This window comes from Urocitellus parryii, chromosome 2, assembly GCF_045843805.1.
Source record: "Urocitellus parryii isolate mUroPar1 chromosome 2, mUroPar1.hap1, whole genome shotgun sequence".
NCBI classification, from domain to species: Eukaryota; Metazoa; Chordata; class Mammalia; order Rodentia; family Sciuridae; genus Urocitellus; species Urocitellus parryii.
Genome location: NC_135532.1, coordinates 125626292 through 125770470, shown reverse-complemented (window position 1 = coordinate 125770470; position 144179 = coordinate 125626292). Strand labels below are relative to the sequence as shown.

General features: G+C 31.2%; 1 protein-coding gene across 2 annotated transcripts; it reads left to right on the top strand.

The window, feature by feature from the left end:
• Positions 1-63586: 63586 nt before the first annotated feature.
• On the top strand, positions 63587-140756 carry Si (sucrase-isomaltase). Of its 2 annotated transcripts, none has more exons than XM_026414098.2 (47): positions 63587-63704; positions 65122-65231; positions 70155-70272; positions 70590-70699; positions 71526-71677; positions 73420-73591; positions 74920-75019; positions 75892-76004; positions 78970-79095; positions 79706-79837; positions 79919-80038; positions 82459-82572; positions 84618-84702; positions 85126-85243; positions 86781-86952; positions 90650-90766; positions 92755-92909; positions 93754-93838; positions 94594-94650; positions 96387-96511; positions 98238-98326; positions 99356-99405; positions 100126-100296; positions 101069-101224; positions 104551-104751; positions 107477-107631; positions 109964-110132; positions 111661-111757; positions 111851-111963; positions 112049-112174; positions 113604-113732; positions 114552-114662; positions 116287-116349; positions 116657-116773; positions 118392-118479; positions 119550-119688; positions 123384-123517; positions 124436-124470; positions 124565-124681; positions 125063-125211; positions 126421-126505; positions 126596-126649; positions 127250-127374; positions 133632-133720; positions 136717-136766; positions 136944-137108; positions 140688-140756. In XM_026414098.2, the coding sequence occupies exons 1-47, from the start codon at positions 63587-63589 to the stop codon at positions 140754-140756; spliced, it is 5445 nt and encodes a 1814-aa protein (XP_026269883.2). The 2 variants fall into 2 exon arrangements, with proteins under 2 accessions (XP_026269883.2, XP_026269884.2); XM_026414099.2 differs by having other exon boundaries at positions 93754-93842; positions 94598-94650.
• The last annotated feature ends 3423 nt before the right edge of the window (positions 140757-144179 follow it).

The following is a 144179-nucleotide window of genomic DNA, read 5'->3' as shown; positions in this document are numbered from 1 at the left end:
AATGTTATCAGAAAAGAAGAAAGTCTCAAATCAATAATCTAAGCTCTCATCTTAAGAACAAAGAAAAAGAATATGGATACAAACCCAAAGCAAGCAGAAGGACTTAGCAAAGAGCAAAATCAGGTTAAATTGAAAACAGAGAAATAGAGAGAAATCACTGAAAGAATAAACTGATTCTTTGAAATGATCAATAAAATTGACAAAATTTTTACAGAAGCAACCTAAAATTTAGAAAAGACATAAATTGCTAATATTTCTCTAGACCCTGCAGGCATGAAAACTATTAATAATAAGGGACCAACTTTATCTATATATAAGAGATAGACATTAAAACACAAACTGTCACAACATAGATAATTTTAATAGCTCAACAAGTTTTCTCTGATATGTGGATGCTAATTCACAATTACATGGGCCACTAGAGATGCATAGTGTTATCTTAGATTAGGTAGAAGAGTGAATGGAGGGGAAAGGAGGTGATATGAAGATAGGAAGGATAGTAGAATGAAACAGACATTATTACCTTATGTACATATATGACTGCATGACCAATGTAATTCTACAACATGTAATATCAGAAAAATGAGAAATTATACCCATCTATGTATGATATATTAAAGTGCATAAATGCATTTTAGTGTCATGTATAACTGATTACAATAAGTTAAAAAATTAACAAAAACAAAGAAAGAAACAGTGTGCATAATTTGAAAATTAAAAAAAAAATATTCAGGCCCAAATGTTTCACCAGAGAACTTCATCAAATGTTTGCAGAATTAACACCAGTTCACTACAATCTCTTCTAGAAAGTGAAGAGGAAAGAACACTCCCAATTAATTTTGTTAAGGTAACATTTCCTAGATACAAAATCAGAAAAATGTGGCACACAAATTAAAACAATAGCATTCCGTGTGAATAAAGGCACACAAATGTTTAAAATACATTAGAATGTACAATTCAGAAATGCATAAAAACTATATAGCATCATCAAATGAAATTTGTTCCAATGATTCAAAGCTGGTTTAATATTTGAAGATCAATCAGTGTAATCCCCTATAAAAATAGGCAAAAGAAAAAACACAAAACTCATATCAATGAGTGCAGAAAAATCTTTTGAGAAAATTCAATGCCCATACATAACAAAAATCAGAATAGACTTTAGGAAGAGCATCTACATAAGACCTGCAGTTGACATTATAGGCAGCCATCCTCAATGTCTATGAATTACACATCACAGTCTTACTTGTGAGTTTTTAAAAATTGCCTCTGTTAGATGTGGGAATAAAAGGTACACTCATACATTACTAGTGGGACTGCAAATTGGTGCACCATTATGGAAAGGAATATGGAGCTTCCTCAGAAAACTTGTAATTTAACTACCATTTGACCCAGCTATCCCAGTCCTGGTTTACACCCAAAGGACTTAAAATCAGCATACTACAGCCACATCAATGTTTATAGCAGCAAAATTTATAATAGCTAAACTATGGAACAAACCTAGATGCCCTTCAACAGACGAATGGATAAAGAAAATGTGGCATATATACACAAGAGAATATTACTCAGCCTTACAGAAGAATGAAATTATGGCATTTGCTAGTAAATGGATGGAGGTTGAGAATATCATGCTAAAGTAATATAAGCCAATCCCCCCAAAACCGAAGGCTGAATGTTTTATCTGATGTGTGGATGCTAATTCACAATAAGGACTGGGGTAGGGAAGAAGAGAGGTACTTTGGATTAGGCAAAGGGGAGTGAAGGGAGGGGAGGGGAATATGGGGTTAGGAAAGATAGTATAATGAATTGGACATTATTACCCTGTATGCATATATGATTACATGATTAGTACATGTACAATCAGAAAAATGAGAAGTTATACTCCATTTATTTTTATTTATTTATTTATTTATTTATTTATTTTATTGTTGGTCGTTCAAAACATTACATAGTTCTTAATACATCATATTTCACAGTTTGATTCAAGTGGGTTATGAACTCCCAATTTTACCCCATATACAGATTGCTGTATCACATCAGTTACCCTTCCATTGATTGACATATTGCCTTTCTAGTGTCTGATGTATTCTGCTGTCTGTCTTATTCTCTACTATCCCCCCTCCCCTCCCCTCCCCTCCCCTTTTCTCTCTCTACCCCTTCTACTGTAAATCATTTCTTCCATTTGTATTATCTTGTCTTACCCCTCCTTTCCTCTTATGTGTCATTTTGTATAACCCTGAGGATCCCCTTCCATTTCCATGTGATTTCCCTTCTCACTCCCTTTCCCTCCCACCTCTCATCCCTGTTTAATGTAAATCTTCTTCTCAAGCTCTTCGTCCCTACCCTGTCCTTGTTTACTCCCCTTATATCAAAGGAGTCATTTGGTATTTGTTTTTTAAAGATTGACTAGCTTCACTTAGCATAATCTGCTCTAATGCCATCCATTTCCCTTCAAATTCTGTATATCAGCGACAAATCCTCTGAAACGGAAATGAGGACAACTACTCCATTCACAATATCCCCCCAAAAAATAAAATACTTGGGAATCAACCTAACAGAAGAGGTGAAAGATTTATACAATGAAAATTACAGAACCTTAAAGAAAGATATAGAAGAAGACCTTAGAAGATGTAAAAATATACCCTGCTCATGGATAGGCAGAACTAACATCATCAAAATGGCGATATTACCAAAAGTTCTCTATAAGTTCAATGCAATGCCAATCAAAATCCCAACAGCATTTCTTGTAGAAATAGATAAAAGAATCATGAAATTCATATGGCATAATAAAAGACCCAGAATAGCAAAAACAATGCTAAGCAGGAAGTGTGAATCAGGCTGTATAGCGATACCAGACTTCAAACTATACTACAGAGCAATAGTAACAAAAACAGCATGGTACTGGTACCAAAACAGGCAGGTGGACCAATGGTACAGAATAGAGGACACAGTAACCAATCCACAAAACTACAACTATCTTATATTTGATAAAGAGGCTAAAAGCATGCAATGGAGGAAGGATAGCATCTTCAACAAATGGTGCTGGGAAAACTGGAAATCCATTTGCATCAAAATGAATCTGAATCCCTATCTCTCGCCATGCACAAAAGTTAACTCAAAATGGATCAAGGAGCTTGATATTAAATCAGAGACACGGCATCTGATAGAAGAAAAAGTTGGTTATGATCTACATACTGTGGGATCGGGCTCCAAATTCCTCAATAGGACACCCATAGCAGAAGAGTTAACAACTAGAATCAACAAATGGGACTTACTCAAACTAAAAAGTTTTTTCTCAGCAAAAGAAACAATAAGAGAGATAAACAGGGAGCCTACATCCTGGGAACAAATCTTTACTCCACACACTTCAGATAGAGCCCTAATAACCAGAATATACAAAGAACTCAAAAAATTAGACAATAAGATAACAAATAACCCAATCAATAAATGGGCCAAGGACCTGAACAGACACTTCTCAGAGGAGGACATACAATCAATCAATAAGTACATGAAAAAATGCTCACCATCACTAGCAGTCAGAGAAATGCAAATCAAAACTACCCTAAGATACCATCTCACTCCAGTAAGATTGGCAGCCATTAGGAAGTCAAACAACAATAAGTGCTGGAGAGGATGCGGGGAAAAGGGCACTCTTGTTCATTGCTGTTGGGACTGCAAATTGGTGCAGCCAATTTGGAAAGCAGTATGGAGATTTCTTGGAAAGCTGGGAATGGAATCACCATTTGACCCAGCTATTCCCCTTCTCGGTCTATTCCCTAAAGACCTAATAAGAGCATGCTACAGGGACACTGCTACATCCATGTTCATAGCAGCACAATTCATGATAGCAAGATTGTGGAATCAGCCTAGATGCCCTTCAATAGATGAATGGATAAAAAAAAATGTGGCATTTATACTCCATTTATGTATGGCGTGTCAAAATGCATTCTACTGTCATGTGTAACTAATTAGAACAAATTTAAAAAAATTACTTCAGTTCCTAACATGTACATATGTTTTTTCTTGTTATCATTTCTTAGATAATACATTTCAGTATAACAACAATATTTATAGCATATCTAGTTATTATAGTAATATAGATGATTTAAAGTATATGGGATGATATGTGTAATATATACAAATACTATGCCATTTCATTTGAGACTTAAACATCTGTGAATTTTGGTATCCACAAGGAATTCTATGATGCATTCCCCTTTGGATAATAAAGGAAAATTATTCATTTAATGGCAAAAATACTGAATTTTTTTATCTACAGATCGAACATGATATCACCAAAATTCACCCATGTCTCACTTATGTTAACTGCCATTTTCAAGAGTTAATTTTATTTTTAAATACCACATATAAGTGGTATTTTGCAATATTTGTCTTTCTATGTTGGCCTTATTTTACTTGGTATAACAATCTCCAGGATCATCCACAGTGTTGCAAATAGCAATTTCCTTCATTGTAAAAACTGAATAATATCCCACTTTGTAGTATGAATATCAAATTTTATCTATCCATTTATCCATCAAAGGTAAAGTTTTTGTTTGTTTGTTTGTTTGTTTGTTATAACAGCACTGTTGTTAATAACGCTTCAGTGAACATGGGAGTATAGGTGTTTCTTTTGCACATTGATTTCCTCTCTTTTAAATCTATACACAGAAGTATAATTACTGGATTATATGGTAGATCTTTTTGAATTTTGGGGGAAATCTCTACACTATTTTCCATAATAGCTATGTACAATTTGAATTCCCCGAAACAACTCACAAATATTCCCTTTTGTCCATATCCTTACTGTATTTTTAGTCTTTGATAATAGCCATCCTAATAAGTGTGAGTGATAGCTAACTTCATTGCATTTCCCTGATCATTAATGATATTAAATACCTTCTCATATATCTTTCGGTCATTTTTGTGTCTTTTAAAAAATTTCTACTGGGCATTTTGCTCAATTTTAAATAGGTTTTTGTCTTTTCTGTATGAATTATATGGATTCTTTATCTATTTTTTTGTATTAACTGTTATTGGAAATATGGTTATCAATTTTTTTTTCTTAAAAATGTTGTGAGTTTTCCCTTTTTGTTTCACTATTATGGGCAGAAAATTTTATTAGATGTAACCCCCATTTGTTTACTTTTGGTTTTGTTGTTTGCATTTTTATATCATATTCAAAAACTCATTGCCAAGACCAATGTGAAGGAACTTGTACCCTATGTTTTCCTCTAGTAATTTTACAATTTCATTTATTATGTTTTCATGTATCTTGCCTTGATTTTGTTTATGGTGTAAGACATCTATACAATTTCTTTTTTTCTTTCTTTCTTCTTTTTTTAAATATATGAATATCCAGTTTTATCAATTTGCTATTTATTAAAGGAACTATTACTTTTTATACTTTGTATTCTTGACACCTGTATCAATGATTAGTTGAATGTTTGTTTCTATAATGTTCCTTTGGGTTTTATATCTGTTTTTCTGCCAGCATGATACTGTTTTGATTACTCTAGCTTTGTGATGTAAATTGGAATCATTAAGTGTGATGCCTCAGCTTTGTTCTTCTTGCTTAAAATTGCTTGAGCTTAACTTGATGTATCTGGGGTCTGAATGGTGCTATATAAACATTAGAATATTTTCTATTGATAAGATAAATGCTATTGAAATTGTGACAGAGATTACACTGATTTGATAGGTTACTTTGGGCAGCATGGACATTTTGATGATATCAACTCTTTTGCTAAATGAAAATAGGATGTATTTGTATTTATTTGTGACTTCAATTTATCTCATTAATGACTTACAGTTTTCATGGTATAGATTTTTTCATCTCCTTGGTTAAATTTATTGAAGTAGTTTACTCTTTTGATGACATTATTTTATTAGGGTTTTTTTTGATAATTTATTTTTTAATGTATAGAAACCATTTGTTTTTGATTATTGATTTTATATACTATAACTTCAATGGATTTGTTTATCAATTATAGCACTTTTTTGTAGTACTATATAATTTTGTCTCTTCCTCTGCACCTGGATGGCTGTTATTTCTTTTTCTTGCCTAATTGCTTTGGCTAAGATTTCCTCAGTAGTGTGTTGAAAAAAAAAAAAAGTAGTGCAAGTAGGTATCTTTGTCTTATCCCCACTCTTAGATGAAAAGATGTCAGCTTTTCACCACTGAGTATGATGTTAGCTGTGGATTTGTCATGTATGATCTTTCTTATGTTCAGGAACATTGCTCATATACCTAATCTTTTGGTAATCTTTAAATCATGAAATGATGTTTCACCAACTTTATTTTTAACAGGTCCAAACTGAAAACAGCTCCAAAGTATTTCCCTTCAGGTGGTGAATGATTAATCAACTTCTGGTACAACCATACCAAACAAAACTATACAACAATAAAAAGGAAGAAACTATTGAAAAACACAATTTGGATAATCTCTGGAGAATTACACTAAATAAAAAAAAGTCAATCAACAAAGGTAACTTACTGTATGATTCATTCCATTTATGTAAACTTCTTGAAATGGCAAATTTTTAGAAATGAAGAACACATGATTATTTTCTGGGAGTTAAGAAGAGGGTGGAGACTGAGAGTAAAGTGAGTGTGGCTATTAAAAAAACAGCATGGAGAATCCTCATGGTCCTGTAAATGTTCTTGCGGCTGTGAATATTGATTGTACCGATTTTGATATTCTAGTCATTTTTTTTTACGATATTACAATTTATGCAGGTGTTACTGTTGAGGGAAAGTAGGTAAAGGGAATCTAGGTAAAATAATCTCTGTATTATTTTTTACAACTACATGTGAGTGCACAATTAATTAATAGTTTAATTAAAGAAACAAGTCCCTAGATCACTCCTTCCCTTCCCTGAAACTACCACTGTGGAACAATGAAAATAGTATCATTGTTTTATTTAAAAAAACAGAGTATCCATCATAAATGAATTATTCTTTACAAGGAATAGAATGAAAAGAATTGGATAACACCAAATAATATATCATCTTATAATACAATATTCCTCAGTCTTTTATAAATCACGGGCATTTTTGATAATCATGAAAATCATGTATTTGACCTTTACTATTATTAGAAAATTTGAGAGGAATAAAAATAACAAACTTTGGCTATGCTCTAGACTAGCACCATAATCAGTAACACTGATGCAGAGAGAACACGTCATTAAAATAAGCCAGACATTTTTTTTTTTAAATATTCTACCCTATGTGATCCAAGTCTCTGCTTGGTTTCTTGAGGACTTGAAATGCTGACTGTAAATTGCTGATGTTGTAACTGAGAAGGTCAAAATAAAGTGAAAATATTTCACTGTCTTCAAAGTTGGGAACTGACTGTTCTTGGTAGAGCATCTTCATCAATAAGAACAGCAGAAGGACTGGGGAAACAAATGCGGATATAGAATACTAACCTGACTTCAGAAATGGTGTCATGCAGAAAAGATTGAGAAAGGGGAGAGAATGAAGGAAATAATATGTTTTATTCCCCGGTTGCTGCTTGGACGATATTTTTAAAATGATGTAAAATCCACTTCTTACACGTTTACCAATACCATCCTGTTGTGAACACCATTGCATCTCTACATTCTTGCAATAAATTTCTCCAGCTCTATAAGCCTTCCTCTTACCATTTTACTCTTCACACAGCTGTCAGAAATCCTTACAAAACAGACATACAATCAGGTGACTTATGTGCTTAAAACATTACAATGGGTCTCTCTGGACTCAAAGTAAAGCCTAAATCTTACAAATGACTCAAAAGGTGTTGTGTGATCAGCCCCCAGCTTGACCCTCCATGTCCAGTCCAATTTCCTCTGAACGTATCTCACTTGGTTTGCTTGGCTATACCAGGTTCTTCAAGAGGCAGTTCCCTGTCTTGAGAAGACTGAGCCTGTACCACTTCATAACACCTGGCTTCATCTGTACCTCAGGAAACCACTCAGGCTATGGGATAATTCCAGACCTTTGGAGACCATTTGGCCCACAAACCACCAGCCCCTTCCTTCTATACCTATACCTCACCTCACAATCATTCATCATCAGCCCTTGGACTACAAGAGACCCTGCAAGTTGAGGAGGTGGCACAGGCTGTGAGGTGTAAACTTGAAGCTTCAGTATTCTAACTGAGATTAAGGGCAGGATTCTGGCTCTTGTGGGACAGTAGGCCAGCAGCAGAGGACTTTATGTCCTTTTGGCCCCTTTCTTTATGCTCACTTTCAACATCTAAATTGAGGCAAAAAAGATCCTTCACTTGACTTACCACAATAACTTGAAGTCCTGACACTAACCCAACATATTTTGCTCCTCCAACTGAAACCATTTAATGTCATTCCATTGCTCATAGGATTCCATAGAGATTGAATGAGAAAGCACATTTAGGATATATAATTAATACACATCAATGAAATATTTTAAAAATTAAGTTTGAGAATCACAATAATAAAAAAGAAACAGAAGATGGAGGGGCAGCCCTAAAAACACAGTTAATCCTGGTCTCAGTAAAGGCTGCTTGGATAAATTACCATAGTCTAAGTGACTTACAACAAACTTATTTCTCACATTTCTGAAGGTTGGAAAATAGAAAGTAGAGAGTTGATCACTTCCAATGCCTGGTGAGAGCCCTCTTCCTGGTTTGCAGATGGCAAAGGGCCAACAGAGTGGACAAACTCTCTTGTTTGTTCATTTCACCAAAAGACTTCACCTTCCATTGTCACCACTTGGGTGTTAAGATTTTAACATAAAAAATTGGAGAGGGCAAAGATATCCAATCTATCAGAGATCATGAGATTATTCTCATTCTAAAGAGAGCTTTACATATGGCCACTTGAGAAGAGAGAGTCATACCTAGACATATTCTGGAATTTGAACAATGTGCCTAACTGTGCCAGTGCTGAATCAGTTTGGGAAGTTAAATTTCTCTAGCAGTCTGCTGTGTGTGTGTATGTGTGTGTGTGTGTGTGTGTGTGTCTGTTTTCTAAGATTTAAGAGAAACATTTAAAATACAGGAATTAAAAGTCATTATCCAAGGTTAAAAAATAATTAAAATAATTAATAAGCATTATAATAAAAGGACTATGCAATTAAAAAATTGATGTCTAAACAATGACGAATTCAAATGTGAATTTCTCTAGGATTATACCTTAGATATGTGGCAAAATCATTTGTATTGGAACATGAACTCAATTTTTAATTACCAACCTTTTTATTATTTTAATTGCATCTCTTCAAGGATTTTTTTTCTGTTATCTCTGAAGGATTCAGCTTGTTAAATTTATTATTTACTTATTTTTGAAATGATTATTTTTAAAAAAGTATTTTGTTTTTAAATGTTGTGAAAGAAATAGGGTCATGGTAATAAATTATTTAGCCCAACTTAAAAAGACATCACATAAATATTCTGCTAGACCTTTTCAGTGTTTCCCAGAAACCCAAGATGCATTGATGCTTTCAGGCCATCAAGGGGCTTTTTAGTAAATGGTTTCATCACAAGGCATCAGTTTCTCTGCAAACCAGTGCTGATTGCTTTTCTTTGTTACTTTTTTCAAAAAGACTAGAAAAAATTGAATAAATAAACTATCTTCCCCTCAGTAAATTTAATATAATAAGGTAATGCATTTCAGCTGTGCTGAGTCTTTTGTTTTAGTGCATGTGCCTTGTAAAAGCACTTTTTTCACCATGTGGGGAAAAACTGATCCATAATTGAATGTGCTATCTGGTAACTTTTATGACATGTACTATCATAGCATTTGTGAACTGGACAAAGATTAATTTAAAACAAGCTCAGGTAAATGTTGTAATAACGTGGATTATTATTAAGTAGAACAAGTTTGATGTCACATCTTACCCTCTGAAACATTGAAAGTACATACTGTAAAAAGTAGATAAGCTGTTCACCTGAAAGTAAAGTGATCACATTGCACACAGATTAGAAAACCCCAAAATGAGGAAAATGTATGAGGTAAGATGACAATTTATGAGTCAGGAAAAGGAAGAGAATACAGAAACTAAAAGAATGGCAGGCAGAAAGCAAAATATATTTAAACAGATGAAGGATAAAAAGACTTCAATAAAACAACACATGGTTACTTATTAGTTATCTCTATCTCTTTGACTAGTTCCCTTGATATTTGTGACAATCGCATTTGAATTTTTTAAATCACTGTTCTCTAATATGTAGTGCGAAATAGAGGAGATCCCTCCTAATATCAAGTCACTTTTCAAGCAGCAAATACACTTGAGAGCTGCTTCTGTGGATGGGTGGAGAGATATATATGTGTATAAACAGTGGCACTTGAGGAAAAATTATATTTCCACTTTTAGTTGTTGGCTCTAGTAAGTCCAATAAAGGAGTAGCGAAAAAATCAATGTCAAATAGTTCTGAGGAGGGCTGTCTTAAAGATTCTGTTATTTAATTTTCCTCTGAGAGAAATGGTTTTATAGATAGCAAGTATATAACACTGTCACACAGATCCATCCGTGGGACTTGTCTATGGCAAAGCCATGGTGACCTAAGTAATAGTGGCAGAATCCCATCTCAATCAGTTTCAGAGTTCTTAAAATACAAAGAGGTACCCCAAGCGGTTTCATCATATGAATTGCATCAGAACCCTGTTAAAATACAGATTCATGGGCCATTGCCTTTAAGGTTTAGATTATATCTGGGGATGGTACTGAAGTCTGCTTTTGATGAGCTGTCCAGATTATTATGATGTGGCTCCTACCATTTGTGTGAGTAAAACCAAGATATTCTGGCTTCTAACATACTGCCAGGCTGTTCTAGGCAATGCCTTGTTGATTATAAAATTCTAGGCATTTGTCAGCATTGTTACTCAATTCAATTCTGTAACCACAGTGCTTCAATAATTTATAATTTGTGGAGATGACAAACATGATTAGTTAATGATTGTTGAAGCCACATTATTCACGAAAGCCACAGTCATTCTACATTTAACTTCAATAATTGTTTATAACCCCAAACAAGCGAGTTTATAATTATAAACAATTATGAGTATTAGTTTGAACTAAGAGCTAATTGCTTGGCATCATGAAATTCTTTTTTCAAGTTTGTAAATTTACTTTTCCTAGTGACTAGTGAATAATGGAGCATTCTTTGTCTCCTGGTGTTTGTTCTTGATTTGCCTCACAGATATTAAATCATCTTCAAAATGCTTGAAGCATTTTCTTGATTTTTTAGGAAAGTATATTATAAGTTGGAAGGTAAGAATATTAGTATTATTAATAGTTAGGTTTAGAAAGGTGATGTTGGTAGTGTCAATATCACATTTTCCTTTTCTTTCATTCCATTACCTGATGTAGTGAATCAAAGTAAAAAAAAAATCTTTAGTCATTCCTTGTATTTATACTTTTTTTTTTAAAAAAAATTCTCATTAGGAGAATTTTTCCTAGAAATTTCTCCTAGAAAACAGAGGTTCATAAAACTTTGGACAATTCAGAGGGTAATAGAAACTTGAGCAGGAAGAACTTACAAAAACTGTCAAAAATAATTATTTAGAGGGGACAGGGAAAACAGAAGCACTGTCTCTCAAATTTACTGGTGCTAGGAATTAACTGATATGGTTGTTGGACATGTGGATTCATTTGGTCTTACATGGGTACTGGGATCTCTAGATTAGAAAACTGCATAGACCTTCCCATATTACCTTACCATAGGTAACCTTGGTAAACACTAGAACAATATGAGAGGTAGATCGGCTTGCTGAAAACATGTTTGTGAAAACCTCATAGCTGAATCAGGGAGTAACTTATGAACCTATATAGCAATATGGCTGAGTCTTAGGTACAATTCCCAGAACAGGATTGACTTCTTTAATTTGCCCTTATGAAAATATAATTTATCCAAAATAAAATGTACCCATTTAAGGTATGACATCTCTTTGAATAAGTTTTGTCTCTATAAATTTCCAGTGTATAGAACAATGGTACACATTAATATATTGAAAAATATTACTGCTTTTAAAAATTGGAAATAATTATCTGATATAAAAGCATCTTTGTAGCAGAGAGTCTCAGAAAATGTCTTAAGACATTTTTCTCTATTGGCAACTTTAATTAGCACAATTATTTTGATAGTATTAATGTCTTCAAATGTAATTGCTTAGCTATACTTTTGTCAATGCTACTGAAGATTAAAAGGTGTTATTGTTTTCTGTATATGAAAATTATACAGCAGTCATTTAGAATTCAAGGCACTGCTGAATGTGTGCTGAAAATGGAATGGTTAGTACAGGGTAGACAGTAGTATCAAGCAAAGAAATTCAGATCTTCGCTCACTAACACACTGCCAATAACCCTGTAATTTGTGACTTTATTTCATCTATATTTGCTTAACAAATAAAATTAAACATAAAATTGCTTTCATTCATTAGGCTTCCTCCACCTATTTATTATTGCCAGCTATTACATAGGTTCAGTAGTTAAGAACATGTTCCAACTTAATAACAAAGAGTGCTCAGTAGATTTTTGACTTCTTCAAAAGTTTCAAATTTCTGAAAAAAACTTGGAAGTAAGGAACATATTTGAGTAATTTATTTGTTACTTGAATATATGTCTTTTGATTACTCTGCAGCATTGCTTGTTTCATTTCCTAGTCTTTTTGTTAAATCAGCATTTACATGAATAGAAAGAATTCCATTCATTACGTATATTCTTTTAAGGCCCTTTTCCCCCCAACTCTAATCTACCTTCTTTTAAATTCATTGGTGTATAAAACTTTTTATCGGTGTTCAATAATTACACAGAATAGTGGGTCAATTTTAATATTTACCAATGGTATTGAACAATTTTTTTTGTATTTTAATAAACCTTTCAAAATTAAAAAAATTAATTTATGTATAAGGCTCTGCCATCTATTTCTTCAACTTTCGTGTTCATTTAGACAACTCTGCATAGACTTACTGTGGTATCTAACTAGTGCTTATGAATACATAAGTGTGATTGAGCTTTTGGCTAGTAAAAAGTAGGCAAAAGGTGATGTTGATAACTTGAGTACAATGATAAGAGGGGAAAATTTCATAATTAGTGAGAAAAATCTTAAAGAACAAAATTATTTTGTATATTTGAATTTGGAGTTATACCAGATGTATTATACATTGGTACTCTAAATAGAAGTTCTTCAAGAAAACCATGTACAGGAACCAGAGTACACTTTCTTAGCCAAAGTGACTAAATTGCCAGTTTTCTTCAACTCTAGACATTTTGAAAAATTATGTATATTATACAGCATTAGTAGTAAGTTTAATTTGAAGAAAGTAAGCACTAATTATTTAAAACATTTCAAAGCAAGTTGAAATTAAAGAATGCATAGAAAAGGAAATATGCTCTTGCAAAAATTTATATATATGTTCATTATTAATTTCAAATACATCTTTTGCCATTCATTTTTGTTACTTTAAAATTTATCTCCAATTTCTCTCCACACAAGACTGGAAAATAAAACTAAATTCTACTTATTTTTATCTTCAAATTATTTCACTAAATACTTCTTTTTAATAGGAGACATAGGAGAAATATATGTAAAAGTGAATGATAAAAAGCTTTTCCTGCTTTAAGATAATCAAAAGTTAATAAGCAACTCAAAAGTCAACACTCTGAAAATCCCCCATAGTATTAGAACTGGTTTAGGATATTAATGACTACAAAGTTCATTTTAAGAACAATATAAAAATTATATATACACTTATCTCTTTATACTGTCATCAAGAAAATTCTTCTTGACAATGTATTCTATGATATTGTGAATACATTATTCAAATTAATCAGAGAACAGATCTAGTCTTTATTGTCTGTAACAATCTTCATACTTCTGACCAAATCATTACATATTTGAGGTTCAGTGTTTTCATTCTTACTGATAAGAGATGGGGACTACTGTTATCCTAAGACTATAAATTATAAAAATAAAGCACACATGCACTATTTTTAGTTATTATTAGTTACTTTCAGAAAAGCAATGCCAAGAAATAATTGTATAAGAACTTAATCTTAAAGCCTATAATCTGATTTGTCACAACAAACAGCAAATTGAGATAAAGTGAGTAACTAGCCAATATTGTCAATATGATCAGTGAATGTTAAAGATGATTATTACTTACAAAACTAATTGGATTAGTTTTTCTTGTCCACTCAGCAACCCACCAGAGTGAAAATGTTGTGAAGTTCTGCTGTAGTAAGGAGAAGACCCAGGAAATAATACAATGACAGTGACTGTGTGTGTTCATGTGTGTGTGTGTGTGTGTGTGTGTGTGTGTGTGTGTGTGTATGTGTGGGTACTCTGAGTGCATTATGCACAGTATATATATTGCAATGTTGGGTTGTCATGGAGGACTAATTTCAGAACACCCTTCCTCATGATACAAAAATCTTCGGATACTCAAGTCCCTTATATAAAATGGTGTGATATAAGCTATGTTGCACATAAGCTTTGTTTATTACCCCCTAAACTGATTAAATCATCAAAACTGAGATGATTGAATCATCTCAACATTACTTATAATTTTTAACAAAAGATAAACATTTGTTATGTTATATTGTTTAGGGAATAATAACAAGGAAAACATCAGTACATGTTTAGTATACATGCAATTTTATTTTTCCAAACACTTTTAATCCATAGTTGGTTGATTCCAATGATATGGAAGTCTGTCTCTGTGTGTGTGTAAAATATGTTTTCAAGGTTGGTAAAATATGTACAAAATGCATAAGTCAGACATTATAGTTCTTTAGTGGTTTTATATCAGGAAACTATTCTTTCCAGAGATATTTACATATTTAAAACTATATAATATATAGTGTATGTACTATGCACATTATTTGTTCCTAGATTTTTTTACCTTCTTTTAAATGGGCTACACAATATTATCTTTATTCATGCATCATAACCCAACCAGTTACTGGTTAATGAAGTTCATATACTTTCCAAATTTTGCTATATAAATAACTTCAATGAATATATATGATTTTAATCTATGCAGGTAAATATGTTGAAAGACTTATGTGTCAAATTTCTGGGTAAATAAACATGTACATTATAATTTTAATAGATACTCCCACAATTGCCATTCACAAATCTGAATGATGTTTCCTATTGAGCTTCACCTTTGAAAAATACTTGTCCATACATTCCAACATAATGTTTTCCAATTATTTTATTGTTTGTGATCCGGCAATTTTATTTTTATATCTTATATAATGAGTTTGTTTATTTTCTAAGAGTCATTTGGTTTGTTTTCTCTCTCAGTTTAGTTCAGTTCATATCTTCTGCCATTGATCAGATCATTGGTCTATCTTTTTATTGATTTTTAAGAGCTTATATTAATTCCTTAAATTCAAAATTGTTGTTTGATATATTTTAACTTTTCTGTTTTGCATTTAATCTTTTCTTTGTTTAGGTGTTTTGAGCCAAGAAAGCTATTATATGTTTGTGCAGTAGATTTATCAATCATTTATCTATACGTCATTTAAATCCTGAAACATTTAAAAATATTCCAAATCTAGTGCTTGTTTTATTAAGAGTATTACTAACACAGTTTCATGGTATTTTCTTCTAATACTTTCATAGTTTTGTTTTTCTTTTTTTCATCCCAGTGATTAAACCAAGGCAGTACTTAATCCCTGAGCCATATCTTCAGCTATTTTTTATATTCTGTTTTGAGACAAGGTCTCACTAAGTTGTTTAAGGCCTCATTAATTTGCTGAGGCTGGCTTTGAACTTGTAATCCTCCTGCCTCAGCCTACTGAGCTATTAGGATTACAGGTGGTGCTGTCACTTCTGGCGTGGTTTCATTTTCATTTTATTTTTTATTTTTTTTAGTTTCTATTGAATTTATTTTGATTCAGTAAAAATCCAATATTATTTTGTTTCTCCAAAACTATTCTATTTTTCTTACACTAGTAAATAATTTTTCATTTTTCCCATTGATATGTTAATTAGAAGACCTTGAAAGAAAACTTCTTAAAATTATTTGATAAACTATTCAAAAAATGATTGGCACCATCATCCACATTGATCACCTGTAAGGGACACTTTGCAGGACCTTGTAAGCCTTGGAAACAGTAATGGGTTGACTCAGTCATATTTGTGGGTATGTGTTAATTTTAGTACAATCTCCATAAGAAACATTGAGATTAATGATTAAGTGTAAGTAAAAATGTAAATAATTCCTGTCATCATAAGAGAAAAGCAATGAAAAATCTTAAAATATACCATTGTATTACACTCACAATCATCTCCTTTGAAAGAATCAATAATTAGAATAAACATTAGTTTATTTAATAGTCTGTTTTTGGAAACATCACAGACTTAACTACATATAGCTTATATTAAAATGTCTGAAAGTGGGTGAGAGTTATATAAACACCCACAGATATGCAACAAAATTTATGACTTATATGCATTTTAGAATTATTTTCATTCAAATTGCCTTTCCCTTTTCACATCTCTAGTCCCTATGGCAAAAGAGAAATGAAATATTGCACACTTGATGAAGGACCTCATTGGAAATCATTAGTATAACATGTGCTTTCTACATGTGCACTATCCCAGTCAAGATAATGTATCCTTGTAAATGAAACTGACCTGGTGAACTTGGGACTTTACTCAGGTAATTTCGATAAGGTTAAGAAGCTTATAAATGATCATATTGTACATAATCTTATTATTTATTATTTAAAATACATGATAGGCTAAATGTCAAAATTGCTTATGATTGAGGCAAAGTGAATGACCTTTGGAGATAGAAATCTATACCTCTTCCACTGATGGTGGACATTGGACTGTGTCTTTCTCATCAGTGACTATAGCACAACTGCTCAGTTTATGGGGATTTTACTTTGCAGTCTCTCTCCCCCCCTTCCTCCCTCTTCTCTCTCTCTCTCTCTCTCTCTCTCTCTCTCTCTCTCTCTTCAGATGAAATGAGAACAACACAGAGCACATTGTTTTATAGAAATACTTAGAAATATGAACTCCCTTTCCTTTACTTCACTGAAAACCAATTCATTACATAATACTATACGTTTTACTTCAAAAATCTGCTATAATGACTCTAAACATAGTACTATAATTTTAAGATATTTTTATTTCTTGAAATTTTATTTTTGTAGAATCTAGTTTTCTTATGTAGACTTCTGAAAAGAGGAAGTTAACTTTATAAAATGACCTGAAATGCCAAAATATTTCAAATAGTTGACCTTATTTTAGTCAAAATGAAATTTTTTTTTTATTATTTTTTTATTGGTTGTTCACAACATTACAAAGCTCATGACATATCATATTTCATACATTAGATTGAAGTGGGTTATGAACTCCCAATTTTACCCCAAATGTAGATTGCAGAATCACGTCGGTTACACATCCACAATTTTACATAATGCCCAATCAAAATGAAATTTTAAAAATAAAAATAACAGTCACATAACATTGTACAATTTCAGAAGTTACTTTTAAGATTTCTTACCATTTGTCTGCCAAATGTTTTCTTTGATATAATGAGGCTGATTCATAGTAGGATTGGGATAGGGAGCATGGGAGGAATAGACGAACTTTAAATAGGGCAGAGGGGTTTGAAGGGAAGGGAGGGGGCATGGGGTTATAAATGATGGTAGAATGTGATGATCATAATTATCCAAAGTACATGTATGAAGACACAGTTTGGTGTGAATATACTTTGTATACAACCAGAGATATGAAAAATTGTGCCACATATGTGTAATAAGAATTGTAATGCATTCCTCTGTCTTTTATAAATAAAAAATATTTCTTAACATTTGTCTTTGAATGGTCATATTTTTGCAATGCATCTTAACATATGCAAATATTTAATATGGCATTTTATTATTTTCCTTCTTATATATCCCTTGTTTTGACTAACTTTCTTTTTTCTAATTTTATTTTTCCATTATTGGCCTTTAAAGAAAATGTAGGCTAATTTCATCTCTAAAGCCTCTCACTTGGACATACAGACAATAAGGTGAGTGTTGATATTTTAATAATTATGAGCAGATTTTCTCCAAATAAATAGCACATACTTTACCCCTTCTTTTTTTGTAGCTCAGAGTGATCAGAGAGAGACTGGTAAAATTAGATTTCATAGAATGACAGCTATATGTAAAGTGGAATTTATTATATAGATAAAAAGGTGAATATGAAATGGTTTGATAAGTCTCAAATATAAATATTTAGTAGTGTGTGTGTATATGTATATACTATATATATATATTGTGTGTATATGTATATACTATATATATATATATATATATATATATAGTATATATATACTATATAGCAAGATCTCCTGCCTCCCAGATCTAAATTCATTTGCTGAATAGGACATTCAATTGTTATAGGTATGAGGTTGGATAATGTCAACTATTTCAGGTTTATGTTGGTTGTAGGAATAAACACATGGAAAAACCAACACACCAATAAACTTCACTATTTATGAGATGATATAACATGAAAAATACATTAAACTCTGATATAATATGTATTCTCACTTTACTGATATTTATTGAGCACATTCTCTATTGAAACATTTATAGAAATCTTCTTTTGGATTCAATATCAAAGTCCACATATTTTCTCTTCTCTTTATTGAATTTTCTTTATTTTGGGCCAAAATCAAAGATGTTTTCTCTGGAATAAATATTTCTACTTAATTCATGAAAAGATGAGCAATATTAAGAGATTAAGGATGGTCTATTCTTTGTTGGTCATTTTACTTTATCCTAATTGATTGGTTAATCTTTTGGAATTTCAAGGAGTTGATTTTTATTCATTTTCACTTGACCTATCAGATATTATTTTGTAGACACTAGTAGTCAATAATTATTTAAATCACTGATCTTCAATAGCTATGTCATCTTAGGAAAATAACAATCCATTCCATAAGGAACTGTTTATTTGTGTACACCACAAAGGTAGTATGATCTTCTTTAATGTAGTTTTGTGATAACTAAGTACGAGAATAAATGAATATGCATAATATACATAAATTCCAACATTAATGTGCTTTCTCTATTTTCAATGATAATATATATTTGTATGTAGTATTTTATAGAATGATTACTATCATCTTTTAACTTTTATTTATATTATATCTTTTCTACATTGATTTGGCACATTATAATATAAGCAGAACAGGAAAATAGTATTACATATTCAGCTGTTCATATTTTGGCAAGTTCATTTCCAAAGGAAATCTGGAAACTACTTAATATATTTTTGGCTAAAGAATTTATTGGAATCCAGAGAGTTTTTCATTCCTATGTTCATCCAATACATGTGGATATGTGATTTCCCATGCAACAATAAATTAAACAGCATGATTAATGAAGAGACTTGGGTGAAAAAATAAGCATAATATTCAGTCCAGGAAGAAAAAAATTTTAGCAATGAGAGATGGAAAACAGTTTTGTAGCCTCATTAAGATCACTGTGCTGGAGGCTCACAGTACAAGATTGGGCAGCTGCCTATGCTCAATGCCTTGTACTAGGTGAAAACATGGCAGAAAAGTTAGAACATTGAATGTGTGCAAAAGAGAAGACACAAGAGGCAGCTCATTTTATGGAACCTACATTTATAGTGACTGATCCAGTTCCAGGACAGTGACAACTCACTCATACCTGCAAAAACTATTCCAATGTTGTGAGAGTTGAAACTATTCCCAATCACCTTTTAAATCCTCCCCTTCCTCTTAACACTATTGCATTGGAGACCAAATTTCAACATGAGTTTTGAAAGAAATAAACCCTCTTCAAACTGGGGATTAATTTATGCAAATTAATTATAATTTTGAAATCAAACTTCAATTACTTAAAATTTTTTAAGCCAGGTGCCCTATTTTCTAATAACTCCTGTTAAATAATGAAATAGGTTATGTATTAAAGTTTTTATTAGTGAAAGAAAATAGATGGGGATACAATTCAAAATTTCTTTCACTATTTCTTAAGTCAAGTATTAACCAATGCCATTCCATAAGATGTGCTCTTATACAATTCACCTATGGTTTTGTTAACATTGATTGCTGCCATCGACATTTAAAAATCAATTAGTTCTTCCTTTGTATAATTTCTTCATATACCTTTTATTCCATCTCTGAGATGTTATTTTCCCCTAAGACCCTGATAACTTTTTCTTAATATTCTTTTATTTTTTCTTTTCTACTTGTCCTGTTAATGATTGAAGGTTCCCAGTTATCAGTCTATCTTTTTTCCTCAATGTATACATATTTCTTAAGTAATATTACTCAGTCCTATGGTTTAAATTGTCCTTTGATGGTATCTGCACTTAAATGTCTATTTCAGACTTTTCTCCTAAGCTATAGATTTATGTACATAACTACCTCCTCAATATTTCTACTGGGATTCATAATAATCATGATAAACTTAATATTACCAAAAGTGAACTCCAAATCTTTCATTATTGCCCCTGCTCAAGAATGCTGTGTCGATGACAATCCCTTTTAGATGTTTAGACTATGATTTCTCCCCTCACCCATCCAGTGTTATCTCTACCCTCAGGATTTATTCAAAATCTTACTGATTTATTCAAAATATTACAGATTTTTATTGTCACCAATTTTCTCCTTTTCTGGACAGAGAGAGAGAGAGATCCAGGGAAAGCCTCGCATTTCTGTTTTACACAGGTGGAAAAGAGCCAATGCAGACTGACAGAGACTGAAAGAAATTCCCAGTTTTCTTTTGGTTTTTGATTGTTTCATTTTCCCCCTTCTCTTTTCTCATCCTCAAATCTATACTGTCCTCTAAATTAAAGGTATTAGCAGCAACAATGGAAGTAAAAGTGTCCTCAGGTACCTAAAACTCTAAGATAAAGGAAACTTTTTTTCCAAAATCAGAGCTGATGTTCCAACAAAGTGGGACAAATGACAATACTTGTAAAATGTTTTCTATACTTCAACTGCTTGGGTTTAGGTGTGGGTGAAGTCACTGGAAGTGTATAACAGAATGACATGATAACACTCAGTTTATTCAAAGAGAAATTCAAAGAAAAACTAAGGATAAAAAGGGAACATAGAGAAGGAATATATCAAAGTTGGAATAGTGCTTATGAAGCAATAGAGTAGTCTTAAAATCACACATGTGTGAATCTGAACCAAACAGACTACCAAAAACTTTGAGAGTGCAATATGGGACACATGACTGTCAAGGATTCAGACTCACTATCAGTATAACATGAATACCAGTTCAGAATTTCATTGCAAAACATTTAGTAATGGAAGTACATTTAAAACAACCATCAAATATATTCAGCTGACTGGAATTTGTACAAGGGCTGTTTTCCAAGTATGATCAGTAGATGTAATTTATATTTAGTTTATATCTTTAAGAGAGCTGTTTTCCCATTTCCATGTCTGGAGTTTATTTGTTCATATGGGCAGTAAACAGAAGGATGGATAACTCAGCTTAGGACACAAAAAATGTTAATTTTTCCCTCAAAACAATTAGGGAGAACAAGAAAAAAAATTCCATATTAGTTTTACAATAACCTACAAGTGATCACACAGCAAAGTTTATATTTAAAGCATGTAGTGGACTCTCTTCAAACAAATAGGATACTCATTTCATCGTGAGCTTAATAAGAAATCAATTCTCCATAAATTATCAAGGATAGAATAGTCAGCTATAGTAACAAAACATGCCAAGAAATAAAATTTGTACTTAGAAGTAGAGATGTTCCTAGACAAATACCTGAAAATATGGAAATGACTTGGAAATGGGTAATAGGTAGAAGCTGGGAGAGTTTTGGAGTGAATTCGGGAAAAAGATTCTATCATTGTGTATGGAGCTTAGAGTACTGATTCTAGTGAGAATGCAAGAGAAAAGACTAAGCAAAATGTAAGACTTCTGAGAGATTATACAAGTGATAATGACAAAAATGTTGGTAGAAAGGTGGACAGTGGAAACCATTCTAATATATCCTATATGGAAATGGGGAAATATTAAAAATTAAAGACCATCCATATTACAAAGTTTGAAAGAACTCAGCTGCATTGTGTGTATGCTGTAGAACTTGATGAATGAAGAAATTAAGAGTGATGAAATAGGATATATGGTAAAAGAAATGTCTAAGTAGCTAATATTCAAATTTCTTCATGGCTGCTTTTAACTGCATGTAGTGAAATGAGACAGCAGTGAAGAATCAAATACATAATATGTTGTTAAAAGAGAAGCAGAACAGAAAGATTTTGGAAATTCTTAGTCTGAACATTTGGTAGAGAATAAAGTACTTTAAGGAGAGAAAACCAAGGAGTATGGTTGCATGACTATTTGCTGAAAAGATTATTACACATAGAAGGAAACATTAAGACAATGAGAAAAGACCTGGGAGGGAGATATTTAACACTGCTTCTGTTTCACTTGTCCAGAATTCTAGGAGAGCAGAATAGTTTAAGGGGTTGGCATTATCATCATCCATGGAGTACTACTCAGGACCATATTTAGTCTCTGCTCCCTGCATTCTTGTGAAGCACTTTGTAGCTGCTTTAGCTATGGCTCAAGTGATCTCAGATATAGTACATTCTGACTGGAATTTGTAGAAGGGCTGTTTTCCAAGTATGATCAGTAGAAGTAATTTATGTTCAGTTTGTATTCTTAAGAGAGCTATTTTCCCATTTCCATGTCTGGTTTAAGGCACAAGTCATCCTTTGCAATTAGAGAAATGCAAATCAAAACTATTCTAAGATATCATCTCACTCCAGTAAGAATGGCAGCTATTATGAAGACAACAACAAGTGTTGGCGATGATGTGGGGGAAAAAGTACACTCATACATTGCTGGTGGGACTGCAAATTGATGCAGCCAATATGGAAAGAAGTATGGAGATTTCCTTGGAAAATTGGGAATGCAACCAATATTTGACTCAGCTATCCCTCTTCTCAGTCTATACCCAAAGGACTTAAAAACAGCATACTACACGGACACAGCCACATCAATGTTTATAGCAGCACAATTAACAATAGTTAAACTGTGGAACCAACCTAGATGCCCCTCAGGAAATGAATGGATTAAAAAATGTGGCATTATACACAATTGAATATTACTCAGCAATAAAAGGGAATAAAATCATGGCATTTGCAGGTAAATGGATGGTGTTGGAGAAAATAATGCTAAGTGATGTCAGCCAATTTCAAAATAAACAAGTGTCAAATGTTTTCTCTGATATAAGTTGACTGACCCATAATGGGGTAGGGAGGAGGAGATTGGGAGGAATAGACAAACTCTAGATAGGGCAGAAAGATGGAAGGGTAAGGGAGGGGGCAGGGGGTTAGCAATGATTGTGGAATGTGATAGACATCAATAACCAAAGTAACTGTATGATGACATGAATTGGTGTGAACATACTTTATATACAGATATATGAAAAATTGTGCTCTATGTATGTAATAATAATTGTAATGCATTCCACTTTCATGTATTTAAAAAATAAAATCAATAGAAAACAAAACAAAACAAATAAAAAAACTTGGTGGCACATAGCTGAGGTTAACCAGTCAGGCCTAAAGAACGGAAGATACAGGAGGACATGACTTCTTCCACCTAGACTTCAGATGGTGTTTTGGACAGCCCAGAATTCCAGGTAAAGATTTGTCATATGAGTAGAGTCACTATAGATAGCCTCCAGTAGGCAATGCCTAGATAGGGGATCATAAATTCCAGAGCTAAAGAGCAAGTAAGTTGTAACAATAATATGGAAGTGTGGCAAACACAAGATTCCAACTTAACAGAGCTGAAGTACTGGATAAGCCCAGTAAAGCCATAAGGTTGGGCTGCCCAAGGCTTTGAGGCACAATATCCACATTGATGTGAACAGGACATGGAATATAGAGTCAAAGGAGATTATTTTCTAGCATTAAGTCTTTGTGCTATTTTCTCTGGTGGACTTACATGGGGTATTTTATTCATTTCTCCATGCATATTTACCTGCGTTAGAGTGAGAATTTCCGTTATGCCTGTCCCATTTTGGAAGTAGATAGTATGTTCTAATCTTACAAGCTTATGGCTAGAATGAATTTGCCCCAGGTGAATTACAGCTTGAGTCTCACTTATATATGAATAAAACAAGACTCCGGATTTTGGACTTTTCAGTTGGTAGAGAACCAAATTAAGGTTTTGGATATACATAAATGGGATAAAAGTATTTTCCATGTGAGAAGAAGATGAGTTTGAGGGCCAAGAGTAGAATAATATGGTGTGAATGTGTCCCCTCCAGAAATCTTATTAGTTATCTTATTAGTTAATTCTTATATAATAGATGGTGAGGCTTCTGGGAAATATTTGGGAGTAGATTAGGTCACAAGAATAGGGCCCAGATGGTGACATTAAAAGCTTTATGAGAAAAGGGAGGGAGCAGGCAAAATGGCTTATTGGAATATCAGCATTCACCTGCTCCCCAACAATGAAAAACCAAAGCAATAGGTAAAATATATTTCCATATTGAGCTACGTGAACACAGAAGAACACTGAAATTCATTAGAGAAATGAAACACTAACAATATTTAGATACCTGGGATGGTGTCAGAGCAAGAGAAACAAAATGTCCCATTGCATCCCACTTCAACTGCATAGCCAGGGCAAGGAGAGTCTCCCCTCCAAGTGTAAAAGAGATAATCCCAGCAAACTCTATTAGTGTAGATACTGTCATACCTACTTATCAGAGATGTTTCACAGCTCTTGCAGATTTATAATCGAGAGAGATCAGAAAATTTTCTAGCTTTGGAAAAGGAATTCATTTCATCCCCCAGGAAATCCCCATAATGCTGTAACCAGGAGGTACCTGAAGTTGTGGAATTTGAACAGCTATTTGTGCATGTCCTTATTTCTGGTTCCCCCACAGACATTCTGCTGCTGTGACTCAGCTGGAGCCTTGTCTCTGAGGCACAGAGCCTAAGAAGGTGCACAGATCCTAAGAAGGTGCACAGAGAATCTTTTCTTAGTGAAAGTCATATTCTATTTTGCTCCCTTGTGTGACATCTCAGAAGAGAAATTTTATTTGGGTCTAATTATGATCTACTTCAAGCTAGTCACTGGCAGGCACTACAAGTTGAAGAATGCAAGACACTTGTCCCTTTCCATATACATAGGCATTCATAGCTAGGGTGATGTGAGGTCTCATTCCAGGGCAGACAAACACACCATAAGAACTGAGAAGACTAGCACTACTTTCATGCATCTGTGCGGATGCAGGTCATCAGTCACAACCATATTTTTTTTTTTTTTTTGTGATCACTTACTGCTGATAAGAGCAGATTCTGTGATACCCCACCTCTCCCACCTCTCCTTATTAAGAATCTGGACTCTTATCAATGACTAACAAGAAGACAAATAACTTTGGTCTGTTCACCACTACCAGAGAAGACAATGCCAGAGACTCATTAATGTAACAGCACCAGTATCAACAATGTCTGAGGAAACCCACATTACCTGACCAGGGCCACCATTTCCACTGTAGGTGGAAACAGATAGCACCCCACCTACTCTGCTACCTACTTGCCTGAACTATCAGAGTATCCTTACTTTTGACAACCAACCCAGAGAGTGGGTCCCTCCAACTACTTCACAGGACATACTTTGCCAAAACTTACTAATCACAGCCTAAATAAGCTGCAGGAAGATTATATACTATTACCCATCTGAGAAAAAATTCAAAATAAATTTAATATTGCATAATTTACCAGTCCTTAAGACACATCTTTAGGAGAAATTCACTTACTAAGGAGGCCATCATATAAAAGAGGTAGAGTTATCCATTTCACCAGATGCACAAACCCTAAGATAGGGAACACAAGAAATAAGAAAAAACAAGGTGCTATAATACCTTCTAAAGTCTATCATTCTCTATTAACCGACCCAAAGATATCAAATGATGAAGTGTCTGATAAAGAATTCAAAAGAATTATTTTTTTAAAAGTTCAGTTAGATACAAGAGAATACATGCAGGTAAATAAATACAATTAGGAAAATAACATAGGATATAAATGAGGAATTCAGCAAAAAAACATTTAAATATCAGATATATCTCTAAGCCATATAAAAATTTAATTGAAAGTCTGAACAATAGACGAGGTAATGGACATACCTCAAGAAGAAATACAAAGATATTCAATCAAATAATAGCAGAAAATTCCCCTAATCTCCCAGCAAAGAAAGCTCAAGACCAAAGAGATCACTGCTGAATTTTAAGAAAGTTTTAAAGTTTTACCTTCCATAAAATTGAAAGGTTAGAAAGTCTTTAAAACTGATATGGTGAGGCCAGTATTATCATACTTCAAAAATCTGATGAGGAAACAACAATAAAAAAAGTCATTTTGACAAACCTATAGGCAACATCATACCAAATGAAAAAAATGCTGAAAGCATTTCCTCTAATTATAGTAACAACTTAAAGTGTTCTCTTATTCATTATAGCAATAGAAATTTTACCTAATAGAAATTAATTAAGAGGAAGAAAATAAAAGGTATACCAATAGGAAAGAAGAAAATCAAATTATTTCTTATCCAGACAATTCAATTTTATACATAGAAAAATCTAAGACTCCACTAAAGACAATTAGCACTAATAATAATAATAATAATAACAACAACAACAAATTAAGTAAACTAGGAGAATACAAACTAAACATACAAAATCAGGAGCTTTTTTTTTATGCACCAATAATGAACTTGGGGGAAAGAAACAATGAAAGTAGGTCCACTCATCACACGCACACATACACTCACACATACATACATATACACACCCCTAGGAAAAAAACTTAACAATGTGAAAGGCATAAGTGATAAAAATAATAAAACATTGAAGAATGAAACTGAAGATAGCACTTAAAATGGAAAGACCTCCTGCATTCATGCACTGGAAGAATTAATATCATTAGAATGTAGGTGCTCTCAGCAGCTCTGGATGCTGAGGTGGGCGGATCATGAGTTCAAAGCCAGCCCAGCAAAAGCAAGGCACTAAGCAACTCAGTGAGACCTTGTCTCTAAATAAAATACAAAATAGGGCCGGGGATTTGGCTCAGTGGCTATTTGCCCCTGAGTTCAATCCCTGGTACCAGAAAAAAAAAAAAAAAGAGTCCATGCTACCCCAAAAGATCTACAAGTTTCATGTAATCAATATCAAGATAATAATGATATGACATATATCATTCCTAAAGTTCAGAAGCACAAAATACCCTGAATAGCAGAGCAATCTTGAACAAAGAAGAGCATAAAGAAAAGGTTGAAGAATCATAATCCCTCATTTCAAGATATACTACAGAACTGTAATAAAAAAAGACAGCATGGTATTGGCATAAAAGCAGATACATAGACCAATGGAATAGTATAAAGAACCCAGAAATAAGTCAGTTTATTTACAGCCATCTGATTCCTTACAAAGGAGCCAAGAATGTACATTGGAGAGAGAAAACAAATATGACAAAAAGCCAAAACAAATATAACAAAAAAACAAAACTTATGGTGCTGGGAAAATTGTATATTTACATTCAGTAGATTGAAGTTTGTCTCCCTATGGAAAAATCAATTCAAAGTGGATTATAGACCTTAAGGAGAGACCAGAAAATCTGAAATTAGTAGAACACAAAGAAGATATGGGGGAGATTTTTCAAGATATTTGTACAGGCAAATATTTTCTGGATAGGATTTCAGAAGCACAGGAAATAAATGCAAAAACTGAAAAGTGGGAAAACAAGAAAATTAAAAAGCTTGTGCAAGCAAAGTAAATAATGTAATAGAGTGAAGGGGTAACATAAAGAATTGGAGGAATATTTTGTAATATCTGAGAGAGGATTAATATTCACAGTGCACACAGAGCTCAAAAAAACTCAAGAACTAAAACAAAAACAAAAAAACAAACAATCCAATTAAAATAATAGACAAATAATCTGAATAGTCACTTCTCAGAAGAAGAAATACAAATGGCCACTGTATATATTGAAAAATGATCAATATATTAGCCATTGGGGAAATGTAGTTAAAAACTACAATGATATGCAGCTCACCACAGTTAGGATGGCTATTATTTAAAAGAAAATGTTGTAAAGATGCAGAGAATGGGGAAAACTTATACACTGTTGGGGGAGGATGTAATTCATTATAGTAACAATGGGAAAGAGTAAGAAGATTTCTCAAAATCTTAACATTGACGTATCATTTTCTTTTTCTCTGAATAAGAACATTTCTGACAATGTAGGCCTACTGCAACAAATTCCCATAACAGTTTGTTGTTGTTGTTGTTGTTCTTGTTTGTTTGGTTTGGCAGAAAAATTATTCCACTTTTACCTTTTATTTTTCTTCAGTGTTGAGGATTGAACCCAGTGTCTTTTGCATGATAGATTTGTGCACTGTCACTTCAGTTGCCCACATTGGCCTCCAACTTGTGATCCTCCTGTCCCAGACTCCAAAGTAGCTATGATTTCACATGTGCTTTACCATATATAACTCTCCTTCACTTTTGAAGACAGCTCTCCGTTGGTGAGCTATTTTTTCCTTCTCAACACTTTAAATATCCGCTCAAACAGATAAACATAATACCCTTAGCATATTAGCCACAATTGTTTAAAATTCCCAATCTTATGATTCCAAGATCACTGCCATGTCTAAGTCTGGTTCTGGTGTTTCTTTTGTCTCTTCCAAATATTTTTGCCCTTTTTTCATGACTTGTAATTTTTTTTTTCCTGATTGAAAAATATGATATTCTGGGTAAAAGAAAATTCTTACAGATTTTCTTACAGATTGTCAGACTAGAAAACAGAACTTTAGTACTTGTGCTTGATAATTAGAAAACCCACTTAGAAAACCTGCACTAAGAAATATACTCAAAAAAAGAGTAGATAAATTTTAATAAGAAGGCAGAAAAATAAGTAAATAAAAAACTGAAGGAATAAACAAAAAGGTAATAAAACATGTGCCTACAGGAAACCCTATCTACAATTACATTAAATGTGTAAATAATAAAGAATAAATAAATAAATAAAATAAAGGCAAGAAGTCAAAGCTCATTCCGTGAGGCTAATATCAAGATAAATTTTCAAATCGAAGAGAGAGAAACAGAGAACACAAACTAATAATATCAGGAATAAGAAGATGATGTCACTATGAACCACACAGAGATTGAAAATTAAGAAATAATATTTCCCATATTTTAAGAGGTCAGCATGATTTTAATAACAAAATATGAAAAATTCTAAAAATAGGTATTGAAAGTAAGTTTTAGTCAAGAACAGAGATCAGCTGGGCACAATGGCTTACACCTGTAACCCCAGCCACTCAGAAGGCTGAGGCAGGGGATCTCAAGTTCAAAACCCACCTCAGTAACTTAGCAAGGCTCTAAGCAACTCAGTGAGACCCTGTCTCTAAATAAAATATTTTAAAAAGGGCTGGGGATGTGGTTCGGTGGTTAGGTGGCTCAAATCCCTGGTTAAAAAAAAAAAAAAGCAGAAAATCTTCAACAAATGTCAAGTTGAATCTAGTAATACATACACAAAACACAAACAAAAGAACTCCAAAACTATACATCCAAATTGAATTTGCCTCAGAAATTCATGCATAATTCAATGTTTAAACAACAGTAACTTCTGACATGGCTATGTTGATAATTCATTTGATAAAATTCAACATCTATTAATGATTTAAACTCCCCAAACACTTGGAATTAAATGAATCTTCTTCAGTTTAATTAGGTACAAGGCACATAATATAAACCTCAAATGCATGCTACCAGTGATATACTTCCTCCAGTTATGCCTTACATGTTTAAAGTTACCACCCAGTCCTGTTAAAATATCAATTTATTAAAGGTACTAATCCACCAATTAGTTTATAGGTCTCATAATCTAATCATTTCACGTCCTACAGTAACACAGGGAATTTTGGGTATGAGGAATTCACCTTATATTCAAACCATAAATTCCACTCAACCCCCTAAAGTTCATGTCCATTTCCTAATGCAAACTCTATTCACAATGCATCCACAATGCATTAGTCCATCTCCAAGAGTCCCAATGGTCTTAACATTTCCAGCATTGCACAAAAGTTCAAATCAAAAAATATCCTCTGAAACTTGAGGCAAACTCTTGGCTATGAGCACTTACAAAAATTGAAAGTAAATTACCTACATTTAACGTATAATGGCATAGAGCTAGTATGACTATTACAGAAGGGAGAAATAGTGGCCTAGAACGAAAGGATGGAACAAAAAACAAGATATAAACCCAGCCAGTCAGACATTTCCTGTAATTCCATTTCTGGAATCTGGGAATGTCATGGTTATATGTTCTCTCTAGAGGGCTGCAAAAGCTCCAATAGCAAGCTTCTTTATTTAACATTAAACTTTAAGTCATCATTTTGCAGATCAAACTCTGGTCTACCAAGTATTTTAATTACTCAGCAATAATTTATTCTTTCCAAATTTCCAGAGGTGTTTGCTAATATTATTTTAAATATTTTTTAGTTATACATGGGCACAATATCTTTATTTTGTTTATTTATTTTTATGTGATGCTGAGGATCGAACCCAGGATCTCTCACGTGTGAGGCGAGTGCTCTACCACTGAGCCAGCCCCTGCTAATATTTTTAAAAAGAGTTAGTTCTCGTTTAATCTCTGATACCTACCATAGAGCTTAGTATATAGCAAGTCTTGCCAGATGAAAGAAGCTATGTAATATATGCATTCATAATTCTCTTCTTTTTTTTTCTAAACATGTTCTGTAAGCACAGTAGGTTACAGTTTAACTATATTATACTAATACTAGTATTAATGAAGTGTTATGAAAATAATTAATACTTCTAGTAAATGATTGCATTTGTCATGAATTATTAATATTTTGCATAGTTATTTTTTAAGATTATGTTTATAAATTTTAAGGTATTTTTTAGTATTTCTTCATAAACCTGAACTGAGTTAAAAAATTACCTGTGAAAGCTAGATATATGTAAAGGTATCTTAGGTATTTCTACTGTTCTAGCATAATGATTTTGCAATCTTGGTCTGGGGATAACTGAGACCCCAAAAAACTGTCATGGATCCCACAAGTTCAAAACTGCTTTCATGATAATACAAAGATATTACATGTCTTTTTCATCTAATTTTCTCAAGTATACTAAAAGATAAATGTCACAATAGATTGATAGCTGGAACATATATGAAATCCTAGCTAGAGCCTGTTAGACTAAACATCAAAGAGATTTGAAGAAGTGTGGAACAATGCCATTGTTTCATTGTTTTAGAAAATATATTTTTTCCAGGAAATAATTGTTTTAACAGGTGATCTGTTACTATCAATATTTTTAAATGATAATATTTTAAAATTCTCATATGTAATATCAAATATGATAAATGCTGATAGATAGAATTCAATAAAAAGTGTTTGGGGAATTTCTGCACCTTTTTAGAAGGAAAGTCATCTAGAAAGTAACATTAGAGAACCACCTATCCCACTAACACAGGAAGAGAGCATAGGGGATTATTGGAGTACACACATAATAAATTATAAACTTAAATTAGGGTGAAGGTGTTCCTGCACCAGCTGTCTGAAAGGGTCACAGCGTAGGGGATGCTACAGCAGGGCCACACCATCTGGAAACCGGAACCATGGTCAATGTTAGTATTTTGTTTATGGTACTCATGATATGGATAACAGGGCATACGTCAATCAATAATAAAAGTACGTATTGCCTGAGAGTGCAGGAAGATTCCCAGAATAAGATTAAGGATGCAATTAAGACATGCCCCAAGATGTGTTTCAGTATCTCTCAGGATACAAACCATAGTGTTATTCCTCAAGCCTAAGCAACAAGAAATGTTTATCCCATGGTTAACAATTTACACTAAGTCCCCCTCCCCATCCTAAAGTCACAACCTGTACAACAGCCTAGCTACAGAAAAACAATTGCTGTGCCAACAGTACAAAGACCACTGTGTGCAGCTTACTTAATTAAAGGAAGATTATGGTATCTCCCTTGAGGACAAGAGGCTAATAAAAGTACATTCACACACCCCCCTCAACATACCATCCTTTGTCTTACACAGAAATTTATGATGAAAATGGGAAACACATAGTTAATATTAATGGCAAATGGGTTGAGGTGCAGAGCCTGCCCTTTAGTTAAAGATTACAAAGACGTAAGACTTGGTGTACTTTGACCAAGGATAAACGAAACTCTGTAAGAAAGCAGTTAAATAGGTCATATGAAAAAAGAAAATTACCTTGGAAATCAAAAATAAAATAATTTAAAATTAACATAGATATGTTTTAGAGGCACTTCAGAGTAGTAAGCTTTTTAAGCAGTAGACTTTCACTATTTTAAGTGTTTTACTAAGATTTTAGTTTAGAAGTAAGAAAGCTTACCAATAATCATAAGTATGCTTTAAAGTTAAGGTTAATAAAATAATTATAGGTATGCTTTAAAATTAAAAGTGAATAATAGGTCAGGAGACATATAGTCTAGTTGTGCAGACTAGCACCTAGTGATTGAGGTAAAAACGGAAAAGCTTAATCATGATTGGCAAAGGTTATAGTAAAATATTTTAAACAATGTACTCAATATCTTAGGTAATCAGTATATGTCAGAAAAGGCTGTGACTCTTGAAAATCTTGTAAATTAAAGAAGTTTCTGGCTTTGAGGCTATTCATTAACTACCTGAAAAAACACCTGTAAAAAAGGGGGCAGCAGATTTTTTCTGCAGGCTGCTTGTAACTTGCAACCTGTCCTTGGGTCTCTTCTTCTTTCGCCAACGCCACTCCTCCTTTAGAACCCCTGGATCCCTACCAGGGCTGGACCTGAAGTTCTTCCTGAGAAGAACTTCACTGAGCTACTGTCCATTGAGTTGCATTATTATTCTCATAGAACTTCAGGAAATTGGACACATCTTGGGTGAAGATATGAGTATTCTGCAAATTAAAGTGGTAGATAATTGATTTTGATTTGAACATTTATATGCTTTTTATATAGTTATTTTATTTCACACATAATCACTTGAAGATTTCTGATTGTTATTGGAGGTTAATTGTACTAAATTGTCAAAGAGATGGTAGCTAAATACTTCCTTAAGTATTTGAATTCATTGACATTGGAAGATATCTATCAAATACAGTTGTTTTCATTGCAGTATAATGTTAAGTCAAACTTTCTGACACAATTTTCCTTGAGAATTGATTTTAGATGAAATTATGCTATCAGTCAAAAGGAATACTATAACACATGAGTATGTACCTGGTTTATATTATGTCTGTATTATGTCATTTTTGCCATGGTGAACACATATGGGAACTTAAACGGCAATGTAGAACACATATCTGATATTTTCTATTCGGAATTACAATGTTTCTATATTAATGTGATCTATGAAACTAAGTTCTTCTTTACTCTGATTTTACAACTATCAGATGCCTCGAAGAAACATCAATAGTTCAAGATTTGTACCTACATAATAAGGCTTGGCTTATGGAAAACCAGAAAATCTCAGTGCTGAGTCTTTAAATTTCACCTTCTATTATAAATCACCTAACTTATGATAAGTTTTCTTTTATAATAATTTTGAGAACACATTTAAAAATTCATATATATTTTTCAAGGCAGCCTATGGAACAATTTGTCTGTATATTAAACCAAAAGTTTCTTTACTGTATCTTATACCAACTAATTATATTTTATAACTTGGGGACAAAAATGACATCTAAATATTTTTGTATGATGACATAAAACATTTAACTTTCTCTTCTAAAATCATCTCCTCCTCCAGCTCGGTGTCACCTATTCTTCTAAATGCTTTTATTAAAATAATAACAAAAATATATAATTAAGCCAAAAGTATAAGTTTAGGTTTATCTGTATGATTCAGAGACTCATATACAATAGTTACAAGAATTAGATTTTAAAACTACATACAACGCCTGGCAAATAGAATTTGCACAAAAAATACTAGTTGTCAAAACTGCTAAAGAGTTTTGAATCTATTTGATCTATTTTTCATCCAAATTAGTCCTGTTTGAATATGTTCCAATGATCTTTATGTAGTGAATTGTACAAAATAAGGCAAAATAATATAATAAGCCACGTGGGAAAAGGACCTTTTGTACATACACGTAAAGTAAAAATAAAATTATATTTTCAAATTCTTAATCCTTGGTCCCACTCTCTAGAGGCAATATTTTACCTATGTTCTCCTGCTACACTCTCAATTTTATGTGACGTGTCCAGTGAACTTTTTGGTAGGTACCTATAAACTTGTAAAATATGGTTATTACACTTGCCCTATTATTACTTTTGTATGATGTAGATTTTTTTTTCATCTTTTAGAACCTTTTGCATTGAATGCCAAATTTTAAAGTGTTAACATTATTACCACAACTTCTCTTATGTAATAATTTGTCAAATATATATTATTTTATTTTTTTGTTGTCAAACTATCATTTTAAGAGTACGTTTTAAATGCGGTATGTTATTGATTTTATTTTTAGTCGATCAGTCTGCTTTTAACTGATGTTTATATGTTGTAATTTCTATTATGTTATATTTATTTCTGATATATTTATTTCAGACTTTCATTTTATGTATTGTTTCTTTTTTCTCCTTTCTCAACTACCATTCTATTGAAATGTTATCTTTTTTTCTTATTGGTTTAAATTTAATTCATTTTATTTTAGTGGTTACTTTGATAAAAATCCATATTCTTGTATATTTATCCTTATTTTTATTCTTTTTTAAAATAAATATAACACTTGCATTTATTTTTTAAATTTATTATTATTATTATTTTATTTATATATGACAGTAGAATGCATTACAATTCTTTTTATACACATAGAGCACAATTTTTTATATCTCTGGTTGTATACAAAGTATATTCACACCAACTTGTGTCTTCATACATGTACTTTGAAATAATAATGATCATCACATTTCACCATCATTATAACTTCTTGCTCCTTCCTTTCCCCCCCAACCCCTTTGCACTATCAAGAGTTTGTCTATTCCTCTCATGCTCCCTCTCCCTACCCCATTATGAATCAGCTTCCTTATATCAAAGAAAACATTTGGCATTTGGTTATTTGGGATTGGATAAATTCACTTAGCATTATCTTCTCTAACTCCACCCATTTGCCTGAAAATGCCATGATTTTATTCTCTTTTACTGCTAAGAATACTCCCGTGTGTATATTTGCCACTTTTTTTTTTGTATCCATTCATCTATTGAAGGGCATGGATTGGTTCCACATTTTAGCTATTGTGAATTGTGCTGCTATAAACATTGATGTGGCTGTGTCCCTGTAGTATGCTGTTTTAAGTCCTTTGTATATAGACTGAGGACAGGGATAGCTGGGTAAAATGGTGATTCCATTCCCAATTTTCCAAGAAATCTTTATACTGCTTTGCATATTGGCTTCACCAATTTGCAGTCCCACAAGAAATGTATGAGTGTACCTTTTTCCCCACATCCTCACCAACACTTATTCTTGTTTGTCTTCATAATAGCTGCCATTCTGACTGGAGTGAGACGAAATCTTAGAGTGGTTTTGATTTACATTACTCTAATTGCTAGAGATGATGAACATTTTTTTCATATATGTGTTGATTGACTGTATATCATCTTCTGAGAAGTGTCTGTTCAGGTCCTTGGAGCATCTATTGATTGAGTTATTTGATTTTTTGGTGCTTAGCTTTTTGAGTTCTTTATATACCCTAGAGATTATTGCTGTATCTGATGTGTGAGGGGGTAAAGATTTGCTCCCAAGATGTAGGCTTTCTTTTCACCTCACACATTGTTTCTGTTGCTGAGAAGAAAATTTTTAGTTTAAGTTCATCTCATTTATTGATTATTTATTTTAATTCTTGTGCCATAGGAGTCTTATTAAAGAAGTTGGGGCCTAATCCTACATTATGGAGATTAGGGCTTACTTTTTCTTCTATTAGATGCAGGGTCTTTGGTTGTATTCCTAAGTCCTTGATCCATTTTGAGTTAAGTTTTGTGCACAGTGAGAGGGGTTTAATTTTGTTGCATTTGAATTTCTAGTTTTCATAGTACCATTTGTTGAAGAGACTATCTTTTCTCCAATGCATATTTTTGGCACCTCTGTCTGATATAAGATAATCGTAACTTTGTAGATTAGTCTATGTGTCCTCTATTTTGTACCATTGGTCTACAAGTCTCTTTTGGTGCCAATGCCATGTTGTTTTTTGTTACTATTGCTCTGTAGTATAGTTTAAGGTCTGGCATAGTGATGTCACCTGCTTCACTCTTCTTGCTCAGGATTGCTTTAGCTATTCTGGGTCTCTTATTTATCCAGATGAATTTTATGATTGATTTTTCGATTTCTATAAGGAATTTAATTGGGATTTTAATCAGAATTGCATTAAATCTGTATATTGATTTTGGATAATATTAATTTTGCTTATCCAAGAGCAAGGTAGATCTTTCCATCTTCTAAGGACTTCTTTGATTCCTGTCTTTGGGGTTCTGTAATTTTCATTATATAGATCTCTCACCTCTTTTGTTGATTCTCAGTTTTTTTTTTTTGATGCTATTGAAAATGGGGTAGTTTTCCTTTCTGAGGATTTGTCACTGATATACAGAAATGCCTTTGATTTATGGGTGTTGATCTTATATCCTGCTACTTTGCTGAATTCATTTGCTAGTTCTAGAAGTTTTCTGGTGGAGCTTTTTGGGTCTTTTAGGTATAGAATCATATCATCAGTAAATAGTGCTCATTTAAGTTTTTCTTTTCCTATCTGTATCCCTTTAATTTCTTTTTTTTCTGTCTAATTGCTCTGGCCAGTGTTTCAATAACTATGTTAAATAGAAGTGGTGAAAGAGAACATCCCTGTATTCTTCCAGTTTTTAGAGGGAATGCCTTAAATTTTTCTCCATTTAGAATGATGTTGGCCTGGTGTTTAGCATAGATAGCCTTTATGATGTTGAGGTATGTTCCTGTTATCCCTAGTTTTTCTAGTTATCCCTTTTTTGAACATAAAGGGGTGCTGTATTTTGTCAAATGCTTTTTCTGCGTCTATTGAGATGATAATATGATTCTTAAAATCTTTAATTCTATTGATGTGATGAATTGCATTTATTAATTTTCATATGTTGAGCCAAACTTGCATCTCTGGGATGAATCCTACTTGATTGTGGTGCAAGATCTTTTTGATATGATTTTGTATTTGACTTGCCAGAATTTTATTGAGAATTTTTTGCATCTATGTTCATTAGAAATATTGGTCTGCAGAGTTTTCATTTTTTGATGTGTCTTTTCCAGGTTTTGGAATCAGGGTGATAATGGCCTTATTGAATAAGTTTGGAAGTGCTGCCACTTTTTTTATTTCCTGAAATAAATTGAAGAGCATTAATATTAGTTCCTCTTTAAGGGACTTGTAGAACTTGGCTGCATATCCATCTGGACCCAGCTTTTCTTGGTTGGTAGATTTTTTGATGGCATCTGCTATTTCGTCACTTGAAATTGGTCTGTTTAAATTGTGTATATCATCCTGATTCAATTTGGGCAAATTATATGACACTAGAAATCTGTCAATGCCTTCAATATTTTCTATTTTGTTGGAGTATAAGTATTCAAAATAATTTCTAATTATCTTCTGTATTTCTATAGTGTCTGTTGTGATATTTTCTTTATCATCATGTATGTTAGTGATTTGAGTTTTCTTTCTCCTTCTCTTTGTTAGCATGGATAAGGGTCTGTCAATTTTATTTATTTTTTCAAAGAACCAATTTCGTGTTCTGTCAATTTTTTCAATTGTTTCTTTTGTTTCAATTTCATTGATTTCAGCTCTAATTTTAATTATTTACTGTCTTCTGCTTCTGTTGGTGTTGATTTGTTCTTCTTTTTCTAGGGCTTTGAGATGTAATGTTAAATCATTTATTTGTTGACCTTGACTTCTTTTAAGGAATGAACTCCATGCAATGAACTTTCCTCTTACAGCTGCTTTCATAGTGTCCCAGAGATTTTGATATGTTGTATCTGTGTTCTCATTCACCTCTATTTTTTTTAATCTCTTCCTTGTTGTCTTCTGCAACCCATTGTTCATTCAGTAGCATATTATTTAGTCTCCAGATGTTGGAGTGGATTTTATTTCTTAGTTTATCATTGATTTCTAATTTCATTCCATTATGATCTGATAGAATGCTGGGTAGTATCTTTACCTTTTTATATTTCCTAAGAGTTGCTTTGTGGCATAGTATATGATCTATTTTAGAGAAGGATCTATGTACTGCTGAGAAGAAAGTGTATTTGCTCATTGAAGGATGAAATATTCTATATATGTCAGTTAAGTCTAAGTTATTGATTGTATTATTGAGTTGTATAGTTTCTTTGTTCACCTTTTGTTTGGAATATCTATCGAGTGATGAAAGAGTTCACCCAAAATTATTGTGTTGTGGTTTATTGGACTCTTGAGCTTGAGAAGAGTTTGAAGAAGGAGATGCTCCATTGTTTGGGGCATATTTATAATTGTTAAGTCTTGTTGGTGAATTGTTCCCTTGAGCAGTATGTAGTGTCCTTCTATATCCTTTTTGATTCACTTTAGTTTGAAGTATACTTTATTTGGTATGGGAATGGAAGCCCCTGTTTGCTTCTGCAGTCCATATGAATGGTATGATTTTTTCTAATCCTTCAACTTCAGTCTGTGGATGTCTTTTTCTATGAGCCTCTTGGAGGTAGCACATTGTTTTTTATTTATTTATTTTTTATTTATTTTTGTTTTATTGATTGGTGAATTTAGGCCATTACCCTTCAGGGTTATTATTGAGACATGATTTGTATTCCCAGCAATTTTTGTTTATTTTTGACTTGGCTTCTCCTCTGATTAGATTTTCCTTTAGTGTAATACCTCCCTCTGATGATTTTCATCATTGTTTTTCATTTCCTCTTCTTGGAATATTTTCATGAGGATGTTCTGTAGTGTAGACTTTCTAGTTGTAAATTATTTTAACTTTTGTTTATCATGGAAGGTTTTTTTATTTCATCATTAAGTCTAAAGCTTAGTTTTGCTAGAAATAAGATTCTTTTTTTTTAATTGTTGGTCATTCAAAACATTACATAGTTCTTAATACATCATATTTCACAGTTTGATTCAAGTGGGTTATGAACTCCCAATTTTACCCCATATACAGATTGCTGTATCACATCAGTTACCCTTCCATTGATTGACATATTGCCTTTCTAGTGTCTGATGTATTCTGCTGTCTGTCCTATTCTCTATTATCCCCCCTCCCCTCCCCTCCCCTCCCCTCCCCTTTTCTCTCTCTACCCCTTCTACTGTAAATCATTTCTTCCATTTGTATTATCTTGTCTTACCCCTCCTTTCCTCTTATATGTCATTTTGTATAACCTAGAGGATCTCCTTCCATTACCATGCGATTTCCCTTCTCACTTCCTTTCCCTCCCACCTCTCAACCCTGTTAATGTAAATCTCCGTCTCAAGCTCTTCGTCCCTACCCTGTCCTTATTTCCTCCCCTTATATCAAAGGAGTCATTTGGTATTTGTTTTTTAAAGATTAACTAGCTTCACTTAGCATAATCTGCTCTAATGCCATCCATTTCCCTCCAAATTCTATGATTTTGTCATTTTTTAATGCAGAGTAATACTCCATTGTGTATAAATGCCACATTTTTTTTATCCATTCATCTATTGAAGGGCATCTAGGCTGATTCCACAATCTTGCTATCGTGAATTGTGCTGCTATGAACATGGATGTAGCAGTGTCCCTGTAGCATGCTCTTATTAGGTCTTTGGGGAATAGACCCAGAAGGGGAATAGCTGGGTCAAATGGTGATTCCATTCCCAGCTTTCCAAGAAATCTCCATACTGCTTTCCAAATTGGCTGCACCAATTTGCAGTCCCAACAGCAATGAACAAGAGTGCCCTTTTCCCCGCATCCTCTCCAGCACTTATTGTTGTTTGACTTCCTAATGGCTGCCAATCTTACTGGAGTGAGATGGTATCTTAGGGTGGTTTTGATTTGCATTTCTCTGACTGCTAGCGATGGTGAGCATTTTTTCATGTACTTATTGATTGATTGTGTGTCCTCCTCTGAGAAGTGTCTGTTCAGGTCCTTTGCCCATTTATTGATTGGGTTATTTGTTATCTTATTGTCTAATTTTTTGAGTTCTTTATATATTCTGGTTATTAGGGCTCTATCTGAAGTGTGTGGAGTAAAGATTTGTTCCCAGGATGTAGGCTCCCTGTTTAGCTCTCTTATTGTTTCTTTTGCTGAGAAAAAACTTTTTAGTTTGAGTAAGTCCCATTTGTTGATTCTAGTTGTTAACTCTTGCGCTATGGGTGCCCTATTGAGGAATTTGGAGCCTGATCCCACAGTATGTAGATCATAGCTAACTTTTTCTTCTATCAGATGCCGTGTCTCTGATTTAATATCAAGCTCCTTGATCCATTTTGAGTTAATGTTTGTGCATGGCGAGAGAAAGGGATTCAGTTTCATTTTGATGCAGATGGATTTCCAGTTTTCCCAGCACCATTTGTTGAAGATGCTATCCTTCCTCCATTGCATGCTTTTAGCCCCTTTATCAAATATAAGATAGTTGTAGTTTTGTGGATTGGTTACTGTGTCCTCTATTCTGTACCATTGGTCCACCCACCTGTTTTGGTACCAGTACCATGCTGTTTTTGTTACTATTGCTCTGTAGTATTGTTTGAAGTCTGGTATCGCTATACCGCCTGATTCACACTTCTTGCTTAGCATTGTTTTTGCTATTCTGGGTCTTTTATTATTCCATATGAATTTCATGATTCTTTTATCTATTTCTACAAGAAATGCTGTTGGGATTTTGATTGGCATTGCATTGAAGTTATAGAGAACTTTTGGTAATATCGCCATTTTGATGATGTTAGTTCTGCCTATCCATGAGCAGGGTATATTTTTCCATCTTCTAAGGTCTTCTTCTATATCTTTCTTTAAGGTTCTGTAATTTTCATTGTATAAATCTTTCACCTCTTTTGTTAGGTTAATTCCCAAGTATTTTATTTTTTGGGGAGATATTGTGAATGGAGTAGTTGTCCTCATTTCCATTTCAGAGGGTTTGTCGCTGATATACAGGAATGCCTTTGATTTATGCGTGTTGATCTTATATCCTGCCACTTTGCTGAATTCATTTTTTAGCTCTAATAGCTTCTTTGTAGACCCTTTTGGGTCTGCTAGGTATAGAATCATATCATCTGCAAATAGTGATAATTTAAGTTCTTCTTTTCCTATTTTTATGCCTTTAATTTCTTTCGTCTGTCTAATTGCTCTGGCCAGTGTTTCGAGGACTATGTTGAACAGAAGTGGTGAGAGAGGGCATCCCTGTCTTGTACCAGATCTTAGAGGGAATGCCTTCAATTTTTCTCCATTCAGAATGATGCTGGCCTGTGGCTTATCATAGATTGCTTTTACAATGTTGAGGTATGATCCAGTTATCCCTAATTTTTCTAGAGTTTTGAACATAAAGGGATGCTGTACTTTGTCAAATGCTTTTTCTGCATCTATCGAGATGATCATATGGTTCTTATTTTTAAGTCTATTGATGTGGTGAATAACATTAATTGATTTCCGTATATTGAACCAGCCTTGCATCCCATGGATGAATCCTACTTGATCATGGTGTATAATTTTTTTGATATGTATTTGAATCCGATTCGCCAGAATTTTATTGAGGATTTTTGCGTCAAGGTTCATTAGAGATATTGGTCTGTAGTTTTCTTTCTTTGAAGTGTCTTTGTCTGGTTTCGGAATCAGGGTGATGTTGGCTTCGTAGAATGAATTTGGAAGTTCTCCCTCTTTTTCTATTTCCTGAAATAGCTTGAAAAGTATTGGTGTTAGTTCCTCTTTAAAGGTTTTGTAAAACTCTGCTGTATACCCATCCGGTCCTGGGCTTTTCTTAGTTGGTAATCTTTTGATGCTTTCGTCTATTTCCTCTATTGTTATTGGTCTGTTTAGGTTGTCTATATCCTCCTGACTCAATCTGGGCAGATCATAAGACTTAAGGAATTTATCTATGCCTTCACTATCTTCTATTTTATTGGAGTATAAGGATTCAAAATAATTTCTAATTATCTTCTGTATTTCTGAAGTGTCTGTTGTGATATTGCCTTTTTCATCCCGTATGCTAGTAATTTGGGTTCTCTCTCTTCTTCTCTTCGTTAGCATGGCTAAGGGTCTGTCAATTTTATTTATTTTTTCAAAGAACCAGCTTTTAGTTTTGTCAATTTTTTCAATTGTTTCTTTTGTTTCAATTTCATTAATTTCAGCTCTAATTTTAATTATTTCTTGCCTTCTACTTCTTTTGCTATTGTTTTGCTCTTCTTTTTCTAGGATTTTGAGATGAAGTATGAGATCATTTATTTGTTGGTTTTTTCTTTTTTTGAGGAATGAACTCCAAGCAATGAATTTTCCTCTTAGAACTGCTTTCAATGTGTCCCATAGATTCCGATATGTTGTGTCTGTGTTTTCATTTGACTCTAGGAAGTTTTTAATTTCCTCCTTGATATCTTCTAAAACCCATTGATCATTCAGCAACCTATTGTTCATTCTCCAAGTGATGCTTGATTTTTCCTTCCTTCTTTTATCATTGATTTTCAGTTTCATTCCATTATGATCAGATAAGATGCATGGTATTATCTCTACCCCTTTATATTGTCTAAGAGTTGCCCTGTGACATAATATATGGTCTATTTTTGAGAAGGTTCCATGTGCTGCTGAGAAAAAAGTGTAACTACTTGATGTTGGGTGGTATAGTCTATATATGTCAATTAAGTCTAGGTTGTTGATTGTGTTGTTGAGTTCTATAGTTTCCTTATTTAACTTTTGTTTGGTAGATCTGTCGAGTGGTGAGACAGGTGAATTGAAGTCTCCCATGATTATTGTATGGTGGTCTATTAGACTCTTGAACTTGAGAATTGTTTGCTTGATGAACACAGCTGCACCATTATTTGGGGCATATATATTTATGATTGTTATGTCTTGTTGGTGTATGGTTGCCTTGAGCAGTATGAAGTGTCCTTCTTTATCCCTTTTGATTAACTTTGGCTTGAAATCTATTTTATTGGATATGAGTATGGACACTCCTGCTTGTTTCCGCAGTCCATATGAGTGGTATGATTTTTCCCAACCTTTCACCTTCAGTCTATGAATATCTTTTCCTATCAGATGCGTCTCCTGTAGGCAGCATATTGTTGGGTCTTGTTTTGTGATCCATTCTACTAGCCTGTGTCTCTTAATTGGTGAGTTTAAGCCATTAACATTTAGGGTTATTATTGAGATATGGTTTGTTCTTCTATCCATATTTGTTTATTGATGTTACTAAGCCTGATTTGTTATCCTCTTTGGCTACTTTCCCCCCTTTACTGTCCTACCTCCCATTGTTGGTTTTCAATGTTATTTTCCATTTCCTCTTCCTGTAATGTTTTGCCAAGGATTTTTTGAAGAGATGGTTTTCTAGCTGCGAATTCTTTTAACTTTTGTTTATCATGGAAGGTTTTAATTTCATCTTCTATCCTGAAGCTTAATTTCCCCGGATACACGATTCTTGGTTGGAGCCCATTGTCTTTCAGTGTTTGAAATATGTTATTCCAGGATCTTCTAGCTTTCAGAGTCTGTGTTGAGAGATCAGCTGTTATCCTGATTGGTTTACCCCTAAATGTAATCTGCTTTCTTTCTCTTGCAGCTTTTAAAATTCTCTCCTTATTCTGTATGTTGGACATCTTCATTATAATGTGTCTAGGTGTGGATCTCTTATGATTTTGCACATTCGGCGTCCTGTAGGCTTCTAGGATTTGGGATTCTGTCTCATTCTTCAAGTCTGGGAAGTTTTCTCATATTATTTCACTGAATAGACTGTTTATTCCTTTGGTATGGAGCTCTGTGCCTTCCTGTATCCCAATGACTCTTAAATTTGGTCTTTTGCTATTGTCCCATAATTCTTGGATGTTCTGCTCATGGTTTCTTAGCAGACTTGCTGAGCTGTCTATGTTCTTTTCCAGTTGAAATACTTTGTCTTCATTGTCTGATGTTCTCTCTTCTGGGTGATCTACTCTGCTGGTAGTATTCTCAATTGAGTTTTTAAGTTGGTTTATTGTTTCCTGCATTTCTAGGATTTCTATTTGTTTGCTTTTTATTACCTCTATCTCCCTGTGAAATTGATCTTTTACTTCCTGGATTTGTTTGTAAATGTGGTCTTTCATTATCTGATTTTGCTGTCTCATGTCTTCCTTGAGACTCCAGATCATCTGAAGCATGTATATCCTGACCTCTCTATCTGACATTCCATCTGTTGCACCTATTACCTCTTCTAAAGTTGAGTTGACCTGCATTGCCTGTGGTCCTTTCTTTCCTTGTCTTTTCATACTGCTGGCGTTTCTTTCTGCTTGGTGAAACTGTTGTGTTTTTGAAATTTTCCCTCTATTTATTTATATTGCTCTTGTATGGTTGAAAGATCACCTTGCAGGGCAGGTAGTGGCTGTGATCCTCCTCCAATTTGTGTGATCCCTCTGTTACGCTGGCAGGCCCTAGGTCTGCTCTGCTGGTCGGTCAAAGGTCCGCCTACCCAGCAGGCACGAGGGACACCTCTGTCACTCCGCAGGTTGCTGGGTCTGACCTCCCAATGGGTCGAAGGTTCGCTTAGCTTGCAGGCACTGGGGGAGGGGCCGGTTCCACCCCTCAGCAGGCCGCTGGGGCCATCCGCCGCTGGTCAGGGTCCCGCCTACCTTGCAGACACTGGGGGAGGGGACGGGCCTGCCCTTCAGCAAGCTGCCGGCCCTGTCCTACTTGTGGGTCCTGTCCGCGTTATCTGCAGGCGCGCGTAGCTGTTCTCTAACTCGGCAGGTTGCTGGACCTGATCCGCCCGTGGGTTGCAGGTTCGCCTAGCTTGCAGGCACTCAAAATAAGATTCTTGATTGGCATCCATTTTCTTTCAGATCTTGGTATATGTTGTTCCATTATCTCCTGGCTTTGAGGGTCTGGGTTGAAAAATCTGCTGAGGTATGAATTGGTCTCCCTCAATATGTGACCTAATTCCTCTCTCTTGTAGCTTTTAATATTCTATCCTTATTCTGTATGCTAGGCATTTTCATTATAATGTGCCTAGGTGTAAAGGTGTAGATCTGTTGTAATTTTGTACATTTGGTGTCCTGTTAGCCTCTTGTATTTGGTTTTCCAATTTGTTTTTCATTCTTGGGAAATTTTCTGATATTATCTCATTGAAGAGATTGTGCATCCCTTTGATTTAAAATTCTGTGCCTTCCTCTATCCCAATATCTCTTAGATTTGTTCTTTTGATGCTGTCCCATAATTCTTGGATGTTCTGTTCATGGTTTCTTACTATCTTCACTGTGTGATCAACTTTATTTTTCAGACTGTATACTTTGTCTTCATTATCTGATGTTCTTTCTTCTAAGTTACTTAGTCTATTGGTTATGCTTTCTATTGAGTTTTTTATTTGATTTATTGTATTTTTCATTTCAAGAATTTCTGACTGTTTTTTTTTTTCAGAGTCTCTCTCTCTTGAAGTAATCTTTTGCTACCTTATTTGCTCTTTTATCTCATTGTTGGAGTAATCAATTTTTGCCTGTATTTGCTCATTCAGGTCATTCTTTAATTCACATATCATTTAATTATGAACCTTCTAAACTCTTTCTCTGACATTTCATAAACTTCACTGTCCATTGGTTCTGTTATTGTAGTGTCCTGGTTTATTTGGAGACTTTCCTCCCTTGTTTTTTCATGTTGTCTATGTGTCTTTGTTTCTTGCAGTGTGGATCTGAGATGTTATATTTTCTTCCCTATATTCTTGTACTACCATGCAGATTGTCTGTACCTCACCTTGATGTACAGTTTCATTGTTTTCCACATGAATATATAATTTTCCCAACACACTTTATTGAATATACTCTCCTTTATCCATTACAAGCTCTCATACTTTTGTTGAAAATCAACTGACAGAAATACAAGTGAAACATTAAAGCTAAAATAAAATGGCACATTATAATTCTAAGCCACACAAAAGTATAATGCTGTTATTAAAAACCAAATACAAATATTAAAACTTTTTGTACATTAAAAATGTACAAATATTAAAACTTATAATGTCAATTTTTATGTTTACTTTTGATTTTACAGGACTTAAAGGACAAAGCATATGTTAGCTACTGTTTTCTGTTCACAGGCATATTACATATAGTTACACAATTTATGACATCCAGGTTATAAAGCAGATGGGGCAGAGTAGAATTCTTATACAACCGAAGTTCAATTGCTATGAGTTTAAATGGTTATATTTTTAGGCTCATTTATATGATACTCGTGGTATCCACAAAGAAAATATCTATGTACTATAGACAAAAATAAGCAAGAATAGACTAAAAAAGTCATTAAAATATTAATTCAACTAAAAGAAATGCAGTAGAGAGGAAATTAGAGATGAAACATAGATACCATGTACAGAAAGCCATTAACTATATGGTAGTAGTATTATCTTCTGTATAAATAATTACTTTAAATTGTAAATGGATTAAACTACAGTAAGCATAGATTAGGAGTTTGATAGAAAAGCAGATCCAATATTTGCTATCTAGAAGAAACACTTTAGGTCTAAGGACATGGATATATTAAAAGTGAAAATATGGAAATAATGGTCAAAATATTGTTACAAGAGACAAAAATAAGACATTCTTTAATTTTAGAAGGGTCAGTTTACCAAGAATATATAACAGTTGTAAATATATTTTCATAAAATATTAGTGCTTTTAAAATACAAGGAAAATGTTGACAGAATTGAATGGATAAGTGGACAATCCTACAAACATACAAAGAGACATTAATAATCCACTTTCAGTAAAGGGACCATTCAGAAGTTCAACAAGAAAAGAGAGATCTTGAATAATACTATAGACTAATAGAGTATTCCACTCATACATACCGGGTAAGTGCCCTATTGCTGAGCTACAGCTTCTTAGCAAATGAAACAATCAGTGAGGTGAATAGAGAGCCTACAGAATGGGAGCAGATTTTTACCACAAGCACATCAGATAGAGCACAATTCTCTAGGATATATAATATACTAAGAAACCTTAACACCAAAAAAACCCCAAATAACCCAATCAATACTTGGGCCAAGGTACTGAACAGACACTTCTCAGAAGAGAATATACAATCAATCAACAAACATGAAAAAATGTTCAATATCTCTAGCAATTAGAGAAATGCAAATCAAAACTACTCTAAGATTTCATCTCACTCCAGTCAGAATGGCAGCTATCAAGAATACAAACAACAATAGTGTTGACAAGAATGTGGAGGAAAAGGCATATTCATACATTGCTGGTGGGACTGCAAATTGGTGTAGCCAATCTCCAAGGCAGTATGGCGATTCCTTGGAAAACTGAGAATGGAACCACCACTTTTCCTAGATATCCCACACCTCGGTTTATACCCAAATGACTTAAAAACACCATACTACAGGGACACGACCATATCAATATTTACAACAGCACAATTCACAATAGCTAAACTATGGAACCAAACTAGATGCCCCTCAGTAGATGAATGGATAGGGCAAGTTTGGTATATATTCACAATGGAACATTACTGAGCATTAAAAAATAACAAATTTGGGCTGGGGATGTAGCTCAAGCGGTAGCGCTCGCCTGGCATGCGTGTGCCCGGGTTTGATCCTCAGCACCACATACAAGCAAAGATGTTGTGTCCGCCGATAACTAAAAAAATAAATATTAAAATTCTCTCTCTCTGTCTCTCTCTCTCTTAAAAAAAATAACAAATTTATGATATTTGCAGGTAAATGGATGAAATTGGAGAATGTAATGCTAAGTGAAGTAAGCCAATCCCAAAAAATCAAAGGCCAAATGCTGTCTTTGATATGAAGATGCTGACTCATAATGGCAATCCTGCAGGGGTCAGGGAGCATAGGAGGAACTTTAGATAAGGCAAAGGGGAGGGAAGGGAAAGAAGGGGCAGAGGGGTAGGAGTGATGGTGGAATGAGTTAGACATCATTAACCTAAGTACATGTATAAGACATGAATGATGTGAAAATACTTTGTGTACAATCAGTGTCTTGAAAAATTGTGCTCTATATGTATAATATGAAATGAATTACATTCTATTATCATGTATAACAAATTAGAATAAATTTAAAAAAGAACATTTCACTCATTAGCAAAATACATTTTTTTATCAAGTAAATATGTCTCCAATATAGGCCACATTTTAGAACACAAAAGAAGTCTAAATAAATTTGAAGAGATCGAATTTATACAAATTATTGTGCCAACTATAATGGAATGAATCTAATTCTATAAGGAGAAAAAAACTGTGAGAATTCACAAATATACTGTTTAAACTATAAATGAGTTGAAGAAGAAGTCTTAGGTGGTATTATAAACTATCTTGAGAAAAAATTGAGCAAATGTCATTTTAAAATTATTGTACAATGTAAGTAGTGTTAAGTGTAAAATGTATAGGCATAAATATTTACATTAAAAAATAAGAAAAATCTTGAATCCAAAAATCTAACTTTAAAACTTAAGAAAATTAAAAATATATGTATCTAAAACCAAAGCTGGAAGGAAGGGAATATTAGATATTAGAACAGAAACATAAAAAGGAAATAGAAAGTAGGAAGACATCCATAGAAGTAAGTTGGTTTTTTGAAAAGTCAAACACAGTTAACTTTTGAGTAGATCAGCTAACAAAAGAAAAAAGAAAGAAAACTGACATAATCAAATGACTATCAAAGAAGGGATACTGCACAACCAACTTTATATAAATAAAAGGAATTATAAGATAATAGGTTGAATGCTACATTTGTAAGCATTTATACTTACATTTTAATCTTAACATTATTTACATTGTGAAAGTAATGAGTAAAAGATTGAAACATTTCCTCTAAGATCAGGAACAACACAAGGATGTTTACTTTCATAACTTGTATTTTTTTATTTATATGTAACAGTGGAATGCATTACCCATCCCCTATACCCTTCTCCCTCCGCTCTTTTTCAACTCTTATTACATATATAGAGCTCAATTTTCATACCTTTAGTTGTATACATAGTATACTCACACCAATTTGTGTCCTCATACATGTACTTTGGATAATAATAATTATTAACATAATATTTGAAGTCCTAGTTAGAATAGGTAGGAAGAAAAACAAATGAAAGTGAACCAAATGAAAAGAGGAGTTGCAGAATTATCTGCATTTGCAGAGGACAGAACTGTAAAACCAATTCAAGAAAGTTGTGGGACACAAAATTAAGAGTCAAAAATCTTTATCGATCTGGATAGGATTCTATCAGCACTGCTTGACCCACATCTCTGCTGCTTCCCAGTGAATTTATCTATAGCAGTTAATATATATGCTGAGAGTAAGGAAAGAGACTGTGCTACATTTTATCACAAGGAGCAGGCTTTTCTCATATCTTGGCATCTTTATTCAATAGGAAGTGTTTTGAGATGTTGTAACTATGATTTCCCTTTACATAGTTTGTATTCAAGACAAAAAAGACTTAATGAATAATATTTAGTGCTTCCAAGATTGATGCTTTATTACACTGATGGCATTAACTAATACAAGAGGCATTATACAGAATTTAAAATTAATCAATGATGCCCTTTAATCCCCTCTCTCATATTATGATTTATATACTTTTTGTATGTTGACATTTGGCAATCTGTCATTTAATTTCAGATTTTATTACTTTTTGTGTATTACATATGACTCAATGGGTTTTTTGAGGAAATATTTTAAGTTTATTTTCTTAAAAAAGCAGTTATTGCTTTGGTTCTTTTTTATTATTTATTTATTTGTTGTAATCAGTTATACCTGACAGCAGAATGGTCTTCAATTCATTGTACACAAATGGAGAACAACTTTTCACTACTCTAGTTGTACATGAAGAAGGGTCTCACCATTTGTGCAATCATACATGTACCTAGGGTAGAGATGTCTGTCTCATTCCCACCATTAGTTCTATACCTATCCCCCTCCACTTTTTTTCCTCCCCTTTGCCAAATCCAAAGTTCCTCCACTCAGCTCATGCACACACACCCCTGCCATTATGGATTAATGTCCACTTATCAGAGAAAACATTTGGCCTTTCTTTGTTTTTTTGGGAATTGGCTTACATTGCTTAGCATGATATTCTCCAACTCCATCCATTTAGTTGCAAATGCCTACATGTTACTAGCATATATCTTTTTTTTAGACTAAACAAAGCAAAAGAAAATATTATTAGAGATGTATTATATAGTTATATTCTGAAGATTATCTGTTTTACTGGATGACATCAATCTAGAGATCCTGAAAGAACCAGACCAGCATAACCTGCTATGCACTCCATTATTACAAAAACTGGTCTAACCAGGCTCATGTATGTCATCAACTACCCACACCTGTCCATTTCTCATGTTCATTCTTTACAATTCTTCTTTTAAAAAGAAGAGCCCATGACCCAAAAAGTCTATTTGCATGCATATCCTATTGCTTTTCTGAATAAATCTCCTTGTTTTCCTAAATAAATCTCTGTGCCTCTTTTGATGTATCCTGGAATTCCTATCTATACTAAAGAACCTGCCAAAGCTAAATTGACGTCTCTTGTGAAAAAAGCAGAAAGAAATATAATTTAATTTTTAATTTTTTTTTTTTTTAGAGAGAGAGATAGAGATTTAATATTTATTTTTCAGTTTTCGGTGAACACAACATCTTTTATTTTATGTGGTGCTAAGGATTGAACCCAGCGCCCCGTGCATTCCAGGCCAACGCATTTTCGCTTGAGCCACATCCCCAGGCCCTATAATTTAATTTTTATCAATTTACTGGGTACAATGAAATGTTTCTTGTACAGGCTAGCTAGGTACATGTTTTCTCATGAAAGTATTTTCTTTTTCAAAATATTTTATTATTTTAGTTTAGGAAATCTTAGAGGAACAGGAAACTATATTTTGTAGGAATTGTAAAAGGGTTCAAGGTGTAGATAAACTTCAGACAAATAGAATGTATTGCATTCCAAAATCCTAAATTACAACTGAAAATAAAATATCAAGTTTTGTACCACAAATATTTGAAAAAATAGGTTCTTAATTAGCAGTTATGATTAGGGGTAGTCATACTTATGTTATGAGTTTGGCCTTTAGGACTAATTGTGTCAAGAAAAAGTGGATAACAGGAAGACAGATAAAACAAATGCTTCATTTGTAATTATTGATTGATTTTAAATTGAATTTAGTTGTGGAACTTGATTCTTGTTCTAAATAGTAAAACTTAGGTACAAGTAATATTGCTACTTTTTTCTAGATCAAAAAACTAACAGTTCATTAAAGTAGCTTCAATTATACATTTATTGAAGGCATTCCAAGTAAAGTTTATGCCTGTGACTATTTTAAAGCACATCCTGGATGTGTTAGAAGCCTCAACTCTCAGATATGAATCAATAAGGGTTATATCATTGCTCTGAGAGTCTGGCAGGCTGTTGCCAGACAAGAGGAAATTACTATGTGTTCTTTTACCATTTGTGGTCCTTGAAACACTGTCCATTGTATTATTATAAACATATGGAGGTTGATGATAGAAAAAAAATATAGAAGGAAAATTCACATATATTTAGGCTAAAATAAAAGGCAAATAAGGAAACTTAATCTTTGAAGGTGATTAATTACATTTGTGGCTTACTTGATAAACTATCCTCATAAAGGAGAAGTTTCAAATATATATATATATATATATATATATTTACATCTGTTTATTTTTAATATTTACATGGGGATAAGAACTATATTAGTATATGAAAAATTCCTTTTCCCATTATTACTGTTCTAACCAAAGCCAAACAACATAAATAAAGCAGACAGAGAAATGAAGAAGGACTGGATTTATGATGTTTACCTCCTAAATCTTTAGGATATTAGAGTAAAATATTACTCTTTTTCCATTATAATTTGTTTGTCTTTCTTCCCTACTAGGTTATATAAAGCAAAATATTGTCCTTTGAGATATCAGTACCTGATATTGGGAGGTTGCTAAATAATTGCTGAGTAAATAAATAAAATTTAAACAACATCTATCTCAAATTATTTATCTGAAACAAAGTAGCCTCAGAAATCTTCTGAGGGGGACTGAGATTACATATTGGCATAATGGGCTTGTGATAGAAAACAGTACTGCATAAAATATTTAAAACCTGTAAAGTTGCTGATTCTCCACTCCCTGCATTAATTCCTTTAACTGAATTTTTTTTCTCATTTAGAGGAATAAAGGGTACAGTTTATAAGAGGCTTTATGTTGTAATTAAAAAAATTGCCAGAGAAGTTCTAGAAAGATTGTGCTCTGGCAGAGTATCCAACTTGTTTTTTAGTTGTAAATATAATAGCATTATGATCTTTCTAGCTTTCTGTAATTCAGGCAATAACCAGAAACTCCACATTTTGAAGTATTTAGGTAAGATTTTTTTAAAGTAGAACTATTGCCAAAATTGATATAACAAAAAGTAGAAATTCTTTTTTATTTTTTTTAGTTATAGATGAACACAATGCCTTTATTTTATTTATTTATTTGTATGTGATGCTGAGAATTTGTATGTGATGCCCCAAAAGTAGAAATTCTTAAGAATTAAATATTCACAGAAGAAGTTGATGCACTATTTCTGACAAGACATTTCTTGGTGTTATGAGTTTTCAGTTGCATATAGACAACCTAGTAACTATCTAAAGTCTTCCAAAGGTGTTCTATGAGGTCTTTTCTGTTAGGTGAGTAAGAAGCAAATGGTTAAATTAACATGTAAATTAGAGGCAACATATAGCACAAGAACTTTTTTCAGATTAGAATTTCTTAATATAAAATTCAGGTAATATTGTCTAAACCTAAAACTAATCCCTAATAATAGTCTGACTTTATGTAGTAGGCAAAATTCTCAGTTTCCAGGGAAAATCATTATACTGTTAGTACTGCAAACTTTGTTCTGTGTATTTTTGGAAAAAAAATAGGGAAGGTTGCTAACAACATAAAATGTCTTCACTAACCTGTGTTTGCACTTCAACTCAATTTGACAGATTTATTGTTGTGTAATAAAAAATTCAATACTTTTGAGACTTTTGCATCAAGTTCAAAATCTCAATGAGACAATGATGGGCATGCCATTCACCCATTTATCTTCCATAATGCAGAATTGGCACTAGTTAACATATCAGTATGTTAGAATGGTTATCAAATTCTCAAAATGTGATGAAATCTGAATATTACAACTAGTCATATTTTCTTGGCTCAATAGCTATTCATTGGGTTGGTAAACTTATGAATTAAATGAAACTTTAAGTTTATATTTTCCTCCTAATAACTTAGTTTCTGGAAGCTATTGCCAATATTAATAAATACTAAAGAATGTCTTGGAAGGTATTTGATGTATTCTTAACTGAAGTCTTTAGAAAAGTTACATCATGGTATGTCCACCTAAGGAGACTGATTGTCCCATTACTTTCAAATAGTTTATATTTAAATATATTTAAAATTGACTTTTATTAACAGCCAGTTAAGCATTTTATTTTAGGGTACAGGTGTAAAAGTATAAGAAACTGAATGTTATGTTCATGTTTCATTGAGAACTTACTATCATTATTAAATATTTTGCAGAACTGAGTTGAGAATTTCATGAAGTCCTATGAATGCAGAGTCCAATGGAGTTTTTACAAATTATCCATAATAGTATAAAATTCTTACAGGAACTTAAAAGGAAAAAAATTCCCATATTTTATATTGGTACATTATAATTATAAATAATAGTGGATTATTTGTAACCTAAGCATAAAATAACAATAAAATTTGGTGAGTATTGTTCCCTGGGAGTTTCCCATTTTCTCCTCTTCTCTCTCTTCTGGTTCCTTTCCTCTACTATACTATTCTTTCTTCAATATTCATAAGCTCTTCCCCACCCTTTTTTTCTCTCTAGCTTTCACATGTGAAAGAAATTATATGATCCTTGCTGCTCAGAGTTTGGCTTATTTTGCTTAACATAATTCTGTCAAGTTTCATCCATTTTCTTTCTTAATTTTATTCTTCTTTATGGCTGAATAAAATCCATTATGAACATATGCCAAATTTCCTTTATCCATTCTGTCATTGATGAATACCTTAGCTGGTTCCATAGTTTGGCTATTATGCATTGTACTGCTATAAACATAGATATGCATGTATTCTTGTAATATGATGGCTTTAATTCTTTAGAATAAACACCAAGGAGTGGTATAGCTGTGTCAATTGGTAGTTCCATGACTAGTCTTTTGAGGAAACTCCATGTTGATTTCCCCAGTGGTTGTACTAATTTACAATCCCATCAAAAGTGTAAAATTTCTTCTCTCCTGCTATCCTCTTCAGAATTAATTATTATTATCATACTTTTGATAGCTGCCATTCTAATTGGAATGAGATGAAACCACAGTGTAATTTTGATTTGCCTTTCCCTAATTGCTAAAGATATTGAACATTTTTTAAAATATATTTATTTGTCATTTGCATTCTTTCTTTTAAGAAATGTCTGCTTTGTTTATTTGCCCATTTATTAGCTGGGCTATTTGTTTTTGAATTGTTAAGTTTTTCTGAGTTATTTATATAATCTGGATATTAATACTCTGTCAGAGAAGTACCTAGCAAAGATTTTCTCTCACCCTGTAGATTGCCTCTTCACATTCTTAGTTATTTCCTTTGCTGTGCAAAAGCTAAAAGGCAAATTTCTAAGTTGGTTTTGGGGTTCTCAAATTATTCATCAAAGAAATATGTTTTTACTCTCTAGAAGACATTTACTTAAATGCAGGTAAATCTCAAAGTGTTAGGAAGATCAGATTAATTTCAGAACCATCTATAGTCATTTTATTTTTATTTATCTCTACTGTTATTTGGGAAAATCATATTGCAGGACTCTGTGCATCAAATAGCTGTTTCAAAGAAATCACAATCCATTTACTTTAAATTTCTTAATTAGTCATTTTTATCAGGATTTCCATCATATAAATGAATATTTCATATTCCAAAAGTAGTTTTCCCCATCATAAAATTATTATAATTAAAATATGGAACTAGAGTAAAGAAGATTATTAACATGTTTGAAATCTTAGGACTGTTTTTAAGAATGAGATTTTTTTCAATAAGTTCTGCAATATTTATGATAATTAAAAATTTTTTTCTCAGACATTCATTTGTACAAATTGTTCCTTTTCATGTGAATTTTATGGCATTGGTAATATTATGCAGACAAAAGAAAAATTTTCTTTACATATCACATGATGAAAAGTTATTATGTAATGATCTATTTTTTTTCTATTTACTCCAATGCATATTAAAGGACAGAATATTAAATCATTAGAATTTCACTAAAGATTTAGGATTTAGACTTGAAATCAATGAAACCTTTTTTTTTTTGAAACCACAATAGCTAAATTGTGGAACCAACCTCTAGATGCCCTCCAATAGAAATTAATAAAATCTTTTGCATCTATTTAAGTCCTTTTCAGCTGTTCTCAAAACAATATAAATTCAGGCAAATTCATAAACAAAGCAAATTCAGTTCTCACCATTTTGGAAGATTGGAAGGGCAAGATCCCAGATAATTAGGTGTCTGAGGCAGTTTCCTGTGTCAAAAATATTTGTTTTGTTTATTGCGTCTTCACAAGGTAAAAGGAGAATAGGCTCAGCCCTCTTTTATAAGGGCCACAGTGCCATTCTTGAGGGCCCTATTCTCCTGCCCTATTCACTTCTCAAAGGTCCTGTCTTTTAATTCCATCATCTTGCAGGTGAGGATTTCAACATATAAATTTTGGAGAAAAAATAAACATTCAGGTCATAGCACCATCAACTCCACAGCTTAGGTTCTAAGACTAAAAATAATGACAAAAGCAAATAAAACCTTTCACATCAAAATGTAAACCATGAGTGAGTTTTAATTTTCTATTCCATTTTATTTATAATGATACTATTAATTATTTAAAGATGTTTATTTTTTCCTATTAGGTCTGCATGTTTATGTAGGGTATGCATGCATGTAATTTCCTGATTTGTGAAAATTGTTGGTGAACTACATATCAGGAGGCCCAAGGAGGCAATAGATAATGTGCATAATCCAACCAATAAACTCCTGGACATAGTTAATGTTTTTTAGAATTCATAATTCAGCAAACAGCATCTCTTCTGGAAAAAGCTTATCTAATCCACTGTTTACTGGCTGAAAGATTATTTCTTTCTCTTCTAATATTAAGAGGGAGGTGAATGACCTAACTGGATAGGTAGCTGTAGTCAAATAGGTGGTCCAGGAATCTAAGAACTTTTTATCTTTCTTCTCGCTTCTCTACCAGGGACCAGGGCATACGTGGTCAAAGATGTCTTATAGAAGTGCATGTGTATTTGTTTCAAAGAAAAAATTAAATAAAGGACTTGGGGGACTAGAAGTTTCTTTTTAAAACTGTGATGTGGAAGTTGAATATATGAATTCTGCTTTCATTCCACTGAATGTAATTTTGTTACACAGGCAAAAAAAAACAGTGTGAAAGGTTTGGAAATGCACTTTGCAGATGGGTAATGACATAACCCATTAAATCTAAGTAATTCTATGAAAAGGAAGAAAAGAGAGCAAATAAAAAGTTAGTTCTACCAGTGGTCAGAATCTGATAAGCAATGTTTTCAACAACACTAAATTGTTAGAGCAAAAATTGACTTTTGAGCAGGTTGCTGTTTTATTATCAATTATATCCCTAGTTCAACTTGGTTCCTCCCACCTCCTAAACAAGGATTATGAATCCTGGCAACTGTACCACTGAATTGCCCTTGCTTATGGACATTATCCAATGCAGATATAGTCTCCCCCTCTCTAAGCACTCTTTACAGTCACACAGAACAAATCCATATTCTATAATAAACCCATTTCAAATCCCCATTATTAGGATATTTATCTTCCTTGTTTGACTACAGTTGTGTCCCTAATGGACAAGCTAAAACAGTACTGTAATAAAAGTATAAAACACACTATATAGAGAGAGATGGAAGGGAGAAATCAATGCTCTCAAGGGCAAGGAGATGGTTTGAGAAGTCCTTTTGAAAGGAGTGATGTCCACTGGGCCTTGAAATGTGGACACAATTCACACTGAGAAAAGACAACTATTTTGAAACCAAGTAAACTCAGAAATAAGAATGAGAAAGTGGAAGAGGCTTAGTAGGTGATAGGACAGGAAAGCAAGCTCACATTGTGAGATTTAATGTGAGGTGCCAAATAGAATAGGCTTTTAAAAGTAAAATTAAGAAGGCTGATTCAGTACTTGTAGGCAGTGTCATTGGAATACTGGGACAACAACTAGTCAAGTTGTTCTTGGGGAATGGAAGATAAATTTATTTTAGGGAAAGAGATAAATAGTTGAAGTATGGAAGACCTATTAGGCAGTAATTATAAAAATGTTGGCTTAAATTTACAAATTATAACAGTAGAAGTCGAGTGAATAGAAATTATTACATATGAGATTAAGAGAAAACGTGGGAAAAAATTATCTGCATATAATGCTCAACAAAAAAAAAATTGAACATTTGGAGCCTGCATGACATGGAGAAGTAAAAGTATTAATTGAGATAAAGATAGATCAAGACATATCTTGATAATCATAATAAAGAGTATTTTCAGTCTGCTGAGGATGAGTCATCTGGAAATTTGGGTCTAACATTATGAGAACTTATGTTATGGTCATATGGGGAGATCGAGATATGAGGAATCATCTGTTCCATTTATCAGTGAATGGTAAAACTAAGGTATCTACTAGCACTTGCAAATGACCCCTTTTCCTGGAAATTTCACCAACCTCTAATTACTTACTTTATTTTACTTTTCTAATTCTCTTTACTTTTGATGTTTTTTTTTTTTGTTTTATGTGTGCTCAGGCAGGAACCCTTGCTTTCCTTTTATATGTGTGACTATATCTACTTCTGACTTCTAGAAGTAGAAACTCCTAAAAGTTCAGCAACTGCTAGTTTCCTTCCAACTCTCCTCCACTCTCCAAGTGACCCTTTTCTTTCTAGTACTCCCCCAACCTTAAAGAGATGGAAGCATTTCTGATGATTTATTAATTAGAAGTATCTCTGTACATCACTGTGAAAAGCAATTTTATCTCCTTATGTTGCTTTTTAGTGGGCAGGGACATGAGAAACCAGCATATAATTTTTGAATCATACAACTTTTAACATCAAGTTTGTACTTAATATACATGATTTAACCACCATATGTTTGAAATTCTGAAATGCAAAGTAAAATGTCTAAGTACATCACACTCTATAAAGAGATTAGTTTAGCACTAATCTGTTTTGATTACATTTGGTGTCAATCACCAGTTACCATTCAATTTTGTTCTTGGTGTTTAGAACTTTTTCTTCCTGTCGCTTAACCAACTCAATTTGAGGGTTATTGTGCTTGATGCAGTCTTAAATTTTTGTACAATTTGGATATTAGTAATTGAATTTTTTAATATTCACATTTGCTTTTAAATAAAAGCACTAAATTTTTAGGGTAAAATGCCTTCTTTTGTTATTGTATATGATTTCCTGTTGTTTATAGCTGAATACTTTTACATTGTGGTTTTGTCTGAATTTAACTTCTAAGTATTTCTTTTTTTTTTAGAGAGAGAGAGAGAGAATTTTAATATTTATTTATTTTTTTTAGTTTTCGGTGGACGCAACATCTTTGTTTTTGTATGTGGTGCTGAGGATCAAACCCGGGCCGCACACATGCCAGGCGAGTGCGCTACCGCTTGAGCCACATCCCCAGCCCAGCTTCTAAGTATTTCATACATGAATTATTCCTGTATAGGCTGAAATTCACTGATAGAAATAAACTGGGGAGAAGTATGGATCAAGGAGAACAAAAGAAACTGCTCAAGCACAAGGCCAGCCTATATCAACACAGGAAGATTAAGATCTGAAATGGAATACATGAAAAATTAAAATCACATAAAATCCTTAATTGAAAAGAGAAAACACAATTAGTGAAAATATTTTGACATATGAAATAAAATACAAGGAGTCAGGCGTAGTGGTGCATACATGTAATTCCAGTGGCTTAGGAGGCTGAGGCAGGAGGATCATAAATTCAAAGCCAGCCTCAGCATCTTAGCCAGGCCCTAAGCCACTTATTGAGACCCTGTCTCTATATAAAAATACAGGTGGAAAAAAAAAGGGTTAGGGATATATCTCAGTGGTTAAATGTCCCTGAGTTCAATCCCCAGTACCATTAATTAATTAATTAATTACAAGGGAGGACTAATTCAAAATTGAAAGTTTCAATTGAATAACATGGAAAGCTGGAAAGAATGCTTACTCCTTAAGAGAAGAATGAATATGGATTAACTGCTAATCAGCTATTTTTTAAAAATCTCATCAGAGAACTGAAATTTCAGGGAAAAAAATAACCTGAAATTTAAAATTTTCCATATTGTTAAATGAGGCAGGAGTTCATACATTTTTATTACTGAGTTATTTACTGTTGTAAAGAAATGCCAGGGGCTGATGGACACCTCAAGTGTTTCCATTCTGGGGAAATTATGAAATAAAATCTTATAAAAATGATATGCAAAAATTACAATCAGCTCATCTATTTCTACATGTTGAGAATCTGATTTTATTATATTGAATATATAGATCTGATTGTGAAGAAGTAATAGATTAATAATATTGAATTTTCCAATTTATAAAATTGATCATCTCTTCATTTATTTTTATCTTCCTTGACTTTTTTTCATCAAAATTTGAAGTTTTCATAACAGATATTCTGCATATATCTTGTAAGATTTACATCCAAGTATTTACTTTTGGGTTGCTATGACTATTATCTATGTGTGTGTGTGTGTGCAAATATATATATTTCATTGTTATCATGTAGGAACTTGGTTGGCTTTTGTATATTGGCATTATAGCTTATGACCATCTTACATTCACATATTGTTTCCAGGAGATTATGGTGGATGTAATAAAATTTTCCACATATATAATGTTGTGGTCTATAAGTATGGAATGAATTACTTTGAACCCAGTGCTGTGCCCATTGAGGCCATTCTAGGTAATTCTATTATTTTTCCATGTACCTGGAAGTTTATACCTCCCCTGAGTCTTATAGTAATTCATCCAGCAGTTCTTTTATTCTCTTTATACTTGAATTAAGGGTGCCCTAAAAGTGAGTTGTGCTACTCTGTGTGACCACGTTATTTTAATACATGTTCTTGTGAAAAGATAGTGACAGATGTTGTATAGAAATCAAATGCTATTTCATAATCCAATTGTACTTTCTTTGTGATAGTAACACTGCAATAATAATTCATATAATTCATATAAGTTCAATAATAATTCATATAATTCATATAAGTTCAATAATAATTCATATAAGTTCATATAATTCTCTCAGTGACCCTGTCGGGAAGTATTGTACTTAATAATTTATAAATAAAGAGATGTAGGCTTAAATAAGTAAACAAATTTGCCCATGGTTTCTCAGGTATTCATACTACAGCTGTTCTCAAACAGCATCTTGTTTAAATTAGCAGTATAATTGGCTCTATAAATTTTACTGTATGAATTATGAAGTGTTTACAATGTGATTTTGCATAAATTAGTGATATTTATGTAAAATAAGCAGATTTATAAAATGTTGATTTTGTATCAGAACTGTTTATTCATGTTTTTATTTTTATATATTTTTCTTATGGATTTGGTCAGTTCTTCAAATTTAAGGTTAACTACAAGACATGGTTAATGTTAATCAACATTTTTTAATGAAATATCATCTTTTAATTTGCATTTGTTCCAATGTTTTATAAATCCAATCCAATATTTAAAACATATTTATGCTTTTCAGTGATAATTTAAATTTAACACAATGAGATATTATTTAAATAACTAAATATTGAAAAATACAATTTTGAAAATGAAAATAATTGAAATAACTACTCTTATGTTCTTAGATAGTTCCTAACATCTACAAGTCAAAGACTGTCAGAGAACATAGTTATTAATTAACTCAGATTCACAGGAATATTTATACAAACTTCTTTCAGGGTTAAGGCTTTTTACAATTACATGTTTAACAGAAGTATATTAAATATTGATAGGCTAGTGAGTGTGTAATAAAAATTTATGAGTAGGTCGATATATACCTGAGTAATTTCCCATGGTCATTACTTTAACAGCCTTACCCAGCTCTGGAACAACATAGCAAATAGAAAAGACTATGAAAGGTAAGTCTATGGATCATGTTACTTTGTTACTTACATGTTTTTAAGTAAATATATCTCTTCTTAATTCACATTAGTAATAACCCTATCTATTTGCACTTATTCAAAATAGAAAAATAATATATTTTAAGTTGTCATTTTAAATATATTGTCCCTAATATTAAAAGTAGAGGAAAAATATTATGTATATTATATATAAAATTTATATAATATTATATATATATATATATATATTATTTTAAATATATGAGACTGTTTTCTGGGTCTACCACTTCAGTATAATTTGTGTCAGAGATATTTGGAATCATGACTTATTTTAATTGCTCTATATAGGAAAACAGCAAGAATGGTAAATATTTTGGAAAAATAGAAGGATCAAAGTATGATGAAATATACTTTATTTATGCTAGATTTCTAAAAACAATGTTTTCTAGAGGACCTTTTAAAAAACAGTCATCAAGTTACCATCAAACAAAATATTATTAATTTTTAATAAAAGTATCAATATGCAATTCCCCCAAAGTTTTATGTTTAAAATTACTATGATAGATAATATAATCACTGCAATTATCACTTATAGCATATGAATAATTTTAGCAGGTATTTCTTATTATTATTAATAATATGTGTAATTTTATTTTGGTATTTTTTTGTTGTAATTTTTTTTTAGGTAAAGGAAGGTTTCTGTCATGATAATGTGTGTTTTTAAAATTTCCCTCTGCAAAATGAAAAGCACAATCCTTGTTATTGTCTCCTTAAGTGAAATTTACCCTTACTTAAAGTTAAACATTAAATGTGACCATGTTATTTCTCATGTAAGATTGAGCAACTGGGTTTCATTTTATAAAGATCACCTATTGCTTTGATTAAATTTGGCATAGATACTAAACTTACACTTTTTAATTTCTTTGACTACTATCATTGTAATGAACACTTTACATATCCAAAACTGAAAATATATATTCAAATTTAATGTAATCTTCAAACATCCATTCATATGGCACAGTAAAAAACTAAGCTTGAGTTTATTCAGTATCAGCCTCTGGACTACGTTTTATCATTCTTGCTATTAAGAATGTTACTGTGAAAGAGAGGAAACTTACATGGACATAAAAAATTGAAATAGGTACTGTGTGTAACAGTATTTTAAAATAAAGAAAAGTTAGATTAATTCTGCCTCTAAGAATATGAATCCACTCACAGAGACCCTGACATATGAACTTGGGCATTAGTTGCAATTTCCCTATCAGGGTATATGGGAAGGGACTGAATATAAGAAGACCTGTTATCCAAAAGGTATGCTGAGGGTTAGGGGCAGGTGGAGATTATAATATTGAAAATATTTTGTATGTAAAGTCAATAGAACTTGTTGAATTATTGAATGTCATGGAAAAATATCAGGGAGGAAAAAGAGGTTTTTATGTTTTGGCAACTGGGTAGTCACAAAAGGAACCATTTTTAGGCAAAAATAATAAAAGATTTTTAAAAATATTTTACCAACTAAAGAAAACCATAGAAATCATAAATTCTACCTGGGTATTTGCTGGAATACAGAAAATCCTGGATAGTTGAAAACTAGGAAAAATGAGAGATATATTGTCATTATTAATTTAAATATGATTTAAAATAATTATTGGAGAAAGGTTCTTTGCAATCAACTTTTAGGTATCCTCCATATGTTGTCTCAAATACATAAAGCTATCTAAAATAAACATATGATAGCTTGGTGTATTTCATAGAAAAACTACAATTGTATAGTTCAGAATGTTTTAAAATACAGTAACATTTCCAAATATATAGCATCCTTCCCAATATACGTACTTAGATGTTTCCACAAAATTTTTTTATGATGGATTGGAAAGACATGAATTAAAGTAGGTAGAAATATAACATCTCTCAGTTTTAAGTTTATGATCAGGAAAAGTGTGAATAAGAACATCTCCTTCACAGAATTAAAAACAGTAAAAATTAGGAGACATGGTGAAAGTTAAAACTTCATTTGACTTGAATAATGCCTTAAAACAAGTTGACAAAGAACAGGAATTTGGAATTATTTATTTCCTTGTTTACATCTTAGTGTACTATGTAGTGTGTACAATTAGTTCATTCATTTGCTAAAAATTGTATGTGTTGCTTACATTTTTGTCAACTGATAAACTGATAAAGCTATTTTCATCTCTTTTTGTCTCTTGCTTAGTAAAAATTAGTATATGTAATTTCATAATAATTGATAAGGTTCATTTATATATTTTGTATTTTAATCTTAAATTCCTTTCCTTCTTTCAGATGGCAAAGAAGAAATTTAGTGGATTAGAAATCTCTCTCATTGTCCTCTTTGCAATAGTTACTATAATAGCTATTGCCCTAGTTGTTGTTTTAGCAACTAAAACACCTGCGGTTGATGGTAAGTAATAAAAATTCTTATACATAATAGTGAAGTAAAGAGAAAGTTATTTCACCATAGCTGCTGATTCAAAAAAAAAAAAAGATAATCTATGAGAGACGAAACATGAGAAGGATGTTGGGTGGCAAGTTACACAATCCCTTCAACTTTCTATCATTTTGTTCTGGTTATTTCAATGAAAACCCTCTGTAATTAAGAATGCATCTGCTTTGCCATTAATGGACTTCCCCATTACTTGAGAAAGAGCAAAGAGACAGAGGGATGAAGGTGGCAATGTAAAATAGAATGATTGTTACTATTGTTACTACTGAGATTATGCTCCCTAATGGCAAAATTTAGATTTTTGTTGTGGCCTTCAGAAATTGGCAAAGCAGGTGAAGAACATGGAGAATGTATTCTCTGATTGACTCAAGTTTTAAAGGAGAAAGAAGTTTTATGGCAAAATAAAGTAGAGGGCAGGTGAATCAAGTTTTTAGGTATTTAGTAAAATTTTCTGAATAGTTTTGTTCTAATTTAGAGTTGCTGCATACTACTGTGGGCTACCAAATATACTTTCTTTTTCTTTATCATTCTCTAGACCAAATCAAAATTGGAAAGAATGTTACACATTATATTCTAATCTAACAGTAGTTAGGAATTCCCACTGCTCTTACTACTTGACCCTTTTTTAGCAGTAGATCATTGTAATGCGAATCATTTTTTTACCTTACACAAATATGAATTCCTATAATATCCTTTCTTATCTATTTGTTTTTGCTATTCCCAACCTTCTGTTCTCTACCTGTACATTTTTTCCCTTCAAAGTATCTTCTTTCTCCTGTTTTTCTGTTTTCCAATCTCTTGTGAACTTCTCTGCACTCTTCTCAGATTTGATGTTTCTCTATCTTCTTTCTTCATCTGCAAAACACAAATTTTAAGTTCATTGTGAATGTACTGTTTTTAATCTCTGAATATATTTTGTTTTCCTGAAGAATGAGACAGCAAGATTCTACACTGATATAAAATATTATCCTCTAATTGTTAGTTCTTGCAAAAGTTTAAAAGATTCTCTTTTATCTTTTTATTTTTCAGTGAAAATTTAAGTTTCACTGATTCAGATGAAACAGTTACTAAACAATATCCAAATAAATAATGAAATAGTTTGGAAAAGAGAGGATACAATTGAAATAACTACTTTGTTAAGATAGTTCCTGGCATCTAGAAACTACAGACTGTAGTATTAAAATATTACTTGGTTCTTGTCTTTACTATTACTGGGGCTTGAGTTTTGGTGTCTTTTTAAATGCAAAATTTATTTTAAAGATATTGTTTTGTATAGATTCCTGTGTTATTTTAACATAAAGTATGTATTACTTGAAAAAGTCTGTGGAAATAATTTGATGTCATGTCTTATTTTACTGAATATTCTCTTTCCCAGAATTGAGTCATCCTACTTCAACTCCAGCTGGTGTAGGAAAATGTCCTGCTGCATTAAATGATCCCATCAATGAGAGAATAAACTGTATTCCAGACCAATTTCCAACACAGGTCTGTAAAAACAATTCTTAATGTTTCTATGGATCATTATATTAAGATAATTGCTCAATACTAGATAATTACATATACTCAAGAACCTAAACATAAATTAGGCCAATTTTTTTGTTGCTCCATATAAATAAATGAAAGATAATTGAAATAACTGAGCTTGCTTTTCCAGACCTCTGTTCAATTCAAATTAACAAACTAAATTTCCTTCATGTTTAACTAGTTATTATTAATTTTACAAACCTTTATGATATTTTAATCTCTTATATTGATTTCTTTAAAAAGTATATAACTTGAAAATATGGAATGTTTGCATGAGAATGTCTATATTCTATTAGAGTATTTGTAATGATGGCATTAGAAAGAATCTACAGAAAATAAAAGAAATCTTATTTTTTCAAAAAGTAACATTTTTTGATTATTTGGCATTTAGGAGAGAAAAAACACAAAAGAAAATTAAAGATAGCTGATTGGATATGTGTAACCCTAAGCTGACACTTTTTTTTTCCTTTGTTTTATTTTGAGACAGTACCTCGATAAGTTGCTTAGGTTTTAGTAAAGTTGCTTAGGGTCTCACTAATTTGTTCAGGCTGGCTTTGAGCTTGCAATCTTCCTGCATCAGCCTCTCAAGCTGCTGGGATCATAGACATGTACCACCGTGCACAGCGACTCTTCCTTTTTATTAAAAAAAACTGTGTAGGAAATAGATTAATGAATATGCACTTGTATATCTGTCTCCACGGTTAGCAACTTATCTAATATGCATGTCTATACCTTACCTCTCTCACTCTCCCACCACAAAAAAAGATAATTAAACTAACTATAAAATTTCTATTTCTGTTAGCCTCATCCTACCTTTTATGCTGTCATAATTTATACATAATTTTCTGATTAATTTGCAACAAAAATTGCAAATGCATGATGATTTCTTCAGTGACACAGAAATAGAAATAGCAGAAATAGGAGAAAGAGTAGTTCCTGTATCTTACTCTCTGATCAAAAAGCTAATTAATAGTTTTTACTGTGACCTATGGAGGAAAGTAACTAGGTATTCTATCTTGTTAACATGTTACTCAAGAAACAACTGAAGCTTAATGAAGGAATACTATTAGAAACAATAGTGTGCCTCAAATAGAGAAAAAATATTTAAGCCAATGATTTAGGATGTCAATGCCTACCACTGGTCTTTAATGTCAATCTAACCTGTTAGGTTTCAATGTGAGACAAATTAAACTTGTTAATTACATTCATTAAATTTCCACAAATATACTTGCATTTGCTGTTTAAGAAAATGAAGTAAGTTTATTTGTTTGTTTGTTTGTTTTTATTCAGAGCATTATAGTTATGCATAGCAGTTGGTTGTATTTTGACAAAATCATACTTGTAAGCAATTTGGTTTCACTCCCCATTTCCCCCACTGTCCCTCCCCACATTCTTCCCTTTAATCTTCCTCCTCTACCATCTTCCTTTCACTCATTTATCTATTACTTGTTGGTTTGTACTTTCTGCTTATACATAAAGATGAATTTTCCTGTGGTATGTTCATGTAGGCATATAATGGGATTTTGTTAAATTCATTCCATATTTCCTTCCCTTTCCCATGTATCTTCCCTCCTTCTAGATCTCCTTTTTCTTCTCCACTGATCATCCATAAATCTTTATGTATCTGATCTCTCCAGTATTTCCCTTATTTCACTCCAGCTTTTGCCTATGCTGTAACATACTCAATCCTCGATTTCTGCATCTGATTTATTTCAGTTAGCATAGTTTTCTTCATTCCCATCCATTTCCAACAGGTCCCATCATTTTATTCATCTTTATGGCTGAGTAAAACTCCATTGTGCACATATACCACATTTTCTTGATCTATTCTTCTATTGACAGGCCTTCGGGCTGATTTCATAATCTGGCTATTGTGAATTGTGCTGTAATAAATGTGATTTACAATAGCCAAAGTGAACTTATTTTGAAAGCTTAACTTAGTTTATCTCAACTGATTCCACTGAATTATGCTCCAAGTCCTCAAATGAATTTCAATGTTTTCTTGACATCTTTAAGAAAAGTTAAATATAGCAAAATAATTTTGATGAGATTCTGATGTGAAACAAAATCTCATTCATTGAATTTTAGATTTATATGAGAACTTAAGAATGTTTTACAATTTTAAATGAATATGACCAGGTCATTCTGTTAGTGATGGACAAAGCTGGAATTAGAACTGTAGTGTTCAATGTTACCTTATGATCTGTGAACTCAGTAGTCATTCTTCATTAGCCAGGATGTTACAATTTTCTCTAATTGAATGATTTTACAAGGTAATACTTTTCTACTATAGAAAATTATGATCCAAAGTACCTGTATGAAGACAAGAATTGGTGTCAACATAATTAATATACAACCGTAGATATGAAAAATTGTGCTGTATTTGTGTAATAAGAATTGTAATTCATTCTGCTGTCTTTTATTTTTTAAAAAATCAATAAGAAAGAATGAAATAAAATTGATTAAAAATAAATGACCAGTGAATAAAAATGTAAAAAGGGCCTAAATATTGTTTCCTCTTTTTCTTTTTTAGGAGAATTAAATTTCAAATGGGATTTTAATTCAAACTCCATCACTTAATTTTTTAAAAAAATTGTTATTAATCATTTTATGATTTTGATAATATTTTCTCATTAACACATTGTAAGATTCTTTAAAATACAAATGTTACCTTTCCTCATCTCAAGTAATCACTTAAAGCAATGATTTATACTTGAAATTTTAAATATGAGAGGCATACTATTTGAATAAATATATTTGGTCCAATCAAGGTGGATAAGATTTAATTTAATCAAAATGATAAACATCTATAAATTTCCTTAAGTTTTCTTAATTGAAAAATTCTCTTTGGGATTCTATATCTATGAAAATGAATCATGTTTACAAAATAATTAAAAATAAAGAATTGGTTATAGTAAACATTTGTATATGATTTTATTATAAAAGACATGCATATTTATTTTATCATAATGAAAAATTATGAAAGAGTCAGCATGATAATTTTAAAAACAGCCATAATTTCACCCAGAGTGTATTAGTCAGCTCAGGCTGCCATAACAAAATACAAGAGACTGGATAGCTTTAACTTTGAAATATATGCTTTTAAGTTAATACAAAATACACATCCACATACATATACATATATATAATACTTTGGTATGTATATGTAGTGAGTTAAATGCTATTCCCCCAAAATTTAAGTCCATGTAAAGCCCCAGATGTGACCTTATTTGGAAATAAGGGTTTTGTAGATGTAATTAGTTAAGATGAAGTCACATTGGATTAAGATGCACCCTAAATCTAGGGACTGGGGTCCTTATAAGAGGAAGAGACTATACACAGAGACAAAGAAGAAAGATCTTCTGTGAAGATGGAAGCAGAGATTGGAGCTATGAAAATACAAACCAAGGAATGCCAAGGTTTGACAGCTACTGGAAGTTTAGGAATAGACAAGGGAGAATTTTCCCCTAGAATCTTCAAAAGTAGCATGGCTTTCCTGACACCTTGAGTTAGAGCTTCTAAACTCCAAAATTGTGAGAGAATAAATTCCTGTTGCTTTAAGCCATCTTTTACCATGTTGTTATGGCAACCCTAAGACACTAATACAGTATATCTGGAAAAAGATTAATGTAAGTCTATGTACTAAAATCTTAAATTTTTGTTAGAATGTGATTATAATATTCCATTTTTTTTGTCTTTAAACAATCCATTTGCACTTTTTTCAAATCATTTACCTATGTCTAGAACTACCTTTTGGTTTTGTAGTAATGGTTTTAAAATATATCTTAGACTTCTGTAAAGAATAGTTCTAGTAAAGTTAGCACCTTTCTATTTTTGGAAGTATTTCTATAGTTTAGATAACTAGAGGCAAAATTACCAAATTAAAGTAACATATACCTTAGTTTCTGATAGGTATTGATTGTTGGATTCATCAGATTCAATTGTATTCTTATTTGCATATGTTTGTGTGTGTATGTGTGTGTGTGTGTGTGTGTGTGTATGCACATTTGCAAGCAGTGTTTTGTGTGTGTGTGTTTCTGAAGCCACTTTAATTTGCTAGGAAAGTAGGTGAGAGGTCTATGTATATCTTCAGCTGACTAAACATGGAGACTTTGATAAAAAAAAAAATCCAAGAAAAAAAGTATTCAAATTATAAAGATCTGTCACACTATTAAAATTTGATAGTAAGTAGATTGGTGATTACATCATTTTGGATACATAAGAGCATTAGTTTGCTTGATTATTTATATTAGCATTTATATTTTTTCCGCTTCATATAAGCTTTCCATATAAATGATAAAATTTTCTAAGAATTCAGTATTTTGTTGCACTCATTGAATGCAGCTGTAATAACTAGATGTGACACCTAGCATATAAACTAGTTAAAATAGTTGAAATAGTTATATTTTGAACCATTAAATAGTTAAAAATAACTATCTTAAGTCTTGAATTTAGAATTTGATCTTCATCTTAATTATGTATCACCCACAAATTGATACAAAATTAGTACAAAATAAACATTTCAATTCTTGTTCATCAAGATCATGACAACAGAGTTCCTTATAATTACCCAGAGAGTATGAACCTTAAAAATAGATGCGCTAACAATAACATGCAGGAACACATGAATTTAATAAATGAAACTCAGAGCATCAATATTTAATATGGTATAATTAATTCAAGTCATCAAATATTTACATCTCTTCCATGTAAAAATAATAATATAAAAAAAAACAAATAATACATGGGTATGTTTTATATTTGAAGAAATAATCTTGTTTTTTAAATGTTCATTTAGTGGCAAAAGACTAGGTTATCTGACAGTACCTCTAATCATAGTATTTATTTTTATAAAATATTTTATTTTACAAAATATTTTATCAGGCAATCTGTGCACAACGAGGCTGCTGCTGGAGGCCACAGAATGACTCTATTGTTCCTTGGTGCTTCTTCGCGGATAACCATGGCTATAATGCGGAAGAATCAACCACGAGTAGTACTGGTAAGAAGTGCTATGTCATGATGACTGAATATAGTGCATTCCCAGTGGAAAAAAAAAAAACGTACTTTCAAGTTTTTCTTTGGAAAATATTGTAAATAACATGAAATAAGTACATACTGAAATGTTCAAGTTGATTATACTATTTATTTTTTTCCATGATTTTATCTTCCAAATTAAAAAAAAACCTCATGTTTGTGATGAATATAATTATGTCAATATTTAATATTTGTTAATACAATTAGAAATATTCAAATATTTAATAGCTGTTTATCTTTACCACTAAATTCATTCATCCTTGTTTGTTTTCTTTGTTTAAGGACTTGAAACCAAATTAAACAGGATAGCTTCTCCTACACTATTTGGAAAGGACATTAATAACGTCCTCCTTACAACCCAAAGTCAGACACCCAATCGTTTCCGGTTCAAGGTTCGTTTTTTTCTATTTCTAAAGAAAATTTGATAATTAAAAATGTTCTATGAACACACTCTTTACCTTATCCATACATTTTCCTTCATAAAAAATATTTATTGCAAAGCAAATAATTAATTAAACTAGTTACTCCAAATCTCTGAGCCTGTTTGTTCAAATATAACTTAAGAATAATAGCTTCTCCTGCCCTTACTTTGAAGAATTTAAATAACATAATCCAGGTAAAATATTTAACCTGTTGTCTTCAGGAGAATATGTACTCCATAGATAATAATATTTTTTAATTTCAAATTTTGTGACAAAATATTAGTTTAAAACATAATTTGAAGAAAAATGTTAATAGTGCTGTGAATGCAACTTTTATTTATTATTTTTAGAGCTAGGTTTTACTACTTCCTATTATGCTTGGTTTTACTACTTCCTATTGCATTTTGCTTAATTGATCTTTTTTTTTTTAAAGTTTGGAAATTGAAACAGCACCATGTACTTTGAATACTTGTTTACTTGTGTTTTTGGAAAAATTTCACAAGAATTGAGTTATTTTGAAATTTTATTATTCATCTATTTTGGTGAATATAGGTATTGAACCCATAGCATCATGCATAGTAGGTAATTGTTCTACCATATATATAACTTCAGCCCTAAGATTTAAGTACATTTAAAAATTCTAAGACACTATCTAAGGAGGTAAACATTAAAGAACACTAAGAATAATTTAATTCACAGGGCTAAAGTTATTTTGTAGTTGGTGCCTGCATTTGTCATGCAAAAATTGAATACTGTCTTAAAACTAAGTAATGCTAATTTCTTTAAATCTTTGCAGATTACAGATCCAAATAGTAGAAGATATGAAGTTCCTCATCAGTTTGTAAAAGAATTTACTGGACCCACATCTTCCGAAACACTGTATGATGTACAAGTTCAAAAAAATCCTTTCAGCATCAAAGTTATTAGGAAAAGCAATAGCAAAATTTTGTAAGTACTGATTTTAATTTACATTTATTATGAATTTTAAAACTGGAATGTCAATGTCAAGGTAATATCACAAAGAATAAATTTTCTCCCCAAAGAAAGTGAGATAGAACTTTTTAAAGATTATGATTTCAAGGGAGTTTTCCTTTCTGTGCATGCAACATACTAAATATAAATGAGAAAATGCCAATTCCAGCCAAGCAAAGATAAAGGTGGAGAGAATCACCCACCTAATTACTGCCTTGCCTATATTTTTGCATATGTAAAATTTTTCCGTGTTCTGTCCTAATTAATCTGTTAATAACCTGCAGGATCACATGGTTTCTATTTACGGACTAGTAATTAATATTAAATTTTCTTGTACATGTTAAATATCACTTGAACACCTTCATTTTGAATGTATTGACCAGGGATGGGGGTTAATTGGTGGAAGGAACTGAGTAATTTCCTGTAAATTTTTTCAAGATAAATATTCTTCCATTCCTAAGAAATGTTAATTGTAAAGTGCAATCTCAGAAATGATTTTCAACGAATATATTTCAAGATTTTTGCAATTAACATTGTTCTATATTATAAAAATATTAAATCCTAAGAGAAATAAGCCAGGCATGGAGGTAAAAATGCTGTACAATTTCACTTTAAAGAAGCAAAGAGTGAAATGGTGGTTACAAGGGTCTGGGAAGAGGTGCAGAATAAAAAGATTGTGGAAAAGTGTTAGATAGTAAAAACAGTTTTCAAAGTCTATTGCACAGCATTGTGAATTTAGTAGACAATAATTTAATGTATCCTTCAGAACTAATAAAGGCCAGATGCTCACACAACACAAAATAGTAAAATGTATGATGATGGCTATGTTAAATAGCTTGATTTACATTCAGTAATGCACTTAAAATTTTCACATTGTATTAAATAAATGCATAAAATTATAATTTACCAACAAAAATGAAAAGTCTCAAATGCAAGTTAATATTCCCTCCTCCTCCTCCTCCTCCTCCTCCTCCTCCTCCTCCTCCTCCTCCTCCTTCTCCTTCTTCTCCTCCTCCTCCTCCGTACTAGGGATTGAACTCAGGGGCATTTAAGCATTGAGCCACATCCTCAGCCCTATTTTGTATTTTATTTAGAGACAAGGTCTCACTGATTTGCTTAGTGCCTCACTGTTGCTCAGTTTGGTTTTGAACTCATGATCCTCCAGCCTCAGCTTCCCAAGCTGCTGGGCATGCACCACCATGCCTGGCCAATTAGCATTTCTTGTAGTATATATCTGGCCTGCATAAAATATGAAATGATATTTATATTTGTAAAAAAATCAATTTGAAGCTAATTATAACATAATGTTAGATGTTTAAAAGCCAGTATAATGTTTAATTATAAATCTCAGTCATGGGAACAAGGAAGAACTCAGTTTGAAATATTGTCTATCTACTGTTTACCTCCATGAAAATAAACATGAATTTATTTTCCCAGTATGTATTATCTGTGAAATGGGGTTAATAATGTTAATTATGCTTTAGGGTTGTGATGAAGATTAAAGGAAAGAATGCATGTGAAAAAATTGCTTTAATGAAACTATGTTGATGCAGCAAACAATCCCTGGTTGCAGGGTTATTTGTATGTCCTTAAAAGGTATCCAAGCAAAAGACTGATATCTTTAAAATGAAATATTCTGTATAGTATTAATAAAACCCATATTTGGTATAACATTTTTTATGTTTCTATGTAATTTATTTTTTTCGTTCATGATTTAGATTTGATACCAGCATTGGTCCCCTGGTGTACTCTGACCAATATTTACAGATTTCAACCAGACTTCCCAATGAATATATTTATGGAATTGGAGAGCATATTCATAAGAGATTCCGTCATGATTTATATTGGAAAAGATGGCCAATATTTACTCGGGATCAACTTCCGGGTGATGTAAGAAATTATCTTTCTTGTTATAAATAAAATCATTACATTGAAGCAGTTGATATTTTTAAATAGCTAAACTATTTTAAGCTATCATTTATTTGACATTACCAAATAAATTATTCAGGTATTAGTAACATATAATCCAGAATTATGTTTGTTGTAGGGGTGAGGACAGGTAGCTAAATCCTAAATTGGCTCAGTGATGGATAGACTTTTGTGAATGTTTCAACAGGCATTTCCTATTTATGAATGTTTTATTTTGATTTTCATATTTATATTTTATCATTCTTTTTTTTCAATTACCCTTGTATTCAAACCCATTAAGCTAGAATAGTTTCAAACATCATGTTGGACAATATTTTATGTGATTTGGTGTTTTTCTATCTTTTGAACACCAAAGTGCACTCTTGTCCCCTTCTTCTGAACATAACATGTGATTATCTTCCATAACTTTGAATTACTGCAAGCCAGTTGTGTTTCTTTTTACTTACTGAAACTTAGGGTGGTTTATCCTTTATACAATGTATCATTGAGGGCTCAGCTGAAGTCTCCCTCATATAAAAACCTTAGTGCATCAATAATCACCATGCTTTATTTCTTATATATTTGTCTCCTCTTCTAGAATTTGAGATGCTTGAGGACAAAGACTATAGTCATTAAATAACATTTTTCAATGATGTTTTTGATTTTTTAAATGTCAGTGCTATTTCATTCTCCAAAATGAACAAGTAAATGATTGTTTTAAGGAGCTTCACTTGGTACTGAGCTATTAATAAATTCTACCAGTTTTTATTTATAACATGACTATCTGTAATAACCCCCAGGCTAAAATCCTCATCCCTACTTTACATCCATTCTTTTCTTTAAACTTCCCCATCCAATCAGTTAAGAAGTGTCTCTCCTTACACCTTTCAGTGTCTATACAGTTTGCATCCTCTACTTCTATTATTCATCAGCAATCAACAAATATATGCAAAAGTTCTATGAGGATAGTCATCCATTAGTTTGTTGTGCATACATGAGGTGTAATGGATGTACATGTTATTATGTCCTCATAAATAATATATTAAAACATATTTAATTATAAAATACATAAAAATGCAAATGACCTATTAAAATAACATGTATGCTGTATATCTCATATGTTAATATAAAATTACTAATTAAAACAATTTAAAAAAACTTGTGCCTAAGTTTGATGTGATACAAATAATGAAGAATATTGGTATAGAGATACAGGGGGCAAGTTACAGAAACAAATGAACTTATAAAGGTCATTTTAATATATTTAATCATTACTTTAAAATTTTAATTTTCAAATGTTTGCTTTCTAGAATAATAATAATTTATATGGCCATCAGACATTCTTCATGTGCATTGAAGACACTTCTGGAAAGTCATTTGGTGTTTTCTTAATGAACAGCAATGCAATGGGTAAGATTGATCTTTCTGATAACATGCTTAGATGAAATTATCTTGACATGTTTAACTGTTCTTTTTATTCCAATCATTGATATTGGATTCCAGAGTAAACTCTATTAAAAATGACCTTAGGATGCAAAATTATTGTAAGTAGGTTTTGAAATTAGTGAGACAATAGATTTTTGCATATCAGTGTTTCTATTTTTGGGAGAGTATGCTATGCTTTGACATACAGTTGCTTTCTTTTCCCTTCAGAGCAACACGAAAACATATCCACACAAATTAGTTTTCTCATCCCCACAGCCTCATTTGTCATGATAAGATAATATGCTTCTCCAAATACAAAAAAGAAAAATCTCTATGGGGATAGAAATAAGAAAGAGTAATATTTTAGCTTATTATACTTCAAATGATGTAGAATCTTTTGCTTTTTTAATGTTGTAAAGTAGAATATCTATTTAATAGGTGAGTCAGTGTTAATAAAATGTTACAAAAATTAATGTTCCTGCAGGAGCAGTATATTACATGGAGACCAAGTCAATTATATGTAAGGAAGTTAAATTAAAAACCTTTATATTTTTTTTCTTAGAAATTAATATGTGTGCTATGATCTCTCAAGGAGTCTTGAATTGAAATGAGTAATTGAGATGCAGTTTTAGAAAAACAGTGTTTCTGCTGTTAAGAGGTCTAATCCTCTTATTCATGGTGGCATTCTACTTTTCTACTACAGTATTCCTGAATTCAATGTTAGGTTTCTTTTTAATTATTTAAAATAGTGTGAAATAATATGACATATAAAATATTTTAAATTTACATTGAAATTGCTTTATTATTAAGTATCTTTTTCACCATTTAAATATATTTCACTAATTTTTATTTTACAGAGATTTTCATCCAGCCTACTCCAATAGTAACTTATAGAGTTACTGGTGGCATTCTGGACTTTTATATCTTCCTAGGAGATACTCCAGAGCAAGTAGTTCAACAGTATCAAGAGGTAAGTTTCAAGCCTATTTTTAAAAATCATTTTGTTATATTTTTTCTTTGTCTAACAAGTCCACATATTTGAATAACTTTTCTTTATGTATCAGGGACCTCTTAGCTAAACACATCTGGGAAAAGGAAATTATTTTTAATAAGATTCAAGGACCATAACTGTTTTAAAAACCTTCTTTTCATGATATACTTCTTATAATTCTATTTCCAAAACTTAACTCTAAGAAGTAATACCTGTCAAAAAAAAAAAAACTCTGAGAAAAGGATCTAAAACTCTGAGTTGAGACTAGTTAGAGTTTTATCCAGTTAGTTTATTAATTATGCCTGAAAATTTCCAAATCTATTCATAAATGTGAATTTTGGAAAAGAGTCACAGAAATATTTACAATCTCTTTAATTTAAAATTGTAATTATCATTCTGGACTTTCATACAAAGAGAAATTCTATGTGTGATACTTGTACGTCCAAACAATGTATTTTTCTTTAAAAAAAAAAAAACTGACATTTTAACTGCACGTAGTGGTGTATGCCAGTAATTCCAATGGCTCGGGAGGCTGAGACAGGAGTTCAAAGCCAGCCTCAGCAATGGTGAGAAGCTAAACAACTCAGTGAGACCCTATCTCTAAATAAAAAAATATAAATTAAGGCTGGGGAATGTGGTTGAGTGTCCTTGAGTTTAATTTCTGGTACCTGCCTCCCCACCCACCAAAAAAAAAAAAAAAAAAAAAAAAAAAAACTGACATTTTGATTGTCAAACATTAGTTCCTGTAGCTCATTATTACATGCTGAGCCAAATTTGTGGTAAACAATAGTTGAATTTTAGTACTATTGAATATCTGAATATACCATATATATGGCATAAAGATATATTTTCTTACAATATTTTATGGGTAGAATTGCCGAGTCTTGAATATAGCACTATAAATCACTGCTGAATTTAAATGACTCAAATTATGTAGAAAATAGGCAGAAAAAAATTAAATTTTATTTGAAGAAAAGAAATTATCTTCTCTATATATTGCCAACATAATTTTTAGTATGTTAAATTTTAAATAGATTTCATTTGAGTGGCTAGATGGTTTTATCAGTTTTAAAAACCATGCATGCATACAAAGTATAAGATAAATAGGAGTTAGTTAATGGGAAAATAAATATTTTAAATACTTATGCAAAACATTAAATTTATAATGTCTATATGTATGTGCAGTATGTGTGTATATACTATACGTGTATATGTACACATATATATCATATCTATAAGAAAGAAATTTCAATCACATGTCCAAGTATTTAAATAATTCTATGAAATATGAAATATTTAGGAATATAGTTGGAAAATTAATACTTTTGTTTGGAGATTTATTAGACATGAAATTATTTTAAAGATAAATTTAATATTTCTTTGTATGGATAAAAATAAGCATGAGCAATTTTTAAACAATTTTGCATTATAGTTTTTAAGCTATAGATTATAAGGAAATCATGGGTATATATATATTTTATATACATGTATATGTACATATATATGTATTTTTTTGGTCTAAAGAGAACTATTATGCCTAGTTAGATTATTTGTCATAAAGTAACCTAAATCCAAAGATTCAATAAACAATTTTATAGCAATTATATCTTTATTTCCACATACAAATTTGTGTCTTATTCTGTGATGAGAAAATGATGCTTTCTTGCAATTCTGCACTGGGCTTACTTTGACCACTATGGAAATGAGGGGAGAAGGGGATCTATTTGGCCTAGGAAGAAGAAAAGCGGCCAAGACACTGCATGTTACAAATTCTAGGCAGTAACTGGTTGCAAATCTTGTAGAACATGTATTTTGTGTAACTTTTTTGAAAACTTGAAAAGAAGTATCTGCCAAAAGGCCAAGTCTGTTGGTACACACCTGTAATCCCGGAGACTCAGGAAAGTGAGGCCAGAGAATTGCAAGTTCAAAGCCAGAGTCAGCAATTTAGCAAGGCCCTATTGTGTAGTACTTTGTGTAGAAAGTAGGCCTACTTTGTGTAGAAAGTAGGCCTACTTTCTACACAAAACAAATTAGTGAGACCCTGTTTCAAAATAAATAATAAAAGGGCTGGGCAATGCAAAAAATTATGATTGTAATGCACTCCTCTATTGTGATGTATGTAAGAAATAATAAAAAATAAATTTAAAAAAAAGGGCTGGGGATGTTGCTCAGTGGTTAAGCATCCCTGAGTTCAATCTCTGGCACAGAACAAAAATCAAAAAACAAACAAACTAACTAAAAAGGAAATAAATGACAAAATGTAAGGGAATACAAACTGCAAACTGCAATTTTAAACATGTTTTTGTCTGCAATGATGAATGATGATGTTTTTGTCCTAATGGGAGGCGGAGGTACCCTGGGAAAATTTTCCTTTCATTCTATTATATTTTATTTGATATCTTTTTATTCTTTTCTTTCCCCTTCTATGATTAGACAAAATATATTTTGTCAAATATTACTTTCTTGAGTGCTTCATTTTCTAATTTTTTTTTTTTTTTGTATGTGGGGGGGACAAGGTTTGAACTCAGGGACACTAGACCACTGAGCCACATGCCCAGCCTTGTTTTGTATTTTATTTGGAGACACGGTGTCACTGAGTTGCTTAGCACCTCACTTTTGCTGAGTCTGGCTTTGAACTGGCAATCCTCCTGCCTCAGCCTCTCCAGCAGCTGTGATTACAGTTGGGTGCCACTGTGCCGGGCCATCATTTTCTAATTTTTAATGAAAAATAACAAATGAGGCACAGAACATAAATTTCTTAAATGTGTCACAAACAAAATTCTAACAATATTTAGGAAACATTTTTAAATGCAGGTAATAATAAATATTTACAATATATAATTAAGTAAATTCTAGATATGTAGCAGAATAAAAAACTCTTTAGTTACTAATGCTGAATGAATTTCTCTTTATTGAAACTAATTTAATGTCAACTTACCTCAAGCTCATTGGACGACCAGCAATGCCTGCCTATTGGAGTCTTGGATTCCAACTGAGTCGCTGGAATTACAAATCATTAGATGTAGTGAAAGAAGTAGTGCAAAGAAACAGGGAAGCTGGCATACCTTTTGTAAGTAGAACGAAGGGTTTATGGGGATTTATATATATCTTAAGCATTGCCATAAAATAACAAATGTAGTGAATTTTAGGATATCATATATATCTGTATATGATATACCCATAGATGTATATGGTTTTAAAGCTAGTTTTTAATGGTGAAGTCTATTTAATCCCCTAACATAATTCCCACTTTTTTTTGAAAGTTAAAAGTATATATTTTTGAAAAGTGATAAGAAATTATAGAACTGAATATGTTTAACAGTTAACAAAATCACATGATTTTTAAAAATAGACCTGATTTTAGAATTCATGTCTTTAAAAAATGATTTCCTGAACTCTGCAGGTTTTTGTTTTCTGTGCAATGAATATCACATGTATAACCTAATAAAAATCTAGTCATCACAGAGAAAAATGTGAATATTCATTTAAAGCTTTTACTTTTAAGAACTAGAAAAACTAGTTTTATAAGCAATATCTCTTCTTAGATCATGATATAAGAGATGTTGATTTATTTTTAATAATTTATATAGACATATATAATACAAGTTTATTGGCTTTAAAGATTGTAATTAGTTGTTCTTTCAGTATGATTGATTGAAACACACTGTGTTAATTTTCAGGATACACAAGTCACTGACATTGACTATATGGAAGACAAGAAAGACTTTACTTATGATCAAGTAGCCTTTAAAGGGCTCCCTGAATTTGTTGAAGATTTGCATAACCATGGGCAGAAATACGTCATTATCTTGGTAATGATAAATTATACATTAGAATATTTTTAGCATTTGTAGGTTAATAGGTTTTCTATAGTCTCTTCTTTCTGTTTTTAGGACCCTGCAATTTCTATTGAGAAACGTGCTGATGGAACACCATATGAAACTTATGAGAGAGGAAATGCACAGAAAGTGTGGGTGAACAAGTCAGATGGAATTACCCCAATTATTGGAGAGGTATATTATGATATCCATTACACTTGTGTGACTCCTGTTTTCTGTTAATCAACAGGATCTTTCTGTATGCTTGTGTGTGTGTGTGTTTGCTTTTATTTTTGGATTTTATATTTTAATTGTGGTAAGGAATTATAGACAGAGAATATATTTTAATAATCTTTAAATAATTCCATCATACAGAAAGTAAATAGACATCACATTTAAAGACTATAAACAAAAATTGTAACTAATAAATTATGATTTATTTATTAGTATTTTAGATTCTCACAAAAATACTGAGAGGTCTATTCAGCTATTTGACATAAAATAATCGCAAATAAAATTTGAATACTAAGCACCTATAAAATGAGCATTAAATTGTAAAAATTTACCTATAACACAATAAAAATATATATTACTAAAATTCTTTGCATGCGGCAACCAAATTTTAGAACAGTGAAACGACTTATCCAAAGTCACACAACTAATGAGGAACAAAGGCAGAAATGCTCAAATGTATGTATTTAACCCAAATAAATATCCTTTTGGTGGCAATTTTGTAAGACATGTTGAAAAGCAAAACAATATCTAGACACAATTCCACTTCTGTAACTTAACAAAAAAAATTGGGAAACAAAAATATCAATTTAAAAACATGTGTCTAGAATAGCATTACTTACTATAATGAAGAATATTCTAGTTTTTAATTTTCTTTTTAGTACAGAGAATTGGACCCAGTGGTTCTTTAGCACTGAGGACCACCTCAATCCTTTTGAAAAATTTATTTTAGAAGAGGTCTCCCTAAATTGCCCACGCTGGCCTTGAACTTGCCAACCATCCATAGGCTTCCTAATAGCTGGGATTACAGTGTATGTCCCTGAGCCTGGCTCCTATCACTTCTTAGTGCATTTGTTAAATTTTCTTTAGAAAGATCTCCTTGAATAATATGAGCCCATTCGAACCAAGTTTTCCTACACATGATGCCTATTAATATTTCATGGAATATAATTTTTGGAGATCTATTCTGTTGAGCAACTCAGGAGTCTGAGACAGGTGGGTCAAAGTTAAGGGCCAACCACAGCAACTTAGTGAGGCCCTAAGCAATTTGGTAAGACCCTGTCTCAATATAAAAAATAAAAAGGCTGGGAATGCAGTTCCATGGTAAAGCACCACCGATTTCAATCCCTTGTGAAAAAAAAAAAAAAAAAAAAAAAAAACGTTTATCTGTTGGTTATGGCCACATCAGCCAGCCAGTCAGTAGTGATTATTTGGATATAAACACTATATTTATCCCAATTAATTTAAAATTGAATTCTTCTTGCTTAATGGAGTTATTGGATGCAATAAGTAAATTAATGTAAAATAATTTGGAGGAGCATAAATCACAAAGAGGTAGCATAATATGCTTTGTGTTTACCAGCATGGACTAAGGAATAAAATTACCTTGGTTGGAGTTCTTGCTATATCAGTTCTTAGTAGTGTAACTTTGAACAACATGCTTAACTTTGCTGTGCATAACTTTTCTCATCCACAAGGTGAATTTACATATGGCAGTTACCTTACTTGTAAAGTGATGATAAAAGTAGTACCTACCCCACCTCCTAAATTCACAATGAAGATTATATGTTAAAAATTGTAAAAATGATTTAATGCTTGGAATAGTGGCCTAGCATACATTTAGTATCATAGTGACATTGTGGATAAGTCGTAAATATAAAAGAGATTATTTACCTGGATTTCTTGGAAGCAAATTTCTATAGAAATGAACTATGTGCTTTGTTTTATTCAGATGGGAATGTATTTATATATGTACATATACATATAGTTTGTGTGTTTGTGTGCTTTTTAATCTAATATACAAGGAGGCTGAGAAATAAATTTAGCTACAGTAAAAGTAGCAGCCTTAGGGTTGGGAGGTGGAGCATAGGGGGATTAGATGAACTCTAGATATGGCAAAGGGGTGGGAGGGGCAGGGAGGGGGCACTGGGGGTAAAAAAGATGGTGAAATGAGAAGGAGATCATTACCCTAAGTACATGTATGAAGACACAAATGGTGTGAATATAGTTTATATACAACCAGAGATATGAAAAATTGTGCTGTATATCTATAATATGAATTGTAATACATTCTGTCATATATTAAAAATACAATAAAATAAATAAAAAAATAAATAAAAAAGTAGCAGCCTTATCCAAAGTTCTTTTATATTTTCCTTCTTAAATGCCTTATGATATTCCTCTCTTTTTCTTTTTAACTGTTTTTACTTAAACACATCTAGAAATAGGCCTGAGGATATAATGAAAGCATATCGTGTATGCCTAAAATATATACAAAATTAAAATTTTAATAATTTTTACAATACACAACTCAATTAATTTAAAAATCCACTATGTATTTGTACTTTTATTTATGTATTTATGTGAATAATGTGTTCATGTAGGTATGGCCAGGATTATCTGTATATCCTGATTTCACTAATCCAAACTGCATAAATTGGTGGGCAAATGAATGCAGTGATTTTCATCAAACCGTGAAGTATGATGGAATTTGGATTGTAAGTAGTCTAAAAGTGTCATTTTGGTCAATGAACATAGAATAATTTAGCTATAAGAAAGCAACAAGCTCTATTTTTCTAATATATTCAATATAAAAGTAAAAGCTTTTAATGTTTTCTAGAACCTGTAAATATTAAATTTGGTATCTTCATAGGTTAGAGAGGAACAACAAGAAATACAAATTGAGATGTTTCTTCTGTAGAAACATACTTTATAGAATAAATTTAACTTTTTAAATTGAAGTGTTGAATTTTATAGCTAATAATTTATCTTTAAAATGTTAATCAGATTGAGGATAAACCTGTAGAAATTCATAAACCTATTTGCAATTTCAAAAACATTAATGTAAGTCTGCAATAGTCAAGCAGTATCAATCTGAATGTCTTCACTCTTTAGAAACTTTTAGTAAGCCATGGAATAAAACAAATCAAAATTGGCAGTAAGTTGTGTTTCATATCAAGAAACAACAAGAAACAAAATACTAGATGACTTGTGCAATTATTAAAGGAAAACACAAGTGTTTGGATGTTTCTTGGAATGAAGTTTTATTTCTGTAACTATAAATAGCTAGTTACTAAGCTTATTTATGGTATAAAGAAATATTGGATGATAGTTAATCCTTAGGTTATGGCAAGTGTAACTCCATTATGTGAAAGAAACCATCATGATCCTGAAATTCTAAATTTTAGGAAAAACATTTAATGAGCTTGAACATAGAACATCATTGACTTTGTTCAAATGTATTACAACTGAATGAAATCCTGGAGAGACATTCTGGACCATATGCTTTTTGGGTTTTAGGTCCATAGTATTTCTATGTCCTTGAAATGCTAATTATTTATTTAGTCGTATTTTAATTATAAATTGATTTATTTAATAAATTATTTATTTTGCAAGTATTTATTTGGGACCATCCATATATCAAATATGTTGGGAAAAAATACAAATATGGAAAAATTAGGTGTTTTTTCTGATAAAATGGAATTGAGTAAAGAATGAGCATTATCTTTAAATTTCTATGATGTTATTGATAGAATGAAAATAGAGGTTTTTGTTTTTTTCTTTTTTTTTATGTAAAATCAGCAAAATCACACTGCCAATTAGCTACAGAAAGTAATAATTTAAAAAAATCTTATGTCATTGAGCTTTATTTTTCATTTTAGCTATTAAATTATGAATTTAAAAAATTCTATAGATTTTTTTCCTGCATATGAAACACTTTGGTTTATTAGAACCGTAATAATTATAATTGATAATTTAGAAACAGTGAAAGAGACTTTGTGCCATAGAAAGAAAGAAAGAATACTCCATTTTCTATATAATCAAAGAATGGGATTCATCTTCAAAGGCAGGAGAGGATGAAATGGAGAAGATATCAGGGAAAAAAAAGTTTTTCCAGCACTACTGTTAATATAGGAACATTTAAATTAATCTTTATAAAGATGCTTAGGTTATGAGTTGTCAGAATATGATCAAGCTCACTTGGGGTTCCTTAAAAATCTTCCTGTATTTGAGGAGGTTGTACTATTTGAATTAGAATACTGAAGACTTTTTGCATTTTTTTTTCCATTTCCAGTCTCTCAGGAGCAAAGACAGGAACTTGGTCTACACAAATAGTGTTGATAGTCATGTGTTTAGCATATCATAGAAACTAAATAAATGTGATCCAAAACATAATTATGTTGAATAAATTAATGTGCTAGGAATGTGTGTGTAACAATTGAAACTCAAAGAAGACACTCATACAACCATTTAGAAAAAAGGTGGAAAACTTAATATTTAAATTAATGTGTTTCATGTTCAATGAAAATTACTTAAGTGAAATTCATTTGGGTGTCTAAAATATTTCAAGTTGGCTGGGATACTTCTGTGAGATGGTATTTAAATTCTCCTTATTTTTAGGTTGGTAGCTTGGATGTACCTCAGGGATAAAAGAACTTTGTGGTTCCCATTGATAAAGTATTTTTTAAAAATCGGAGAATTTTTTCTTGTGTGACATAGAATTATTTAAAATCTGCTGATTTTAATTTTTATATCCTTTTAGGACATGAATGAAGTTTCCAGCTTTGTTCAAGGTTCAACAGAAGGGTGCAGTGAGAATAGTTTGAATTATCCACCCTTTACTCCTGGTAAATTTCATTTGGTTAACTAGAAGTCTTAATTGAGAATAGTTTTCCTGTTAACTGGTAAATTCTAGCATATGTTTATAAATCAAAATCTTTGATCTATTTTTTAAAACATGAAATCAATATGAAATATAAGATTATATTTAAATAAACTTTCTACTGTAGAGATTTAAAATGAGTCTATGAGTATATGATGCATAATATAGAGGTATATGCTTCCATACTCCTATTAATGGCTATTTTTCCATGTATTTATTTGTTATTTAAGTTAGGAAATATTATTTCACTGGCATTTATAAATATAAATGTAAAGCTAATAGTTTCTCCAAGCTCAGTAAGAGTACAGGATAAGGATATAATTATAATTTATTTTAATTCATTGTAGTTTTTTTATTTAAGACATGTTTCTTATGTGCTTTCTCTAAGATATTCTTGACAAACTCATGTATTCTAAAACACTTTGCATGGATGCTCTGCAAAACTGGGGGAAACAATATGATGTTCACAGCCTGTATGGATACAGCATGGCTATAGCCACAGAGAAGTAAGTATCATTCATTCAGAAACTCTTTTTGTATTTGTCTAGAAATATTTTTTGTGTAATTTATCAATATAGTTAGAAAATAACTATATTATATTATAGTTATTCATCACTATGTGGTCTATGTATTTAATTGGACCCTTGTTATTACATCATCATTTGTTGATCAGATTAATGTTTTGATTTAGCTTGTCATCTCTAAGTATAATTTTTTTATTTGGAGGGGGGGAAGGGGTACTAGGGGCACTTGACACTGAGCCACATCCCCAGCCCTATTTTGTATTTTATTTAGATACAGGGTCTCACTGAGTTGCTTAGTGCCTCGAAGTTGCTGAGGTTGGCTTTTAATTTGCAGTCCTCCTGCCTCAGCCTCTGGAGTCACTGGGATTACAGGAGTGTGCCACTCAGTATTATAATTGTTTTCTAAGCAATTGACTTGAGCCAAAGGTGCTCCTAAAACAGGTTCTTGATTATTTTCTGAAATCAAGTGTTTCAATCAAAATTAAAGTGTAATTTCTAAGTAGTATTTTTCCAAGTACTTTTTTAGTGCAATAAAGTAAAAAATTTACTTGATATAAAACTAAGGAAGCAGATCATCATATGTTTAAATATTATATAAGGTTCTATAACGCAGTAGTCAGTAAAACATAGGTTCAATTCTTAATATATTCATAATTTTCTTATAATTAAATAACTGTGATTGAGTGTTAATTCAAATCCATGCTTTTCTCATCCCAAATCACACCGTAATGTTAAAGTTTTGTACACTATTTTCATAGTGTTGCATTACTTTTGTGTTTATACTTACCACAGTATTATATATTGCATTATTTAAATCAATAAAATCTATATTTAATCCAAAATAATTAAAACAGTAATGTGGAAAAAGCATCTGGAAATATCATATTTTTTCTAAGGTATCCTGAATAAGTTTATATGTTAAATTAAAGTTTCCTATTTTTTCTCAATAATTTGGCACTGATAAATAAACTATCAATAACAGGCACCATTAGATATTAAAATGAATAATGCTAATAGTTATTGCTGGTAGTCAACTTCTAGATAATAAAAAAAATAAAATGCTACATACACATAAGCTTTTTTTCTGCTATAACTGCCTGCTAACACTTGAAAATGTAAACACTAAGGTATGATTAGTCATTACTCTATAGAAAGAGTATTACATTTAAGTTCAGATTATAAACTTTGTATTTATGAAAGGATTTCAATGGGTTTAAACAATATATTACCAATGCAAATATTGAGTAGATGCCAAGGGCTTTTGGTTTGGTAAAGAATGAGTGAAGTCTTTCAAACTCTCATTGTTTCTAAAAAATATTCTTCTGTATTTGACCACGATATATTTAAATTAGTAAGTATTGATAGGCTAATAAAATTGATATAAACTTTTGAGGAAACCTCTTAAATATTATGAATTGGCTCAGAGAATATTCAAATTATATTTGAAACTAAAGTTTTAAAATTAGCAAATATCAGTTTTATTTTAAGGTAAATCTTATTAATTTTGTTTCATTTTAAGAGCTGTAGAAAAAGTTTTTCCTAATAAGCGAAGCTTCATTCTCACCCGGTCAACTTTTGCTGGATCTGGACATCATGCTGCACATTGGTTAGGAGATAATACTGCTTCTTGGGAACAAATGGAATGGTCTATCGCAGGAATGCTAGAGTTCAGTTTGTTTGGAACACCTTTGGTAAGGCAGCTCAATACAGTGCTATATATATTTATAAAAGCCAAAAAATATTAGATTTCTTATCATTTTTCGTCATGATGATGGAATCCAGGAACTTATTTTTGACAGGGGGTACTGGGGAATGAACTCAGGGGTACTCGACCGCTGAGCCACATCCCCAGCCCTACTTTGTATTTTATTTAGAGACAGAGTCTCATAGAGTTGTTTAGTGCCTCCTTTTTTGCTGAGGCTGGCTTTGAACTGCTGATTCTCCTGTCTCCTGAGCTGCTGGGATTACAGGCATGCACCACCATGCCTGACTTGAATCCAGGAATTTGTATGTGCTAGGCAAATACTCAGTCACAGAGCTGCATTCTTAGCACCAGCATATAAACTTGTAATGGCATCTTTAATGCTTTTTGGTAAAATTATTAAAAAGGATATTACAGGAATAATCTCAATCTTCATTCTTTAGGAATTTATGAGAAAAATGAAATTTTGACATCTATATCATTCAAACCATTACAGTAGGGAAAATGGAATTAACAAAACTTTATTATGGAAACTAATTCAGAAGATAAATATAAATAAATTATGGAAAATAATTATGTTTAAAAGTTTTTATAATCAGTTTAGATTCACACAGAAAATAAAGCTACTTTTTTTACCTAAAAAGATAAAAGAAATTCAGCACAATCTCTAATTATGTCAAGCAAAAATATTATATAATGTTAATATTAAAAATCACAGAGAATCGTTTCATTTAAACATGTAAAGTATATTTGGAGATTTTGGTGAAGTATTTATTCTTTCTTTCATGTGTAGAAATTACACGAGCACCAAAAAATTAAGTGAACAATCAATTAAGATCCCCCTACCACCATCTTGCACTTGGAAATTAAAAAGCACATTATCATATTATTCAGCTGAAAACCAAACTGAATGTAAATGCAAAAAAACAGCAATGAAAAAGAACCTTTTAGCTGAATGTTAACAATTATGTTTCTTATCAAATCTTGTGTTACTTCAGATATATTAGTGTAAAAGAAGAATGATAACCTCAAATACTTAATTAAAAACAAAAAGACTTTGTTAATATTAAGTAGTGATCTAAAGAAAGGTGTATGTAACAAAAATAAGACATATTAATGCAATTAAAGCAAAGTATTTTCAGAAATAATTTCAAAAATTATAATACAAAAGTGGTTCATTGAAAACTTAAATAAATACATGCATTTATAGCATGTTTTGTCAAAAAGAAAAAATATTAGAATGTATTTTAATACCAAATGTTATTGATTGTACAAATTAAGAAACAATAACCAGAACAGCTTAGTAAATGAATTTAAGCTCTACCATATTAATGAACAATAAATTCACAATATAAAGGATACGCATTTTCCCAAATTATAATCAAAATTCAGTGCATGAGAATTTTCCCTACTCGATAATGCAATGGTGTTTACCACAATGATGTGGATGTTCAAATGCATTAATATGTTAAAATAAGACAGAAGCACATGCATATATGTAAATTTGTTAAATGACAGTATTATCGTTGATCTGTGAGGAAAGTGTCAAGTAGTTATATGAACAATTTAACATACTTTTAGAAAACAAAATAAAATGAACCTATTTCTGATACTATGTATAAAAATCAATACCATTTCTATCCCCATTCTCTCCCACTGCTTTTACTCCCCTCTACCTAATCTAAAGTAACTCTATTCTTTCTTAGCCCCCCTCCATTGTGAATTAGCATCCACATTTCAGAGAAAACATTTGACTTTTGGTTTTTATGGATTGGCTTATTTCACTTAGTATGATATTATCCAGCTCCAAATGCCATAATTTCATTCTTCTTTAAGTCTGAGTAATATTCCATCATATATATGTATATATATATATATATATCACATGACATATATCATCATACATATATATGATATATATATATATATATATCATATATGTTGAAGGACACTTAGATTGGTTCCATAATTTAGCTATTTCGAATTGAGCTGATAGAAACATTGATATGGCTGTATCGCTGTAGTAGAATGAATCAGACATTATTACCCTATATACAAATATAACTATATGACTGGTGTGATTCTACATCATGTACAACCAGAAGAATGAAAAATTATACTCCATTATATTTAATGTACCAAAGTGCATTCTACTGTCATGTATAACTAATTAAAACAAATTTTTAAAAAATTTAAAGAATTAATACCAAATAGATTAAATACTTTTGTCTTTTAATATTAACTATTTTAGGAAAAAATATAAAGAGATAAATTTATAATATTATATTATAGGAATTACATCTTAAATAGGACACAAAGGGCAAAAATCATAGGAAATGTTTATAAATTTGATTACTATAAAACTAAAACTTATCAACAGATATTTTACAAAGGAAACTTTATACTAAGAAATAATATATTCAGTTCATATAACTAATAAATGATTAAAATGCAATTATAGTATACTGTGAATCTATACAAAATAAGATCAATAGAAAACATAGTAAAAAGTGTATAGCAGGCAATTCCATAGAAAGAATATCTCATATAACTCAATAAAAATTAGAAAAAGATCTCAATTTCCATAGAAGTCAGAAAAAAATAAGTAGAACTTTGGTGATATATTTTTCATGTAGATAGATGAGAAATGTAAAAGTCTGAAAATATCAAGAACTATCAAGAAAATAAACAGTAGGAACATGTATTTACTGCTAATGCTTATACATTTTTATAGCCAGTTCTGATTAAACAATGTATATTTCCAACAAACCAGAAAAATAAATCTATATGTACCTAATATTTAATAACAGTACTTTATATGTTCATAAGGAAATATATACATCAATTTCATAGGACTATCTCTCATCATTATGAGATCCCATTCAAAATAGAACCAGGGTAACTCTGCTCTCTGCTCTCTTCTTCTCTTCCTCTCTTGCACTCTTCCTCTTCTTTCTCTCCTCTCTCTACCCTTTCTCTTTCTCTCTGCTCTTTCTCTGCTCTCTTTCTCTCTGCCTCTCCTTTTCTTCCTGTTTTGGCAGCCCCCCCAATAAATCTCTTGGTTGAAACAAAAAAATAGAACCAGAGTAACATTAATATAATTGAATTTTATCAAAAATGAAAAATACATTTATATGGTTAATAAATATGCAAATGACACTTCATATCATTTATTGATACATATAGTACAATGTACTTACATAGAAAAATGAATAAATGATTATAAATAGAAAGTAACTACATTCAATTTAGTATTTTCTGTAGACATCTTGAAGCAAGTCTATTGGAGTGGAACTCAATTTTCTTTAGAATAATTTATTTCATAATATCAATATGAATACATAGTCATAGGCTTTATTCTATCAATTACTCTTATAATAATAATAAAAATTAAAGAGTTTCATTTTTTATTAAGATGCAAAATATTTTAACACAATAATTTTATCTTTACACATTGAATTAATGATTTTATCAAAAGAAAATTGATAAAAGTAAACACAGGCTAAAAATGTGTAGAGACAGTGGAGACAAAAGTATGTAAAACAATGTGGTATTAGAGGCAAACATGGAGCAAAAACGAAAAATAGGTTCGAAAAGAAATATGTAAAGTTTAGACATAAAATGTGATTCTCTTGGCAAATTTGAGAATTTTAATGCTATAAATAATACATATATTTGTTATTTAGGTTGGAGCAGATATCTGTGGATTTGTGGTTAATACTACAGAAGAGCTTTGCAGAAGATGGATGCAACTTGGAGCATTTTATCCATTTTCTAGAAATCATAATGCTGATGGATATGAGGCAAGTGACTTTTCTTCTCCACAACTATAGGTCTAATTATGTTCTAAATTTGTCTACAGAAGATATGATCTGAAAGATTACAGAATAATTTGCAAAGAATAGTTAGATGTTCTTGTCTCAATGCCCATATTTACATTTATATGTACATACACACACACACACACATATATATAACTATTATGTAAAAATCAAGTAAGGAAATCATGAAGCAAAATATAATTATAATGTAAATATTTTATTAAAGCCTCAGTCATAAAAATATATGTGTTAAATTGCTAGTATTTTAAGTTAGAGTCAAAGATTTTTGAGTATGGATTCTTTGATTCTGACAATGTAAGTTTCAGGTAACAGTTTTCATACAAATTATACTATTAAGAATCTCCAATTTTTGTTTCATTAAAGGTAAAAATTAAAGACATTTAGCAAAAAAAAAGATTTTTTGAGTCCCAAATTATTCCATAATAAATAAAACCAGAATAAATAGGTTGGGAAAAACAAAACTAAGACTTTGATAGCATGGTTCTGAACTAGTAGTAGCTCCAATACAAGGAAATGTGGAGCTGTTCAGCCATCCCAGAATTCAGCATGTCATGGTTCCTCATATGTATATTTTTCAGAGAAGGGTAAAGTTCAGTTAAACAATTAAGTTAATGAAATGTGTGCTGTTTAAGAATTATTCAGTATTTACACGTTTATTGCCTGCACTTAATTCTTTAAAAAGAAGATGACAACTCCTCATTTTGGCTTCTAAGGTGGCATGAGGGAAAAGAATTAAAAGGGCAAATTGGAGGTTAGCCACTTCCTAATCCATCCAATGATGGTGTGTAGTTCACCCAAATGATACCTAGGAGCAATTCATGTCCATAGGAGATCCTGATATGAATTATATTGTACTTTGTATTAATTGGTGTTTTCCAAGAAGTAGATGAAATGACAGAATTAATGTGTTAGAGATTCATTGATGAAATACTTGTGAAGGACAACAGACAGGAAGCATAAAAACAGGCAGGAGACTTCAAACCACAATTCAGGTCTGAAGCAGGGAAGTTGGCCAGGAAAGAAGGTGATTTGGTAAGGAGAATCACTGACTGCAACATAGTTTCAGTTTCATTGAGGTCAGATGGGGATGTTTAAGGCCAAGTTGACCACTGAAAGAGTCCTATATCTCCTAGAATAGGGTGAGCAAAGTATTCCTGTCATGAGCATTCAATGGCTGGGAGCAGCCAAAGTGAAACAGAATTTCAGTGCAAATGTAAATGTAAATCCAGAGTAACAGTGGCTGCTATCTTGAGTAAATTTCCTAAATGGAGATCTAAATAGGCTTTCTCACAGGTTACCTGATGAAGTTAGCTAATCTAGACTCTTAGCTGGGGCTCAGTAGAAATGCTGCACTTCAGGATTCAAGACTGCAGACTGGCCAGGTAGCTCTGCTCCCTATATTCCTGGGCCAGTGGACTACCTGGGTGTATTCTAATGGTAGTGACAAGCACAAGACAGTAAATCCTTAAGCAAGCACATTTCAATACTGTGCTTGATTATGACACACATACTATCATCCCACTGGCCTAAACTACTTCAGAGATCTGAGCACAACATCAAGTATGGTAAGAACTTGTGATGGTAGGAACACCCTGCTCAATGATAGGGACTATCAATTACATGGCCAAGGATGTCAGTACAATGAAATATTGAAGCCAATAATTAATTCTACCACAACTAACAGGTGAAACTCCTGTTTTGATTTTAAAAAGTCATCTTCCCTGTGTATATTTGTATCAGAAATGTCTAATGTAAATCTTATTAAATACATAATCAACTAAATACAAATATTTATCACACACTGTGATGACGAAATAAGGACAATTTTAGCTTTTTATAAGCAAGCTCATATATATTTTTTGTGTTTCAGAAATACATGAAAATATTTCTATATCAATATACATTTACATTTTAGCTTTCTTATTTTAATTTCCCTTTTTATCCTATAGCATCAGGATCCCGCATTTTTTGGACAGAATTCGCTTCTGGTCAATTCATCAAGACACTATTTAAATATTCGCTATACCTTATTACCTTTCCTCTATACTCTGTTTTATAAAGCCCATATGTTTGGAGAAACAGTAGCAAGACCGGTTCTTCATGAGTGAGTACTATGTATAAGAATTAAAATATCTTTTAAAATATACTAAGACACACATTGAAAAGATTAGAAGAGGTAAATCAATATCAAGTGAATCTATGTTTGCATATACTTACAGTTATATATATATATATATATATATATATATATATATATATTATATATATAATTTGACAAATAACATAATGATTTTACTAAACATAATTTGTTGGATGGACAACATTAATTATAGAAATGTTACAACTGAATAAAACTTACAAGAAAAACATACATATAATATGTTAGGGAAATTATATCAGAAAGATTAAACACAGAATCATTGAAAGTATATCAAGTGTGCATTGTAAAATCATGTAAATATAGATTACAATGTAAAATGCTTAAAAAACGTGAATTGTGCTTATACTTGTATAACATGATTACAATAAACCTTTCCTCAAGAAATGACTTAAAGACCTTTTCAAATACATTTCAAAACTGGAGATTTAAGATGAAAAAGTTTAAAAGGGAGAGAGTAGAATAGGAAAGATTTGTGGTATTTGATAAAACTATTTTACAGGAGAAATTTAAAAAATAATTTATTATAGACTCAAAGTAGCCATATCACCTATGGAAGATTTTTTTTTAATATCAGAACTAATTTCTTTAATTTCTCCCTATTCTCTCCCTTCCTTTTAAGTGTGAGATGAATCATAAAGAATGTAAGAATTATTGGTTTAAAATCACACCTACTAAACAAGTAAAATGAATAATAATACTCAGGGAAAACTGAAAATATCAAACAAACAAGGAATTTGGATATATTTATTTTGTATTACTTTATCTTAAACATTGTCATTGTTCTTAGGTTTTATGAGGATACAAGCAGCTGGATTGAGGATACTGAGTTTTTATGGGGCCCTGCATTACTTATCACTCCTGTTTTGAAACAGGTAAGTTTTACAAATTTAATAAATTTATTGCTTAAAGGGAACTTTGTATTATTAAATCCATATTTAATTATGAAGCATCTGGGTTATAGATATTATTCAATGGACTGTTTCAAGATGATAAGTGTTTAATTGAATACTAAAGTGCAGAAGACATTTAAAAATTATAAGAATATTAAGTAAATCTATGCTTATCAAATATACAATATGTATTAAAGGCACAGACATTGCATAAAACTAATATTTTCTTGTAAAAGCTTTTTTATTTAATCAAAATCATGTTTAACATTAATATTAGTGAGCTTTTCATTAAATAAACATAAATGTTGAAATTTTGTTAAAGTATAAGTAAAGGGTAATCTGAGAACTATCTGATCTTAAGAAAGTGTTCAAAAAATAGTGGAGTGAATTGCTGGTTCCTACTTTTTAATGTCTCTGTGTCTGTGGAGAAATATTCAGAAATGAATGTATTTACATTCACAATGATCATACTATATAGCAGTATAAGTGAATTCATGAATTATTTTAATTGATACCTAAAATAATTTCATTTTTGCCTCTTTGATTTTGCTTATTTTTTACATTTTGATAAGTAATGCTAGGAAAATGGCACTTTGATTATTATCCATAGGAGATAATGGTGTGTGACAACAAAGAGGAAATTTAAATTTTTCCTCTTGAAAAATGGAAATCCCAATTTATTTTTTGATAAGAATTTTTAAAAAATTAAAAGTACGTATTGTCTTGCTTCAATTTAGGGAGCAGAATCAGTGAATGCATTCATACCTGATGCTACTTGGTATGACTACGAAACTGTAAGTAAATTTAATACACATTTGAGCTAACAACTATTATATTTTCAAACATCTAGACATGGAAACTTAACTCCAAATATATAGCATACCTATTTTTAAGAGTTCTGTAATTACTATAAAAATAATATTTTGAGAACTGTGTAAAAATTAGTGAAAATATACTTTGTTGCACATGAGCTATGCTTTAATGTAAAGTTCTATTTAGTCTACGGAGGTATTGTTATTCATTTAAAATGGAATAAAAGAAGTGTTTTAGGATATAGTAGTAGCTTACTTTAATTCTTTTCTATTTTATATATTTAATTGTATTTGATTACTGAAATAATGTTATACATTTGCTTTTATATGGTATATTTAAACATTTGTAGAAATATTTTCATTTTATTCTTGTAAAGGCAATGTAACATCATTCATGCAAAATCATTTTCATTTGACAATACCTCTTAGAAGTACTTATTTTCAAAGTCATTTTGTTGTGTATTGTTTAATTTGCTAAGCAGAGCCTTTAATTTTATAAAACAATGGTTTTTTATGAAGAAACTACACATGCTAACTTTATTTTCTGTGTGTGAAAGTCAGTCAGTTTCCCTATCTTTTAAATTTGTTATTGTTATTTTAATTGTACATATTTGGGATAGGGTGTAACAATTTGACATAAGTACAAAATGTGTGAAGATCAAATCAGTGTAGTAATCATTTCAATCTCCTTAAATATTTAACTTTTTAAATTCACACATAAGAAGTGTACATACTTATGAAGTATGGTGGAATATGTCAATCCATGCAAACATTGTGAGCTGATTAAATCAGAGTAATTAGCTTTTTCATTTTCTTATCACTAAATTGTTTTTGGAGACTTTGAACTCTTCCTAGTTATTAATAAAATATACAATGGGTTATTGTGAACTAAAATTACCACCTCAGTGTATTGTAGAACACTAAAACTTTTATTTCTAATTGCACTTTGGTACCTATTACTTAATCTCTCTCTGTCTCGCTTCCTCCAGAAAACAATATAGGGGGTTTCTTAAAAAATTAACAATAGATCCACTAAATGATCTATCTATCCCAAAGGAAATTATATGAACACACTTGCACTTCTATGTTTACTGATATACTATTCACAATAAATATGATATAGAATCGACTTAAATGTCTGTTAGCAGATAAATGGATAATGGATGTATGTATATGCACAATAGTATATTTTTCAGTCCTAAAAAAATGATATTTCTAGCATTTGCAGCAAAATGGATGGAAATGGAGGATATTGTGTTGAATGAAATAAGCCAGATAAACACCACATGTTTTCTCAATCTCATGTGGATGCTAAAATTGTTGATCAGAATTTAAAATTGTGGGTTATGAACTCCCATTTTTTACCCCAAATACAAGTTGCAGAAAACCAATAAAAAAAAAGAAAAAAAAATTAAAATTGTGATTACTAGAATCACATTAAATTTAAAGTAAATGGTAGAGTGGGGTTATCTAAAATTATTTTAATTAACATTCAAAGAAAATTAATTTCTCCATATCAATCTTTTGAATTTTAGAGAAAGCAAATTTATTTTCTTTAATTTATGTGGCAAACTAAAGGAATAGAATTTTCTTAAAAAGTTAGAAAGTAACATAACCATATTCATTTGGTTGATATGAATGCTCAGAATAAAAATGTGGAATGGAATTTAAACCTTTCACTGATAATAAAAAGACCTTCCATTTTTTTTAAATATTAGGGTGCAAAAAGGCCATGGAGAAAACAGCGGGTTGATATTCCTCTTCCAGCAGATAAGATAGGGTTACATCTCAGAGGAGGTTATATCATCCCTACCCAAGAACCAGCAGTAACAACAACAGCAAGGTAAAATGAGTCACTAGCTGAAATCTGAAATTTAATTTGTGTTAAGAGTTCATATTTTTCTTAAGAATCAGATATTAATGATTTTTTTTTTCACCAGAACATATTTGACACACAGAGGTAATGCTTAATTATAATCCTCATGGTTACAAAAAGACTTAGTTTTAGCAGAATACAACAGTCACTAATATGCCATTATGTAAAAATGTGAGTGTGTAACCGATGTGATTCTGCAATTTGTATTTGGGGTAAAAATGGGAGTTCATAACCCAATTGAGTCAAATGTATGAAAGATGATATATCATGAGCTTTGTAATGTCTTGAACAACCAATAAAAAAATAAAAAAAATTAAAAAAGACTTAGTTTTTATATATAATAGCAAATGTCTTGATTCAAAAAATTAAGTGAGCAGACTTGGTAGCATGTGCCTATAGAAGGCTGAGGTGATGGAACTCTGAATTTGAGTCCAGTCAAAGCTATTTAGGGAGAGCCTGTCTCAATAAAACTAAACAAATTTAAAAAAATCTCCAAATACTTCATACTTCAGTATTATATAGGATGGCTCAATAGTTTGTTGACCAAAAATTAAATATTTTTTAAACATTGGTAAATGAAGTAGATATTTCAGTTTAGGTAAAGTACAGTAGAGAAACAGTTTTGTAGTAGGACTATTAAATATTTCTATATTCAGAATAAAATAAGAAACTTAGCGATTCTGGTGTTTTATTTTGCAGTATTGCGTCCAAGAGCATAGAAATCTCTTTTAATTCACCTAATTTCCCATTTTCTGCAACACCTTCCATGACTTACCTTGCTACATTTTTTATAACCGAAACTTTTATATATATGAAAGTATATTATTTACTTTTCTGTGTACCATGTATGTGCATGTAGACTATAAACTCCATGAAAACAATTATGTGAATTTTTTCAATTTTATCTTTCCAATTTTGTATAGTGCCTGGCCCATCAAAAGCTATTTTCTGTATATACTTACTTGAAGGAACAAATTAATGAGAGGATGACTATATGTTAGTAATTAAATTACCTTCCTGTTCTAGAATTGTTTATTCTTATAATGTAACTTTAATGACCACGCTCTCAAAATTGGTCATTGAGCTGTATTGAACAAGAGAAACCACCTTTATAAATGTGTATTGGAATGAATATATTCTGTATAAAACAGTTACTTGGACATTTTATCCTCAGGGGTGCTGATGGTGATATATAACTAAGAAAAATATTTTTATTGATCACATGTCTCATTACTCCTGTTACGATTATCTTTATTTTAATGTTAGATATTTCATAAAGATCTTTAGAATTTTTGACATCATGTCTTCATTATTTTGTGTATAAGTTGTGGACTTTATACACTGCAATTTAGGGTGATGCAAGTTGAATTGAGCATTGATAAGACATCATTTTATTTTCATTTCACTTGAAACCTTATACTGTTTAAACTTTGCAGATGTCATAACATAAAAAATTCATTACCACACTATTATACTTATTTATTTTATATATTTTCTAAGAAAATAAGTCATCTCTGCATTCACATAATATTGGTACTGAAAAATTTCTAGCATAGGCACTAATTTGTGAATATCAGTGATCTTATGTTGCTGAAGAACTACAAAACTATTAGGTTGAAATGGACTTACTTATAGGATATTTCACTTGCGTAAATTTTTAAAAATTTATATGCACACCTACTTTACTCAACAGCCGTAAGAATCCCCTAGGACTCATTATTGCATTAAATGAAACTAACATGGCACAAGGAGACTTTTTCTGGGATGATGGAGAAAGTAAAGGTAAGTTTCCAGGTAATGTGTTTTTTAATGTTTAGTGGGATAATGTTGCATTTTGAATGTACTGATAAAAATAGGATTCATTCTATTATTTTTATGGTTTTTAGTTATTCCATGAAATTTAACATTATTTGACATATATATATATATATATATATATATATATATATTTAATTGAAATATCTAGTTTTGTCTATTGGCTTTTTGTTTAGTTCTTGACAATTGTGTATATCTTTCTATGCCATGTTAATATTTTAAAATTAAAATTTTAATAAATTTCCATATGTACAAATAAATTATGACAGTAGTTCTGAAAATTGTGTAATTGTAAACAAAAAGGGAAACTAATACTTAAGGGGAAACCAATATTTAAATATTTTTTAATTAATGTCAAATTGCTTGAGGTAAGAATGTTTTACAATTTATTCCCATTATTCAGTATCTTAAATTTTGTTTTCAGCAACAAACTGGAGAATTAGTACACCAAAAAGAAAAGTAGAAATAAAAACAGCCATTTTTGTGCTAATATCTAATTAAACCATAATATATTTATGTGTGTTAGTCAACTAAATTGAAAAGTCTATCTCAATCTTAAGATATCTCCAGATTCAGTCTTTATCTCTAAAAACTGGAAAGTAATTTAAAAATAAATTAAAAGATAGGTAATAAATTTATGGTATGCCATGTCTTCTACAAAAAACTTGACATGTGATTTCCTAGGTAGGGAATAAGATAAATATCATTAAAATGATAAACATGTAATTATACATCTTTTATGATTTTCTAGAAACATATTAGCACTTTGAAAAATTAGGCAAATAGGTTTTCTTCACCTTAACTTACAGGGAAATTAAAATGCTAAGATTATTTTGTGTACAGATAATTATGAAACTCAATATAAAACCAAAATTGTTTAAGAATCTTCATTAATAAATTGTATCTAATTTTTAAAATCTTGTTTTATATAACTGTAAAAAAAGCAAATAATTTAATTGTATTTTAATCTGAAGATTTGATTATTTTCCATTTCAGACTCCATAGAGAAGGGCAACTATATATTATATACATTTTCAGTTTCTGATGTAAGTATTCTCCTTTAATACATAGTTAAATGTATAATTTGTTAATGTATGGGTTATTCTTTCATTATGAATTATTTTAAAAATAATAATAAATAATTCTACCTCAAGATCTTACCTACATGCAATGAAATAGCCATTAAACTAAATTGTTAAATTCAAGTTGTTAAATCATGAACAAATTATTATTATAAAATTTTATATTTAATTGTATTAGATGATTTTTCATACTAAAATTTGCGCACTGAAGTCTTTGGGCTTCTTAGGTATAATGTTGGGTTTTAAGCAACAGGTCCTAGGAAAATAATTTTGATATATTTGAAGATGTTTTAATATATCAGTCACTGTGGTAATAAAGCAGATTTTGGTGGAGAATGAAAAAAATCTATATCTAGGTTAAATTTTTATTTAATTAATAGTGATTATTTTTTATAGAGGCTGAATTTCTTTATATATTCTTGTTGCCCAAACTAAGATATTCTTTATCAATGTGGGGGCCAAAATAAGGAGGGGCACATATGAATTGCATCAGAAGAGATTTAGGTTATTTCTGAAAATAAAGTTTTATGTCATGTATATGAAAAATGAAGAGATACTTGCTTGGGGAGAGGTGAGAATGGAGAGGTAGATGATTGAAACTTTTTCTTTTTTATATCTTACGTTATTTCAGGTTAGTATGTGATGACTCTCTGTATGATATTATAAGCTTTTATTTTCCCCCAGAACAATTTGAATATTGTATGCTCACATGCATCATATCAAGAAGGAACTACCTTAGCATTTGAAACTATTAAAGTCCTTGGGTTGACAGATACTGTTACAGAAGTTACAGTGGCAGAAAATGGACAGCCAGTGATTCCTCACAGCAGTTTTACTTATGATGCTTCCAACCAGGTAAACCATCTTACAAAATATTTTAGTTGTGGTATACTCTCATATTTATTGTTAAAGAACCATAGACACTTGGTTTTTAAAATTATTTTTCTTCACAAATTCTCCCTCCCTCCCTCCCTTCTTGCCTTTCTTCTTCCCTGTCTCTTTCTCTATCCTTCTCATTTTTTTTTCTATTAGGTATAGTGCTCTATTGCTTCCTTTTCAACTTGTGTCTGATGCATTTTAAGTACTGGATACAATTAGGTTAAGAAGAAATATGTATTTGTCCTCTTAATCTGGAAGCTTCCTTCTAAAAAAGAGATCAACTTTTTCCCCCATTATATTCTTTGAGGGAAAGTACATTTACTTTATACCTAGTATGTCTGAGATATTGTACCAGTTGCTTTAAATTTCATATCTAATTCGTTCTGTTTAGCACTCTCTTTTAGGAAGAGCAGAAACTGGGGATATTACAATTATACAGTATTCCCAAAGACTCATTAGCATTAAATGATAGAACTGAAAAGTGAACTCATGTCTGGAATTAAAGATAATAGATTTCTTCAATTTTCTACAATCTCTCATAGTTACTCCATCTCGGAAGTTTTATTTGCTGGAATTGCATTATGTTTTTCTTCTTTCTCTTCTGTTCTTTAAGTATTGTAGCAAAACTATTAACGATTTATTTTGAAGAATTTCTGTGGCTGTCACATATTGTAAAATGTTAAATATTTTTAATTGTCTGTGGTCAAATTAAATAATTATTTAATTATTTTTTAATTTTGTCTCAAAGATTCTGTTAATTAGAAGTCTCAACTTAAAACTTGGAAAAAGCTTTACCGTTAGATGGAATCAAGCTTTCACTGAAAATGAGAGATTTACTTGTTATCCAGATGCAGACGAAGTAACTGAACCAAAATGCATACAGCGTGGTTGTTTATGGCAAACGGTAATTTTAACTATGACTCCATATGATTTTCATATAAATATTTCAATGTGAACTTTACATATTACAGTTTTAATTCCATGGCATATAAATAAGATTCATACACAGAATCATGCAGAATTTGAAATCAGAAACTCTGATAATTCTACTTTATATTAATCAATTATTCAAAAACTTACCTTAATAATTCCAAGTCTCAATGAATATTTAAATTGCTTTCCAGACAGTTTGAATAGTGTAACTTTATTTAACAAAATTGTGCTTTATTTGTGGCACTTTGTTAGATATTGGCTGTAGGAGACCAGCTTAACTGGGTAAGCTAGTTTGCCATTGATGAACAGTCTTTGAAGAGTTGTCTCTAGATATTAAAACTTATGAAGGTGTGTGATGGGCTAAAGGTCTGTTCTTTTAAGAGACGATAATATCTAGCCATTTATTTTGGCCATTCTTTCATCTGAATAGTGTTGGTTGTGTTTAGAAGTGTTTTTACCAATACTACAGAAAAGGGATATGAGAAACATGTCCTTTTGCTGAGTTTTTAAAATGCTGGCCTTTTGGTTACTTCACCAGGTTTTGGCAGTAGAAATAGTTATTTCCTATAACCAAGGCACTGAATTTATATATTATACCACTGAAATCAAAACACATCTGTCAGCAACTTCCCAAGAGTGTCTGCATTTGTATGAGACAATAAGTAGAATTTCTGCTTCCAGAAAAATTGCCTTCATTCTTCTCGGTTGCTAGATAAAGGAGCATAATCTTCAACTTAGGAAAAATTATCGAACAATTTAACAAAGAAGTGAGGAGAAGAGATTCTGAGATTCATGAGAGCCAAATAATGAAATATTTTTATTTCTTCTGTGTTCCCTTTAAATTCCAGCTATCCTTTCAAATACTCTCATCCCCATTCCATTCAAAGCATGCTCACTTTCTTCCATTATCAAAATTTGAAGAAAGGTGAAAAAAATTTCTAAAGCAAATTTTACTACTTCTCAACAAAATTGTGAAAATTTTTCTGTTTCAAGAACAATTAATATTTTAGCATCTGAAGATTCTTGTATGAAGTAAGTGAAGCTTTAATGGGATGCCAGATGATTGATGCATACATCCTTCCTTTGGAGCATTATGTTTCTTCATTTAGCAAATATGTTTTGGGGATCTACTATGTTCTAATTACTGGTCTAGGTCAACAATTTAAACAAAATCCACTGGTCGTGTTACAGTTTGTATTCTATTATGGGAAAACAAACAATAAGGAAATTATGTTTCTGGTAAGTGCTATGGAGGAAAATAAACAAGAAAAGAAAAAATACCAGTGGTGTAATATGGACACAGCTGTAATTATGGTAGCATATATACAGTATTTAAAACCAGGTAATAAGATAACATTATTAAGGTATGAACTTGATTAGATAGGAAAGAAGAGTTCAAAGACCAAACCCTTGTTCATTTCAACACTTCATAAGGAAAATGAGGAGAATTAGAAAGGAGATTGATAAACAATAGAAAAAACAATAAGTTGAAAATAAAGTATTTGCTGGGTTGGAAAGCAAGTGAATAACACATTGTAAGACAGAAAGAAAAGATCAATTGTGCAAAACATATTTTTCTAAATCAGTAATATGAATACTGAAAACCAACATATGGATTTGGCAGAATGAAAGTGATAACGTTGAGAAGCAAAATATTTGTGGATTGTTTGAGGGTAAAATCCTAAATGTAAGTGAAAATCAAGAAACATATTGCAGATAGTAAGACAGTGAATATTATGAATTCATATATGTTTTGCTGTAAAGAATACGGAGAAATCGAAAAAGAGCTGAAGAAGTTAGTTTTTTTTAATTTAAGATAAGAAAAATAAAATTAACTAACACTATTAAGAATAACCTATTTAAATGCAATATTTGTTAGAGTGGAGAATTGAGGGATAAATGTCCTTTTTAGCAGAGAGACAGAATTGGGTATACGTATGAGAAGATTCTCCTTGAATGGAAGCCAGACAGTTCATGTCATTTAACAGTAGGGGGTACATATGATATCTGGTCATGATTTCATTCTGATTGTTTTCATTTCCGTGAGGTGATTATGAGAATAAGGAAAGATGTATTAGTGGGCAGAGAAGACAGAAAAACATCATGCAGCACAGAGTAATGGTTAACAGGATTGGGAAATACAGTTATAAGTACATCATTATGATCAATTACACCCCCCATGATTATAGAATCTCAGGTCTAATATATTGTCATTTTAGTGTCATCAATGACTCAGGCATATCTATGTTTACCACTTGATTTTACTCAGAGTTACATCATGACTTCTGTCATTACATTTGCTTTCCATATATAACAAGAAACATGGAAAGGTAAGGACTAGCCCAGTTTAATCTATTTAGGTCAACATGCTCTTTTAGGGAGCCTTGAGGTCTTACAAAACTCTTGTCAAAGAGACTTGGAAATAACAAGGAGTATATTTCTTCTCCCAACAATATAATAAGTTAATAAATAGATATATAGGAAGAATGGATTTGTGATAAAGCAACTAGCATTTAGTACCAGAATTTATTACTTTTCTTCCTTAGGTTCTAGCCTCCACCTTTTTATAAACCAGTCAGCTCTGAGCTTTGACTGTAATTTCTATTTTAAATTCTGGTGAAGATAGAATTGACCAAGGCCTAAGAACTAGTCATCAAAGAAGGGTTAAATAAGCTCCTTATAAATAGAACAAGAAAACCTAAGCAAATGCCCTTGTGATGGTTGTCACATGTATGTGATGTGTGTGTGTGTGTGTGTGTGTGTGTGTGTGTGTGAGCTCCAAATTTATTTATTTTTTATTGCTTGGAGCCACTTTTAGATGCAAAAAGCAATAGTCAAGTCACAATGAAGAAAAAGAAAAATGAGTTATCAAAATATGAGACTACTATACTTAATTTTTATAAAGAAAACAGATCTATTTTTTTTAATTGCAAACCTATGACAGTTTGTGTTTCAATTCTACTGTTCTACCTTTAGATTCAAATGATATTTTATATAACAATTATAAAACCCAGTGTTTCAGATTGTTTTATACTTTTCCTTTCTAAATCACGCATTTGGTTAAATATACATCTAGTTCAATTTTAAATTGAATTTTAATTTATATTTTTATTTTGAAATAGAGTCTTGTTAAGTTGTTCAGGTTGGCTCTAGATTTGCCATCCTCCTGCCTCAGTCAACCTAGTAACTGGGATTGCAATTATGAGCTACCATTCTCAGAAGGATGCCTTATGTTTTTAAGAGTTAAATGATCCAATGCTTACACTTTCTGACAATAAACGTACATTGTATTTTTAGGCCTCATCCAGTGCTCCTCCGTGTTACTTTCCTAAACAATACAACCCTTATGTAGTTACCTCAACTCAGTATTTACCAACGGGTATAACAGCCGACCTTCAGTGGAATACTAGAGATGCTAAGATAACGCTACCATCTGTTCCCATTTCAACTCTGCGTGTGGAGGTGAAATATCACAAAAATGATATGCTGCAGTTTAAGGTATGTTCAATATAAACTATTACAATACTTGACTCAGCTCTTGAAATAAGACATTTTTAATAGATTAAGCATTTGCATTTTGAATGTAATTTTACAGGTTATTAATTAGCTTGATGATGTTTTGATTCTATACAATTATTTCCACACAGCTCGTAGGTAAATGACCATTAAATAAAGCTTCTCATCTTTGCTAATTTTTGGAATTAAAAAAAATATGCAATGGTAGTTTTAAAAAACTAAATTCTTGTTAAATACATAAGTTTAACGCTGAAGAGACACATCACTTTGAATTGTATTATGTTAATATAGATTTGTTTAAATAAATTAAACAAGATGCCTAGTATTGTTCCTAATAAGTGGTCTGAAATTTTTACTAATGCAATATAACATACAAAAGAAATAATTTCTTTCAATATTTATAATTAGCAATTATATTTTTAAGAATTCCAAGGAAATCCATTAATAAAACTATTGGAAATTATAAGAAAGATCAGTAAAGTGACTGGATGTAAAATAAAATCTTCAAAATATATTTCTTAGTTCTGTGTTTCATCATTTAGAAGCTGAAATTACAGTAGATCTTATTAGTAAAATCAAGAAAAATTCAAAAAGCCAAACAAATCAAATCAAAACACCAAACACCATAGGAATTAGTGCACTGCCAATAAAATAAAAACAAATGTTGATCGATACTAATAAGCACTAAAAATCCTATACAGGACTAAATTTTATTTTAAATGTTAGTGCACTTTATATCAATTGTTGCTTTTAAACTATTTCCATAGAAATAACAGTGGAATATTTTTGAGACTTCATGCAGTAACCTTTAAGTTGATCTGAAATGATAGACATATAGAAATAGTTAAAATTTAAAAAGGAGGAAAGTTTTAAAAAGTTACTAAACTGAAACAATATGGATCTGGAGCTAAAATTGTCTAATAGATTATGGTAACAAAATGGCACAAAAGCATAAAAGATATGCTTAAAATATACAATATACATTATGCATGTATAACATATGAATATACTTAGTGCAAAACTTTAATACCAAACAATGAAGGATTGAGAAAATTAATAATGATGAGCTACCCTATTTAATTACTCATGTAGAAAAGTGTTTGCCTCAAAGAACACCCTAAAATAAAATTAAGATTGAGTTGCATATGAAAAATAAATTAAGCATAAACATAAAACCAAATGTAGCATCATATCATCTTGTATGTGGTTAGTAGAGGTCTTTCAAACTAACTACCACGGAACAAATCTCATAGATATCCCATAATGTCTTATATAAAACTTAATCATGGTTTTACATCAAAAAATAAAAGACACCTTTTCAGGTAAATTGATGGATCTGGAATGAAATAAGCCAATCCTCAAAATACCCAAGTTCCAAAGGCTGAATATTCTATCTGATATGTGGATGCTAATACACAACAAATGGGGGTATAGGATTTCAGTGGGTAAGACAAATGAGAATGAGTGGAAGTGGGAATGGGAATAGGAAAGACAGTAGAATGAATCAGATATAACTTTTCTATGTTCATATATGAATATATCAACAGTGAAACTCCACATCTAGTACAACCATAAGAATGGGATCCTAATTAGAATAAGTCATACTCCATATCTGTATGTCAAATTACACTCACTGTCATATATATTTAAAAAAAAACAAATTAAAATAAATAAAAAGAAGATGAAAATGAGTAAATAACTGAAAAAGGTATGACATTTAGGTCACAATTTCATCTCATGCAACTGAAAAGAATAAGAAAGTCTCATAAACAGATATTTAACAAATGGAGAAATAAAAACTGAAAATAAGACTATTAAAATATTTATACTTTAAAAATTACAAATTTAAAAATTTAAGAACTCAAGTCAAATTAAAAAAGCAAAACATAAAAACTTTGTTTATACACATAAATTAATGTTGAACAACAAACATTCCCATGAACAAGAAAATAACAGTCATGTGTCACTCAACAATTAGGACACATTCTGAGAAATGCACAGTAAAACAATTCTGTCCTGTGAACTTCTTTAAGTGTGCTAACACAAACCAACACAGTTAAAAATATCACTAGGCCATATCATCTTCTGGGACCATCATCATATATGGGGTCTGTCATTGATGAAAATGTCATCATGCAGCACGTAACTGTAATTAACAATTGTTTAAAAAGCTTATAATTTAATATTAGTATTTGAGTACTTGTTTCAGTGAGAATATTAATTTCCACAGTAACTCTAGAAAGCAGTTTACTAATAGTTATCAAGGACCCTAACAAATGTACAGAGAAAGTAAAGACATGAATAAATATAATTTATTATTAACATTTGTTGTCTTATTACATGTATGACCAAAAATATTGAAACAACGTTTGCATTGTTTATGTGTGAAAGGACATACACATTTTATGGTTTATTCATAAAATGGACCATTTACTTCTAAAAGTTTCATTTTTTATTTCTTCTTTAGAAAATGACTCACAAAACATTTTTTAAAAGATCCCCAAATTTTCAAATTGGATCCCATTTATATTTGTGCATCTCAAATGCTATGTAAATACAATAGGCCATAGATTTAGAATTAGATATTTTATGCACAATAATTTTAAATAGTCTTTTAGGACAATTACTTAAATTAGTAAATAATATTTGCATACTGTGTCCGCAATAAGAATAAGCTACATCTACTTTTATTATTTCTCTGCAATAGATTTATGATCCCCAGAATAAGAGATATGAAGTTCCAGTACCATTAAACATCCCAACCACTCCAACAAGTACTTATGAAAACAGACTTTATGATGTTGAAATCAAGGAAAATCCTTTTGGCATCCAGATTAGACGAAGAAGCAGTGGAAGAGTTATGTAAGTGATTGAATCATTTTATGGGAAAGATATTTTAATTTTAGTTGAAGAAAGAAATGGTAGGATTGTTATTTTCATAGCATTCACCATACTAGAATAGTATCACATTAAAAAGTTTTAGTCATATTGAAAAGTTGCCAATTTTGAAATTTTTAAATTAGACAATTAGTACACCTATAGGACTATCATGAAGGACTAGTGTAAAATTTCATTTGCATGTAAATGTGATTAATTTTAATTAATAAATATGATACTTATTCCTTTAAACATCTAGCCTTCTGTTGAAGAGCATGTTGTGTTGGTAAAAATAATAATTGAAATAAGTCATAGAATTATTTCATTGGAACTGGATAAAGTTTACTTGGACTGAAATCTGAGAGTTAATATTTTTGTCTTCCAATTTTGATGAACAGAAACTGAGATAAAATATATATTTATTTTTGTGTCACAGTAAATAAATTTATTTTTGAAATACTGTCTTTATTTTAGCTAAACTATAGTTTATTAAAATGTATTTTATATGTTGCAAGCTCACTTTGACAATCATCTAAAGATTAGATGATTGACAAATGATGCATCATCAGAATACAAATATGAAAAAAAAATGTCTGTACTTATTTAATTTTTATTTTGTTTTTACAAAGTTTTATTAAAAAACATGAGAAACTATTTTTTCAAAGAAAATACTGATAAAGGGCATTATTTATGGTTATTTGGAAAAAAATTAATTTCTATTAAGTAGTTTTACGAAATAAGTAATATAAAAACTTTGAAGTTGTCCCAAGTTATTTATAATATTTATGTTTCCTGTCCTGCCAATTTTTTCCCTCCTCCTTTATATTATTCTTGAAAATAACGCAAATAATAATACATTCTTTTAACACATTTTCACAAACATTGATATTAATAACTATAAAAGAACAATTGAGAGCAGTGATTGGGAAGAATTTAGAATTAAAATATTTATTGTGCTTACAGTTTATTGTGATACTGATTTATTTTTGTTTCATAGGTAGAAAAACATTTATAGTGATGATCTCAAAGCCCAGGTGAAAAAGATATCATGCCATATCATATTGTGTATTTGAATCACTCTGAACTTCACATTAAATTAATTTAATTATAATTTCTGAGAAAAAGAAAAATGAAGGTTTATTGCTTTGCTAACAAAAGAGACATTCAGGATATTCCTGTCCCCAAAGCTGTGATTCTGCCCTTTAGCAGGAACAGGGGGCTTTTAAAGAGGTGATACCAAGGCTACATTATCCAGGTTTTCTCTATTGGAGTTGTAATTCACTTGTTAATTTGGGAGAGTCATTTCTGAGATGTTCTGGCGTCATCCCCAAAGTCAGGATTACTTCCTTCCTTAGGTGGGTGTGTACTTAAGGACAGAAAAATCTGCCTAAAAGGGGAAGAAAAGTAATTCTGTTTCCCCTGAGTTTAGGGAGGGGGAGAGACCAGGGAGGAGCAGGAAGAAAGGAAGAGAAAGAAACATGTCTATTTAAAAATCAGTTGCCCTGGCACAGCAGCAAGGCCTATATTCAAAGCATAAATTGAACTACTGTTACATTTCCCCACTGTGTGGTAATGCCTAATAATAATGGTCAAAAAGGACTTTAGAGTCACAAGTTTGTCCCGAATCAATTTTGAGCCTGATCTAAAAGACCTATAAATTTTCCTAACCTCCTATGTTGGTAAACTCAATCTGTTTTCTCTGATATGAGTTACTGTCTTGCTGTTTTTCAGAGACTGGCTGAAATATTAATTGCTTTTGTGCTAACTGTTTACAAAAAAAATGTAATACTTTGCTGTCTTGTTTATTATTGGCTTAGCATGATTGTTTCCCTATGTGTGCCTCGTCCAGTCACCTGTTATCTGCCTCTGTGGACCTCTGAACTGCTCTGAAGCTGAATGACTTTAACTGTCCATGCCTCATCTGATAGAGAATAAGGACTTTGTGTTGCTTCCCCCAACTTTGCCCCCTTTCAGCAGGAAGCAGCTTGGAGATACCATCATCTGTTTTTTCTGTTGAAATTGACATTAATTTTATTTTTAAAATAATTTTTGTATAAAGATAAATACATGCAATCACATTATACTTCTTATATTTCACATATGGGTATGTGAAATATATTTCACATACACTCCTTAACTTAACCAAAAGAAAAATGTGTCAGCATAATTATCTATGTTCATTTAGTACCTGGTACAATTAGGTACATAGGAAAAATTATTTGTTTTTAGATCACCATGGAAAGAATTCCTGTCATTATTTGTGATACTACTTTGTATGTACTTTTCCAGGAATAACATTGTTTTCTTTGGCTTTCAGTTGGGATTCTCGTGTGCCTGGATTTGCATTTAATGACCAGTTCATTCAAATATCTACTCGTCTGCCATCAGAATATATATATGGTTTTGGGGAAGCGGAACATACAGCATTTAAACGAGATCTGAACTGGCATACTTGGGGAATGTTCACAAGAGACCAACCCCCTGGTGTAGGTACCAACATGTGAATATCTCATGGGGCAACAAAATTCATATTTAGCATTCAATCCTTTTATTTGTAATCATTTTATTTGTTCAATATTGAAGTATATAATTAAAAAGAGGCTAGAGATTATTAGATCTGCTAAAATGATTTTTTGAAAAATAAGTAAACAAACTCACCATAACATACAGGTGAAAGTAGAGGATAGATAACGACAAGCATTAAAACACCAGATTATGATCCAATTCCTAAACACTTTCAATTGCACGGAAAACACATGGCTCATTCAGTGTTCCTACAAATTAACTGCCTAGATTTCTTGGGGGTTTACTGTTACTTCTTAGATAATGATTTGATTCTAACTTTTCTTTTTAACCCACAGCTGAAGTTTTGCATTTTTGAGACCCAACTTTTAGTCACACTTTTACAGAATACTTTTATAAACTCATAATTTTTCCCAGGGTTCTCTCTTGTTTAAGGGTACATTTCATGAATAGCTGTGGCATTGTTAAATTAAATATATATATATATATATATATATATATATATATATATATATATATATATATATATATACACACACACACACACACACACACACACACAAATATATATGACTTATATTTTTTTCAAACATATCATGAAGAAAATCCATGATAATAAAAACTAGAAAAGTTTAATTCTTCACATATATATGTACCTAAAATATAAATTCAGTAACAGAAGCAAATAAGAGCATAATTGCATGCAGCAGCCTGGCTGGCTGGGCAAAATAACCAGGGGGTGACGAGCAACTTGTGTACATTGATACAGCAGGAATGGGAGCCGTTTATTGTAGGACCGGAGGGATATATACATTACATACAGCTTATCTTAATTAACATAAACTAGATACAGCAGTCAACCAATAAGGAATCTCCACACTTAATGGCTCACTGGTGTTACTTCACAAACCACTCCCTCTGCAAAATGCCAGGCTCCATCTTGAGTTGTTTACAGACTCTAACAATTGCAAATGTTTTATTGAGGTATTCAAACAACTTTTGCTTTTAAAAATAACTTTTTCATGGCAATAAGTTACTGAGATTGAAGTGTGGAACAATGTATTAAAAGTTTTACAAAGGCAAAAAACTTTATTTTTTACAAACTCATTTTCTTGAAAGTTTAATTAATTTCATCACTTCTAGGGCATTTTTTTATGCAAAAATTATTGCTAATTTACAAATAAAATATCATCTATGGAAAGAAATTCAATTATTCTAATAACAACAGCATTCTACATAATTATAAGACATAGTTTCTTTATGGGTGCTACATGTATGCATATGAATATGTATGCTTTCTCTAAAGCAGTAATAGTTCAAAGAATAGGGAAATTGTTTTCTAAGAGAAATGTTTATTTAATTAAATCATAAGTTTTGTAAAACAACATTTAAATTCCAAGGTTCAATCTTATAATGAATTTTAAAGTAGCATTGATTAAATTCATGTTATTGTTATTAAGTATGTATTATGCTTTTTTTTAAAAATTTCAGTATAAATTTAATTCCTATGGATTTCATCCCTATTATATGGCTCTGGAAGATGAAGGCAATGCCCATGGAGTTCTCTTACTCAACAGCAATGCAATGGGTAAAAGAATTGTTGGATTTCTCCTAAAGTTTGTGTGACTTTTTAATAAATTAATATCTTAGATAAAAATGAAATATTATTTTGGATTTCCAGATGTTACCTTTCAGCCAACTCCTGCTCTAACTTACCGGATAATTGGAGGGATCTTGGATTTCTACATGTTTTTGGGTCCAACTCCAGAAGTTGCCACAAAGCAATACCATGAAGTATGATTTTGTATTTATTTTAGAAAACATTTTATCATATTACAAAGTAATTCTCTCAGTTCACCCATGCAATTTTCTTTTAAAGGTAATTGGCAAACCAGTCATGCCACCTTATTGGGCTTTAGGATTCCAACTGTGTCGCTATGGGTACAGAAATACGTCAGAGATTGTGCAATTATATGATGCAATGGTGGCTGCTGGTATCCCCTATGTATGTATACCAATTTTCAAGACATTATTAAATGTAAAATGTATAAATTTTATGTGTATTATAATAGTTATAACAGTGGGATAAAAAATTAAGCACTTCACCTACATGCTTTAAAACATTTTAAGCATTTGATAATAATTCTTAATTTTTATGTAGTACCTTATGAATTGAATATGAGGTTTTAATAATAATATCTTTATCAGATTGATAAAGGAGAAGGTATGATACAATTTTTTCTTATTCCTCCTCAATTCTATGACCTTAAGTTGTATTACTCAATTCTCCATGCACCGGGTTTGATTGCATAGATAGAAGAATTTCATGCTTTCTCTTTTGTTAGAGTGAGTAGCTGGGTGATTTTAGCTTTGTATTAGATAAAATTAATATGTTACAGAATGTGAGGTTTTGTAAAATACTCTCTTCCCTCAATATTTGGAAAATGAAATATTGTACAGTATCAGTCTCTGTAATTGTATTTTTAGCAAGGTTATGGAATCCCAGGGATATTCCTGATAACATTTAAATATTGAAATGTAGAAGGCTGATTATATAGGAGCTCATTTTAAGAATAATTATGAAGGACACCATTATAAGACAACTGTACTTACAGTATAATCCAATGCTACTAAGGACATTATTGTAGGGAAATCAATTGTATAGTTTGACTATACAGAAATATGCAAATGGTAATTCATCATAAAATAAGGGTTTTCAACATTATCCTTCTCAGTGATAATTTTTTTAACAACCATGAGAAATCAAGTTCATGTCAATTAACAAAATAACTAACAAATTCGAATTTGTTAGTTATTTTGTTAATTGACAAAATTAAAATGATTCCATGACAAAATTAAAATGGGTTTATTTAAATGTGTTTGTAAATACTTCTCTATAAACAATATGTTTATTTAAGCTGGGCTATTATTTAAAAATAAGGGGGTTATAATATTTGACAAATTGGTGTCCCTTTTTATTTACCAATTTTAGAATTATTTGAAATTATTCAATGTTACTTTTACAGTTCCCAGAAAGAGTGCAACATTTGTTTAAGTGTATGCTCTATGAAATCCTAGTTTTTCATTTAACACAGTTTCATACTACCATAAAGCCTTTTACTTTTTTGTTTTTCAATTTCCTTTGGAAATTACATAAAAACATACTGATTTAGAATTTTTATTTCCAAGTCAAATATATTAAATGAACTTTGAAAAAATAGAATATGCATATAAACTTGTTCTTAGACTATTTTACATCTTTACATGCCACTTTTATTTCTTGAGCATTGCATTCCGTGATTAATCCTCTTTAGTATTAACTGAGGAGGGACTAAAGCTTTCATACTGCTGTAACTTTCAAAAGTATGATGGATTATAATACATTTACAGTTGTGTATTTCTTACCCCATTGCTACTATTGTCATATATTTCAGGATGTTCAATATACAGACATTAATTACATGGAAAGGCAACTAGACTTCACAATTGGTGAAAACTTCCATGACCTTCCTCAATTTGTTGACAGAATAAGAGGAGAAGGAATGAGATACATTATCATCCTGGTTGGTATTTATTTTTATCTGAATCTTATTATCTTAGTTTAATTAATTCTCCCAAAATAAGAGTAGGAAAGATATTTCAAAATAAAAAAGGATTTAACTTTGGTTTCCACTCCCAAATCTAAAGCTTTCTTCCTTCAGCACTTCATTGTATTGACACAGACTACACAAACTACCATGTACTTTCAGGTAAATCCTTAGAGATATAAGTCGAAGGCACACTATTTCCAGTTAGCATCCACTCTACAAATTGGCATCAATTTATAGAATCTTTAAAAAATGTGGTAGATTTTTCTGTGATTCTACTATTTTCAAAAAATTTTCTGGGATTGCTTCTGAAGCTTTTCACATTTAAAATGCCATCAGCTTAGTAATACTGTAGTATTTTATCAATGTCTTTTAGGGAGCAGGCTAAGGATCCAGGAATCTCCACCAGAGAAACAAAAGCAAGACAAAAAGTACTAATATGCTTGCTTGACAACATACTAATGGACATTCAAAAGTTCTTAGGAGTCGGGCTGGGGTTATGGCACAGCACTAGAGTGCTCACCTAGCGCACGTGAGGCGCTGGGATCGATCCTCAGCACCACATAAAAATAAATATATAAAATGAAGGTATTGTGTTAAAAAAAAAGTTCTGAGGATATTTCTTCTGAGTAATTTAGAGGACAATCTAGTTACAGCACTGATGATTTTATCCTTTGTCCATGGAAAGCACAGTCTTATTCCAATATAATAATGGAAGAATATAATATTTCACAGTGATCTTCCAGGTAGCTATACTTTTATTCTACATTCAATGTTATTTATGTTTAATTTTAGGATCCAGCAATTTCAGGAAATGAAACAAAGCCCTACCCTCCATTTGAAAGAGGAATGGAAAAAGATGTCTTTGTCAAATGGCCTAATACCAGTGACATTTGTTGGGCAAAGGTACTAAATATGTTCAAATAGAATGATTATGAAAATGCTATTAAATTAAAATCTTCCATTCACATATTAAAGGCATATTCAGAAAAACAGATAAACAAAAAATATAAGGGTTTAATATATGCATTCTTGAGTTCAACCCAATTCATTAGACACAAAGAGTACATATAATTCATAAAACCAAATCCCAGGCTTATTTTTAAATTGTTGTTTCATTACATTTCTTGTTATATTTTGTATTTTATTGTGGAACTACCATGATTAGAAAGGCTGTCCATTATTCTATGCTGAAAGAGCCACTTCAATGTGAGTACTTCTCTTAGAAAATATCTTATTAATAAAATTAAAGCTGTATTAAACAGCTATGCTTATGTTACTTGATCAATATTGTTTGCTCAAATTTTTGTAAATGAAAATATACATATGTGAATATATTAATATTTTAGATAAAATTTAATTTGGTTTTCCTATAAATCATGAAAAAATATCTGATAATAATATCTACATTAATAAGACCCACAAAAACCCATGATGGGAAACATAATCCTTCTAGGTCTTGGAATAAAACTAAGATATTAGTGATAAAGATAGCGAGGTGGGACAAAAGGAGGGGAAAGTCTACACATTAGTCAATAGTATTAATCAACATTAATTGCTAGGTTTTGATAACTATATATGGTTAAAGAATATATTAACATCAGGAAAAGCTAAATAAAGGAAGTATATGAAACCTAGATACATTTTTGCAGTTTTTTGTAAGTCTAAAAATATTCAAAAATAAAAAGGTAAAAACAAAATACAGATGAAATATTATAATAAAATTAATGAACAATAATAAAAAATTAAGAAACTTGCAAGTACATAGTTTGGTATAATGGCCATCAAGGAAGATCTTTTCTACTTTCTTCTACCCTCCTGTTTATTGCTTTAGAGCACTATTCCTTACAAGTATTTAATCTTTTTTAAATAACTATGTTTTTGAGGGGGAAGTATTTCCATTTTTTATATGGAACATTCTAGATTCTTCAACATTCAGATTCCTAGAGCTTTCAGCATGATTGAATTTAGGGACTGTCATGTATTTCTTACTAGAGAAGGAGAAAACATTGGTAGACAGTGAGGCAGGGGAGATGAGACAAAAAGAGGTAAAGATTAAGTATCAATTGAAAATTAATAGGATTATTCAACTCTGCCCGAGATTATTAAATCACATCATCAGTTCTTTTCAAGTAAAAAAAATACTGTTTTTAGTTTTCAATTCTGGAATAATTCTAGAAATAGTTCTAATATCACATTAAATCAAGGTTGGTATATGCTTTTCATATAAATTCTTAACCAGAACAATTGCTTACACGTGTTGTTTTCTAAATCACTAAGTATCACAGAAGTTGACATCTCTTCCTTAATGTTTATCATTAGGATAGACTAATTTGGAAACAGGAATAGTTTGCAAGATATAAATTTTAGAAAGAAAACCCTACAAACTGAAGAAAATAATTGAATGGCATGCATATGGGAATCTTGAGAACAATATGCTTCTAATGATAACATTTTTCTGTGCATCACAAATAATACATTCTTCCTGTGCCTCATAACCATTATACTGACCAATTCTTCTCCCTTATAGGTTTGGCCAGATTTGCCCAATGTAACTATAGATGAGTCAATTACTGAAGATGAAGCTGTTAATGTAAGTTTTATGTTGATTAATTATATAACCAAAAGAAATCCAAAATTTGGACTTAATGATGATTTTGATCCATAATTAAGTTTGAGTATTTTCCTCCCTCTCCTCATGTGTTGCAATCTCCTTTAACCACCTGCAATTGCTTGTGTCGTTCGAAAAAAATTGCGTACATTTATGTAATTAAAGTTGAGATCTGATTCTCTTCATATTACTCATAGCATGACTTGTGGATTGGGCATACATTTCTGATTCAGACATTTATGAATTCCTTTTGAATTTCTACATGTGAATCTGAATTTTGGTTTTGCAGGCTTCCAGAGCTCATGTAGCTTTTCCAGATTTCTTCAGGAACTCCACAGCAGAGTGGTGGACAAGGGAAATTTTAGATTTCTACAATGACCAGATGAAGTTTGATGGCTTGTGGATTGTGAGTAAGCTTTAAACAATTTATCTTTTCAGTTATTTATTGTGGAGTAATTGTACAAATCTCTCTGACACTTTAATAATGTTAACAAAACACTTTTTGTGAAAATTTGCTCACTCACATTTTCTCCTATGGGACTTTCTTAATCAAAGGACTACTAAAATACAGTTTTAAAGAATTCAATATATGTCTAAGGATGTTATTTATAGGACTTTTCCAACTTGAGCAAAGAACCAAAATAACCTGTTTTTCTAACTATTAGTAAATATATATAAACATTTATTTTTATTTAATGTACTAATAATTCTCAACCTCAACTGTCAGTGTTAAGAAATAATAATTCATATATAATAAAATAAATTTTGTAGCAACACTGTCTTTTATACAATTTCCTTATCTTATATGAAACTTTAAAATCTTACTGCTAATATTTTCAGCAATCTAATTTTAGATAAGAAAAAAAAAGATTTACTTTACTACAAGTAAATATTTAATACAAGAGATTATACATTGTTGAGGGCCACAGGCAAGTCAAGATGGCGCCTGGCACTTTGCCAGGAGGAGTGGTTTGAGAAGTAATGCCAGCGAGCCTTTAAGATGATGGAGATTCCTTAATGAATGACTGCTGTATGGAGATGGTGTTAATTAGTTAAGCTGTGTGTAATTACTAATTGATGTATCTAGATGATGTTAATTGAAACAAACTGTGTATAATGAGTTAGGTATAAATACCTCTGCTGTCCTACAATAAAGAGGCTCCTGGCTCCCGCTGTATCAACCTTCACAAGTTGCTTGTCACACCCTCCCCCCTTACTTTGCCCAGCCAGACTGTGGCAATACATAATGTTTCTCTTGATACCTGGAAGTGACATTTCTTACTTTGTTGGGTTTTCCACATGAGTATATTAAATTTATTTTTTAAAGACAGCTTTATAGAAGTTTTGCTATGTGTCTACCTGAAGGATATAAAATTATATAAAGCATTTTTTTAAAGTAATGGAAACAGATATACTTTATATATAAATTTATAAAGTAAAAGAAATTCTAAGTATATCAATAAATATAATATGATCCAGGGAAAAAGACTTGTTTTCAGATGGAGAAAATCAGATTTAAATAATAGCTAATTCTTACATTAAGATTATGGTCCATTTATATGTGGTTACAGAGACTCAGATATGTGTTCAACAGAGATATTCATTGAACTTTTCTATATTTTTAAATTACATCTTGAGGTTCTAAAAGTGAAAGTGGTTTATATTAGGCTCAATGCAACAGTTTAAGGGAAGGAGGGGGTAAGACAGATACTATAATAGTTTAATTTATGTCTTGGAAATATAAAAATCAGTTTACTTTTATGCATATAATACACAATACTGGGGAAATAGGACATTTATGTTTCTCAAAAGGAGGCTTATATCATAAAAAAGTTAGGAAACATTGAGCTAAACTAAATTTCTCAGTGTCATTGAGAAGCTTTATAATTTTATTTTTTAGAATACTAAGTAAGTCTAAGAGTTAAAAACTTTTTTTAAGTTTACTTGCTCTGTAATATTGTTCTTTTCAGAATATATATATTCTAAATTTATTTTTTAAATCTTTTTAAATCACTCTCTTTAAGGATATGAATGAGCCATCAAGTTTTGTACATGGAACAACTACCAATCAATGCAGAAATAAAGATCTAAATTATCCACCTTATTTTCCAGGTAAAATATTATTATTTTTTACTAAGCAGTTTATGTACACCTTAGGATGCAGGAACAGAATCCATATCCTTAATTTTCACTGCCCACCCACGGCCTGCACCTTGCCTTTACTCATTACTAAAATGTTTAACACTATTTTGAAAAAAAAAATCCAAGATATGTGTTTTATTTATATGAACATGACTCTTAAATTGTTTGAAATTTTTACTTTGGACATAATTCTTAAATTGTGTGAAATTTTTACTTTGGTTTTCTTAAGCATCATTCCAGATGTAAAAAATTTAATAATCTTTGAAATGAAGAATAGAAATATTTAAATATTTTTTTAAACTAGAGATAAATGGAAAAGTATTATTTCTCTGTTCCTGTTCTAGTCTAATGCATATAAAGTGACTGCAAAAGTCTGAAAAAGGACAACATAATCTGAGAAAATATGGATCAAAAGTACAATTTCATTTTTCCAGCACTTTACTACAGTCTTTTATATTACTGAATATATTTTTAATAAAACCCTATTTTATCAGCATTTTCCACAAAAGTTCCTCAAAAATAGTAGCCATTAGGAGTGAACTTACTTTTTATATTTTTATTAATTCATATAACTTACTTATCATTAGAGTTTATTCATTTATAATTAGCCTAAAGCATGCATATTTTTAAATGATCAATAATTATTTTAAAATGATTACTTTTTTGCCAAAAGAATACATAAGTGGATATTATGTTATTATTTGATAGAATAATTTCTGATGTTCTGTGTCACAATAAGATGAATATAATAAACAACAATGTATTTTATACTTCAAAATACTAAAGAGAGGAATTTAAATGTACTCACCATAGGAAATGATAAAAATTTAAGGTGATGGATATGTTAATTAACCTGAGTTGATCACTACTCAATACACACATTAATCAAAACACCACATTATACTTTATAAATATATATAATGCTGTGTCAATCAGACATTCAATTAAAACATTAAAAGTAAAATGTATATAGTTCTGAGCCAAATATTTTAATACAGGACACTATAACATATTAACTTTTTTTCATTAATTTTCCTCAGAACTTACAAAAAGAACAGAGGGATTACATTTTAGAACAATGTGCATGGAAACTGAACAAATTCTTAGTGATGGATCACCAGTTTTGCATTATGATGTTCACAATCTATATGGATGGTCACAAATGAAACCTACATATGAGTAAGCAATGTTTGTTATTATTCTCTCTGTCTGTGATTTTTTATCTTTTTTTTAATCTTTCAGATCTTAATCTTAATGCTACCTACTTTAATGGTTTTGGGGACTATCTCTGGTAGTCCTTTCCTTCCCAATTATTCTATGTAACTTATTTCTTTCTTGATAAAACTCAGATAAAATGTATTTCTATGTATGTATACACATATCTACCTAAATACCTCTCAACTATCATCTCTGCTGCCATTGCTTTTAACTTTCAACTTGTTCCCTAAAGAATTATAGACTATTTTTATTTTGTTTCCCCACCATGAACCTAGCACAATGCCTACAAATAGAAGGTTCTCAAAAAATAGTGTTGAATGAATAAATGAGTAAGTAACATAATTTAATGACACTAACCATAACATTAAATCTTGGTTAAATTTAGTTAAGTCCATTATTAGCAAACTAGACATATCTTACTGATTTTTAACATCTAAGTTTTAATGCTTACATGACTCATCTGCAATTTTAAAAAACTTCTATGCAGGATCAATAAATTTACTATTCTCTGAGTATCAAGTCTCTATTAACCCTGTTCAATAAAATTTCCTCAATTTGACAGAAATGTTTTAGATTTCTGGGTATCCATTGTGGTATCCACTATTCATATTTGGCTGTTGAGCAATGTAACTAGTGTTACTAAGGAACAGAATTTTTAAATTTACTTAAATTTCATTAAATAATACTTAATAAAATGTGAAATAATAGGTGCCTCGTAGTCACCATGTTAGAAGACAGTATAGCTGTGGGTTACTGGCTCTTGACTACACATTTTAGCCACCTGGAGATTTTTAACAAATAATGATTTATTTAATCTCTTCTATAGTCAAAGCACCTGTATTTTAACAAGTCCCAAGATGATTCTAATGAGCATCAGCTTTGAAAATAACTATTCTCGTATATGACTGATGTTAGTAAAAGAATAAAAAATATTTTGAATTTAAAAGTATGAATAAAATCACTCACTTGGTAATACCTGCTTGCCTTACTTACCTACCACATTCCCAAATAAAGACTCTAAGTTAATTTAAGAGTGAACAAACTGGTTTTCAAAATGCCCTTTTACTGGAAAAAATGTTATTTTCATTAGCCCTACTGACACAATTACTATCAACCAACATCACTTTAGTTAAAACTATAGATATTTAAAAAATTAAGAATTGATTGATGATCTTCAGAGCAAAAAGTATGAATTTAATATGAAAATATGCAGTTTAAGACATATCAAAAAACATTTTTCTATATTAAGGATAGTAAATTAAACTTCTCCAATATATTACATTGTCTAGTATGATTTTTGACATATTCTGAATGCTTAGGAAATTTAAATGACTATATCATTATCCCACTAGGACTATCAAAATTGTGTAAAAATGTTCAAGGTAGAAGTAGGTAAATTTCTAAGTAGTTCATACATGAAGATAGTAAGAAAAATCTAGTTTGTTTGGTTATTATGGATTGTTTTCTTTGATTTTATAAATAAAAAAATTCTCTTTGGAATTAAGATGCTTTATTGGCTTTTTGGATTATTTTTTTAAAATCTTAACAATTAGTATTATATATTTAGAATCCATTAAAAATAGAAACTTGCTTTATTCTTATCAAACATATTCAGCATTATTAGATCATAAGATTTTGTTTTGAAATTTTAGTTTTGAAATTTGTTAATAAGTATTTTTTAGCTAAAAAATTTCTTTGAGTTCTATCATGTACAAATTTAAAACTTCCTTTATTGAGAAAATAATGTGAAATTTTTTTATGGATTCATTCCTTATATTTTTAAGTCATTTTCAACTCAACTATGGTATTAAGAAAATTATGTGCTCAGAGATGTGTTCAGTATCTGCTTAGGTGAGTAACAACTAATAATTTAAAAGTTTAATCAAAAGAACTTCCAAATCAGTGAAAAGGTAACATCTGATGGTTCTTTTGACCTACACAAGTCTTTTTTGCCAAAGTAATACATTCAGCAGATATAAGAGAAGAAATCCTTCAGGAAAATGTATTCCTTGAATGTGAATACATTAAAGAATTTGAGAATTCCCCCTTATATAAATTTCTTTACATTAGTTAAATGAAATAAAATTTGGGCAGGGGATTAAGTAACACAGAACATATATTTCATCTGGAAATTTAGTTTGATTATACATTATATTGTTCTTTAAATATATATATATATATACACACACAAAAAAAATTATCTTCTATTAAATGTCAACAAACATATATACAAATAATACAAATATTAATTTTCCTAAACTGGACACCCATTTTATTTGTTATACAAAAATAAAGCAATGAAAATGGTTCTTTTATATCATCTACTTAAACTGGGACATAACATTTGTATCAGTAAATATTATATGATACTGTGTCTTTTATCAAAAGATACCTCATATATCATCTCATGTCTGTTTAATATATTTTGAGTTTCCTGTACTTTTGGTATAATAAATTTATTAATTCAAAAATTTCTTGAGCTACCTCTACATGGCAAGTGCTATAGTAAGTGCAAGGGATACTAAAGCATAATGCTTGCCTGCAGAAATTTCAGTTTCATGCAAGAAGTGTTATGTACAAACAAATCATAACAAATACTGTGATCCATGCTGTGACAATCAAATTATTCAATACTGATGACAAAAGTAGTCTATGATAAAATCTGTTTAATTAGGTATTTGAGGTATATTCTCCTGAAATATTTCTATGGCTTTTACTGAAAAAAAAAATGATTTTTGAGTAATACAGTATGATATTTATTTAAACTAATTTGAGAGTGAATTGCTTCCTATTTTCATACTTTTATAATGAAATGTTCTACATTTAGAGCTGAAAAAAGGGCAAACATGCAGATAATTTAAAAATCGTGCTCTCTTCTTAAATTTAAACTGTTTTAAAATGCATACTATTAAAAGTCCCTCTCTGAAGACTGAGGAGGGGAGAAAAGAAAAATCAATATTAACTCATTTGTACTCATTTTATTGATTAGATAGATTCTATGCTTAAACTTGGAAGGGTTTTTTTTTTTTTTTTTTTTTTTTTTTTTTTTTTTTTTTTTTTTACCTATTAAAACCTTGCTCTCTTTCAACTACCCTTTAAAACAGAACATTTTAGCAGGAATTCTCTGCAGAGTAATCTGTATATTAAATATTGAAAAACTATAATTGAGAAGAGTGGGAGTTTTTCAATAATTAGAGCCTAGAAATTTATAAAAAATAACACATTTAAATAGAATGAATAAAAATGTTCTGTTTAAGTAAGTAGGGGATTAAGGTATTAGTTAATTTTCTTTCACTGAAAAAATATACAAATCCACTGAATATCTGCATTTCAATATTGTAAATGTTGGAAGGGAAGAAACCACTGACTGGGGCTCAGTGTTAGAAAATTTGCATTGCATGCATAAGGCCTTGATTTTGATTCCCAGCCACTACCCTCCCCACCCCGCCCACTACCATACTAAAAAAGCAAAACAAAAGTCCTTCATACCTGTGAGGATTTCACTGTGGAGTGAGAGAAAGCTAAGAGTTAGTTGTAGTAGAAGACAACATAAACTTCATAACTCAATATATATATTCCATAAAGTTCTCATAAATAAAAATGTTTGAAGAAAATGCCTTATGATAACAATTAAAATCTTTTTTCCTTTGTATTAGTGCAGTGCAGAAGACCACTGGCAAAAGAGGGATGGTTATTTCACGTTCCACGTATCCTACTGCTGGAAGATGGGGGGGACACTGGCTTGGAGACAACTATGCACAATGGGACAATTTGGATAAATCCATCATAGGTATGAGCTAATCTGCATCTTTATCTTTTTCTTTTTTTAATTGTGTTCACCTTTGATGGTGATAATTCATAGACTTTTCAAATCCTTAGGATTATGCTTTTGGCATCAAATGTGATGACACAGAGCATCATGAAAGGGCAGTAGTCCAAGAAACAGAATCAAGTTTGCTATATAAAAATTAATGACACCAAGTAGCTTATTTTGAGAAAATAAATTTCATCCTTTTTGGTCTTAGTTTCTTGGTTGGAAAGGCAGGAGCTGGGAAAGAGTATCTAGAACTAATAAAGAAATGGGTAGAACTGCTAGATTCTAGGCATAAGAACAACTGAAAGATGCTCAAGAATGAAATATGTCAAACTAAATTTTGAAAGAATATTTGAACAATATTCAGATAACTGGTAAATTGGACATTATCATTGTATATTTCTTCACTAAACATAGATTCAAGGAAACAGTGTTTAGAAATATTTCTTGAACAAATATCTGGGGAAACATATGTGTTCTATTTGTTTCAGTGATCACTTCTTAGAGATTTTATTTAATAAAGATAATTCATTTTATTTTAATGGATGAAACTTACAGTGAAATAATTGCAGAAACATCCTTTTTAATTTAAAAAATGAGACTGGAAACTTTAAAAAATCAAAACCACTAATATTTTCTTTTTTCTCTATAATGTCTTCATAAAAGATTCGTACTCTGAATGTGTCATTGCAAATATGGAAGCTCATAATGTCCATTTCCTAACATTATTTGTGATACATAGTCGAAAAAAGCAAGAATACTATAAGAATGAAAAATATAATCTGAAAAGGATTCATATAATTGCAGACTGACATTAAAGAATGTCTTCATTAATATGAGGAAAATATTAAAACATAAAAATAATTTTCTAAGATTTATTATCCTAATTTTTAGGTATGATGGAATTTAGTCTCTTTGGAATATCATACGTAAGTAGATCTATTTCTCTTATTTTCAAAAGCTGAAAATATTTTTAAAAACATCAACTATTCAAAATAAATTATATAAAACAATATCTTTTAGATTGGAGCAGACATTTGTGGTTTCTTCAACAATTCTGAATATCATCTCTGTGCCCGCTGGATGCAACTTGGAGCATTTTATCCATACTCAAGAAATCACAACATTGCATTTACTAGAGTATGTTCTTATCACATTCACTTCCAATTCTTTTCTTTAGTGAACCTTAGAATTTTGAATAGAATGACAGTCATTAATTGACAACATATTTGTTGTCACCTATTAAAATGTGAATTACCCTTTGTGTATGTTCTTCTAAACTATGTTCCTCTAAAATAAATCAAGTGTAATTTTAATTTGCACTTTTCTTATTTAAATATGAATACTATGCCGTATCATTTTATTATATAAAATAAAAATACTGCAAAAGATTTTGGGGAGAAAGAATGTATTACAGTGAATTAATGTAATTTTCTACTTTTATTGTTCAAATATATATTTGAACATTTTGATTTAAACAGAGATAAGGAATCATGGTGGTTTCACTTTGCTTTGTTTCAGAGACAAGATCCTGTTTCTTGGAATGAAACTTTTGCTGCAATGTCAAAGAGTATTCTAGATATTAGATATACTTTATTGCCCTATTTTTATACACAAATGCATGAAGTTCATGCTCATGGTGGCACTGTTATCCGACCCCTTTTGCATGAGTAAGTGTAAAATTTGTATTTTTTCCTACTACAAAGAGATAACTTTAATTTAATGAATAATCTTATAGGAAACTTTTTTGCTGTTATGTTAACCAGGCATTTTGGGTTAATAAAACATTTTTATAAATACATCTACTAATAGAGTAGTATGAGTCAGAAATAAATGAAACACATAAATTATTTTCGTTTTAAAATAACTACTGTATAAAGGGCATTATTCTAAATGTTTTGCATGCAGAATTACATTGCATATATTCAGAATTTCTTGGAGAAAAGTAGCGATTTAATTAATTGAGTTTTAATGCATATAATTAAGTCCACCAAATATGCCAGACTAAATAGCATACCAATTCTTCCAGGAGATATACTGACTGGGTACCCTAGAATACCTTAAACATTCTCCTAAGAAATATATTTTAGATTTACTCCTTAAACCTCAATTTGATATATGACAAATCTTGAAAAATTCTTTTTCATCATAGAGCATTGTTGCAAACATTTTTGCTTGTTCTTATTTTTAAGGCAAATTCTGAGTCTTGATGTGAATATTACAAAAAAACCAAACACAATCCAATGAGGAATACAATAGAAGTGTTAACAATTAATAAGGGCTATTCTCAGCATGTAAGATAGACTTGTATTTTATGGCCATTTATATCTCAAAGGCAGGTATCCACTGAGACATAAAAGAATCTTTAAGAATTTTAAAACACTTTGAGAGAGCTCTAGTGTAAGTAAGATACACAAATTTTGATTTAAATTGAGATAAGGAATCATGGTGGTTTCAAAATTTCCAAGTCACCATCCTTACAGCCCAAGTTTGTTTTATGGTTCTTTTCCAGGGTGTTATCAATGTTGCTTCCTAGTTGTTTTTTTTTTGTTGTTGTTGTTTGTTTGTTTGTTTTATCATATTCTAGGCAAAGTTAATATTTCTACATGTAAGACTTCTCTCCTCCAAGGTGGTTTCTCATCTGATTGGTCTTACATTCCATCACATTTTCTGCATTATGTAAGGATATTTAGTGATAGTTGAGATAACTTTGAATTCCAATTGTTGGAATTATCTCTAATGTTTTTATACTTTGTTTTTCATTTTAATCCACTAAAGTCTGCTGTAAAAAAACCATGATTTGAATAAACATTTCATGGTATTCAGTAGAGATAAGATAATTTCCCTTACTTTAATTACTTGTAATTATTTTTGTCAAGGTTCTTTGAGGAAAAGCCAACTTGGGATATATACAAGCAATTCTTGTGGGGTCCAGCATTTTTGGTCACCCCTGTGTTGGATCCTGTAAGTTCCACCACATATTTTGTTTAAAAAATGTTTTTTTTAGTTTATTTTATATGTTTTTAATGATTATATCTTTATTTTAAATTCCAGGATGACACTGTAGAAGGCTATATCCCGAATGCTAGGTGGTTTGACTACTATACTGTAAGTATTTAAAAACTCAGGGGAATTGACTAAAGTTATATGCATAGAGTTACATTCATGTAACCAATGAAGTGTGTTCACTTTCCTCTTTAAAAGAATAACATATGTCTTGCTAACTATATCTGAATCAAATTAACACACAGTGAAGGAGGGTAAATTTTTTCTGCTATAATTTGTTAAGTAGTCATTGATTTCTTTCTGCAAATAAACATGAAAATTGGATATTACTTGAAGTACGGTCTTGTTCTTCATTGGTTATGATAAACAATAATTAAAGGTAATGAGATCCTTCCAGGGATCATGTACCTGGAAAGTCAGAAATAGCTTTTGTGACCTTTCAGAATTCATATGTGTTCTGCACATAAGCTTCACAAAAACAAATAGCTATAAATTCTTTCAGAGTTATTATAGAGGACCCAATTTAACTAAGAACTATGGGTATGCTTTAAACAACATGATTCCTTGAATAAACACTTTTGTTAATTTTTAAACTGAAAAGCATATTGTTTGGGTTTATAAATGTATGCCCTCAAGTACCAAAACTGCTGATGATCTATTTCTTATTCCTCTTGTTATTCTTTTCATCTCTTTCATTTCCAGGGTGAAGATATAGGTTTCAGAGGAAAAAATAGTACATTTCCAACTGACTGGGATAAAATAAATCTACATGTTAGAGGTGGTTACATCCTACCATGCCAAGAGCCTGCTCAAAACACATTTTACAGGTAAGTTAACTGTTTACAGGGCTCTAAATATGTTTTGTGATATATCCTGCTAGAAATGTCTGGAAAGGTCTAAGATTTTTCTCTGACCTACAAGCTAACAAGTTTGCCTGCCATGATGATGGGAATATTGAGTCAGGAATATCTTTATTAATGACAGCATAGCAAGAAACAGAAAACTTCACATTAACATAAACTTTCCTTGATTGTCAAGTCCCATTCTGGATGACATAAAGTAGACCACACAAATGCTATACATGCATCAGGTTTGTGTCACAGCTGAAGAACCCCAAGTTTAAGGGAGTCTAATGTTTTATTATGGGCCATAAGCAAACCCATCCATCCTTCAAAGAAAGACATCATCTTTATTATACTTAACAATGGTCAAATTATTTTAAAAATCTACTTTATTGTTCCAGTGCTAATTAAATTTTTATTGTTATTGTCAAATGAAAAAAATTAAAGCTCAATAATTTTAAAGTACCAGTATGCAGTTAAAATAATAAAATATTCTAATTAAACATGAATAAATCTGACAATTCAGACTAAGTATATTTCTATATACATACTTGAAAATACTGTATTTTTCTTTAAAAAGTTTTCCCATGCTCTCTTTTTAAAGTATTTAATTTATTTTATATTTTCTTATTGGTGCATTATAATTGTATATAATGGTGGAAATCATGCCATATTCATACATGCACATAACAATTTGATCTATCCCTTTCCCCATCACATTCCCTTTTCTTATATTCCTGCCTATCCCTGATCCACTTGCACTACTCTACTGATCCTGCACCTCCTCCTATTATTATTATTATTATTATTATTATTATTTAGTGCATTATAATTATAGTCATACATGAACATAGCATAGTAGAGTATATTTTGGGCCTCAGAACTCTCCATTCCTTCCTGTCTTCCCTCTGTCTCAATCCCCTTTTTTCTCTCCCTTCTACTTTCATGAAATCAATTTTTATTCCTTTTTAAAATTCTCTCCAGCTTCCATATGTGAATGAATACTTTTGACTCTTAACTTTCTGAGTCTATCTTTTTTCACTTAGCAAGGTATTCTGCAGTTCTACCCACTCAGCAGCAAATGAGATTTTTTTTTCTTTATGGCTAAATAAAACTCCATTGTGTATATATAACACATTTTCTTTACCCATTCATCTGTCAAAGGTGTCAGGGAAACTGGGTATCCATTTATAGAAGAATAAAAAGAGATAATCTGTTTAAGAGCACCTACACTCCATTCCATAAATTGGCTACTTTTAATTGTGCCACTATAAATATTGTTTATATATCACTATAATATGTTTACATTATTTATTGATTTTTCAAATAAATTCCAAGGAATGAGATAGGGGGTCATTTAGTGATTCCATTCCTACTGTTGCCATATGCTTTCTAAAACGGTTGTATTAATTTCCAGTCCCACCAAACAATGCTTACAGCAATTATTATTATTTGTATTCCTGATGATTGCCATTCTAAATGAAGTGAGATGAAATCTCAGTGTATTTTTGATTTGCTTTTCCCCGATTGCCAAGGATATTAAATATTTTCTTTAAAATATCTGTTGTCCATTTGTATTTCTTCTTTTGATAAATGTCTATTTCAATCATTTGTCCATTTGTTTATTAGGTTTTTTTTTTTCTGGTGTTAGATTTTTGAGTTCTGTATATTGTACATTAATCCCCTGTCAGAAGAGTTATAGGCAAAGATTTTTCCTCATTCTGTAGGCTGTCTCTTTATGCTATTAAATATTTCCTTTGCTGTGTAGATATTTTTTTATTTGACGCCATTCCACTTATTGATTATTGGTTTTATTTCTTGAAATTTAGGATTCTCATTAAGGAAGTCAGTGCCTGTATCATATGTTAGAATGTTGACATTATTATTATTAATATTTTTTGAGCAGTTACAGAGAGTAGTCTACTTCTTAGGTCTTTGACCTACTTTGAGTTGATTTTTTATTTTTTATTTTTGAGGGTGAGAGATGATCTAGTTTTATTCTTCTATAAATGGATACCCAGTTTTCTCAGCACCTTCTGTTAAAAAGGCTATATTTTCTCCAAAGTTTGGAGAAAACTTGGTCAAGAATAGATGAATTTTTCCATGTGGTTTGTCTCTTTGTCTTCTACTTCCATTCCACTCACCTTCATGTCTGTTTTCATACTAATATGACAATGTAATTTTTACTTTAGTTCGACATTATAATTTTAGATTAGGTATTGTGATACCTCCAATATCAATCTTTCTGTTGAAGACTGCTTTGGCTATACTGGGTCTTTTATCCTTTCATATGAATGTTAGTAATGTTTGTTCTAGTTCTGTGAAGAATGTCATTAGTATTTTGATGGGTATTGGGTAACATTTGTAGATTTCTCTTGGAAGTATCATCTTTCAAATAATATTATTTGTGTCTATCCCAAGAATATGGGCATCTTTCCACCTTCTGAGGTTTTCTTCAGTTTCTTCAGTGTTTTTTAATTTTCATCATAGGCATCTTTTACTACCTTGGATACATTTTTTACAGTTTTTTCTTTAATATTACTATGAATGGAATAGTTTTCATAATTTCTTTATCATTATTGATGCACAGGAAATTGATTGTTATCCCAAAACAGATAATTCGATTTCTTCTTTTCCTATTTGTAACCTTTTAATTTCCTTCTCTTGCTTAATTGCTTTGGCTATAGCTTCAAGTACTGTATTGAATAATATTATATGGTTTTTTCAGTTTATTTTTTTATCAAGAATGGGTGCAAGATACAGTTGAAGAGTTTTTCTGAAACTATTTAAATGATCATGTGATTTTGTCCATAATTTTACTTATGTGATGAATTACATTTATTGATTTGCATATGTTGAACCAACTTTGCATTCTTAGAATAAAATCTCCTTGATTATGGTATACAGTCCAGAGGATCATTAGGGACTATTTTGAAAACATATTCAAATAAATTCGAAAATCTAAAATATATTGACAAATTTCTGGACTATCTGAATTACAACCAAGAGGATATAAAAAGACCTAAACTGACCAATATCAAGCAAGGAGATTGAGGCAGTAATAAAAACTTTCCCACACAGAAAAGCCTAGGACCCTGATAAATTCTCAGCTGATTAACCAATTAAAGAAAAACTAATGATAATCTTCCTCAAATTAGTGCATGAAGTAAAAAATAAGGGAACACTCCCAAATTCATTCTATGGAGCTAGTATCACCCTGACACCAAAACCAGACCAGGGCACATCAAGGAAAGAAAACTTCAGATCCATTCTTGATGAACACAGATACAAAAATACTCAATAAAATACTAACAATTTACATTTAAAAATACATTATTGTATATCATGACTAATGCTGTTTGCTTTTTAAATTCTTTGAAACAATAATTCACAAGAAAAGCTGTGAGTTTTTATGTGAGATATTTAGAAATGCAAGAAACTTACAGAAAATTGTCTTTCAATGAAATATCTAATTTTAAAGTAAGAAAACTTATCAAACTAAAATACAAATTAAAACTTTGTGCCCCATGTATATAATATGTAGAAGAATTAATAAATCTCTTCTTTTGAATGACTGTCTTAGCTAGGTCCTCATCTTTTACTGTACCTTTGACATGTAGAAAGAACTATCATTTGCTTCCTGAAAACATGAAGTTTTAAAAGTCTTTAGAGATTAATTTTAGGTTTTCACAGAAAAATTATGTGGAATGTCAGAGATTTCCCACATACCTCCCACTATCATAGCCTCTCCTATTATCAACATCCCTCACCAAAGTGCTACATTTGTTATAATTTATGAACCCATAGGAACACATCATTATCATCCAGTGTCCATTGTTTATATTAGGTTTCTCTCTTGGTGTTTTATCTAAATCTGTGGATTTTACAAGGTATGAACCATTACAGAATCATACTGAATAATTTCAGTGCCCTGAAAATCCTTTGCATCCCACCTACTTATTCCCACCAACACAAAATTTCCACTTACATTTTTACTCCCCTCATAGTTTTACCTTCTCCAGAATGTCATATTGTTAGAATCACATCAAATAGCTCTTTGGATTGACTTCTTTCACTTAGTAGTACATATTTAAAATTTTTGCATGTCTTTTCTTGACTCTATATCTCATTTCATTTTAGCACTAAATAATATCCCATACCATGAATGTTTTAATGAACTTTAAGTCAACTTTGTTTGAAAACCTGCTTTCTTTTACATCTATATTTTTTCCTGTTGCTGCCTCATTTTATCTGCCCTGCAATATATTTTTCAGACTCATGGAAATGTAGATATCCATTGAAAATATCACTATTCAAATTTCTAAGTTCCCTGCTCTCTAAAGGCAAGGTGACCTACCTTTAATGTATTTATTTATTTTTTTGGTACCAGGAATTGAACTCAGGGACACTCCACCCACTGAGCTACATTCCCCAGCCTTATTTTGTATTTTATTTTTACAAATAGTGTCTCACTGACTTGCTTAGCACCTCACTTTTGCTGAGGCTAGCTTTGAACTCACAATCCTCCTTCCTCAGCCTCCTGAACTGCTGGGATTACAGGCAATGCACCACTGAGCCCAACCGGAGACCTACCTTTTAGTGGCTTTACCACACATAAAGATGAGTTGAGGGACAACATAGAAACTCATTATAACCATGAATTGATCATCATCTAGCCATGATAACTCTTTTTTTTTTCCTGTCAGGTCCCCCTCCCTATTATCCTTGTCTTTTTTGTCACCATCATGTCCATTACACCAAGAACATAGGATGATTCTGTTTCATGAGACTGATGTAAGAATCAATTTCTTGTGCCACAATAATTTTTATTTCCAAGACCTATAGACCCGGCTTAGACATTCAGATTATGGAGGACTCTGTTCCTGTCTCTCTTCTCTTTTTATACTCAAAACACTTTCTTGGTGTCCTATGTATTGACAGGCCATATCTCCTGGAACCACCTAACTTATTTCTGTCAACATCCTGTTCTGACATTATTTGAAAAAAGAGAAAAATGATTTTACCTGATAAGTGAGGTCTCCATGGAGACCATTCATAATTTCTACATAGAAGATGCTTTACTTTTCCTATAAAAGAGGTCAGGTTCTATGTCTCTGTCTCTCTTTTTAATCTATGTGCATGGATTAAAAAGGGAATGTAGTATATTTGATATAAGACTTAGGAATACACCCAGGGTACAATGAAGCTTATGGAGTTTTTAATCTCAAGTTTTAACATATGTTGAGAAATTGTGGGTTAAATCAGATTTTTGATATTTAAAAAACACAGTTCTGTTTTAAACTAGTGCCTATTAACTGAAACACACACACACACATTAATGTTGAGGAATGTTAACATCTTTTAACTAAAAAATATGTCATTACTGAGAAGACTTGAAGACTTGAGCTTTAATCACAGATATTTTAGCAGACTCCCATGACAATATATCCTTCAACATTTGTGACTGGAAAATGTATACCTAAAAATAATTTGCCTGAGAAATCCTTTTTTAATAATATGAGACTTTCAAACCCAGTTACTTTCCATAAATTGCTGTTGAATGAGCACAGGCACAGGTATTTAGTTCATAGTTAGGCCTCACCTTGGGAGGTGTTGTCTGTTACATAGATAGAACTTGCCAGTTATTCTACATTCTTATTAATAGTTTTTCAATGATAATTGAATGATTTATGTATGGAAACATGAAGAAGGCTTAAGTCATAGAAGACTTAAGTAATATAGTAATGCTTAATGGCCAATGACAGGATTAGAGAGAGAAAAATAAATTTATCAATGAACTTTATATGGTTGAATTACTATAAATAAGGCTACTCTTGATAATTTAGAGTAGATGTTATTATATGCTAGTGCTGGGCATAGTAGTGCACACCTATAGTGTGATAGCACATGCCTGTAGTGCCAGTGACATGGGAGGCTGAGGCAGGAGGATTGCAAGTTCAGTCCAGCCTCAGCAACTTAGTGAAGTCCTAAGCAACTTAGGAAGAACCTGCCTCAAAAAAAAATACATGCATGATATTTTGTATTAAATATGATGAATTTTATGGTTTAATATTTGTAACATTTTAAAGAGAAAAATTATTTAATTTTCTTTGTCTAAATAATTTGCATTCTCCTTAATTGCTATTCTATTTGTGCTCTTTTGGATACTTTTATGGATGCCACATCATATAAAATGCACTATTCTGTTAGTATGGGTAAAATTATATATTTCTTTTTTGCAGTCGAAAAAATTTCATGAAGCTCATTGTTGCTGCAGATGATAATCAGACGGCACAAGGATCTCTATTTTGGGATGATGGAGATACTATAAGTGAGTGTTCCATTTAGTGTGTGTGTGTGTATATATATATATATATATATATATATATATATATATATATATATAAAATGTTCTTTCATATTTTACTTTTTGCTACCTATTATTATATTTTGGAAGCTGAGTACAAAGCTTTTATTCAAAGCTAAAAGACCTTGAAAATTACTTGAATCAACTTGGATAAACAAAGTTGGAAATATTTCAAGACCCCTGTCTTGTTTTAAATTTGTTTAATCCCTAAATTAAATATCTGACTAGTGAAGAGATTTGTATAGTGTGTATTACTAATACAGTGCCATTCACAAAATAGATACTGAGTATATATTAAAATACATAGTACCAAGTATGTTATCCCAGGGACTCTGGAGGCCCAAAAGTTTGAGGAAAGCATTATCAACTTAGTGAAAACCTGTTACAAAATAAAAATCAAAAACGCCTGTAATCCCAGCAGTTTGGGAGGTTGAAGTAGCAGGATCATGAATTCAAAGCCAGCCTTGGCAATGGCCAGTCTCTAAGCAACTCAGTGACACCTGTTTCTAACTAAAATATAAAATAGAGTTGGGGATGTGGTTCAGATGTTGAATGCTCCAAGTTCAGTGCCCAGTACCCCACCAAAAAAAAAAAAAAAAAGATCAGTGGAAAAAGTCTGGAGATGAAGAACAGTGGAGCACCTCTGGGTTCAATCTTTATTACCATGATACAAAAAAAAGGAGTCTTCTGGGGTCCATCCAAATTCCACTAGCTTGAGGAGAAAATGAGGAATCTTCTGCCTTTGAGCAAAATTCCCTCAGGAGATTCTTATTCTGTAGATAAAATATAATTGCCATTAATAGTACCAGTTCTCTCAGATGGAGTTCTAAACATTTTCTTGACATAAACTTTAGACATAAAAACTGTCACCAAGGTGAAGTTGTAGTTTTCATGTCCTACAATTTAAATTAACTGTCCACCGATGATAAATTTTCATTAATAGCAAAGATATGTATCATCTTTTAATCAAGTAAATATTCTAAAACCAAAAAAGATAAGAATCTATTAGTAAATATAAAGCATGCGAGAAAGTTGATATAAGAATTCTATGTTAGCACAGAGAAGAGTGGTGCATATATGTAGCCTCAGTGACTTGGGAAGCTGAGGAAAGAAGATTGCAAGTTTGAAGCCACCCTTAGCAATTCAATGAGGCCCTCATGCAACTTAGTGAAACCATGTCTCAAAATAAAAAATAAAATGGTCTGGATATGGAGCTCACTGGTAAATCACTTCTAGGTTCAATCCCTAGTATTAAAAAGTGAAATGAGAAATTATACCCCATCTGCTTCAAATGTATGATATGTCAAGATCATTGTACTTTCATGTGTAACTAATTAAAAGAAAAAAAAGTGAAAAGTAAAAGAGAAATAATTATATACAAGTGAACAATCACAAAATTGGCATAAAGTCCTCTTCATTTTCTGGTTTAGAAGGCAAACCAATAAACCACTATGAGATAAAACCCTTTGGTTTAGAACCTTGACTTTCAATACTATTTTAACTGATGTTCTACTAAGTTCACAGCCTTTCTTTCCCTTATCTTCCAGCAGTATATACTTTGAATTTACCAATAATTTTCCAGGGGTGTTAAGTTGATATTTGTATAATTGTTTTTCCCCAGCTTTTCCTAAGTTGTAAGTGAAAACTTAGTATGCCCTGTGCCCTATTCAGCTTTCATGGCACACTTATCTTTAATTGCTGAAATTACTAATATGATTCAGATTATATTTTTATGATCTCTTTATTCAAGAACAAAAATTACAATTTTTGTAATCACAACATATTTAAAATAATTAGGTTTTTCAAATAATCCCCTGGAATTTCTTGACTAGACACCAAATATAGTATACAAAAAATACTTAGTTTCTGAATTTATTAGATTGGAATCTCTAAAGTTATCTTCCACATGGCGGACACCAATCTAAATTGATATTCCCATCTGATGTTATTCTTTCTTTTAGACAAATACATTCAAATTTTGTGATAAAATTTGCAGAACAGTTCTCTCAAAGTAAATTGAAGATAATAAAAATTAACACATCCTAAAACTTGCAAACATAAAGTATGTCTTAACCTTTCTAACGTTATAATATTTAATCTTTATTTGCCCTATGAATGTTAATGAAACATCTAGATATATTTGTGCCTTTGATTATGATCAGAGATGTTAACTTCTTCCTATTCAACAAAACTTTTCATATCTTCCTAGTACTTGTCACTGTGCTTTATTTAATCTAATTCTATGTGTAAAACATTCTGTTAAAACTTCTGCTAAAATTGTAAATTGAAAAGTTAAGACTAAAACTCTTAAGGCATATTGGCACTAATATACTCACAATTCATATTAAATTAGTTATTATATATGTTAGTTTAATATTCAGAGAAGAAAGTTTGAGGCTGAATATCAATTTTCTTACAGGAAAATTAGTCTATTAATTTTCCATTAAATTAAAGAATATGATGCTGACATATGTAAGTAGATAGGGTAATTAAAATATATTGCTTTTTCCATGTTATCCCAATATGTATTTTAATCAGGCATTTGATGTATGCTTCTTTGTTTTTTACATATATGCACAGTCAGAGAAGTCAGAGTAAATTTATCCTGATTACAGATGTTGGCTATATTTAATCATTTCAATTTTGTAATTTATTTAACTATTTTAGCACTGACTTTCCTCTATTATACAATGGAAAGTCAAGTACTATATATCTCTAAAGTAGCAGTGATAAAGTGCTTAGAATTTCAAAATAAGAATGTTTAATAAGTTTTAGCTCTAAAATTATCATAAAATTGATACCAGATGAAGTAAAAATCTTATGTTTGTCAGTTTGACTTTCATTAGAAATGCAGGAATACAACATTATAATGTTTTTAACAGGAAAGAAAATTATTTATACTAAGAGTTTACTACTGTTCTTTGAAAATAAAAATATATTACTTTTTTCTCTCTCTACAGACACCTATGAAAGAGACATATACTTCTTGGTACAATTTAATTTAAAAGAGGTATTTAAAATTATTTATATAAAATTGTGTTAAAGAATGTGTGAAGTTTCATTCCATGTTTATTAGATAAAACACTTACTTTAAATACACCAACAATTTTCTATACTATAATATACATTTTGTCAATTTAATTGCTTTTGCAAATGAAGGGCTTAAACTTTTTTTTTACCTTTGTAGAAAACTTTGACAAGCACTATACTGAAAAATGGTTACATAAATAAAACTGAAATGAGGCTTGGAACCATCCTTGTATGGGGGAAAGGAAATGCTCCTGTCACTGGAGTCAACTTGATATATAATGGAAACACAGTACCACTTAGATTTGAAAACCTAGAAAAAGAGGTAAGTGAGTTAGAAAATGTAGACATTCAAAATATGAATATGAACTTCTTATATTTCTCATGCCTAAAGAAACATAACTATGAGTCAACTGTGACATTTCTCAAATAATCATATTCATTTAACTTCCCATTTTATTTCTGTATTGCCCTTAGAAACATTTCACAGGTATCAATCAAAATAGTATCTTTTTAATAATTGTTCTGACATAGCAAAATTAATTTACATTAAATATGCATATTGCTATTTCAGTATTTTTTAAATAAAATACGTTAATTTGGACATTGTGTATGTCAGATTAAAATGTCTTTGAAAAAAATTTCAAAATTAATAGATCTACGTACTCTTACTCATGAATACAGGTCTGAGTGAGGATACAGACATTTAACAAGGAGTCAGGATTCCTATGTTAAAGTAACATTGCTACCATTAATTTGATTTTTTATTTTGAAAAATTGATTTTGGGTCCTCACTTTCTTTCCAATTAAATAAAAATAAGCAGGTAAACAGTACGCTAAACTCCATCCAATTATAAATTCTGTGAATCTATGAATTGTTAAGGTATACTTCAAACAATATGTATTCTACAAAATAGTTAAGTTTTTGATCCAAGTTTAGTGTCAGATCTGCACTGCTAAAACTGTGTATGACTACATAGTATTTAAACTTGTTTAAACCACCTAGCCATTATTTACTTGGAACTTACAGAATAGCCAGTTTGCTGATTTCAACTTAAATTTAAAAAGACTATATCTTGGGCTGTCTCAGATCTTGTAAATTTCATAGGATATTAGAGTTAAACAGCGGCTACCAAATTTTTTTTTTTCCACTTGAAATTTAACACTTATCCTACTATTAATATGTTTTGTAGGCAAGTTGGATTTCCAATTCAATGTGGAAATCTTGTCTTTCTTACTACTTTGTGGTTAAAATATCCTTTAATTTTTAAAAATTTATGCCAAGAGGGGCTGGGGATGTGGCTCAAGTGATGGCATGCTCGCCTGGCATGCGTGAAGCACTGGGTTCGATTCTCAGCACCACATAAAAATAAAATATTGTGTCTATCTAAAACAAAACAAAAATAAATAAATATTTTAAAAAATATGCCAAGATTGGGAAACTGCAAGTTGGTACAGGACTCTTCATTAGCAAAAATAAATGTTAATAACTTAGTACCTCACACTTGTTGCCTTCTGAAATTGTATTGGTTTATAAAATTCCAAGGAATGGAATTCATGATGTATTTCTCTGGTCTTACATGGCAGACCAAGAAACTCCTTGCAAAGCGAAATAAATTCTCCCCAAATAAAGAGTTAGAAGTTGTAAATCACAATTCAAAATGAATTTTGTCATACTGTCCAATGTTTTATCAGATTAAAAAAGGGTTTGCCTTACCTATTTTCTTGTTCTTTATTTACTATTATGGTGGCAACTAAAGCTCAGAACTTTTATTCAAATGAAGCAAATAATGTCAAATTATATTTAATGTGTTGGTTATTATTTTGTTTTGAACAAATGTGGCAGAAAAAATAGAGATCATTTTAAAAAGGTTGATATTTCACTGCTTCCAAACATATTCATGAAGAATTTTAAATACTATGAAGAAATTTTTTGATGTTTCATTACACCAATGATTTCAAAAGAAGATATTCATTTTAACAAAATGAAGAGTTGCTTTCAAGTGCATTCAATGGGAAAAAATTTTTTTGACACAGTTTTTCAAGCATTAATGTAGGAAAGTTATAGAAGAAAGTGAAAGGGAAGCGAGGAACAGGGAGATTGGAGAGCAAGAAATGAAAGAGGAAGACCAGGCAGAGATACATAGGAGAGTTTATTTGTCAGAGCTGACAAATAAAGGGCATATCTCCATAGATGGGTAGAGGCAAAAGAGGCTTGGGGTTCCGGACTTTTATAGGGCAGACTCAGGGATTAGAGTGGTTAAGGGTGAGTTAGGTATGAAGGAATGGTGAGCCTTTTTCAGAAATGCCCTTGGGCAGGAAAGTAATTTTTTTTTTAATGGCATTGTCATTTAAGATGGCTGTCCATATGTTAATCAAACAATTTACAGAAAGACAGTCCATTTCTTTCTACACTCATGTTGTCCTTCTGCATAGGTGTGGCAACTTTATGCAAAGGATGATTTAATTGCAATATCAATACAATTTTTAAAACATTTTCCTAGAAACAAATATGTCTAGTTGATTTTTGTGTGAGCTATTGTTTTTCTGGTTATAGATCTTGACAGTAATTAGTTGTTTTACTTTTGCAATTTATCTAACAGTTTTGACACTGACTTTCCTCTGTTATACAATGGAAATTCTAATGATACATATCTCTTGAGTAGAAGTGATAAAGTATTACTAAAGAACTAGCTTAGGTTTTTTTATGTGTAGAATAGATCAATTTTAAAACTGACTAATAGATATTAAGATAAGTATTCTTTCCCCTTTTAAACTCATCTACTACTATGGTAAATTGACCCAGATTTGCTTTGCCTAAGTGAAGAATAAATTTTTTAAAGCCCTTAATTGAGTACTTGATGTGTGATAGACACCATAGAAAGTTGATATTCTTCTTCATTTGCCTATTGGTTGAATCCAAACTTTTAGAGCTAAGGCACAGAGAATCATGTAAGCATATATTAGAGAAAAAGCAGGGGCTGGAGATATGGCTCGGGGCTGGAGATATGGCTCAGCGGTAGAGCGCTCGCCTGGTATGCGTGCGGCCCGGGTTCGATCCTCAGCACCACATACCAACAAAGATGTTGTGTCCGCCGAGAACTAAAAAATAAAAAATATTAAAAATTCTCTCTCTCTCTCTCTCCTTTCTCACTCTCTCTTTAAAAAAAAAAAAGCAATAAAAATATAACATGATTATTTGACCATAGTTGCTTAGATTATTTTTATGGTTAGTTACTGTAGAATCTAGCTGAATGTATCTCCAGTAAAGAAAGTGATACTTAAAAAATTGACAATTGAGGCTGGGGAAGTGGCTCAAGCAGTAGCACACTTGGCTGGCATGCGTGCAGCCCGGGTTCGATCCTCAGCACCACATACAAACAAAGATGTTGTGTCCGCCAATAACTAAAAAAATAAATATTGAAATTCTCTCTCTCTCTCTCTCTCTCTCTCTCTCTCTCTCTCTCTCTCTCTCTTTCTCTCTCTCTCTCTCTCTCTCTCCTCTCATATATATATATATATATATATATATATATATATTTTTTTTTTTTAATTGACAATTGGCCATAAAGGATGGATGCCTTTATAACATTTGAGGATTGGAAGTGTAGCAGTTTATGTAGTACAATTACGAATTCCTCCAAATTTAGGTGTTGTATCAAAAAAATAGATATCAAGATAATTGCCTAGTAGTTTTGGCTTTTTATGTCTTTGACATTCTGCCTCTGGTAATTCATTTCCATTATCTATAACATGGGTAGCTGAGATGGTTTCCAATTGTGAAATAAAAGTTTAGCAAAAAAAAAAGTGTATCCTGTTTCATGCTAAATAAAATCATCTTTGTTTGAAAAAGAACAAAAAATGTGATTTTAATTAAATAATTGCAATTTTACTTTTTTTTCAGGTATTAAGAATTGACCTTACAGACAAAAGTGTTACTCTTGATGAACCATTTGAAATCAGCTGGTCATGAAGAGTGCTACCAATTCAAGTTCTCAAGGAGAAATTGATACTGGATTTAAGTTTCACAGCACTTACAAGTGTCCCTTCTCATTGACTCTTACATTCTGTCAAATATAATTTTCATAACACTTTCCTAAAAATTATTGCACAGTGTACATCAAAAGTCATGCTAAATTTTTGATATTAATGTAGTTTGTATTCAATTATTTTAAATTTTTAATAGGATTTGGATAGTTCTATGTTGAATAGTTTGGATACTTGATAAGCAGAAGGTAGATCTGTACACATAATATTAAATATGTATGTGTAAAACTAAACTATAATTAAAATGTGATTTTTAAATAAAGTGAAACATTTAATTATAAGTGTTATACAATATTTTTAATATTTCACACATTTGTTATGTAACAAGTCCTTACAAAATTTAATTATTTTGTACCATGTATATTTAATTAGTAAACAGAAAATAAAATGTGTGTATTTATATTAAAATGGGTACATTTTCCCATTATTTTCATAATGAAATTTGTCTTATTCAGTTTAGGTTGCTATACTAAATTGCCATTACCTGGTGGATTAAACAAGAAACATTATTTTTCACAGTTTGTGAGGCTAGGAAGTCCAAGATCATGCAAAGCTCCTGCAGATTCAGTGTCTGTTGAGTGTATCATCCTTATTTGCCCACGGTGTCTTCATAAGTCCTCCCATCATAGAAAGAGAAGGAAAGACAGTAAATTCTGCCAAGTCTCCTTTCTTTTTTTTAAATATATTTGTATTTGTTCTAATTAATTATACATGACAATAGAATGCATTTTTTACATCATACATAGAGTATAACTTCTTATTTGTTTGAGGTAGAGTTACACAGGTCATGTAATCATATATACACATAAGGTAATAATGTCTGATGCATTCTCCTATTATTCCTACTCCCATGCCCCTTGCCTCCTTTCACGCCCCTCTGTCTAGTCCAAAATACATCTATTCTCCCCCACCCCTTATTTTGAATTAGCATCCATATATCAGAGAAAATATTTGGCCCTTGTTTCTTTGAGATTCACTTATCTTGCTTATCATAATGTTCTGCAGCTTCATCCATTTACTGGCAAATTCCACAATTTCATTCTTCTATAAGGCTGAGTAATGTTCCACTGTACATATATACTATAGTTTCTCTATCCATTCATCTGTTGAAAGGCATCTAAGTTGGTTCCACAGTTTAGCTCTTGTGAATTGAGCTGCTATAAACATTGATGTGGCTGTGTCACCGCAGTATGCTGATTTTAAGTTCTTTGGGTATAGACCGAGGAGTGGGATAGCTGGGTCAAATGGTGGTTCCATTCCCGATTTTCTGAGACATCTCCAGCACTCTCCATAATGGTTCCACCAATTTTCAGTCCCACCAGCAATGTATGAGTGTACCTTCTTCCCCATATCCTTCCCAACATTTAGGACACTAATCCTTAAATGAGAACTCAATCTCATGGCTGATTACCTTCCAAAGTTCCCATCCACAGGTGTCTATCACATTGATGACTTGGGGGTTTCAACAAATAAATTTTGGTGAAAACAACTATCAGCTCCATAGTAGGAATCCATTTGTTTTTCAAGTTTTGCTTTAAACAGGAGAATTAAAAAAAAAAAACCCACAACTGTCTATTTTTCTTCAGTTACTTGAATAAATCTTTCTAGCTAATTCATTCATTAGGACTCCCTAAATCATGGCCTAGGAAAGGTTTCCTTGGTATTTTTAACATTTAGATTACTTTCAAGTTTACTTAACTTATGAACTGTGACTTGATATAATTGTTTTCTAATTATAAAATTAGATTTTTGCTAGCATAGACCATTTACCATAATATATAATTCAGAATACAAAGACAATGGAAAACAATGAGATTGATAATAATGATAAAAACAACAATAATAAATTATTTACTTCTAAGAAATTTTATAGTGTTTCAGGGGAATTGGCAAGAAGATCTCAAGTTATAAAACCTGGTGCTAAGAAGGAATCCCATCACTGCATATGGGATTAAAATAATAGAGCAGTTTTTTGCTGATGATCATTTGATATTCAGTGAAACCATAATATTCATAATATTACCTCAAATCCAGAGCAATGGAGTTGGACCTCTGGGGACTGAAACCTCTAAAACTGTTAGCCCAAAAATAATCTTTTCCTTCTATAAAATTGTTCTTCTTGGGTCTTTTGGTCACAGCAAGAAAAAGCTAACTAAAACACTAATTCAGAATAGGACTAGGAACTAGGTTAAAAACATGTTAAGCTGAAATCTGTCAGGAGTGTGTGTTTTTGCCACATCACTACCTTCCTGAGAATTGTAGCTTAGCATAATATTCTCTAGCTCCATCCATTGACTGGCATTACTGGCTTATTTTTTTTCCATCCATTTTTGGCTTATTTCATTTATTCCTAGAGCCTGGAAGCTGATTCTAACTTCCTAAATTCTCAAGGCTCTCTAGAGGATCAGCTCTTTGAAGAATGTAACTCAAAAGCTAGTCAACTGGACAGTAAATGACTTGCTTCTGATGAACTCCTCCTTTCAGACCAGCTAACAAGTTAGCTGTCATCTTAAGATACATCATAGCATCATACTTTTCTAAAATTTTTTGAAAACTTTTGATTTTGACACCCTTTTTACAACTCTAGAAAAGTTAAAATAGTAGTACAAAGAATTTTCACATATCATTTACTTAGATCAACAGATTGTTCATGTTTTTTATTGGTTCTTTTTAGTTATACTTCACAGTAGAATTCATTATGATATAATTATATGAGCATGCAATATATCTTATTCTAATTAGGACCCCATTCTCGTGGATGTACATGATGATGGGATTCGCTTAGGTATTTTCATATATATACAAAGGAAAAATATGTTAGATTCATTCTACTGTCTTTCATCACATATCCTCTTCCCTTCCCTTTGTTTCCTTTTCTCTGATCCACTGAACTTCTATTCTTCCACTCCTCTCCCATTATTGTGGTTTAGCTTCCACATATTAGAAAAAAAAAATGACTTTAGTTTTTTGGAATTGTCTTATTTCATTTTGAATGATAGTGTCTAGGTCTCTCCATTTTCCAGCAAATGTCACAAAGTCATTCCTTTTTTTTTTATGACTGAATAATATCCCACTGTGTATATATTTTTTTTTTATTGTTGGTCGTTCAAAACATTACATAGTTCCTCATACATCATATTTCACAGTTTGATTCAAATGAGTTATGAACTCCCAATTTTATCCCGTATACAGATTGCTGCATCACATCAGTTACCCTTCCATTGATTGACATATTGCCTTTCTAGTGTCTGATGTATTCTGCTGTCTATATTATTCTCTACTATCCCCCCTCCCCTCCCCTCCCCTCCCCTTTTCTCTCTCTACCCCTTCTACTGTAAATCACTTCTTC

Bases quoted from the DNA above. Each gene is read 5' to 3' on its own strand.
- Si (XM_026414098.2), top strand. From the start codon at position 63,587: ATGGCAAAGAAGAAATTTAGTGGATTAGAAATCTCTCTCATTGTCCTC. The intron at 76,005-78,969 runs GTAAGTTTCAAG...ACTTACCTCAAG, and splicing joins TAGTTCAACAGTATCAAGAG to CTCATTGGACGACCAGCAAT. The intron at 125,212-126,420 runs GTAAGTGTAAAA...ATTTTTGTCAAG, and splicing joins ATCCGACCCCTTTTGCATGA to GTTCTTTGAGGAAAAGCCAA.